Raw genomic sequence first — 121,667 nt, 5'->3', positions numbered from 1 at the left:
ATAATTTGTATAAAGACTAACAATTGTATAATAGTCCAATTTTGTGAATAAATGATTAAGATAACATACATCACAATGTATTTGATACATTATAACTTGTGTATTAGAGATAATGCATTTCTTTACATAAGCATATTTTTCTTATAGATACCTTTTTTTTGACAGTATAGTAATTTCCCTAAAGATAAAACAATCGGAGTATTTTTGTACATTATTAAATATCCGGATATATGTTGTTTTATTAATTATTAATTTATTAGTTACTTTTTTGAATTAATTATTTTTAAATTAAATATCTGGATATATGTTTCTATTTTATTTATTATTATATATTATATATATATATATATATTAGGGATGGCGTGGCGCAGTGGAAGAGTGGCCGTGCGCAACCCGAGGGTCCTTGGTTTAATCCTCATCTAGTACCAACTTCGTCATGTCTGTTGTGTCCTGAGCAAGACACTTCACCCTTGCTCCTGATGGGTGCTGGTAAGCACCTTGCATGGCAGCTCCCTCCATCAGTGTGTGAACGTGTGTGTGAATGCTGAATGTGGAAGTAGTGTCAAAGCACTTTGAGTACCTTGAAGGTAGAAAATCGCTATACAAGTACAACCCATTTAGCATTTATATATAAGAGCAGCACAGTTAGTGGGTTTGCCTCACAATACGCAGTAGTAGTAGTACTCCTGGGTTCAATCCCGGGCTCGGGGAGTTTGCATGTCCTCCCCGTGACTGCGTGGGTTCCTTCCGGGTACTCTGGTTTCCTGCCACCTCAAAGAAATGCACCTGGGGATAGGTTGTTTGGCAACATTAAATGCTTCCTAGTGTGTGAATGTGTTGGCCCTGCGATGAGGTGTACTCGCCTTCCGCCCGATTGCAGCTGAGATAGGCGGTAGACAATTGATGGATGGATATATATATATATATATATATATATATATATATATATATATATATATATATATATATATATATTATATTTTCATTAATGTATATATATTTTTTATATTATTATTTTTTTTAAATTGATTTATTATTAGTTATTTATTTTATTTTATTTATCCGGATAAGCGGAAGAAGGTGGATGGATGGATAATTTTTTATTATGTTATGAATGGTTTGTATGAAAAAATTCATTTTATAATGTATTTTCTCATTATTTTGTTAGTATAATAGGGCAGGGCGTTTCATACGATGGCCAATGAGGTGTCAAAAAGATATGCACATTTGTGTTATAATGATGTAAAATTGTATTTTTCACAAAAAGAAAATGATAGAACAATTAAGAGTGTATGTATTCCTTTTAGTACAAAGCATGAATCAAATTAAATCAAAGTTTGATTTTAGAAATATAAATTATTTACACGTAAATAAAGTGTAAACAAAAATTTGCTTCGGGACCTGAGCTAGACGGGGCGGCAGAGTCATGCACAGAGAGAGTGTGGACCATAGACATCTTAGAAGTAGACGCAGCATGGAGCGCTACTGCCTACTGGCGCAGACGAGACGCGAGGCCGCCATCTTGGAGTGGTGATCCGCTCCACTCAGTGCGATTCATTTGGCAGGAGCAATGAACTGTCCGCGTATTTAATCCATTTTACCTCACTGAATACCACTGATTTTCACGCGTTTTTTTTTGTCAAGCGTGTAGCTATGATAAAGGACACATGTTTTGGTGTGTTTTATTATTCATAGTTTGGTTAACAGTAATAGAATATTCTTATATGCTGTAAGTGATCAGACGTCCGAAATCAAAACTGTGAATATAATCCCAGAGAAGGGGGAAAATAACGGTCAGCTATTTTTAAGATCAAGAAACAATATGATTAGGTTATATATATATATATATATATATATATATATATATATATATATATATATATATATATATATATATCCTACGTAAACAATGTATGAATACATTGGATATGTATATATCTTAGGGACCTATAGACTGTATCTCTGTTGCTGCAGCAGGGAGTTTTTTTTGTCTTGACACTTTGTATGGATATTTTGTATTACATTCTTCCCTTAAATGATAATGTTTACAGTGATTGTTTTATATGTATTTTTTTTTATGCATGTCGCTTTGGATAAAAGCGTAAACATAAACATATATAAACACCTGAAAGTCTTTATATCAGCTAAACCCACCAATCTGTTTGACTGGATTCAAAATAAAACCAAATTGTGTTTTACCCAGCCTCTCTCAGGGGGTGTTTGGGCACATCCAACCGGTAGGAGGCCACACGGAAGACCTACGACACGTTGGGAAGACTATGTCTCCTGGCTGGCCTGGGAACGCCTCGGGATCCCTTGGGAAGAGCTAGGCGAAGTGGCTGGGGAAAGGAAAGTCTGGTCCTCCCTGCCTAGGCTGCTGCCCCCGCGACCCGACCTCTTATAAAAGGAAAAAGATGGATGAATGTTAGTATTTAAATATTGTTACTTAAAGATCGACTAAATACTTGTTTAATACTGTATAGCCACTGTCCATCTGATTGTCTAGATAGCTAACATATACCCCCACCCCCCTCACACACACACACACACACACACACACACACACCCACACACACACACACACACACACACACACACACACACACACACACACACAATCTGGACTGTGGTCCTAACTTTTACCCCGGTTGCCTTTTACGATCTTTGTCTTCATTTCTTTTAATTATGGTCATAATCTTGTTTGCTAGCAGCTACGATTTCAGTACTGTTGAAGATCTTTGCTCCTTCTAAACTCTATGGTAATATTCTTTTCACAAAATACTATATGTTAATATGTTAAATCTTACTTGTGAAAAGTCATTCCCTGATTCAAATTTTCAACCGTCCGCTCATTTGAGCAGGAAAATGCTTTGTTGTCTTCTTTGTTTTCTCCCTCTCAACTGTTAATTTAGGCCAGGGGTGTCCAAACGTTTTCCACTTAGGGCCGCAGACTCAAAAATCAAAGCAAGTGGGAGCCATTTTGACATTTTTTTTTATTTTAAAAAACAATTCAGTATATGTATAACCAATATACATTTAGGCCTCCACTCAAGCTTGATCCCGGTGACCCCAAAGGGTTTTGGTCAAAAAAATATTAAAATGTGTCATTATTCAGTATTATTTTGTTTTATTATTATTCAAGTTTTAAATCTCCAGATCAACATTAGGTCTATCTGTCAATATAATGATTTTAAAGATTTAAGTTGTATGCTCTTTTTGTCAAAGAAATCCCTGTTTTTTGATGGGAAAAAAAGCAATATTATCACCCAATATTTTTTTAAGTGGAATATTTGAGATTATATAATAATTGGAGCATTAAAAAGGTCAATAACTCATAACACCATTGATTTAAATTCATTATAATTTTTTGAGCAATGACACTTAAAAACAAATCACACTAAAGTGTTAGAAGATAAATTATAAATTTTTTTACTCTTTACTTTTAACACAATAATCTCAAGATCAACTTCAGATATATCCATCAATTATAAGTTTTATGGTTGTTTATGTTTTTTGTTTGTTCATTTTAGGCCCTTCTTTAAAAACACAGCTCAGTTTTTTATATGGCAAACATAAAATATGCAACATTTTCCCCCAAAAATATCTCAAAGTGGAAAATTTAACGTGACGTAATTGGAGCCTTGAATTGGTCAATAAATCGTAATGACATTGATTTTGATTCATCATCCATCCATCTTCTTCCGCTTATCCGAGGTCGTGTCGCGGGGGCAACAGCCTAAGCAGGGAAACCCAGACTTCCCTTTCCCCAGCCACTTCGTCTAGGTCTTCCCGGGGGATCCCGAGGCGTTCCCAGGCCAGCCGGGAGACATAGTCTTCCCAACGTGTCCTGGGTCTTCCCCGTGGCCTCCTACCGATTGGACGTGCCCTAAACACCTCCCAAGGGAGGTGTTCGGGTGTCATCCTGACCATATGCACGAACCACCTCATCTGGCTCCTCTCCATGTGGAGGAGCAGCGGCTTTACTTTGAGTTCCTCCCGGATGGCAGAGCTTCTCACCCTATCTCTAAGGGAGAGCCCCGCCACCCGGCGGGGGAAACTCATTTCGGTCGCTTGTACCCGTGATCTTATCCTTTCGGTCATGACCCAAAGCTCAGGACCATAGGTGAGGGTGGAAACGTAGATCGACCGGTAAATTGAGAGCTTTGCCTTCCGGCTCAGCTCCTTCTTCACCACAACAGATCGGTACAACGTCCGCATTACTGAAGACGCCGCACCGATCCGCCTGTCGATCTCACGATCCACTCTTCCCTCACTCGTGAACAAGACTCCTAGGTACTTGAACTCCTCCACTTGGGGCCGGGTCTCCTCCCCAACCCGGAGATGGCACTCCACCCTTTTCCGGGCGAGAACCATGGACTCGGACTTGGAGGTGCTGATTCTCATTCTGGTCGCTTCACACTCGGCTGCAAACCGATCCAGTGAGAGCTGAAGATCCCGGTCAGATGAAGCCATCAGGACCACATCATCTGCAAAATGCAGAGACCTAATCCTGCGGTCACCAAACCGGAACCCCTCAACGCCTTGACTGCGCCTCATCATTATTTTTTTTTTAAAGAAACAGCCTGCATGGCAGCTTTGTGATATTACAGTAAACATTGCAACATTTTCTTGTTACATTTCACCCGTTTGCTCATTATTTTGACGTTTTAAAAATTTTTCAATCGTATTTTTATAATGTGCCGTGGGGCCGTTAAAAAATTACATGCGGGCCGCACTTGGGACACCCCTGGTTTAGGCTGCTCGCCGGCTCCTCATCACCACTTCAAGATGGCGGCCCAATTTCTCGCGTCACAGCATCCAATTCTGCGTCTACTTCTAAGATGTCTACGGTGTGGACAACTCTGTTTTGGAGACGGTCCCAAACATGGCGCTTGGAGTCACGTGAATAGTTTTGACCAATCAGAGAGAGTATGGCTAGATAATTACTTTAATAACCAGTCAAAAGCTCATCACGTGACTGAAGAACGCCATGTTTGGAACCACCCTCGAAACTGGGTTTTCCACATTAGGGTGGCCCCGTCTGATATATACTGTGAGCAATATTAATGCCTGCAATTTATTGTGTAACCACTAGATGGCGGTATTACCAACTCACCAACGCAATGTTCGGCTGAATGAAAATAGGCGGTGATTGACAGGGCGTTACTTGGCAACCTAGCAACGGAGGCGTAAAGTAACACAGCGCTGAGATGACACAGCGAAATGTCGACCTTACTTAATGACCTTTAAATAAGTTTGCTAAATCAAGACTTTGTTTATTGAAGTTGGTAAATAGATTTTTAAATATGTACGGACGGGCTCCAAGAGCCACCTTCCTGACAAATAGTGGGACCCCGGACACAGTTGGCCCTGGGTCTTACAACGTCAACACAGCAAGACTTTCTACAACGTCTGGTAGGATTGTTTAAAAATGATAAATATACTTTTAATGCAGGGGTCACCAACGCGGTGCCCGCGAGCACCAGGTAGCCCGTAAGGACCAGATGAGAAGCCCTCTGGCCTGTTCTAAAAAATAGCTCAAATAGCAGCACTTACCAGTGAGCTGCCTCTCTTTTAAAAATTGTGTCTATAGACTAGCAAGCTGGTCTCACTTTGCTCGACATTTTTAATTCTAAGAGAGAAAAAACTCAAATAGAATTTGAAAATACAAGAAAATATATTAAAGACTAGGTCTTTACTTGTTTAAATAAATTCATTTATTTTTTTACTTTGCTTGTTATAACTTTCAGAAAGACAATTTTAGAGAAAAAATACAACCTAAAAATGATTTTAGGATTTTTAAACACATATACCTTTTTACCTTTTAAATTCCTACCTATTCTTTCCTGACAATTTAAATCAATGTTCAAATATTATTTTTTTTATTGTAAAGAGTAATACATAGATATTAATTTAATTCTTCATTTTAGCTTCTGTTTTTTTGACAAAGAATATTTGTGAAATATTTCTTTAAACTTATTATGATTAAATTCCCAAAAATATTCTGGCAAATCTAGAAAATCTGTAGAATCAAATTACAATCTTATTTCAAAGCCTTTTGAATTTCATTTACAATTTTTGCTCTGGAAAATCTAGAAGAAATAATGATTTGTCTTTGTTAGAAATATAGCTTGGTTCAATTTGTTATATATTCTAACAAAGTGCAGATTGGATTTTAACCTATTTAAAACATGTCATCAAAATTCTAAAATTGATCTTAATCAGGAAAAACCACTAATGATGTTGCATAAATTATTTTTTAATTTTTTTTCAAAAAGATTCGAATTAGCTAATTTTTCTCATTTTTTTTTCGATTGAATTTTAAAGAGTCGAAATTGAAGATAAACTATGTTTCAAAATTGAATTTTCATATTTTTCCTGTTTTCTCCTCTTTTAAACCGTTCAATTAAGTGTTTTTTTCATCATTTATTCTCTACACAAAACCTTCCATAAAAGGAAAAAAATAGAAATAGCCATTTTTTCAATATATGTATATATCTATCTATATATATATATATGTATATATATATATATATATATATATATATATATATATATATATATATATATATTAGGGGTGTGGGAAAAAATCGATTCGAATACGAATCGAATCGTTTATGTTGTGCGATTCAGAATCGATTCTCATTTTTAAAAAATCAATTTTTTTTTTTTTTTATCAATCCAACAAACCACTACACAGCAATACCATAACAATGTAATCCAATTCCAAAACCAAACCTGACCCAACAACACTCAGAACTGCAATAAACAGAGCAATTGAGAGGAGGCAAACACGACACAGAACAAACCTAAAGTAATGAAACAAAAATGAATATTATCAACAACAGTATCAATATTAATTATTATTTCAGCATAGCAGTGATTAAAAATCCCTCACTGACATTATCATTAGACATTTATACAAATGAAAAAAAAGAACAATAGTGTCACAGTGGCTTACACTTGCATCACATATCATAAGCTTGACAACACACTGTGTCCAATATTTTCACAAAGATAAAATAAGTCTTATTTTTGGTTCGTTTAATAGTTAAAACAAATTTACAATATGGCAATAAGTTGATAAAATATTGTCCTTTACAATTATAAAAGCTTCTTTTTTAAAAATCTACTACTCTGCTAGCATGTCAGCAGACTGGGGTAGATCCTGCTGAAATCCTATGTATTGAATGAATACAGAATCGTTTTGAATCGGAAAAATATTGTTTTTGAATCAAGAATCGAATCGAAATGAAAAAAATCGATATATTATCGATTTGTGACCCCAAGAATCGATATTGAATCGAAACGTGGGACACCCAAAGATTCATAGCCCTAAAATATATATATATATTTATTTATTAAAGGCAAATGGAGCAAATTGGCTATTTTTGGCAATTTATTTAAGTGTGTGTCAAACTGGTAGCCCTTCGCATTAATCAGTACCCAAGAAGTAGCTCTTGGTTTCAAAAAGGTTGGTGACCTGTTTTAATGAGTACGTTTTTGACCCTTCCATAGCCGGCTATGCTCCTTTCCTGTCCCTGGCTAGCAGACTACCAGTGCTCAGTGAGTCCAGTGGGACAGAACCAGGACCTGGATGCTATGACTCCTCACCTGTGCAGGTAACATGTTTCATTCTACACCAAACCGCTGGCAACATGAACACGAGGGAACATTTGTCTTAAGATGAACGTCCATGGAGGCTGCAGTCTTCAGAACCGCGCCAAGCGTTTTGAGGATCCGGTGTGTGAGGGTCCGGGGCCAGGGGCTTACGATGTGAACGTTGCCAGGATGACTGATGATGGACCATCGGAGAAGCTTGGCAGGAGAATGGTAGGCAGTTAATGGGTTGGTGGAGACAGAAATGATTAGGGATTTTAGATTTACAAGGTAAAATAGGACACACTAAACATTTAATTTATATTGCATTTCATGTTCTGCAAACATAGTTATCTTGTGGTAAAAAAATTAATTTACAATCATATTTGTATGGGAACGCCTCGGGATTCCCCAGGAAGAGCTGGACAAAGGGGCTGGGGTTAGGGGTGGAGATATATACTGTGTGTGTGTATATGTATGTATACATGTGTGTGTGTATATATATATATATATATATATATATATATATATATATATATATATATGTGTGTGTGTGTGTATATGTATGTATACATGTGTGTGTGTATATACATGTGTGTGTATATATGTATGTATGAGTGTATATATGTATGTATACATATATATATGTGTGTGTGTATATGTATTTATATGTGTGTGGATATATGTATGTATACATGTATATATGTGTATATAAGTTTGTATACATGTTTATATATGTGTGTATATGTATACATGTTTATGTGTGTATATATGCATGTATACATGTATATGTATGCACAGTGGGGCAAAAAAGTATTTAGTCAGCCACCAATTGTGCAAGTTCTCCCACTTAAAATGATGACAGAGGTCTGTAATTTTCATCATATGTACACTTCAACTGTGACAGACAGAATGTGGAAAAAAAAAAGTCCAGGAATTCACAATGTAGGAATTTTGAATAATTTATTTGTAAATTATGGTGGAAAATAAGTACTTGGTCAATAACAAAAAATCAACTCAATACTTTGTAATATAACCTTTGTTGGCAATAACAGAGGTCAAACGATTACTTTAGGTCTTTACCAGGTTTGCACACACAGTAGCTGGTAGTTTGGCCCATTCCTCTATGCAAATCTTCTCGAGAGTGTTGATGTTTAGGGGCTATCGCCGAGCAACACAGACTTTCAACTCCCTCCACAGAATTTCTATGGGGTTTGTCTGGAGACTGGCTAGGCCACTCCAGGACTTTCAAATGCTTCTTACGGAGCCACTCCTTCGTTGCCCGGGCGGTGTGTTTGGGATCATTGTCATGCTGGAAGACCCAGCCACGTTTCATCTTAAAGGCTCACACTGATGGAAGGAAGTTTTGGCTCAAAATCCTCACGATACACGGCCCCACTCATTCTTTCCTTAACACGGATCAATCGTCCTGTCCCCTTATCAGGAAAACAGCCCCAAAGCAGGATGTTTCCACCCCCATGCTTCACAGTAGGTATGGTGTTCTTGGGATGCAACTCAGTATTCTTCTTCCTCCAAACACGACAAGTTGAGTTTATACCAAAAATTCTGGTTTCATCTGACCACATGACATTCTACCAATCCTCTGCTGTATCATCCATGTGCTCTCTGGCAAACTTCAGATGGGCCTGGACATGCACTGGCTTAAGCAGGGGGACACGTCTGGCAGTGCAGGATTTGATTCCCTGTCGGCGTAGGGTGTTACTGCTGGTAACCTTTTTTACTTTGGTCCCAGCTCTCTGCAGGTCATTCACCAGGTCCCCCCGTGTGGTTCTGGGATTTTTGCTCACCGTTCTCATGATCATTTTGACTCCATGGGATGAGATCTTGTGTGGAACCCCAGATCGAGGGAGATCATCAGTGGTCTTGTATGTCTTCCATTTTCTGATAATTGCTCCCAAAGTTGATTTTTTCACACCAAGCTGCTTGCCTATTGTAGATTCACTCTTCCCAGTCTGGTGCAGGTCTACAATTCTTTTCCTGGTGTCCTTCGACAGTTCTTTGGTCTCGGCCATATTAGAGTTTGGAGTCTGACTGTTTTAGGCTGTGGACAGGTGTCTTTTATACAGATATTGAGTTCAAACAAGTGCCATTAATACAGGTAACGAGTGGAGGACAGAAGAGCTTCTTAAAGAAGAATTTACAGGTCTGTGAGAGCCAGAGATCTTCCTTGTTTGTAGTGACCAAATATTTATTTTCCACCATAATTTACAAACAAATTATTTAAAATTCCTACAATGTGATTTCCTGGATTTTTCTTTTCACATTCTGTCTCTCACAGTTGAAGTGTACCTATGATGAAAATTACAGACCTCTGTCATCATTTTAAGTGGGAGAACTTGCACAATCTGTGGCTGACTAAATACTTTTTTGCCCCAATGTATACTTGTGTATACATATATGTGTGTGTATATATGTATACATGTGTATATATAATGTATATATGTGTATACATGTGTATATGTGTGTATACACATGTATATATGTATGTATACATATGTATACATGTGTACAGTATATATATATATATATATATGAATGTATACATGTATATATATGTGTATATATATATATGTATATATTTTGTTATATATGTAATTATTTTTGTATATATGTATGTATGTGTATATATATATGTATGTATGTATGTATGTATTTATCTTCGCCAATTTTTTTTTACTTTTAATACTTTTTTTGCAATCTTTAACTACCCTTAAAATTGTGATACAATATAAATATAACATATATTTTATTATTTTAAATACATGTACGAAACGTTTTTTAACTAACTCTAAAAAGTCCCGAAAAATAAAAATATTGTAGCAATAAGAACATGTAATGAAGTGGTCAAGCTTATTTTTAACAGCCCCATTTCAAAATACCAAGAAAAATAGAAAATACTCAATAAATAAAATATAGTTGTGGGGAGGGGCGTAGTCCACGTGTTCCCTGCGGGCGGGGTGTGTGCAGGGGCTGATCATGAAGCAGCTGACAGGTGAGTGGATAATCTCAGCTGGAACGAGTTATCTAATCACCTGTTCCTTCATAAGCAGCGTGGAAGACCTTAAAAGGGGAAGGTGGAAGCGACACGGCGGAGGGAGAGCGGCTGGAAAACCGAATAGACTGGTGAACAAAAAAACTCTAATGATTGCAAATGCTGGGCTGAAAAGCCACAAGAGACTGATTGATTGTGTGAAGAAATTAAAGATTGTCCACGCTGCCTTGAGTGTGGTGCCAATTCCTGTGATCCTAGAAGAACCCAAGTATGAGCATCGATACAGTGGCGCCCAAAAACAAACGGATCACGCAAAGATGTTGGTACCAACCCCGCAGGAGGTGCTGGGCCAAGTCCTGGCTGAAGGGTCTGCGGCGAGCCGGCAGTAGACCCAAGTGCTGCAAGCACTGATGAACCGAGCAGAGGCAGCGCGTGGGTCGTCCTCCATGAAGCGTATGGTGGAGGGGGAGGACCCACAAACATTCTTGGACGTCTTCGAGGCCACTGCAACGTCGTGCAAGTGGCCGGAGGAAGAATGCGACGCGCGGCTGCTGCAGCTCTTGGTGGGGGAGGCGCAGCGGGCGGCGTTTAGTCTCCCGGCGTTGGCCCGCTCACACTACGCCAACCAACGGCACGCCATCCTGGACCGGGTCGGCAGCAGCCCTGAAGATCACTGCCGACAGTTCCGGGCCATGAAGCTGGCCCCAGAGGGCCGGCCCTTCATATTTTTAAATCGGCTGATGGATGCAGCAACCCGGTGGCTCCAACCCAACGGGCAGGACCCAAAGATCCATCCATCCATCCATTTTCTACCGCTTATTCCCTTTCGGGGTCGCGGGGGGCGCTGGCGCCTATCTCAGCTACAATCGGGCGGAAGGCAGGGTACACTCTGGACAAGTCGCCACCTCATCGCAGGGCCAACACAGATAGACAGACAACATTCACACTCACATTCACACACTAGGGCCAATTTAGTGTTGCCAATCAACCTATCCCCAGGTGCATGTCTTTGGAACCAAAGATGCTGGAAGCAATTGTGTTGGAGCAGTTCCTTGATGGCATCCTGGCGAGGACATTCGCATGGGTGCGGTGCCACAGTCCACTGGATGTGAAGGCAGCGGTGAAACTGGCGGAAGAGCACCTGGCGGTGCTCCGGGAGGCAGCCACAGCAACAGCCGAGAAAATCACCCCGGCACTGACTCGCCCCGCTATGGGGTGCGGGGAACAAGACCGCGATCTGGGAGAGACGTACTGCGTCCCGGTAAGGGTCCTTGGGGGTACATACCAGGCGATGGTGGATTTGGGCTGCAGGCAGTCCATGATCCACCAGAACCTGGTTCGTCCCGGGGTGTCGAGGCATGCAACACGGATAAAAATTAGGTGTGTCCATGTGGATGTATACAAATATGCTACTGTGCCAGTGGAAATTCTATATGAAACCCAAAAGCATAAAGTCAAGTCAAGGTTGCCGTAAGCGCACAACTTACGCATCCTATAATTTTGAAGATGAATTGGCCGGGATTCAATCATTTGGTGACACAATGTGTGGGGGTGCGTTCACGGACAGTAGGCGAGGGGATTATCCGCGCCGTTTTCAGCGTCGACGCGGTTTTATCCGGGAGTGCCGAGCGGGAATGGGTGGGGGCTTCGTGGGAGGCCCCCCCGGCCCCCGGTGGCAACCTACGGAAGATTTTACCCTCGAGCAGGCCCGTGATGAAACCTTGCGCGAGGCCTGGGATCAGGTGGATAATATTGACGGTCAGCTGGTGTGCCCGGGGAAAGCGCGGGTATTCCCACATTTTTCCATTATTTGGGATAGATTATACCTAGTGGGCCGTGACACGCAAACTGGGGAGGAATACACCCAGTTGTTGGTGCCAAAATGCAGCCGGGAAATGGTTTTCCAGGCGGAACATCTTAATCCCATGTCTGGCCATTTAGGATATGATAAGACACTTAATCGGGTCATGGTCCGATTCTATTGGCCAGGCCTCCGGGCAGACGTACGCCGATGGTGTGCTGCCTGCCCGGACTGCCAGCTGGTGAACCCAGCGGCCACCCCAAAGGCGCCCTTGCGCCCATTACCACTCATGGAGGTCCCATTCGAAAGAATTAGGATGGACCTCATCAGACCATTTCACCCGAGCACACGGGGATATTGCTTCTTGTTAGTCCTGGGGGATTACGCAACGCGTTATCCCGAAGCAGTGCCCTTGCGCTCCATCTCTGCCAAGAGCGTGGCGCAAGCACTGTTTCAGGTCATCTCCTGAATTGGAATCCCGAAAGAGATTCTGACTGACCAGTGTACTTTCTTTATGTCACGCACAATAAAGGAACTTTACGGGTTATTGGAAATTAAGGCCATCCGCACCAGCGTATATCATCCGCAAATAGATGGGCTGGTGGAGAGATTTAATAAAACGCTGAAAACCATGATCCGTGAATTCATGCACAAGGACAAACAAAATTGGGATAAACGGTTGGACCCCCTATTGTTTGCGATGCGGGAGGTACCTCAGGCCTCCCTTGGTTTTGCACCATTCGAGCTATTGTACGGCCGAAGGCCTCGTGGAGTGTTGGACGTCATTAAAGAAAGCTGAGAGGAAGGTCCGAGCTCCAGCAAAAATGAAATTTAATACGTCTTGGACATGCGGGCAAAACTCCACAAGGTGGGGCACTTGTCACGTGAGAATTTGCGCCGAGCCCGAGAGCGTCAACAGCGCACGTATAATAGGGGGGTCCCAACTACGTAAATTTGCAACTTCCAACCTCAAGCTCCAAATTACTTGCAAAGTGGCAGGGACGGCAAGTGGGGGATGTCGATTATGAGGTCCGGAGTTCGGACCGACGCGGAGACACCCAGATATATCATTTGAACCTGCTTAAGGCATGGAGAGAGGCGGAGCCAGTTGCCATGGTGACAGTAGTGGGGGAGGAGGAGGAGTTGGGGCCGGAGATCCCGCGCTCTGGCCCGACCCCTCAGTTTCCCTGTGACGACCAGCTCACATTGGCACAGAGAGCGGTGGTGGCTGAGTTACAGCGGCGCTACTCTGATGTGTTCTCCTCTTGGCCCGGGTGCACGGATATCATCCGACATCACATCGAGTCCAGCCCAGGGTTACGGTGCAGTCTAGGCCATATCGGCTTCCCGAACACAAGCGCAAAGTGGTTCGAGAGGAATTAAAAACCATGCTTAAGTTGGGGGTAATAGAAGAATCCCACAACGTGTGGTGCAGTCCCATTGTTTTGGTGGGGAAGAAGGATGGAATTGTGCGGTTCTGTGTGGATTACCACAGGGTGAATGAAATTTCACGTTTTGACGCGTACCCAATGCCTCGGGTCGACGAGCTCCTAGATTGGCTGGGCACTGCTCGTTTTTTTTACGACACTGGATTTGACCAAGGGCTACTGGCAGATTCTCTTGTCACCAGAGTCCCAAGAAAAACGGCCTTTTTCACTCCAGAAGATTTGTACCAATTCGTGACACTTCCGTCTGGATTGTTCGGTGCGCCTGCCACGTTCCAGCGTCTCATGGACTGAGTGCTGCGAGCTCACGCGGCATACGCGGCTGGCTACCTGAATGATATCATCATCATCCAGAGTAGCAGCTGGGGACAGCACATGCGGCGGGTGGGGGCGGTCCTAAAGTCTCTGAGGCGGGCGGGGCTCTCCGCCAACCCGGAGAAGTGCGCCGTTGGCCGGAGGGAGGTACAGTACCAGGGGTACCACTTGGGGGGGGAGGGACAGGTGCAGCCCCAATTGGACAAAACGGCGGCCATTGAGGCCTGTCCACCTCCCAAGACAAAAAAAGAGGTGAGGCAGTTTTTGGGAATGGCGGGCTATTACCGCCTGTTCATTCCCCGGTTCGCGGACTGGACCAGCCCACTGACTGACCTCACCCAAAAGGGTGCTCCAGAACTGGTCCAGTCGACGGAGCAGTGCCAGCGGGCATTTGAAAAGGTAAAAACAGCACTCTTTGAGGAGCCGGTACTGCACATGCCGAACTTTAACATCCCTTTCTGTCTGCAGGCGGACGCGTCGGGCCAGGGACTGGGGGCGGTGCTGTCCCAGCTGGTGGGGGGCATCGACCGCCTCATACTTTACATCAGCCGGAAACTCTCGGACCGGGAGGCAAGGTACACCACGGTGGAGAGGGAGTGCCTTGCCATCCGGTGGGTGGTCGGGCCCTCCGCTACTACCTGCTGGAGCGCGCCTTCAGTCTCTGCTTGGACCACAAACCGCTCCAGTGGCTCCACTGCATGAAGGACGCCAATGCGCAGATCACCCAGTGGTACCTTGCATTACAACCCTACAACTTCCAGGTGGTCCGCAGGCCGGGTGCGCAGATGGCCGTGGCCGACTTCCTCTCTCGCCCAGCGGTGGGGGGAGGAGTGAGCGCGGCCAGACGGGTGTCCAGCCTGAGTCTGGTGGTGGAGGCATGTGGGGAGGGGCGTGGTCCACGCGTTCCCTGCGGGCGCGGTGTGTGCAGGGGCCGGCCATGAAGCAGCTGAGAGGTGAGTGGATAATCTCAGCTGGAACGTGTTATCTAATCACCTGTTCCTTTATTAGCAGCGTGGGAGAACTTGACAGGGGAAGGCGGAAGCGACACGGCGGAGGGAGAGCGGCTGGAAAGCTGAATAGACTGGTGAACAAAAAGACTCTAATAATTGCAAATGCTGGGCTGAAAAGCCACGAGAGACTGATTGATTGTGTGAAGAAATTAAAGATTGTAAAAGCTGCCTTGAGTGTGGTTCCAATTCCTGTGATCCTAGAAGAACCCAAGTACGAGCATCGCTACAATAGTATATATTATATTATTTGGGTAATTCGCCTCTTGTATCTGTCCTGTTTTTTGTTTTTGGAAAGTATCAGTGTTCCTCAGCATGCATGACAATCACTTTTTGAAAAATAATAAAATGTATTAATAAATAAATGTGCGATTATATTTGTTAAAAAAAATGTTTTCATTTAAAAAATTAAATATTAAAAGTAAACAAATGTGCTAATTATCCATCCATCCATTGTCTACCGCTTATTCCCTTTGGGTTTGCGGGGGGCACTGGAGCCTATCTCAGCTACAATCGGGCGGACGGCGGGGTACACGCTGGACAAGTCGCTACCTCATCGCATGGCCAACACAGATAGCCGGACAACATTCACACTCACATTAACACACTAGGGCCAATTTAGTGTTGCCAATTAACCTATCCCCAGATGAATGTCTTTGGAAGTGGGAGGAAGCCAGACTAACCGCAGGGAACCCACGCAGTCACGGGGAGGACATGCAAACTCAGAACCTTCGTATTGTGAGGCAATACTTTGTTAATGCCCCTTCGGCAGCAATCACAGCTCCAAGGCTGTAATATTGAAAAAGACCCGAGGCTGCATTTGCTGCCAAAGGTGCATCAACAAAGCATTGAGAAAATGTGTTGAATACTTATGTACTTTTTTTTTTTAATACAATTGCAAACATTTTGAAAGAAAAAAATTATAATAATTTCACATTGTCATCATGGGTATTGTGTGTAGAATTTTGAGGACAAAAAGGAATGTATTCAATTTTGGAATAAAGCTGCAAAATGACAAAAGGTGGGAAAAGTGAATACTCTGAATACTTCCCGGATGCACTGTGTATGTACATTGGCTGATGTGGAAAATTAGATATTTTAAATGAAATGTTTTCATTTAAATAGTGCATTAATGTAGTGTCCAAAGAACAATCCACACTCTAATGAGGGTTAATGATTTGCTTAACTTGTTGCAAGTGACATTAACCATGGAGAAGAATTGTCGACTTTATTATTATTATTCTTAATCGTTTTAATCCTAAATCATTCATCTTCCCCTCTCTGTACCTTGCTGGGTTTATTTTATGTGGCGAGTGCACTGCAGGAGATGTTAGGTCTGAGTTAACATGAAAAACTCTCAGCTTTTAGCTCATCAGGGATGAAACACGAGATGATTTGAGTAAAAAAATAAATAATTGGAGCTTTGACTAAAAGCCTTCATGTGAGCTGCAAGCAATCCTTGTGGAGATGTGCTGCTAATAGGAACACACATACACACGCACACACACAAGTGTACACACACGTGTTGTCCTGAAGAGTCGTGGAATAGTCGCTGTAGTGCTCAACAATATATTCCATTATTGGAGTTCATAAATAACTTATTGTGTTGTTTTCTTCCAACGTGAAGGCGCATCAAGCTAAAAGTCTCCAGAGGCTCGTTGGCCAGTCAGACGTTCCTTCCATTCCATCGCCGGGTCAATCCTGCGGCTATGAGGAGGACGCCCAGGGTCAGTTACGCAAGCAGGGGCCTCCAATTAGGGACAGCAGCCTGGGCCCGGCCTACTACGACCCCCTGACTGTACGTATACTACTACACTACACTACACTACACTACACTACTACTGTACAGTACAACTATAATAGTGGCTCACTCCTAGCCTGGTAGCAGCCATTGTGTCTTAGCCAAGATGTAACCAGTGGGTCTATAACTTCGTTGGGTAACGCTACCCCCCTTCTTGGTATTTGTTCTGTTGTGTTTATGTTGTGTTACGGTGCGGATGTTCTCCCGAAATGTGTTTGTCATTCTTGTTTGGTGTGGGTTCACAGTGTGGCGCATAATTGTACAGTGTTAAAGTTGTTTACACGGCCACCCTCAGTGTGACCTGTATGGCTGTTGACCAAGTATGCCTTGCATTCACTCGCGTGTGTTTGCAGAAGCCTCATACAACATGTGGCTGGGCTGGCACGCTGTTTGTATGACAAAAAGGCGGACGCGATGACATGTTGTAGCGCAGTGGTTCTCAAATGGGGGTATGTGTACCCCTGAGGGTACTTGAAGGTATGCCAAGGGGTACTTGAGATTTTTCAAAAATATTCTAAAAATAGCAACAATTCTAAAATCCTTTATAAATATATTTATTGAATAATACTTCAACAAAATATGAATGTAAGTTCATAAACTGTGAAAAGAAATGCAACAATGCAATATTCAGTGTTGACAACTAGATTTTTAGTGGACATGTTCCATAAATATTGATGTTAATGATTTCTTTTTTTGTGAAGAAATGTTTAGAATTAAGTTCATGAATCCAGATAGATCTCTATTACAATCCTCAAAGAGGGAACTTTAAGTTGACGATTACTTCTATGTGTAGAAATCTTTATTTATAATTGAATCACTAGTTATTTTTATATCTTTTTTTTCCAAATAGTTCAAGAAAGACCACTTCAAATTAGCAATATTTTGCACTGTTATACAATTTAATAAATCAGAAACTGATGACATAGTGCTGTATTTTACTTCTTTATCTCTTTTTTTCAACCAAAAATGCTTTGCTCTGATTAGGGGGTACTTGAATTAAAAAAATGTTCACGGGAATACATCACTAATAAAAGGTTGAGAACCACTGTTGTAGCGGATGTCAAAGGCAGTGCTATCACGGCACGCCTTCAATATCGTTGGCCGGGTGAAAATCGGGACCAATTTGGGAGAATGGCTGCCCCGGGAGATTGTTGGGAGGTGCACTGAAATTCGGGAGTCTCCCGGAAAAATCTGAAGGGTTGGCAAGTATGTTGCTGGGGCGGGAAAGCCATTCAAAGAAGGTGAATTCATTAAAAAGTGCATGTTAGATTTTTAAGAAATCTTCTTTTGCGGCCCAGCCTCACCCAGTTTCTGCATCCAGTGGCCCCCAGGTAAATTGAGTTTGAGACCCCTGACTTAAAAGAATTTATAGAATTAATAATGAAATCCAAATTCAAATTCATAGCCGCAGTTTGAGAATCCCTGCATTATATTCAAGTTTTTATGCAATTAATAACAAACAGGGAGGAAAAAACATAAAAAATAAAAACAAGTTATACAAAAGACGTTTACCGTATTTTTCGGACTATAAGTCGCAGTTTTTTTCATAGTTTGGCCGGGGGTGCGACTTATACTCAAGAGCGACTCATGTGTGAAATTATTAACACATTACCGTAAAATATCAAATAATATTATTTAGCTCATTCACGTAAGAGACTAGACTTATAAGATTTCATCGGATTTAGCGATTAGGAGTGACAGACTGTTTGGTAAACGTATAGCATGTTCTATATGTTATAGTTATTTGAATGACTCTTACCATAATATGTTACGTTAACATACCAGGCACCTTCTCCGTTGGTTATTTATGTGTCATATAACGTACACTTATTCAGCCTGTTGTTCACTATTCTTTATTTGTTTTAAATTGCCTTTCAAATGTCTATTCTTGATGTTGGATTTTATCAAATAAATTTCCCCCCAAAATGCGACTTATACTCCAGTGCGACATATATATGTTTTTTGCCTTCTTTATTCTGCATTTTCGGCGGGTGTGGCTTATACTCCGGAGCGACTTATACTCCGAAAAATACGGTACTGTGAGGTCGGCCCTCACCATGAATTGATTAACGTGGACCCCGATTTAAACAAGTTGAAAACTTATTTGGGTGTTACCATTTAGTGGTCAATTGCACGGAATATGTACTGTAATAAAAGTCTCAATCAAACAAAAAAAAAAACAAGCTCCAAGTTGTTCCCAGTTTCCTCAATTGCCGCACAAAACACCTCCTTCAACGCCAAAATGTAAGCATAAGTGGAAAAAAATATACTTTTTGGCAGTGTTTGCTCGCAGGAATGCACATTTTGATGCATGTGTAATTGATTTACACACCCTCAAGTGATCTGCAGCCAACTTTGATTTGCTTTCTGCCCGGTCCCTGTGCCAGTGCGCCACTTTTTGTCATACAATAGAAAAGACTCAGTCGTTATTTGTGCCGCCATGAGGACATTTTGGAACCACGTTACATCACTTCCTGCTAGAAAGCATGACTATTACCTTCCCGCGAAGGCCGTTGTTCACTTTTTGGGACAGTTTTACGCGGCTTACTTTTCAAACATAAGTGCCCTTTGACCTGGTACACACTCCAACATCTTGTAGAATGTTCTGCCATATTAGCGGCGTCTGTACAAAGGGAGGGAACAACTCCGTCTTTCATCGTGCCCCCTGCCCCCGTATTTATGTGAACTCTCCAAGTAGCCCTAATTTGTGTGTGTGTGTGTCCATTAGCGTTGGACACATCTAATGCACCAGTGAAGCAGCACTCCACCATATTGAGTTATCCTCAAATCCATTTCCATGGCTAATGAGCACAGCTCCACTTTAGCAGAAGTCACAATGCGCCGACACTCATCCATTTTACATGCAGGCAACAAGGGGAGCCATTAGTACTTGTTATTCCTTCTTGTACGATGGACGAGTTCTAGTAAGAACAAACAAAATACACACACACACACACACACACACACACACACACACACACACACACACACACACACACACACACACACACACACACACACACACACACACACACACACACACACACACACACACACACACACACACACACACACACACACACACACACACACACACACAATATTGTATGCTGCTGGCTCTCAGTGATGTCATGTCTGTTGGGAGTCAACCGCCTGAGTGTCAGTGGTCAGGTTGTATCAACATAGGACTGAAAAACTATTTACGATCAGGTAGGGGAGGGCGTGGCGCTGTTGGGAGATTGGCCGTGCCAGCAACCTGAGGGTTCCTGCTTCGATCCCCACCTTCTACCAACTTTGTTGTGTCCTTGAGCAATCACTGGGGGACCCCGGGAGGGGTCCCCCAACACCTTTACATAAATGGGGGAGGGGGAGAATCAGAGCTGATAAATGACTGTCTGTCTTTCACCAGTTTCCCAAGGTGGCAGCCTGTGCAGAACATATGAGCTGAATCAAAATGTAATATATGTAATATTTGTAGAAGGATGTAGAAGTTATCAGGACCCTACAACAATGGGCTTCCAACATCCCCACCAGACACATAGGAAAAGGAAAAGAACAGAACCACATAAAAAAAACACTCAAAATCTGTGGTAGTCCCACCAGTCATTTACAGAATTGCTCATCAAGTTGATATCTGTTCAAGATAATGATTTATTTTATGTAACATTTTTTTCAAACTGAGATACATCAGAAATGTATTTGATTTGTTTTATTTTAGAATTTGTATATTGTTTTTGCCTGTTTTGCTCTTTCCCTCTATTTTCTCTTTCCCTGTCTCTCCCGGTCTCAACTCATAGATAACCAGACTGACTGTCGCTGTTTGCCCATACTGTAATGTGATGTTATGTCAAAGATATGATATTATATATCTGATTTTAAAATACCAGTTATGGATGTAAATATTCCACATATTTGCTTCAGCTTATAAACAATACAATTGTGGTTACATAAAAACATAGGACACATTGTGATCCATTTTGTAAATGGAAAATATATTAGTGTAAACAATATAATAGTGTGTTTTTATATATATATATATATATATATATATATATATATATATATATGTGTGTGTGTGTGTAATAAAAGAAAGGTGCATTCAGATGTTTTTTTTAAATTGGATATTCTGTCAAGTAATACAATTTTTCAATATTAAAAATTTATAATATATATATATATATGTATATATATATATATATATATATGTGTGTGTGTGTGTGTGCGCGTGTGTGTGTCAAGAAATAATTAATAATGTTTTATGTTAAATAATTGTCATATTTTTAAATATATATAATAATAAACGATAATTGGGTTGTATTTGTATAGCGCTTTTCTACCTTCAAGGTACTCAAAGCGCTTTGACACTACTTCCACATTTACCCATTCACACACACATTCACACACCGATGGAGGGAGCTGCCATGCAAGGCGCTGACCACCACCCATCAGGAGCAAGGGTGAAGTGTCTTGCTCAGGACACAACGGACGTGACGAGGTTGGTACTAGGTGGGGATTGAACCAGGGATCCTCGGGTTGTACACGGCCACTCTCTCACTGCGCCACGCCGTCCCATGTATATATATATATACTATATGGTAATATTCGATTCTCAGATGTGCTCAGAGAACGCACCCAAGGGGCACTGCTATGCTAATGACCAATGTGGCCATAATGGCTATGTGACTGCACCCGTTTACATAAGAAAAGGAGGGCCTTCCAGCCGTTCGGCTGACTTGTGGATTTTATAGGTGAAACATCCGCACCGTAACACAACAAACAACAAAATAAATAGCCAGAATAGCCATTGCAGCACTAACTCTTTTGGGACGCTACAATATACACCTCCCGCCCTGCCCACCTCAACCTCCTCATGCTCCCTCAGGAAAGTTTAGATCCATGAAGGAAATAAGAAAGTGAATGAATGTTAATAACTGAATACTTTTACATGTGCATAAACATTTTTTGTCTTTTTTATTATTTTTTTGAATTAACATTTTTTGACAACCTTTTTCCAAAATACAATATAGAATGTGAGATATAACAGGATAATGCATACATTTATCATTTGTTTTCAAAACGCTTACAAACAAGTGGGACCCCAAAAATGTACTGTGGGACCCCATTTTTGATGGGGTCCCTGGCAAAATTCCTAGCGTCAACACTGATGGGAGTATTGGTGCGTGCAAAACAGCAGCAGGCGGCTGTGGCCTGCGGGCCGGTTCTAAAACTAATCGCATATCATCCTGGGGGCCATAGATCATTAAATGGTGGGCTGGATCTTGTCCGCGGGCCTTGACTTTGACACACAGGGTGTAGAGGAAACCCTGCAGTACATCCCGCCCTATTACGGCTTCTCGTACACAATGACGTAATTCGGTACGTACGTGACACATGCACGCGCGTTACCTTTGTATGTTGTTGGCTGATAATAGCAATTTGTATTTAATAGCAATTTGTATTCCATCATAACAACAACATGACTGCAAATTTTTGTTGCTTCTCTTGAAATGCTTTTGTACGTGTGCACGCGCTCCGTCCGCGTACATGTTAATGAGACCGAGTCAGTGACTGCCGTAAACACCAACCCTTTTATTCGGGCCGGTAAAACATTTTCATAACATAAACTTTGTAATTGTGAAAAAATATAGTAACATAAGCGGTTCTTGTTATTTTTTTTTGCTTAGAAAAATGTTGCTGTGAGGAAGTTGCACACAGCACCTTTAAGGTTTGAATAATAAATAAGCCATGTTGTCTAGTATAATATACACATAACCACGAGCTATGTTGTGTTTTGGCTTTTTAAAAGCCCTTTGTAGACATAAAAATGCAATTTGTGTCTTCGGACCGCACGGCAGCTGTGACCGCATCTTCATGCTGGTTTTGTCTCCGTGCCGTATTAAATAAGCTGCTTCTCTTTTTTTTATCTATAACTATCTCAACATCTTTGTTTCCCCCTTCCCCTTCGTTGGATCACAGGGGATTGAACCCGCGATCTCTCCCAGGACTTGCGGTTGAAACACGGAGATAGGTACCCTGTGGAGTTTGTGCTTTGAGTCAGACTTGCTTCTTCTTCCTATCAGGATGTGTCAGAGGGAACGAGGCCGGACAGCTGGGTCAAGGAAGAACTTCTCATAGAAGTTTAGACGCTTTGATTTCAAAGTTTACGTCTTTTTTTTATTTTTATAAACGCACCGCTGGAGCTCTCACGTTAAGGTCAGGAACATGAACATTATTAGGCAGCACAGACCCCACGGAGTGAATTTGAGTGTTAATGTTGTTTGTCTATCTGTGTTGGCTGTGCAATGAGGTAGTGACTTGTCCAGGGTGTACACCGCCTTCTGCCCGAATGCAGCTGAGAAAGGCTTCCGTGACCCCATAAGGGACAAGCGGTAGAAAATGGATGGATGGAGACCCCACGGACCAGTCTTAATACTTACACGCATGGACCGTTTCACTGAGGTCAAAGGTCACAACGAGGGATGTGCGATATCAAACTGCCGATATTATCGAACGATAATTGCTTTAAAATGTAATATCGGAAAGTATCGGGATCGATTTAAAAAAATATCGGTATCGGCTTCAAAAAGTAAAATTTATGACTTTTTAAAACGCTGCTGTGTACATGACAAATAAATGACACGATTAGATAAAGAAATAATACAATAATAAATAAACATATTCTTATTTACTAGTTTTACTAGCCTTGACCTATAATGAATGACCTATTCAATTAAAAAAACAAAAACATTTTAATCATTATTATTAAACAATTTAAATTACATGTTTATATTTTGTGAATTTAATACCTTTTAAAAATGTTAAAATATGCAGTATGATTAAAAAATTAAAATAAATTTTTAGAGGTGTCCGATAATATCAGGCTGCCGATATTATCGGTCGATAAATGCTTTAAATTGTAATTTCAGAAATGATCAGTTTCTGCTTCAAAAAGTAAAATTAATGACTTTTCCAAACGCTGCTGTGTACACAGATGTAGGGAGAAGTACAGAGCGCCAATGAACCTTAAAGTTACGGCCCAGTCGCAAAATATCTACGGCTTTTCACACACACACAAGTGTATGCCATGCATACTTGGTCAACAGCCATACAGGTCACACTGAGGGTGGCCGTATAAACAACGTTAACACTGTTACGAATATGCGCCAAACTGTGAACCCACACCAAACAAGAATGACAAACACATTTCGGGAGAACATCCGCACCGTAATACAACATAAACACAACAGAGCAAATACCCAGAACCCCTTGCAGCACTAACTCTTCCAGGACGCTACAATATTCACCCCCTCGCTAGCCCCCCATCTCCAACCCCGCCCACCTCAACCTCCTCATGCTCTCTCAGAAAGAGCATGTCCCAAATTCCAGCATGCTGTTTTGAGGCATATTAAAAAAAAATAATGCACTTTGTGACTTTAATAATAAATATGGCAGTTCCATGTTGGGATTTTTTCCATAACTTGAGTTGATTTGTTTTGGAAAACCTTGTTACATTGTTTAATGCATCCAGCGGGGCATCACAAAAAATTAGGCATAATAATATATCGGTTGATATCCATATCGGTTGATATCAAAATCGGTAATTAAGAGTTGGACAATATCGGAATATCGGATATCGGCAAAAAAGCCATTATCGGACATCTCTAGTCACAATATGCTGCCACTTTGTTTTTACTTTTGTCAAACGTATCAACCTTTCTTCCTGCTTTCCAAGTAATGACTATGTACAGGGTCTCCCACAGATTGGCAATTTATATGTAACAATGACACCGTCGTAACATTTGCATATTGACTATGATACATGTATTTTTTTTTACAAAGACTAAAATGTTATTAGTGTCAACATATCTTTTTATTGTTAGATTATATTGTTTTGCTGTATTTTAAATTTTTGCTGCTTATTTTATTACTACTGTATAACACAGGTAATACTTTATACACTACTAGTTTATTGACATATTATTCTGCGGTCTCTGAATGTTGGAGTTTAGTTTGGCAACTACGTAAACAGTCTTTTATATTACTGATGAAACTTTGTGTAACTTGATTATTGATAGTCTCCACAATGAATTTAATACAAAACTATGCACACAAAGGAAAGCCTTAATTGATCAACAACACCCAGAAACGCTGCCGGCTTCGCTGGGCCCGAGCTCCCATTTCAGACTGTTTTGGAAACTGTGGATGTCGTGTTCTCTGGAACAAAGAGGAAAAGAACCATCCGGACTGTTACAGGAGAAAAGATCAAAAGCCAGCATCTGTGATGGTAGGGGGGTGTATTAGTACCCAAGGCATGGGTAACTTACACATCTGCGATGCTGAAAGGTACATACATGTTTTGGAGCATCATATGTTGCCATCCAAGCAACGTTATCATGGACGTGTTACAACAGCGTGGCTTCATAGTGAAAGAGTGTGGGTACTAGACTGGGCTGCCCGTAGTCCAGATCTGTCTCACATGGAAAATGTGTGGCGCATTATGAAGCCTAAAATATCACAACAGAGACCCTGGACTCCTGAACAACTTGTACATCAAGCAAGAATGGGAAAGAATTCCACCCGAAAAGCTTCAAAAATGTGTCTCCTCAGTTCCCCACTAAGGTAGTGTCCTGGAGGAGTTAGTGCTACAAGGGGTTCTGTGTATTTGTTCTCTTGTGTTTATGTTGTGTTACGGTAGGGATGTTCTCCCGAAATGTGTTTGTCATTCTTGTTTGGTGTGGGTTCACAGTGTGGCGCATATTTGTAACAGTGTTAAAGTTGTTTATACGGCCACCCTCATTGTGACCTGTATGGCTGTTGACCAAGTATGCTTGGCATTAAATTGTGTGCGTGAAAAGCCGTATATATTATGTGACTGGGCCAGCACGCAAAGGCAGTGACTTTAAGGTTTATTGGCGCTCTGTACTTCTCCCTATGTCCGTGTACACAGCAGCATCTTAAAAAGTTATACATTTTACTTTTTGAAACCGATAATTTCCGATATTACATTTTAAAGCATTTATCGGCAGTCCCTGATATTATCAGACATCCCTAAGTAAAAGGCTGTGAACTAGAGCAGAAGGACAGGAAGAAGGTGACATAATGTTGCATGTGGCTCAACTTCACTTCTCATTCACCTTCCACTTCACCTCACCACAAATAGATAAGACCGAACGAAGCAATGGAACTTTTTCGCCATCCATTTGTCTTCTCCTTATCGCTTCCCCCTGTCATTCACGCCCCCTCGACAATCTTCTTCCTTTTTTTTTGTGTGTGTCTGCCTGCTCCCTTCTCACCGACCTCAACCTCTTCATCGTCTCGTTTCCAGGCAGAGAAGAGTTTTGCCCAAAAGTACAAAGGCATCCACTTTGGCAACATGACGGCGAAGAGAGGCGAGGTGATGAAGGATGAAGGCCCGGGGCCAGGCTACTATTACCCTGAGATGTGAGTACCACTCCCTGTTAAATCATTTAGAGAGGACGCACGCACACACACCATATATAACCACTGCATTAACGTGGAAGTAAAAGAGTTAATAGGAAGACGGTCCATCTATTTATTAAGCCACTGATGATGAACATTGCCTTCTGGTGATGAAGATGGAGATAGTGAGCAAACCTTATGTAGCTGACTCACCGGCTGCAACATTAGGTACACTTGCACAAATCCCATCTCCCCCTCTCTCCTGGCAGCGTCCCACAAACGCACTACGAGAACATAAACCTGCGGAAAGAGCAAAGGAGCACGAGGGCTCAGCTCGTCATTCCTCGTTACCACGAACTGGTGTCCAAACAGGAGGAAAAGAAGGCAAGTGTTTGGCGGTTGTGTGTAAAAAGTTAAGTTAAAGGCCTACTGAAATGAGATTTTCTTATTTAAATGAGGATAGCAGGTCCATTCTATGTGTCATCGACGATAAAGTTCACAACTTTTGGTCGCTAATAATAAAGCATTGCCTTTACCGGAAGTAGCAGACGATGTGCGCGTGACGTAACCGGTGTGAGGGCTCCTCACATCCTCACATTGTTTATAATGTGAGCCGCCAGCAGCAAGAGCTATTCGGACCGAGAAAGCAACAATTTCCCCATTAATTTGAGCGGGAATGAAAGATATGTGGATAAGGAAAGTTAGAGTGAAGCACTAAAAAAGAAAGAGAAAAAAGAAAATGTGACGGCTCCAGGCGGCCGCAGTGGGACCGTTTCAGATGTAATTAGACACATTTACTAGGATAATTCTGGAAGATCCCTTATCTGCTTATTGTTTTAATAGTGTTTTAGTGAGATTGTAAAGTCATACCTGAAAGTCGGAGGGTTGCGGTGAACGCCAGTGTCTCTCAGAGAAGCCGAGGAGCCAAGATCACAGCTTCCTTTTTGAGCTGCAGGAGGAAGTCCCATAATCCACTGAAGAGCCGACTTAATATCACAATTTTCCCATCCAAAAACTTGCTGGTTGACGTAGAGAAACATATTCGCTTGACCGCTCTGTTTTAAAGCTTCACAACAAACAAAGAAACAATGGCTGTGTTTCGGTTGCTAAAGGCAGCTGCAATCCACCGTTTCCACCAACAGCATTATTCTTTATAGTCTCCATTATTAATTGAACAAATTGCAAAAGATTCAGCAACACAGATCTCCAAATTACTGTTTAATTATGCGATGAAAAGAGACTACTTTTAGCCGTGTGTGGTGCTGGGCTAAAATGTCCCATCCAACCCGAGACGTCACGCGCACGCGTCATCATACGCGTCTGTGAACGGCTTCTTGCCGCCATCGTGTGGGTTGCACGGACCATTGATGGAGGACATCGCTTCGCACAGGTTTGCCTCTTTATTATTTCAATAAAGTCGCTCGCCGTGTTGGTCAGTCACTCTTTCAGCTCCACCTCCGCTGCTCGTGGCGGTCTCCTTTTCAGTCGTCCGCATCTTTCCTGTGCTGGTCTCTGTCGCTCTGTGGCTCTCCGTGGTTCTCGCTCGTCTGGTTGTTCGTCTCTCTCCTTCTACTTCTCCCCCGATTGCTTCTTCTTCTCCCCTTTTAAACAGCAGGTGGAGATGCACAGATTGAGAGCAAGTGTGTGAATTACGCGCCTGGTTCTGATCGCTGCAGTGGCACTCCAGGCGCGCCCCGCCTCTCCGCTCCGCTGCATACTCCGCCTCCTGGCCGCCATCTTGGGTAGGACCACGATTTGTCCTATCCCGCTGTCGGCCCGTCGGCTCCGCCTCTCCACAGCGTCATCATTCCGCGATGTTTTCAACAAGAAACTCCGCGGGATATTTCAAATTGTAATTTAGTAAACTAAACCGGGCGTATTGGCATGTGTTGCAATGTTAAGATTTCATCATTGATGTATAAACTATCAGACTGCGTGGTCGGTAGTAGTGGGTTTCAGTAGGCCTTTAAAGTACCAATGATTGTCACACACACTAGGTGTGGTGAAATTATTCTCTGCTTTCGACCCATCACCCTCGATCACCCCCTGGGAGGTGAGGGGAGCAGTGAGCAGCAGCGGTGGCCGCACCCGGAAATCATTTTTGGTGATATAACCCCCAATTCCGATCTTTGATGCTGAGTGCCAAGCAGGGAGGTAATGGGTCCCATTCTTATAGTCTTTGGTATGACTCGGCCGGGGTTTGAACTCACAACCTACCGATCTCAGGGCGGACAAAAGTGGAGATACAGGAAATTAAGTGTACTTCTCCATGGCGGTGTCCATCCACCATCCCGGAATTATTATGTCCTCCATAAGCCAAGAAGTATAGTCTTTTTATCAAACAAACAAAATATATTTTAATTTTATTTAATAATAATGCAACGTTTAACATTTTAAAAGGTATTAAATTCACAAAATATAAACATGTAATTCAAATTATTTAATAATAATGATTAACATTTTTTTGTTTTTTTTCAATTAAAGAAAGCATTCATTATAGGTTAAGGCTAGTCAAACTAGTAAATAAACATATGTGAATATTGTATTATTTTTTCATTTAATCATGTCATTTATTTAACATAAATTTAGTAATGGGAATAATAATAATAATAATTGCTATTTATTTTTTTAATTTATGTATGTATTTATTTGTCAGGGAGAGTACAATTAAACATTGCCACACATAGGTAACCGATGTCAAAGTACATAAGTAGAGATGTCCGATAATGGCTTTTTTGCTGATATCTGATATTGTCCAACTCTAAATTACCGATACCGATATCAACTGATATCGGAATGTGTTAATTCCTCTCATGGAATTAACACATTATTATGCCTAATTTTGTTGTTATGCCCCGCTGGATGCATTAAACAATGTAACAAGGTTTTCCAAAATAAATCAACTTAAGGTATGGAAAAAATGGCAACATGGCACTGCCATATTTATTATTGAAGTCACAAAGTGCATTATTTTTGAGGAGGTTGAGGTGGGCGGGGGTTGAGTTGTGTGTGTTGTGGGGTGTGGGGGTGTACATTGTAGCGTCCTGGAAGAGTTAGTGCTGCAAGGGGTTCTGGGTATTTGTTCTGTTGTGTTTATGTTGTGTTATGGTGCAGATGTTCTCCTGAAATGTTTTTGTCATTGTTGTTTGGTGTGGGTTCACAGTGTGGCGCAACATAAAGTTGTTTATACGGCCACCCTCAGTGTGACCTGTATGGCTGTTGACCAAGTATGCCTTGCATTTACTGGTGTGTGTGAAAAGCCGTAGATATTATGTGATTGGGCAGGCACGCAAAGGCAGTGCCTTTAACGTTTATTGGCGCTCTGTACTTCTCTCTCACTACGTACAGCGGCATTTTAAAAAGTCATAAATTTTACTTTTTGAAACTGATACCGATAATTTCCGATATTACATATTAAAGCATTTATCGGCAGCCCGATATTATCGGACATCTCTAAAAACACATTTTACTTTTATTTAATAATACTGCAACTTTTAACATTTTTAAAAAAGGTATCAAATTCACAAAATATAAACATGTACCGTATTTCCTTGAATTGCCGCCGGGCATATAGTATGCGCCTGCCTTGAATTACTGCTGGGTCAAACTCGTTTCGCAAAATAATTAGTGCATGCTTAGTATTACTGCCTGGTCAAACTTGTGACGTCACGAGTGACACTTCCCCTGTCATAATTTTCAAAATGGAGGAGGCTGATTTCAATACCGGTAATTTAAAATCGAATAAAGGGAAGAAGATTAAGAGCTATTCAGTAGGATTTAAGGTCCAAGCTATTGAATACCGGTATGTTAAAAAGAACAGTAAGCAGTTATGTTTTATTAATATACCTGTACCTGTGGAGAAGTGCAGCCGACGGTCCGACAGACAGGCAGGGCATGCTGGAATCCGGCCCAAGATGGCGGCGAGCGAGTGGAAGAGCAACCTGGACTGAGGTTTTATTGAAAAACAAACAAAGTCAAACTGCTCGAGCCATCTCCTTCCTTGGTGGTCCTGGGAACCCGCAAGATGACGGCTTGAGACCGTCACAATACCGTAGCTGCGTCTGTCAAATATGAGTCATTAAATGACTCCCTCCTCCTGGTGGTAGAGGGCGCTACTGATCCTTCTTGCGACTACTCTGCAGCAAAAGAAGTGACAATGAGTGACGTGAATTGTGCTGGGACGGATATGACGCGGCGGGTGCACGACAGACCTTTTAGGATGTAACACCTATGCTGGCGATGTAAACAACCGGGCTGAAATAAAGCATGTTCCAGTCCTAAATACCCAGTGTATTATTTATACAATAACACTTCATGTTGGCAGCGGTGGGATAAAGAGGTCACCCACGGAGCAGAACGGGAGGGGGAGTTGTCCGTACTCGAGGAGCCGAGCTAACTGATAGCAGCGGTCTGATAGCAGTTTTCTAAACTGGACTTTCAATCGAAGCAGGAGGTAATAAAGGAAGATCTCCATCGAGACAGATACTTTTAAAACTGAAGAAAGATAAGGAAGACTTCTATAAACAAGTTATCGATGCTTTTTATCAGAAGGAGCTGGCATGGATTTCATTTATAAATAAAGGTAAGACCATAATAAAGTTTTATTTTATTAAATGTGCTTTTCATGATGGTATCCTTACATCACACTAACATTTTTACTGCATGCCTTTGGTAATTGCCGGAGTGAGAAAAGGTTTCAAAATAAATAGCGCATGCTTACTTTTATCGCATGCCTTTGGTAAGCACAGGAGTGAGAAGAGGTTTTAAATTAATTAGCGCCTTGGCGGCAATTAAAGGAAATACGGTAATTTTAATCATTTAATATAATTTTTTCTATTAAATAAAGCATTTGTTATAGGCTAAGGCTAGTAAAACTAGTAAATAAAAATATGTATGTTTATTATTGTATTATTTCTTTATTTAATCAAGTCATTTATTTGACATAATGATGATAATAGGAATAATAATAATAATTGCTATTTAATTATTTATGTATTTACAGGTACAATACAATTAAACCTTGCTACCCATAGGTAACCGAGGTCAAAGTACACAAGACTTCTAGCCACAGGCTAATTTGCAAACCTTGTCCCTGGTTAGGCTTTTTTTTTTTTTTTAAGTTGAGAAAAGTGTAAAAAACCCATACAAAAGGATTAAGACAAGTACAAAAATAAAAACACATTGCAAATAATTGGAGCCATTTGTGCATACTAGACCAAGTTCTAGTGCTCACACTTCTGATTTTCCTTAAGCCACTTTTTCAGTTTTGTGGAGAAAGGTTTAATGTCCGAATTGATAGATTTTATATAACACTTTTCAAGACACCCAAACATTCGACACTTATGTCCTTATAATAAATACACCTAATGAAATAATACAAATATGTACACTGCCACAGTATGAGGCACACATGCACATTCTTAATGAGCTTCAATAAAATATTTGTATTATTATTAGTTTTCTCTCCTTTTAATTTGTAGCCCATGCGTTCCTCCATACTCCCTTTAGGGGTCAGTAGAGTATCAGTGTTGAGCACAAAGTGCATGCATTCATGAAGTAAAGCTACACACTTTGTTATATTAGTGTTACTGGCCTGTGTGTGTGTGTGTGTGTGTGTGTGTGTGTGTGTGTGTGTGAGTGAGATACTCTTCTCCATCCTCCCTTTAGGGTGGGGGAGAGAGGGTGAGGCACGTGTACACACAGGGAAGTGAAACATCTTTCTACTGTCAAATATTCTACCCCAAACCTCACTCCCGCTTTCCTAAAGCCATCTCAAGTCCACATTTCGGAATGTTTGAAAGTGTTACAGCAATTTATGACCGAGCTAAACTACTGGCCTTCACCATCTGCTCATAACATAATGATGAACTGGTGGGAGCATCATCATCATCACTGGTTGATGCTCAATGCTTGTGTAACAGAAAAAATAATCTATTGTTCAAATAGTAATAACGATTCAAAATTGGTGTTGAAAAGCAAAACAATAAGCAATCAATTTATTAATTTTATAATTTTTTGGGATCCATCCATTCATCCATTTTCTACCGCTTATTCCCTTTGGGGTCGCGGCGGGTGCTGGTTACTATCTCAGCTACAATCGGACGGAAGGCGGGGTACACCCTGGACAAGTCGCCAACTCATCGCAGGGCCTGGGATATTTTTTTAAAATCAGATCTTGATTAATCGTGATTAATTACTGTAAATTACTCGCATGTATAATTAACTTTAAAAAAAACCCTGTACTTTGACACATGTGCGATTTAATTGTCAGAATATCATATAAGAACATTTATTTATCCGTTCAAAACTACTTAAGTTTTATCGAAAGGAGCATGATCTTATTTTTGAAGTAAAATTTACCAGCGGGCACACAGGTCGGTGTTTCTTCTATTTTTCAAATCGTAATAAAGATGCAAAAAAAATTTCTGGATAATTATTTAAAGTCAGATCAATCACACTTTTGCATCTTGATTAATCACAATTAATCACAGTAAATTACACTTATGCATAATTTAAATTGACTTAAAAATAGACCACTATATTTTGACACAGGTGCAATTATATTGTCAGAATGTCATATAGGAACATTTAATGTATCTTCTCAAAACTTCTTAACAGTAAAGTAGCATGGTCGCATTTAGAAAAAAAAAAATATTTTCTTTGTTTTCTTCTATTTTTCAAACAGTAATAAATGTGCAACATTTGTGTTTAAAAGCAGAAAAATAAGCAATTGATTTATTTTACAACATGTATGGAAATTAAAAATGGTGGCCAACCTGTGTACAGTGGCCACCTGTCAACAGCGGTCACTTTCTTTGTTCCCTTAAAGGCCTACTGAAATGAGATTTTCTTATTTAAACGGGGATAGCAGGTCTATTTTATGTGTCATACTTGATCATTTTCCGATATTGCCATATTTTTGCTAAAAGGATTTGGTAGAGAACATCGACGATAAAGTTTGCAACTTTTGGTCGCTAATAAAAAAGCCTTGCCTTTACCGGAAGTAGCAGACGATGTGCACGTGACGTCACTGGTTGTAGAGCTCCTCACATCCTCACATTGTTTATAATCATAGCCACCAGCAGCTAGAGCGATTCGGACCGCTTTGAGAGAGGATGAAAGATTTGTGGATGAGTGAAGAACGAGAAAAGAAAAGAAAAAAAAGGCGAGGGCAGTGAGAGCGATTCAGATGTTATTAGACACATTTACTAGGATAATTCTGGAAAATCCCTTATCTGCCTATTGTGTTAGGTTTTAGTGAGATTATATGTTACCTGAAAGTTGGAGGGGTGTGGCCACGGGTGCGGTGACCGCCAGTGTATCCGGTGGGAGGAGGTAATAGTCTGCAGCTGCAGGAGGATGCAAGCTCCGCTCATAACTACGGTAATAGCCGACTTATTACCACAATTTTCTCACCGAAACCTGCCGGTTGACATGTGGTCGGGATCCATGTTCCCTTGACCGCTCTGATCCATAGTAAAGCTTCACCTTCGGGAATTTTAAACAAGGAAACACCGGCTGTGTTTGTGTTGCTAAAGGCTAAAAGCTTCCCACCTCCATCTTTCTACTTTGACTTCTCCATTATTAATTGAACAAATTGCTAAAGATTCAGCAACACAGATGTCCAGAATACTGTGTAATTATGCGATTAAAGCAGACTACTTATAGCTTGGATCGGGCTGGAAAAAAATGTCCACTACAACCGGTGACGTCAAACGCACGCGTCATCATACGTGTCATCATACCGCGGCGTTTTCGACAGGACACTTCGCGGGAAATTTAAAATTGCAATTTAGTAAACTAAAAAGACCGTATTGGTATGTGTTGCAATGTTAATATTTCATCATTGATATATAAACTATCAGAATGCGTGGTCGGTAGTAGTGGGTTTCAGTAGGCCTTTAAGCGGTCCCTATAGACAGGGTTGACAGTAATTGGATGAACTGTTTGGCACTCAGCATCGAGGGTTGGAATTGTGGGTTGAATCACCAAAAATGACTCTCGGGCGTGGCTACGGCTGCTGCCCACTGCTCTCTTCACCTACCAGGGGGTGATCAAGGGTGATGGGTCAAATGCAAAGAATAATTTTGCCACATCTAGTGTGGTTTTGACAATTATTGGTACTTTGACTAATAGTGAAAATCCTGCGTCAAACTATGCTTTGTTAACAAAATCTGTCCATGAATTGGCAAAAGCAGAGGAGCAGAGACCACGAGTAGGGTCCTTGACTATCCAAAAAACAAAAGCTTCCAAGTTACTCTGGTTTGGATACACAATCTAGAAAAGCATTTTCTAGCTGCCATTTTTACGAAAAAGCCACTAACTGTACTGAGCGGTGGTCACCAATGACTGCTAGACAACCTGGCAAGTTTCCATACATGGACTTCCAAAGTCTTGCTGTCAGTAAGATTTTAAAGATATCGTAGTAATGTCCGATTTTGGAGTGGCATGGAAATGAAATCAGGGATAAGCTGAAAACTTACCAACCTCAATGATTGGACCCTTCCATATCGTGGAGAAGAGTACAACAAGGATACAAGTTTTTCCACAGAAGATACAATATCAATATTAGAGACAGATACTTGGCCAATACAATCAATCAATAAATCAAGTGAAACCTATTTATTATACTTAACTATATATTATTAACCATCTTAAGTGGATTTATGCTGTCTTTAAGTGGAAGTGATGTGATAATTGTTTTAGTGACAACCCATGTACACAATAATTCATTAAATGAACCTTATGATACGGACATGTTTGTTACTGGATACTTTCTACTACTTTTCTGCCTGGGAGACTAATATGTATGTGTGTGTGTGAATATATATATATATATATATGTAGGTGTGGGAAAAATCACAAGACTACTTCATTTCTACAAAACTGTTCCATGAGGGGTTCCCTCATGAAAATTACATATTGCGCTCTACCACGGTATCGAACACTATTCTCTGGATAATCCAATCAAGATATATATATATATATATATATATATATATATATATATATATATATGTGTGTGTGTGCGTATATGTATGTATATATATATATACATATATATATACATATATATATATATATATATATATATATACATATATATATATATATATATGTATGTATATATATATATATGTATGTAATTTATGGATGTCGAGCGGGTCTAACATAATACTGTGACAGTTCAATCCATAGTGGATCCAACACAACCGTGAGAGTCCAGTCCAAAGTGGATCCAACACAGCAGAGAGAGTCCCGTCCACAGTGGAGCCAGCAGGAAATATTATATATACATATATATATATATATGTATATATATATTTTGTGGATTCCAGCAGGAAATATTATATATACATATATATATACATATGTATATATATATTTTGTGGATTCCTGCTGGCTCCACTGTGGACGGGACTCTCTCTGCTGTGTTGGATCCACTTTGGACTGGACTCTCACGGTTGTGTTGGATCCACTATGGATTGAACTTTCACAGTATCATGTTAGACCCGCTCGACATCCATAGCTTTCGGTTCCCCTATAGGATGGGGGGTTGGCCACATTTTTTGCGGGAATTCTCTGCCCTGTACTGATAACTAGGTCAACGCAAAGACAAAAACCACGAGTACCTAACCCCATCCCCCCCCCACCCCCCCTAGAATTTTCTCCCCATATTTAAACGATTCACAGAAATGACCCTGGCGGTAGGGGTGTAACGGTACAAACATTTCGGTTCGGTACATACCTCGGTTTAGAGGTCACGGTTCGGTTCATTTTCGGTACAGTAAGAAAACACCAAAATATACATTTTTTGGTTATTTATTTACAAAATTTGTAAACAATGGCTTGATCCTTTTAACATTGGGAACACTATAATAATTCTGCCCACGTTAAACCACGTTAAACTCCCTCAGGTTGTTGCTTGGATGAAATAAAATGACACAACTTTTCTTCTACATATAAAAAGTGCAACATTAAACAGTTTCAAGTCAACTCATCATGCTTAATTTATTACAGCATTTGGGAAGCCTGTAGTTGATTTTTATTATGTAAATGTTATATTTTTATCAACATGTGATAGCAGGGACCCTGCCATTCAAAACCAGGCTGAAAGATTACTAATGATTAATGTAACTATAGCTGAAAAAAATAGTACAGCAGCATTAGGAGAGACTATTCATACCTAAACACCATGGAGTTCATGTAGGCTTAATGATACACTTACATTATTATATACACTATCAGAGACATAAACTCTTCATTTAATATAATGTCCTTTTTTGCTGCTTCAACACACCTCAATCAACACACACACACACACACACAAACACACACACACACACACACACACACACACACACACACACACACACACACACACACACACACACACACACACACACACACACACACACACACACAGCAAAATTAGCTAACGTTAGGCTAAAAGCTAACTAGCCTTCACCTCAAACAGGACTGCGAGTGAGCTGAGCAGTTTGTTTCTAGAAGGTCAACGGGCTCATAGTGATGTTTAGAAAGTAGTTGACTTGGAAGTGTTTAGTGTAATTTGGAGGGTCCGCTGCTCACCTGTTAAACGCCTATCTGCTCGACGCTGAAGCGCTGACTAGATGCGCTCTGAATACGCACTGCTGATTGGCTTGTTATCGCTACTGTTGTAACCAATCAGATAGTTGTGTGGGAGGGACAATGCAGGGTGCTGTGCAGGAGACAGAGGCAGAAGGAAGCGGAGCAGCTTGTTAAGACTTTAGCATAGGTGGCTACTTCATATGTTCGTGCGGAACTCGTTCGGTACTCCTCCGCACCGAACCGGAACTCCTGTACCGAAACGGTTCAAAACAAATACACGTAACATTACACCCCTACCTGGCGGCGCCAAAATCGGTGGAATTCCGCCGATTATATACATACAGGGATTCCCATCCCTGTATATATATATATATATATATATATATATATATATAATATTCATTTAGAATTATTTGATACTTGTTTGTATTGACACATCTCTTGTTTTAGACTTTAATATTGCCCAATTAATTATTCTGTATATCTATAGCTTGTGTGATATTCTGTGCTTAGCTGTTGTGTAGCTGCCAGCCCCTAGTAGCTAATAGCCTTCCATGGTTACCTTTTGTAAATGACGTCACGAAAATATACGAAAAGACCAACCGTGTGCTTTTTGGAGGACAATTAGCTGATTTAATCTGATTTTGTACTTTTTTTTGCTGATATCCAGTATCAGCTCGGTACAACACAAATTTTTAACGTACGTATGAAAAATTGCAGTTGTAGGTCAGGGCCTTGTTCACTTAATTGTAAAATGACATCTTATTAAATATTTTATTACTCATGGTAACCCAAATAGTTGTAAAGTATTTAATCTATTATTAAGTTGGACTTTGTTTTTTTATTATTATTAATCCAGTATGTTTTCAACAGCGGGGTGTACATCCCAAAATACAACTCCATGCCTGCTGTCAGTAGACCTTCGGCTCTTTATATTCGCCCTCGTCTTCCTCACTTCACACTGTCAGTCTCAGAGACAGCAGTCCTGTTAAAAATAGTGCAGTGTGCCTCCAAATTGAAAGCTCTTGTTGTTTTCTTCTTCTCAAAAAAACAACAACATTCTAGCAGGAATCTTTTTTTTTTTTTTACAATAACTGTTGCAGAGTACCACTTCCCTAAATAATCTCCATACCTTGCCAAGAACCATACAACAGAAGGTGTCTTGTGAACAGACAGATTCATGCATCACTGTCTTCTTGTCTTCGGAGGACATCAAGTTGGTGGTCACAAATGAAAACGGCACTCATCATAGAGCGATACAATAGTGTACCACTCCAGTTAGTATACTCCCTCCTTAAAATGTCATACCAATAAGACTTCATTATATTTTGCTCATCGTTATTCTTGATGAGCATGTCACTTGCAATTATACCCAGTTATCATCTAAATGCCCTCCAATTAGCACACAGTGTCGGTCTTTTCTTGTATTTTTGTGAAGGCATTTACAAAAGGTAGACATCTTGGGCTGTAGGCTACTAGAGCAAGCAGCTACACAACAGCTAAGCACACAAGGTGTCCTTAATTGAACAATATCTAAATCAGCACATTTGTCTATATAAACAAGTATCAGATAATTACTTATTACAGAGTCTCCAAGGCAGAAGCATACAAGAAAGTACCAAGTAATAAACATGTCCGCATTATTCAACTTAATGCATCAGGAGATTAACTTCAAAAATGATCTTGGTCACTAAGGGCCTGATTTACTAAGATATAAATACATCACGCTTTTTATGAAATAGCGTTTACTAGTAAATGGGTTATATTTGAGCGCTTTGACACAATTTCCACATTCACCCATTCACACACACATTCACACACTAATGGTGGGAGCTGCCATGCAAAAAGCTAACCAGGACCCATCAGGAGCAAGGGTGAAGTGTCTTGCTCAAGGACACAACGGACGTGACTAGGATGGTAGAAGGTGGGGATTGAACCAGGAACCCTCAGATTGCTGGCACGGTCACTCTCCGAACTTCGCCACGCCATCCCTACTATTGTTGTCCCTATACCAATATTTTGGTACCGGTACCAAAATTAATTTGATACTTTTCGGTACATTTCTAAATAAAGAAAACCACAAAAAATTGCATTATTGGGTTTATTTAAACATAAAATCTTACAGTACCGTATTTCCCACAGTATAAGGCGCACCTAAAAACCTCAAATTTTCTGAAAAGCTGACAGTGCGCCTTACAATCCGGTGCGCCTTATATATGGACAAATATCGAGCCACAACAGGTCCTGCAACCACGGTAAGCAGCCGCTGACTTCATTCTCCCCCGTAGAAGAAGAATCTACGATAAGCAGCCGCCGACTTCATTTTCCCCCGTAGAAGTGCATTTATTCTACGGTAAGCAGCCGCCGACATCATTTTCCCACGTAGAAGAAGTGCACTTCTTCTTCAACGATAAGCAGCTGCCGACTTCATTTTCCCCTGTAGAAGAAGTGCGGTTCTTCTTCTACTATAAGCAGCCGCCGACTTCATTTTCCCCAGTAGAAGAAGCGCACTTCTTCTTTTACAATAAGCAGCCATCGACTTAATTTCCCCCCGTAGAAGAAGAAGCGCGCGGTGCATGCAGGGATATATAACTGTTGGAGGCGTGCCGTTTCTGTGTGTTTATGTAAAGACCCCAAAATGGCTCCTATTAAGAGACACGCTTACGACGCAGAGTTTATACTCAAGGTGATCAGTCACACAGTAGAACACGGGAATTGAGCAGCAGCGAGAGAATTTAACATTAACAGCAGCGACACTGACTCCTTTAATGACGACTTCGAGGAGACGGAGCCGGGCATGTTGGATGCGCTATTCGCCCAACTGTTTGATTCGAACACTGAAGAAGAAGAATTTGAGGGATTCGTGGATGAAGAAAAACTTAATAAAGTTAGCTTTACATGTTTATTTTGTGTGTTGTGTGACAATATTGTTTCAGCAACGTTGAGTTTTTGATATATTATTGCTTTGCACTATTTCGAGTGTTACTATATTGTGATTGCACTAACGTTTGATTTACCGTAACAGTATCAGAGTGTTTTTTACGTGTTTATTGAATCGGGGGAAATAATAAAACAGCTGTTTATTCATTTTGGGAGTGAACGGAGTTGTCAGAATGCTGGTTTGTAATTTATTAATAAAGTTTGACTGACCTATCTGACTGTTTTGTTGATATTCCCTTTAGTGCAGCTCCATATAAAGGATGCATAACATAACCCCAGCCTCTACTGTAACATCTATTCTGTGCGCCTTATAATGCGGTGGGTGCGCCTTATACATGAACAAAGTTTTAAAATAGGCCATTCATTGAAGGTGCACTTTATAATTCAGTGCACCTTATAGTGTGGAAAATACAGGACATTAAACATATGTTTCTTATAGAAAGTTTGTCCTTAAATAAAATAGTGAACATACAAGACAACTTGTCTTTTAGTAGTAAGTAAGCAAACAAAGGCTCCTAATTTAGTCTGCTGACATATGCAGTATCATTTTCCATTCTAGTATTTTGCCAAAATTATTTAGGACAAGTGGTAGAAAAACAATTATTAATGTATTTGTTCATTTACTGTTAATATATGCTTACTTTCTCTTTTAACATGTTCTATCTACACTTCTCTTAAAAATATTAGAGAAGGTTGTCTACAGTCAGTTGTTGCCCTTCTTAGAGGATAATGGTATCACTGAGCTGTTCCAGTCCGGTTTTAAAGCCCTCCACAGCACAGAGTCAGCGCTTCTAAAAGTTTTTAACGATATATCCTCCTGTCAACTGATTCTGGTAAATATGTCATCCTGGTGCTTTTAGATCTGTCTGCTGCATTTGAAACCGTCGACCACGCCACCTTAATCACTCGTCTTGAGAACTGTGTGGGTATTAAGGGCGCCGCCCTCAACTGATTCTGGTTGTACCTAACCGACAGGAGTTTTTGTGTAAAAATAGACAGTTTTATGTTTTCCACAGCTCCTCTACCACACGGGGTCCCCCTGGGCTCAATCTTTGCCCCAATCCTATTTGCGCTTTACCTTCTCCCCCTTGGTTCTATTTTTAGAAAATATGGTATTGCATTTCATTTTTATGCCGATGATTGCCAAATCTATTTTCCCATGGCACAAAACAACACAGTTTGTCTCATTGACTGCCTGCACGACATCTAAAGCCTGGCTTTCAGCTAACTTCCTGAGCCTAAATGAAGACAAAACAGAAGTTATGTTGTTCGGTCCAAGTCGCTCTCCCTCCCCCAACGTTGACCTCGGCACTCTGACCCCGTATCTCAGCGACTGTGTCACAAACCTGGGAGTAAAGTGTGACTCAGATTTTAAATTTGAAAAACAAATCAGCAGCTTTGTTCAAAAAAGCTTTTATCAATTACGCCAAATATCGAAAGTGAAACCGCTTCTGTCAGAACATGATATCGAGAAATTAATTCACGCCTTTATCTCGAATCGTTTAGACTACTGCAATGCCCTGTATGTAGGCATTAGCCAGGCGTCCCTCGCCCGCCTGCAGCTCGTGCAGAACTCTGCTGCTCGTCTGCTAACACAGACCCGCAGATGTGAGCACATCCCCCCTATATTAGCAACCCTTCACTGGCTCCCTGTGCGTTATCGAATCAATTTTAAACTTCTTCTATTTGTTTTTAAAAGTCTAAAAAACCTCGCGCCAACATATCTCTCCGACCTCCTTCAGCCTTACTGCCCCACCCGATCCCTAAGATCAGCCGATCAGCTGCTACTAACGGTCCCTGACACAAGGCTGAAGCTTAGAGGTGACAGAGCTTTCGCTGCTGCTCCTCCCAAGCTCTGGAACGACCTGCCTCTGAGTGTTAGACAAGCCTCCTCTCTTCCTGTTTTTAAATCTCTCTTAAAAACATACTTTATTCCTTGGCTTTTAAAACTGAGTGATTTCCATCCTGCAATGGCGCCCCATTATACACCTGCTATGAACCTGTTTTTATGTTTTTCTGTTTCATTTATTTATTTTCTATCATGTTCTGTTTGTGTTGTGTTGTTTGCTTGGTTCTCGTATTATCTTTTAACCTGCCCATTGTATAGCACTCTGGCTACCCCTGTGGTAAATTTTAAATGTGCTTTATAAATAAAGTTGATTTGATTTGATTTGATTAATAATCACTTATTCTTCTGTTGTTTGATACTATACATTAGTTTTGGATGATACCACAAATGTGGGTATCAATCCGATACCAAGTCGTTACAGGATCATACATTGGTCATATTCTAAGTCCTCATGTGTCCAGGGACATATTTCCTGAGTTTATAAACATAAAATCCATCCATTTTCTACCGCTTATTCCCTTTGGGGTTGCGGGGGGCGCTGGTGCCTATCTCAGCTACAATCAGGCGGAAGGTGCGGTACACCCTGGACAAGTCGCCACCTCATCGTAGGGCATATAAACATAATATACATTTAAAAAAAATAAAAAATGTTGTGATGCCAAAAAATTTCGACGTAATCATAGTAGTAATCGACTACATACGCTCCTGTACTTGGTATCATTACAATGGATGTCAAGTTTAGGGGGTGGGGGACCAGTACTTTTCAGAGGCTGTATAGTACTGAATATGATTGATAAGTATCACGGTACTAACACCGGTATACAGTACAACCCTAGTGTGTACTATTAGTGGGCATGTTGTAAGTCCAACTGAAAATTAGTATTTTTGCCTTTACTAAACGGGCTATTGCCACAGAGACACTCATTTACTGCACATTAATTTGATCATACTCTTACTTGTGACGTTTTGCTATTTTTTCAAACATGCAGGAGACACGCACCACTTTTTATGGGCATTTTACATGCAGCACTACACCGCTTTTTTTCTTCTTTTTCTCTTACTGCTGAAGGTGCGCTTATGTAATTGAGGCTGCACTACTGTGCTCCAGACACAAAACAATGCATACTTTAGGAAGTTTTTATCATGTAAGATATATGTCAGTAACATATATTCTATGTGGGAAAAAAACAAAGGTTATTGAATAACACCAAAATGCATCAAGTGATTTTGTTTTGATCAGCTCCTAATGTCAACCAGCAGCTACGGCATTATAAAAGGATGTTACTGAATAGATGATGTGTCTAATATTTTTTTATTTCTGACCGTCCAAATATGTTCTGTCCTACGTGTGCGTTTGCAGCGAGAGCACTCCTCTCTCACAGCCGTGTCAGTTTGCGTGTCCTTTCCAAACAAAATGCAAAATAGTGCTCCCAAAACGGTGACGAGTGTTGATAAATCACATTGCGTGTGCTGTTTGACATATTAGCATTTTCTCCTCCTGGTATTGCGGGCGTTTTAATGATCAGCATATATTTAGCATATTAAGACATGAGTCGCAAAATGGATTTCACGCTTTATTCTGCTCACTTAACAGACGCAATCCACTTTGCACACGTTTAGCGGATTAGGTTTGCGTGTGCTATCAGGTTTAGTACATGCAAACTTTTAGTAAATAAGGCCAGAGGTGTCGCCAAACAATTACAACTGCACTTCAACTTAAATACAGCATGAGTCCATTTCAGAAGGTTAATTATACTTAAATTAGTGTTTTTCAGACCCACCATTTTTCTCCATTTGAGTAATTTGATCAAACCTTTTCCAACGTTCCATACTACAAAATAATACAACTAATTAAAATTTGTATTGTATCTGCCAATACTCAAAGCCGCAATTTCCGTATCACTTAGGACGTGAAAATGTAGTATCAAGATACCCCTAAAGCAGTGGTTCTCAACCTTTTTTCAGTGATGTACCCCCTGTGAACATGTTTTTAATTCGAGTACCCCCTAATCAGAGCAAAGCATTTTTGGTTGAAAAAAAGAGATAAAGAAGTAAAATACAGCACTATGTCATCAGTTTCTGATTTATCAAATTGTATAACAGTGCAAAATATTGCTCATTTGTAGTAGTGTTTCTTGAACTATTTGGAAAAAAAGATATAAAAATAACTAAAAACTTGCTGAAAAATCAACAAGTGATTCAATTATAAATTATAAATAAAGATTTCTACACATAGAATTAATCATCAACTTAAAGTGCCCTCTTTGGGGATTGTAATAGAGAACCATCTGGATTCATGAACTTAATTCTAAACATTTCTTCACAAAAAAACAAATATTTTACATCTATATTTATGGAAAATGTCCACAAATCATCTAGCTGTCAACACTGAATATTGCATTGTTGTATTTCTTTTCACAGTTTATGAACTTACATTCATATTGTGTTGACGTATTATTCAATAAATATATTTCTAAAGGATTTTTGAATTGTTGCTATTCTTAGAATATTTAAAAAAAATCTCACATACCCGTTGGCATACCTTCAAGTACCCCCAGGTGTACGCGTACCCCCTTTTGATAACCAATGCCCTAAAGGAATCGGAATTGTAGCAAGCATTCTGATATCTTAAACACAAGTTTGGAGACATGTGAATGTGTCTCCAAACATTTGAAAGGTATTTTATAAGATAAATGACTAATAACTGCAACTTTGTGTCTTTCTACTCAAAAAGGGAGTTCCTGGTCCAGGCCACTATGACATCAGGGGTCAGTTCGAGAGGCCCAGTGACAAGAAGCAGCAGATCACGTCCACATTCCTCTCTCAGACCGAGGTACAAACACAATACACCTCCCACTCATAATTTACCACCAATGCTGAAGTTTTATTTTTATTACCGTATTTTCCGGATTTTGAGGCGCACTAAAAATCTCGTTACCCCGTCACTCAATCTCGTTACCCTGCATAATGACAATAAAGCGGATTCTGATTCTGAAAAATCTGTTTTTTCCCCTTCAAAACTCGACAGTGCACCTTGTAAGCCGGTGCACCTAATGTACGGAATAATTCTGGTTTTGCTTACCGACCTCAGAGCTATTTTATTTGGTACTTTGTGAAATGATGTGTGACCAGTAGATGGCAGTCCCACATAAGAGATACGTGTAGACTGCAATATGACTCAAGGAAACAACACCATTTTATGTGTTCCATTCAAAATATAGCCCATTACACACAGCGCTCAATAATCTATCAAAATGTTTTAGTACGACTTTGGTAAGCTATGAAGCCGCACCGCTTGATGTGCTTCAACATAGGAGTATTATTATGGTGTGTGTATAAGGTAAGACATACTGTATCTGCCGACGCCGTAGTCTATAAGATTATTTTTCTTTATCTTCTTGTTATGGGACATTCATCCTCATCTGTTGCCATTTTTAATATAAATTAGTGTAACGTTCTTACTGATATCTGCCATGAAAGCCCTAAAACATACCGTTGTAGTGAGTTTACATTATTCACCCAGGGACTTTTAATTAGAAAATTACGGTCGAACGTTTTTTCACAGGATCCTGTGTTGGCCCTGTGATGAGGTGGCGACTTGTCCAGAGTATACCCCGCCTTCTGCCCGATTGTAGCTGAGATAGGCGCCAGCGCCACCCGCTACCCCAAAAGGGAATAAGCGGTGGGAAATGGATGGATGGAAATTACGGTCGAACGTTTTTTCACAGGATCTATTTCCGGCGTTGTTGTTGTTGCACTAGTGAGCCACGGATGAGGAGCTGTTGCTACGTTATTGATTGAAGTAAAGTCTGAATGTCATTAAAACAGTTAGCTCCATCTTTTGACACTTCTTCCACTCCCGTCCTTGCACGCTACACCGCTACAACAAAGATGACGGGGAGAAGCAGCTGGCGAAGGTGAGCCACGTAAATAAGACCGCCCACAAAACGGCGCATCTTAAACCGACTGTCAGAAAGCGACTTGAAGATGATCTGTAAAACATCATCTATGCAACATTTTGACCAAAGAAATAAATGATAAATGGGTTGTACTTGTATAGCGCTTTTCTACCTTCAAGGTACTCAAAGCGCTTTGACACTACTTCCACATTTACCCATTCACACACACATTCACACACTGATGGAGGGAGCTGCCATGCAAGGCGCCAACCAGCACCCATCAGGAGCAAGGGTGAAGTGTCTTGCTCAGGACACAACGGACGTGACGAGGTTGGTTCTAGGTGGGATTTGAACCAGTGACCCTCGGGTTGCGCACGGCCACTATCCCACTGCGCCACGCCGTCCCACCATTACATGTTATGTAGACCACAAGGAAGTGTTTTACTTTTAGAAAAAAATTATAACATGACTCCTTTAATGCGCCCTATAATCCAATGCGCCTTTTATATGAAAAAAGTTTGAAAATAGACTATTCATCGGCTGTGCCACTTGTAATCCGGTGCGCCCTATGGTCCGGAAAATACGTTCCGTTTCATGTTTGCCACTTGTTGCTAGGCAGACTTCATAATCCTCAATGCCCGATAGACAGGAAGTCTGTCCAAAAACAGCTTTATCCCAGCAGGCAAAAAACATTGATACAACGTTGATTACACATATATGTCCTTTAACAACATTGCAAAATAGTTGGATTTGTAAAACTAGACCATGGTGCCTAACTTTTGATCCACACTGTTGGTTAGGAAATGACCAAATTTCAATGGTTAAATCAACGTCACAACCTGACATTAAATAAACGTTATCAAAAAGCAATTTTTTACAGCGTATTTGTGTTATAAAATATTGGTTGGAAAATGACCAAATTTCTATGGTCAAATTAGCGTCAGAACCCAACATGGAGTAAAAGTCCTCAAAAAGCATGTTGTTCCAAAGTTGCTCAACGTCAGGACCTAATTCAGCAAGTTCTCAACGTTGTTTTAATGTCTTGAGACGGCTGGGATGTGCAAATTCAAAGACAACTTTGTTTAGACTAGGGATGTACGGTATGAGTTGGGAAATTGTGTTAGATGTAAATATAAACGGAACACAATGATTTGAAAATCATTTTCAACCCATATTCAGTTGAATATGCTACAAAGACAACATATTTAATGTTCAAACTGATAAATATACATTTTTTTTGCAAATAATCATTAACTTTAGAATTTGATGCCAGCAACACATGACAAAGAAGTTGGAAAAGGTGGCAATAAATACTGATAAATTTGAGAAATGCTCATCAAACACTTATTTGGAACATCCACAGGTGTGCAGGCTAATTGGGAACAGGTGGGTGCTATGATTGGGTATAAAAGCAGCTTCCATGAAATGATAAGTAATTCACAAACAAGGATGGGGGGAGGGTCACCACTTTGTAAGCAAATTGTCGAACAGTTTTAGAACAACATTTCTCAACAAGCTATTGCAAGGAATTTGGGGATTTTACCATCTACGGTCAGTAAAATCATCAAAAGGTTCAGAGAATCTGGATAAATCACTGCACGTAAGCGATGATATTACGGACCTCTGATCCCTCAGGCGGTACTGCATCCAAACCCGATATCAGTGTGTAAAGGATATCACCACATGGGCTCAGGAACACTTCATAAAATCACTGTCAGTAACTACAGTTGGTTGCTACATCTGTAAGTGCAAGTTAAAACTCTGCTATGCAAAGCAAAACGCACTTATCAACAACACCAAAGAACGCCACTGGCTTCGCTGGGCCCAAGCTCATCTAAGATGGACTGATGTGAAGTGGAAAGGTGTTCTGTGGTCTAACGAGTCGACATTTCAAATTATAGTTGGAAACTGTGGACGTAGTGTCCTCCGGAACAAAGAGGAAAATAACCATCCGGATTGTTATAGGCTCAAAGTTCAAAAGCCAGCATCTGTGATGGTATGGGGGTGCATTAGTGCCCAAGGCATGGGTAATTTACACATCTGTGAAGGCACCATTAATGCTGAATGGTCCATACAGGTTTTGGAGCAACATAGGTTGTCATCCAAGCAACGTTATCATGGACGCCCCTGCTTATTTCAGCAAGACAATGCCAAGATACGTGTTACAACAGCGTGGTTTCATAGTAAAAGAGTGCGGGTACTTTCCTGGCCTGCCTGCTTTCCAGACCTGTCTCCCATCGAAAAGGTGTGGCGCATTATGAAGCGTAAAATACGACAGCAGAGACCCCGGACTGTTGAACGACTAAAGCTCTGCATAAAACAAGAATGGGAAAGAATTCCACTTTCAAAGCTTCAACAATTAGTTTCCTCAGTTCCCAAACGTTTATTGAGTGTTGTTAAAAGAAAAGGTGATGGAACACAGTGGTGAACATGCCCTTTCCTAACTACTTTAGCACATGTTGCAGCCATGAAATTCTAAGTTAATTATTATTTGCAAAAAAAATAAAGTTTATGAGTTTGAACATCAAATATCTTGTCTTTGTAGTGCATTCAATTGAATATGGGTTGAAAAGGATTTGCAAATCATTGTATTCCGTTTATATATACATCCAACCCAATTTCCCAACTTACATAGAAACAGGGTTTGTATAATACCGCGATACAAATGAATCATTTTGGTACTATACCCTTTCTAAAAAGTACCGGTCTCCCACTCCCCGCCCCTGTTGTCGTCATGTCGTGTCATTGTTGTTTTACGAGCAGAGGAGCATGTTCGGCAGCGCACAATCACAGTGTACTTACAAGCAGACACTGTGTGTAGACAGAAAAGGGAGAATGGACTTAAAAACCAAAGATAAAGGTTAAGTTATAACACTGAAACGCCCTCAGGAAGGCTTGCTAGCTAGCGACTAACAGCCAGCCGCAGCCTGCAGTGTTTTATGTACTTCTGAATCACTAATCCTCATTTCCATGGCGACAAATAAAGTAAGTTTCTTACAAGTATCATCCCTGCAGGACATTCCTTGTCCTGCAGGGATGCTTCACTACATCAAAACACCAGCATCAAATGTAAGCAAACACCATTGGCTGATCTACACCTGACATCCACTGTACTGATACCAAGTACAGGAGCGTATCTAGTCGATACTACTATGATTACATTGATAATTTTTAGCATCATAAAATCTTCTTTTGTTTTTTTAAAATGTATATTATGTTCATAAACTCAGGAAATATGTCCCTGGACACGTGAGGACTTTGAATATGACCAATGTATGATCCTGTAATGACTTGGTATCGGATTAATACCCAAATTTGTGGTATCAACCAAAACTAATGTAAAGTATCCAAACAACAGAAAAATAAGTGATTATTTCATTTTAACAGAAGTGTAGATAGAACATGTTAAAATATGAACTAAGCAGATATTAACAGTAAATGAAAAAGTAGATTAATAATTCATTTTCTACCACTTTCTACCAAATTTTTACAAAATAATAGAATGATAAATGACACAATATGTTACTGCATATGTCAGCAGGCTAAATTAGGAGCCTTTGTTTGCTTACTTACTACAAAAAGACAAGTTGTCTTGTATGTTCACTATTTTATTTAAGGACAAACTTGCAATAAGAAACGTATGTTTAATGTACCGTAATGTTTTTTTGTTAAGATAAAGCCAATAGTAAATTTTTTTTTGTCTCCTGTATTTATAAAAGTACAGAAAAGTACCAAAATATATTTTGGCACCGGTACCAAAATATTGGTATCGGAACAACGCTAATTCAGACACTTTTGAAAAATGTATTAAAAAAATTATTTTGAAGTGAATTATACTTAGATAGCGGTTTTCTCTAGTGACTCAAAGCGCTTTACATAGTGAACCCCAAAATCTAAGTTACATTTAAACCAGTGTGGGTGGCACTAAGAACAGGTGGGTAAAGTGTCTTGCCCAAGGACACAACGGCAGTGACTAGGATGGCGGAAGCAGGAATCGAACCTGAAACCCTTAAGTTGCTGGCACGGCCACTCTACCAACCGAGCTATTTTGTTCTTAACTGTTCCTGCTCCATTTAGACCTGTTCATATACACTTAGGGGTTTTCAAACTTAAAGTACCACCTCAGAAAATACTTAGCTCTTCAAGTACCAGCATAATGACCAACATTAAAATACAGTAGCGTGGTAGTAGGCCTAAGTATTTATTAAAAACGAGGCAGAGGTTTTATTTGACAAGTATATTCAATATTATTTTGGCACTCTAACACATACTTGCCAACCTTGAGACCTCCGATTTCGGGAGGTGGGGGGTGGGGGGGTGTTTGGGGGTTGGGGCGGGGTGTTGTTAGGGGCGTGGTTAAGAAGGGAGGAGTATATTCACAGCTATCCATCCATCCATTTCTACCGCTTATTCCCTTTGCGGTTGCGGGGGGCGCTGGTGCCTATCTCAGCTACAAACGGGCGGAAGGCGGGGTTCAACCTGGACAAGTCGCCACCTCAACGAAGTATGTGTAGAAATATTTATTTATAATTGAATCACTTGTTTATTTTTCAACAAGTTTTTTATGTTATTTTTATATCTTTTTTTCTAAATATTTCAAGAAAGACCACTACAAATGAGCAATATTTTGCACTGTTATACAATTTAATAAATCAGAAACCGGTGACATAGTGCTGTATTTTACTTCTTTATCTTTTATTTTTCAACCAAAAATGCTTTGCTCTAATTAGGGGGTACTTGAATTAAAAAAATGTTCACAGAGGGTACATCACTGAAAAAAGATTGAGAACGACTGCTCTAAAAGCCGTAGATGTTATTGTCACATATGCATGCACAGTAGATGGCAGTATTGTCCTGTTTAAGAGTGTCACAACATTGATGTTTACGGCAGACAAACTGCTTTACAGTAGACGAAAACGTGACTGCTGTTGTTGTGTGTTGTTGCCGCGCTGGGAGGACGTTAATGAGACTGCCTAACAATAAACCCACATAAGAAACCAAGAACTAGCTCTCGATCATTCTACAGTTATAACATCATTGGGCAGGCACTCTGTTTATATTGTTCGAAAGCCGACGTGAAAATAGGCTGTCAACACGTCACTCGGGTCCGCATGAATTTCGGGAGGTTTTCGGGAGAAGTATTGTCCCGGGAGATTTTTGTCAGAGGCGCTGAATTTCGTGAGTCTCCCGAAAATCCGGGAGGGTTGGCAAGTATGCTCTAACATTACACACAATTTGAACAGTAACACTGTGTTTGAATATTGGAAAATAAAACACTAATCACTTGATTAAGTGATTCTCCGGCGTGCCACTAGATGGAGCTTGCATACTACCCCAGTTTGGAGAATCACTGCACTAATGCACTCGTGGCATTCCATAGGTTTCGATATCTCGTTTCCAAATAAAGATGGCGAGTGATTGGCCCTCTCTCGTCATGTGGCGCGAGCATCTGGCTGGAATGTGACGGAAAGGCGCTAGTGCGCGGTGTGAGTTTGAGAAGCAGCAGGATGCAGCGCCGCGAGGAGCTGGTTGCCTTGGCGAGGCCTTAAAAAGGTGCAGCTTGTCGCCTGCAGCTCTTTCTCAAACTGAAATCAAGGTGGCGTCTGTTGCTGCTGTTTCTTCTTAGGTTGACCTCCAAATAGAACTGCTATCACAACAACATTAGTGTTGTCGTCTACTTCCTCAATCAGGGACCTCATACTCATTAGAGTATCAATTATTTGTGTGTCATCGCAATTTGAAACAAACCTCAAATAAACGCCTCCTTTACTAAAAAAAAAAAATAGTAATGTCAATAATACTACTAATAACGAGTACTGTCAGACGATAATAAAAAAAACAAAACAGGTCAATAACTTTGAATTGTGATTAATCGCAATTAATGAGTAAAAAATACATACATACCTATTCGTAGTGCACTCATTGCACAGCATGTATTTTATCCATCCATCCATTTCCTACCGCTTGTCCCTTTTGAGGTCGCAGGGGGGGGTCGCAGGAGCCTATCTCAGCTGCATTTGGGCGTAAGGCGGGGTACAGTCTGGACAAGTCGCCACCTCATCGCAGGGCACAGCATGTATGATTTGTTAATATTTTTTTTATTACATTACCTACTCAGTGGCCTAGTGGTTAGAGTGTCCGCCCTGAGATTGGTAGGTTGTGAGTTCAAACCCTGGCCGAGTCATACCAAAGACTATAAAAGTGGGACCCATTACCTCCTCGCTTGGCACTCAGGGGTTGGAATTGGGGGTTAAATCACCAAAAATGATTTCCGGGCGCGTTACCGCTGCTGCCCACTGCTCCCCTCACCTCCCAGGGGGTGAACAAGCGGATGGGTCGAATGCAGAAAACAAGTGTGTGTGTGACAATCATTGGTACTTTATCTTTAACTTAACTTACATTTTAATGTTGTTGCTGCATGTAGGAAATCTGCACTGCAACCTCATCATTTCAACATTGTGGGATAAATAAAAGTCTATCCTATCTTAAAGTACTTGCTTACCCAAATTAATTTAACTTAAGTAAAATACCCTAATATTTTGACACAAATGCAGTCATAAAAGTAAAAAAAAGTTTGACTAAATTTATTGTAACATTCGCACATAGCGGCTCTTGATGTGATCCCAGGATGCAGAGAGGGTGTGTAAACTGCAAGCAGGAAATCTCTTTATTAGGTTACCGGGCACAGGGTAGGGTACCCCCTGCACAGCCACTTGTTCCGGTCTACTGCTAAGACTTCTGATGCATGTCGTTACTGTATAAGTACCAACAAAAAGGGTCCGATTTACTAACGGTGTGCATGTATTAAAATGTGGAAACTTGGTAGCGCACGCAAAGCTGACACAATAAACTTGTGCGCAGAAGATCGCGTCTCTTAAGAAAACAAAATAAAAAGTGCAATTAATGTACGGGGTTTGCCTTCATGTATAAGCAGAATAATGTTTATGCTGATTGTCAGAACAGCCACAATAACGGGTAAAGAAAATTCAAACAAACTGTTAGCACACGCAATGTGATTTTTCAAGACTAAAATCACCTGTCTATTGTGGCCACTTTTGCGGTTTCCCCAGAGTGATCACTATCGATATGTTTGGCCATTGTTCATTTCTTTAAAAAAATTAAAATGAATAAAATATGAATGTACAGTAGACAAAATACAAAACATAACAAAGATGCAGTGTAATACAATATATGTGTTACTATCACAGGTATCGTAAATATGCCTCTTAGAGTACATATAAAAGTAGGGCTGTCAAAGTTAAAGTGATAATAACGCGTTACTATACATTTCAATAACGGCGCTCATTTTTTTTATCGGCCGATTAACGTGAACACTTCCTTTTTGACACTCGGGGAACTTGGCTGCAGTTCACTTGCTACTGATGAGCCACAAGCGAGCGTAAATGGACACATGAAAGTCAACCTTATGGAAATATCAGGTTCAAAGCCATGGCAAGTTGTTCTCCCGACAAAGGAGGACTATTTTTCGCCGTGAAAAGAGGTGACATCCCTGCAGCAAACGCCTGCTGCGCACATTGTTGTAGAGTTGGGTGGTGCTTCACTTCCGTGTTCATATTACGGTTAAGGTGCAGTGATAACATAACATTTACATTGTTACTGTGACTGATTTAGTAAAAATTAAAAGACTTAACATTTAATGTACAACTACATAGCACACTATTAGGTATCCTAAAACAGGGGTTCTTAACCTTTTTGACCTCAGGACACCAACTTTTCCACTACAAAAGGGACCGGGGACACTGAATTTACTCTTTATTACTACAATGAGCTAATGCAACACAATTTCTGTCATATCTGTACTGTAAAGTTCAAATTTGAATGACAATAAAAGAAAGTCTAAGTCATTATTTTCAATAAATATGTATAACCTACTTACGGTTTACAACCTTGTCAAATGATATGAAACTATGTTTAATCACAAAGATGAACACTTATTTAACACATAAAACTTGGACTTAAGTCAGGCTGATTAAAAAAATAAGTATGAAGCCAATATACAGTACTGCATAAGGGAGTCATTAATAACTGACAAAATTATCTTGTGCGAAACTGAATAAACTAAATAAATAATTCATACGTTTAACTAAATTCTCAATAAAAAATCAAGTACAGTACTGTGGAGGTTGCCCTCTAGTGGGTTCTTTGGACCACCCTGCCAGCAGAGCCCAGAATTCAGGGTATACTGTGCATTTTTCATTCTACTGCAAAGATGGTACGCTGCGTCATTCTGCTGTCGGACAAGAAAAATCTCACATGGCCTCCATAACAAAATTAGGATCCATTTAGGGATGTCGCACAACAAAAGGACCAGGCAAAAAATATTCTTCAGATATAATCTACCAGATAAATGTATTCAATTACAAATCCTGTTTGCATATGAGTTGGGAAATTGTGTTGGATGTAAATATAAACAGAATACAATGATTTGCAAATCCATTTCAACCCATATTCAGTTGAATGCACTACAAAGACAAGATATTTGATGTTCAAACTCTTAAACTTTTTTTTTTTTTTTGCAAATAATAATTAATTAACTTAGAATTTCATGGCTGCAACACGTGCCAAAGTAGTTGGGAAAGGGCATGTTCACCACTGTGTTACATCACCTTTTCTTTTAACAACACTCAATAAACGTTTGGAAACTGAGGAAATTAATTCTTGAAGCTTTGAAAGTAGAATTCTTTCCCATTCTTGTTTTATGTAGCGCTTCAGTCATTCAACAGTCCGGGGTCTCCGCTGTCGTATTTTACGCTTCATAATGCGCCACACATTTTCCATGGGAGACATGTCAGGACTGCCGGGGGGCCAGGAAAGTACCCGCACTCTTTTTTTACGAATCCACGCTGTTGTAACACGTGCTGAATGTGGCTTGGCATTGTCTTGCTGAAATAAGCAGAGGCGTCCATGAAAAAGACGGCGCTTAGATGGCAGCATATGTTGTTCCAAAACCTGTATGTACCTTTCAGCATTAATGGTGCCTTCACAGATGTGTAAGTTACCCATGCCTTGGGCACTAATGCACCCCCATACCATCACATGTGCTGGCTTTTGAACTTTGCGTCGATAACGGTCTGGATGGTTTGCTTCCCCTTTGGTCCGGATGACACAATGTCGAATATTTCCAAAAACAATTTGAAATGTGGACTCGTCAGACCACAGAACACTTTTCCACTTTGCATCAGTCCATCTTAGATTATCTCGGACCCAGAGAAGCTGGCGGCCTTTCTGGATGTTGTTGATAAATGGCTTTCGCTTTGCATAGTAGAGCTTTAACTTGGACTTACAGATGTAGCGACAAACTGTATTTAGTGACAGTGGTTTTCTGAGGTGTTCCTGAGCCCATGTGGTAATATCCTTTAGAGATTGATGTCGGTTTTTGATACAGTGCTGTCTGAGGGATCGAAGGTCACGGTCATTCAATGTTGGTTTCCGGCCATGCCGCTTACGTGTAGTGATTTCTCCAGATTCTCGGAACCTTTTGATGATATTATGGACCGTAGATGTTGAAATCTGTAAATTTCTTGCAATTGCACTTTTAGAAACGTTGTTCTTAAACTGTTTGACTATATGCTCACGCAGTTGTGGACGAAGGGGTGTACATCGCCCCATCCTTTCTTGTGAAAGACTGAGCATTTTTTGGGATGCTGTTTTTATACCCAATCATGGCACCCACCCGTTCCCAATTAGTCTGCAAACCTGTGGGATGTTCCATATAAGTGTTTGATGAGCATTCCTCAACTTTATCAGCATTTATTGCCACCTTTCCCAACTTCTTTATCACGTGTTGCTGGCATCGAATTCTAAAGTTAATGATTTGCAAAAAAAAAAACGTTTATTAGTTAGAACAGTGGTTCTCAACCTTTTTTCAGTGATGTACCCCTTGTGAAAATGTTTTTACTTCAAGTACCCCCTAATCAGAACAAAGCATTTTTGGTTGAAAAAAAAAGAAATAAAGAAGAAAATTACAGCGCTATGTCATCAGTTTCCGATTTATTAAATTGTATAACAGTGCAAAATATTGCTCAATGGTAGTGGTCTTTCTTGACCTTTTTGAGAAAAAATATATAAAAATAACTAAAAACTTGTTGAAAAATAAACAAGTGATTCAATTATAAATAGAGTTCTACACATAGAAGTAATCATCAACTTAAAGTACCCTCTTAGGGGATTGTAATAGAGATCCATCTGGATTTAATAAACTTCATTCTAAAAATGTCTTCACAAAAAAGAAATCTTTAACATCAATATTTATGGAACATGTTCACAAAAAATCTAGCTGTCAACACTGAATATTGCATTGTTGCATTTCTTTTCACAGTTTATGAACTTACATTCATATTTTGTTAAAGTATTGTTCGACAAATATATTTATAAAGGATTTTTGAATTGTATTTTTAGAATAAAAAAAAAAAAATCTCACGTACCCCTTGGCATACCTTCAAGTACCCCCAGCGGTACGTGTACCCCCAGCGGTACGTGTACCCCCATTTGAGAACCACTGAGTTAGAACATCAAATATGTTGTGTTTGTAGCATATTCAACTGAATATGGGTTGAAAATGATTTGCAAATCATTGTATTCCGTTTATATGTACATCTAACACAATTTCCCAACTCATATGGAAACGGGGTTTGTACTTCTCTTGTTGCCTTATTTGTATTTGACTTTATTAAGTGTTTGGCTAGAATTTTATTAAACAAAACTAGTTTTCCTTTAAGTTATACAGAACATTTTCACAGATGTTTATCTCTTTAATGGAGGAATGTAGTTAGTCATAGTAATGGCACCCAATGTTATTATTTAATTATTTTAAACTAGAGATGTCCGATAATGGTTTATGTGGTAGCGTAGGCATATATTGTAGCATCCTGGAAGAATTTGCGCTGCAAGGGATTCTGGGTATTTGTACTGTTGTGTTTATGTTGTGTTACGGTGCGGATGTTCTCCAGAAATGTGTTTGTCATTCTTGTTTGGTGTGGGTTCACAGTGTGGCGCATATTTGTAACAGTGTTAAAGTTGTTTATACGGCCACCCTCAGTGTGACCTGTATGGCTGTTGACCAAGTATGCTTGCATTCACTTGTGTGTGTGAAAAGCCGGAGATATTGTGATTGGGCCGGCACGCAAAGGCAGTGCCTTTAAGGTTTATTGGCGCTCTGTACTTCTTGAAACCAATAACAACAAATTTGAAACCGGTACCGATAATTTCCGATATTGTACTTCAAAGCATTTATCGGACATCTCTATTTTAAACATTTATTTCCCCAGCAACGGGTAAATAAAGAGTATCCATTTTGAAAGGAGAATCGCTTTGAATCCAGAATCAACTCTGAATCGAATCATGTGGTGCCCAGAAGATTCACAGCCTTTCACGATATTGATCCCCCTGATCACAAAAATCGTACAAAACATTTATAGCGTTTTATTTCTACTTTAAAACCTGTAACATTTATAGCGTTTTATTTCTACTTTAAAACCTGTAACCTCATTAGTTTTTGCTCCATTTATTTTGTCACTGTGACAGGTTTCTGAAAAAAAAAAAAAAAAAAAGAACCCTGTTATGCAAAACTCAGATGTCCACCGCAAAACATATTGGTTCTCAGGACGGTACACATTTTTTTGTTTTTCCCTAAAGCAGGGGTAGGAAACCTGTGGGTCTTTTGATGACTGCATCTGGCTGTCAGATAAATCTTAGCTGACATTGCTTAACACTGTAAGTAATGAATAATTCCGCTGGCAATCACAGTGTCAAAAATAATTTTTAAAATATAAAACCTTCTCATGCATTTTAATCCATCCATTCGGTTTCTACCGCACCTGTTCAAGAAGTCGCATTAATGGTAAGAAGTATTTTATTTATTGTTGGTTCGCTTCAGAATAACACTGTTATTAAAAAGAATAAGAGACTTATTATACTCTAAAAATGTTGGTCTTACTTAAAAATGCACACATTTTGTTGTATTCAGTGTTAAAAAAAAATTACATGGCTCTCACGGAAATATTTTTTTAAATATTTGGCATGTATGGCTCTCTCAGACAAAACGGTTCCCGACCCCTGCCCTAAAGTGTCGCTCAGAATGTCCCAGTTGGCGACCCGCAGAGTTCCACCGCACTGCTACACACACGTCTGTCTCACACACACTATTTCGTATTTCAACGACCAATGTAAGGTCGTGGGGCTTATTTCAAACGTGTGCGTGTGTGTGTGTGTGTGTGTGTGACAGGGGCTTTTCGACCTAATTTCTGTGGCCACATGCTGTGTTGGTGCTCTAGTGTGTGATGTTGTCATTGACTCAAACAAGCACAGTCTGTGTGTGTGTGTATTCTTGTATTTCTACCCTTCTTGAGACATCAACAAGGAAAAGTACCTTCCATGTGAGGACATGAATCATGGTCCCAATACGGAAAAGCGTTGGATCTAATAGAGAATGTCTCATTTGGTGAAATCTATCAAAATGAGGGTGGTCCCAAAAAAGAAGGATTTTTTCAAATTGACCGTGTGTCAGTTTTAAAAGGGCTCCACCTCTGGTCAACATATGAAATAACAAGTGTGTGTAAGAAATTGAAATGCGCCCCGTTTGGCCAAAATTAATAAAAGAAAAAAAAAGAAGAATGAATATGTATATAGAGACAAACTGTAATAACGAAGTAAAAATAAAAAAACAAAAATATATTTTTTTTTTTACTAAAAGCAGTCTCTTTTTCAATGTGTGGACTTTTTTCTTAGAAAACTGGGAACAATTTCTCATAGTCTTTCTGTTGCTGTAATATTACAATATTGTCTCGAAAAAATTTTTTTTTATGTAAAAGTATTACTTTTTATTGCAAAATGGCAACATTTGTCATATAAAATTCTGACTTATCACAATATTGCCAATTTTTTTGTTGTTCTTGTAAAATAGTGAAATTTTTTGAGTAAAACTATAAGTTGTCATAATTTTGCAGAGTAAAATTCTGATTAATTATTAGAATATTTCCCAAACTTTAATTTTATTTTTTATAAAACTGTGACTTTTGTCGAGTAAAATTAGGACTGTTTTCATGAAATTGCCAAAATGTTAAGCTTTTCTTGTAGAATTGCGACTGTTAGAGTAAAATTTCAACTTTTATCGTAATGTTGCACTTTTTTTTTTCTTGTAACATTTTGACTTGTGTTGAGTAAAATGACAACTTTTATTATAATACTGCCAAAATTCCAAATTTTCTTGTAAAATTGTTAACTTTTTTTTGTGAAATTCCAACTAATTTTTCGCAACAACCTTTTTTATATTTGCAGAGTATGTATGTATTATTAATGTTGTAAATACAAATCTTTATATATCTAGAAATGGTGGTCCTAAAGAGGTAAGCCTTATTCGGAGGTCTCAAGAAGGTAACAAATACGAGTGTGTGTGTGTGTGTGTGCGTGTGTGTGTGTGTGTGTGTGTGTGTGTGTGTGTGTGTGTGTGTGTGTGAGGCGGTAGAACCCCGGGCGACAGTTTTCTTAGATCTTCATCAGGGTGTGACTGTGGCTGCATGTGACAGTGTTCTCCTGCAGAGGGATTGAGAGGAAAGGAGATAAGGAGGCACTGAGGGAGCGGGAGGATAGAAGAGGAACACTGGGAGTCTTCCACTTCTTGCTTCACCTCTTCCCAATTTCCCTCCAATATCATTTGCACATTTCTCCCTTCTTTTTTTTCTCCCCGTCATCTTTCATCTTCCTGGACAATAAGTCCTCCAAACTATGTTTTATGTTCATGCACTTTTATGTGTGTGTGTGTGTGTGTGTGTGGTTGGAAGAGATACAAAGCGTGACAACATAACACGCATTCAAATTAGATACAACGCTAACAAAGCTCTGTTTGGAAAGCGCAAGTTGAGAAAGCGCTTGGTGTGTGTTTGTGTGTGTGTGTGTGTGTGTGTGTAGTGACAGACAGACAGATGGCCTCCTCATATGTACAAACCCCGTTTCCATATGAGTTAGGAAATTGTGTTAGATGTAAATATAAACGGAATACAATGATTTGCAAATCATTTTCAACCCATATTCAGTTGAATATGCTACAAAGACAACATATTTGATGTTCAAACTGATAAACTTTTTTTTTTTTCAAATAATCAATCAATCAATCAATGTTTATTTATATAGCCCCAAATCACAAATGTCTCAAAGGACTGCACAAATCATTACGACTACAACATCCTCGGAAGAACCCACAAAAGGGCAAGGAAAACTCACACCCAGTGGGCAGGGAGAATTCACATTCAGTGGGACGCCAGCGACAATGCTGACTATGAGAACCCTTGGAGAGGACCTCAGATGTGGGCAACCCCCCCCCTCTAGGGGACCGAAAGCAATGGATGTCGAGCGGGTCTAACATGATACTGTGAAAGTTCAATCCATAGTGGCTCCAAGACAGCAGTGAGAGTCCCGTCCACAGGAAACCATCTCAAGCGGATCAGCAGCGTAGAGATGTCCCCAACCGATACAGGCGAGCGGTCCATCCTGGGTCCCGACGAGCGGTCCATCCTGGGTCTCGACTCTGGACAGCCAGTACTTCATCCATGGTCATCGGACCGGACCCCCTCCACAAGGGAGGGGGGGACATAGGAGAAAGAAAAGAAGCGGCAGATCAACTGGTCTAAAAAGGAGGTCTATTTAAAGGCTAGAGTATACAGATGAGTTTTAAGATGAGACTTAAATGCTTCTACTGAGGTAGCATCTCGAACTGTTACCGGGAGGGCATTCCAGAGTACTGGAGCCCGAACGGAAAACGCTCTATAGCCCGCAGACTTTTTTTGAGCTCTAGGAATCACTAATAAGCCGGAGTCTTTTGAACGCAGATTTCTTGCCGGGACATACGGTACAATACAATCGGCAAGATAGGCTGGAGCTAGACCGTGTAGTATTTTATACGTAAGTAGTAAAACCTTAAAGTCACATCTTAAGTGCACAGGAAGCCAGTGCAGGTGAGCCAGTACAGGCGTAATATGATCAAACTTTCTTGTTCTTGTCAAAAGTCTAGCAGCCGCATTTTGTACCAACTGTAATCTTTTAATGCTAGACATTGGGAGACCCGAAAATAATACGTTACAGTAATCGAGACGAGACGTAACAAACGCATGGATAATGATCTCGGCGTCTTTAGTGGACAAAATGGAGCGAATTTTAGCGATATTACGGAGATGAAAGAAGGCCGTTTTAGTAACGCTTTTAATGTGTGACTCAAAGGAGAGAGTTGGGTCGAAGATAATACCCAGATTTTTTACAGAGTCACCTTGTTTTATTATTTGGTTGTCAAATGTTAAAGTTGTATTATTAAATAGAGGTCGGTGTCTAGCAGGACCGATAATCAGCATTTCCGTTTTTTTGGCATTAAGTTGCAAAAAGTTAGCGGACATCCATTGTTTAATTTCATTAAGACACGCTTCCAACTGACTACAGTCCGGCGTGTTGGTCAGCTTTAGGGGCATGTAAAGTTGGGTGTCATCAGCATAACAGTGAAAGCTAATACCGTATTTGCGTATGACGTCACCTAGCGGCAGCATGTAGATGCTGAAGAGTACAGGGCCAAGGACCGAACCCTGGGGAACTCCACACGTTACCTTAACGTAGTCCGAGGTCACACTGTTATAGGAGACGCACTGCATCCTATCAGTAAGATAAGAGTTAAACCATGACAGGGCTGAGTCTGAAATACCAATTCGTATTTTGATACGACATAGATGACGCATCAGAGTCCATCGTTAGCAATAGATCATTAGTCAGTTTTGCGAGGGCTGTCTCAGTCGAGTGATTTGCCCTGAAACCGGATTGAAAGGTTTCACATAGATTGTTAAACGCTAAGTGCTCATTTAGCTGCTCTGCAACAATTTTTTCGAGGATTTTCGAAATAAAGGGAAGGTGAGACACCGGTCGGTAGTTTACCATGAGGTCTGGATCGAGGTTAGGTCTTTTAAGGAGAGGATGAATAACCGCTTTTTTGAATGCAACGGGAACAGTGCCCGAGGAAAGTGATACGTTTATAATATTTAGCACTGATGGACCTAATAATACAAAAAGCTCCTTGATAAGTTTCCCAGGAAGTGGGTCAAGTAAACATGTTGTTTGTTTTATTCCATTTACACGTTGTAACAATCCTTCTAATGTTATTTCATCAAAACGAGAGAAACTATTTTGGATATTTGCAGTATCCGCCGTATATACAATCGTATCTGTGTTACTATAACCCCGTTGTAGCTGGGACGCATTGTCTGTAATCTCCTTTCTAATAAGTTCAATTTTCTTATTAAAGAACTTCATAAAGTCATCTGCCGAATGGGTGGAGCTACTGGAAGGAGTCCCTTGTTGGGTTAGCGATGCTACTGTACTAAACAAAAATTTTGGATCGTTTTTATTAATGCGGATGAGATTTGAGTAATAATTAGTTTTAGCTAAGGTAAGCATGCGTTTATAAGTTATTAAACTATCACTCCATGCTTGATGGTGCACCTCAAGTTTAGTCGTGCACCATTTGCGTTCCAGCTTTCTACATAATAATTTCTGAGCTCTAGTTTCTTCAGTAAACCATGGCGTACGCCTTTTTGGAGCCTTTTTTAACTTCAGCGGTGCTATACTATCAATGGTTTCGCTCAGGGCGTTGTTAAAGTTGTTAGTGAGGTTATCAATAGACCCCACATACTTTGGGAACGGTGCCATTACCGAGGGCAGTAGGTCCGCAAGAGTCGTCGTTGTGGCAGCATTAAGGTTGCGGCTGCTATAGCAGTTATTATTATTATTAGCTTGCCGAACATGAGTCTGAACTTCGAATTTTATAAGGTAATGATCGGACATTACTTTAGTATACGGGAGTATCATAACTTTGGAGACGGTGATACCTCTGACAAGCACTAGGTCTATCGTATTACCGCTGCGATGCGTCGGTTCATTTATTATTTGGGTAAGACCACAGCTATCAATTATAGTCTGGAGCGCCACGCACGGTGGGTCCAATGGGGTATTCATATGGATATTAAAGTCCCCCATTATAATTATATTATCGGCGTGCGTCACTAGATCAGCAACAAACTCTGAGAATTCACTAATAAAGTCCGAATAGGGCCCTGGGGGGCGGTAGATAACGGCCAGGCACAGAGGCAGAGGTGTGGCAGACTTCATAGAAAGCACCTCAAACGATTTATATTTATTATTTAAGTTAGGACTAAAGTTAAAGTTTTCGTTGTATATTAGTGCGACACCCCCTCCCCTTTTGAGGTGACGGGCAATATGCGCATTCGTATAGTTAGGAGGGGATGCCTCATTTATCGCAAAAAAGTCGTCTGGTTTAAGCCAGGTTTCGCTAAGACCGATGACGTTAAGGTTGTTGTCTCTAATGACCTCATTGACTAATAACGTTTTGGGAGACAAAGATCTGATGTTTAGAAAGCCCATATTATAGGTAGTGGGCTGTTTTAAGGAGTTGTTGATAAAATTATCCGTAGTAGCAATATTAATAATGTTGCGTTTATTATGCGCAGTGTACTTAAAATAATTACGACCATATCTAGGAATTGATATGACGGGAATTTTCAGATTGTCTACTTGGCGCTGCGATAAACTGAACGCATCATAATTTGCCACCTCAGTAGAACGCATGTCTAACTCTGACGAAGTCATAGACACAGTAGAAAAAACATTTTGTGAGTTGTGTATTATTCTACGAAAATTGCTATGTGTACAGGGATCATCCAGCCTGGCGCTGGCTAGTTCTAACTTAACTGACTCCATACCCAGGCTAGCAGGCTCTGTAATTGCCTGTGACCGGGCTTGCTCTAGTGCAGTTAGTCAAATGTGGCTCAATGCGAAGTCTATGTTCCGAGACAAGAGGATAGCGCCTTCCTGGTTAGGGTGAAGGCCGTCTCTCCTCAGCAAGCCAGGTTTGCCCCAGAAAGAGGGCCAATTATCAATAAACGTAAATCCCTGTTGTCTGCAGAAGCTATCCAGCCACCTGTTAAGAGAGACTAATCTGCTATATCTCTCATCATTGCCTCTCCCAGGCAGGGGGCCAGAGACAATTACTCGATGCCTGGACATCTTTCTGGCGAGATTACAAGCCCTGGCTATGTTTCTCTTTGTAATCTCTGATTGTCTCATCCTAACGTCATTGGAGCCAACGTGTATTACTATATTCGCATAACTAGTGGTGCGGTTAGCCTGCCGTACGTGCTTACTAGACCTGTTGCGAGTTAGCTCCCTAAGATTAGCTTCAATGTCAGGTGCTCTGCCCCCGGGAATACACTTAATTGTGGCTGGTTTGCTAAGCTTTATGTTTCGGGTGATGGAGTCCCCTATAACTAAAGTGTGGTGCCCGGTAGACTGGGGTGTAGGACTAGCTAAAGGGCTAAATCTATTATGCGTCTCAACCGGTACACCGTAGCTTGTAGGCCGGTTAGGGCTGCTACAAGCTGGGCTAGTTAGCTCGCTACAGCTAACGCTAGCAGATGTGTCCGCAACATCTAAAGTTACGAAATTACACTGCTCTAACTGGCGGACACGGCTCTCTAGCAAAGCCAACCTATCCATGAGTAAAGTGCATGAAGCGCAGGAAGCCATACTCACAGAAACTTTCCGTCGCCGAGTGGAGTGCCAGCTGTCTTCGGGAAGTGGTGGTCACGGTGGCGGGGGAGTAGCTTCCTTCAGACCGGCGCTGCCTTTCTCCGCTAGCCTCGTTAGCTTAGCAGCTAGCTAGCTGAGGGCGAAGTGGTGAGACAGAGATCGGGTGATTTGCAAGTTAAATTGAACTATTAAATATGTTCGATAAGTTGTAAATAAAGCTGCAAAACAGTTAAAATCACACAGATTTTAATAATAATAATCATTCACTTTAGAATTTGATGCCAGCAACACGTGACAAAGAAGTTGGGAAAGGTGGCAATAAATACTGATAAAGTTGAGAAATTCTCATCAAACACTTATTTGGAACATCCAACTGGTGTGCAGGCTAATTGGGAACAGGTGGGTGCCATGATTGGGTATAAAAGCAGCTTCCATGAAATGCTAAGTAATTCACAATTAAGAATGGGGAGAGGGTCACCTATTTGTAAACAAATTGTCGAACAGTTTTAGAACAACATTTTGCAACGAGCTATTGCAAGGAATTTAGGGATTTTACCATCTACGGTCTGAAAAATTCATCAAAAGGTTCAGAAAATCTGGAGAAATTACTGCACGTAAGCGATGATATTACGGACCGTTGATCCCTCAGGTGGTACTGCATCAAAAACCGACATCAGGGTGTAAAGGATATCACCACATGGGCTCAGGAACACTTCATAAAACCACTGTCAGTAACTACAGTTGGTTGCTACATCTGTAAGTAAGTGCAAGTTAAAACTCTACTATGCAAAGCGAAACCGATTCATTAACAATACCAAGGAACGCCGCTGGCTTCGCTGGGCCCAAGCTCATCTAAGATTGACTGATGCAAAGTGGAAAGGTGTTCTGTGGTCTGACGAGTACACATTTCCAATTATATTTGGAAACTGTGGACGTGGTGTCTTCCGGAACAAAGAGGAAAATAACCATCCGGATTGTTATAGGCGCAAAGTTCAAAAGCCAGCATCTGTGATGGTATGGAGGTGTATTATTGCCCTAGGCATGGGTAACTTACACATCTGTGAAGGCACCATTAATGCTGAATGGTCCATACAGGTTTTGGAGCAACATATGTTGTCATCCAAGCAACGTTATCATGGACGCCCCTGCTTATTTCTGCAAGACAATGCCAAGGCCACGTGTTCCAACAGTGTGGTTTCGTAGTAAAAGAGTGCGGGTACTTTCCTGGCCCGCCTGCAGTCCAGACCTGTCTCTCATCGAAAACGTGCGCCGCATTATGAAGTGTAGAATACAACAGCGGAGACCCCGGACTGTTGAACGAATAAAGCTCTACATAAAACAAAAATGGGAAAGAATTCCACTTTCAAAGCTTCAACAATTAGTTTTTTCAGTTTCCAAATGTTTATTAAGTGTTGTTAAAAGAAAAGGTGATGTAACACAGTGGTGAACATGGCCTTTCCCAACTACTTTGGCACGTGTTGCAGCCATGAAATTCTAAGTTAATTATTATTTGCAAAAAAAAAATTAAGTTTATGAGTTTAAACATCAAATATCTTGTCTTTGTAGTGCATTCAATTGAATATGGGTTGAAAAGGATTTGCAAATCATTGTATTCTGTTTATACTTACATCTAACACAATTTCCCAATTCATATGGAAACATGGTTTGTACAACAGGCTCTGTTTTGCTTGAAAAAGCAGGTCTTGTGACAATTACCCCTCTCTTAATGCATGCTTTATCAGTAAAAGCCATAATGGAGGACGGTACAGTTACTGTTCCCGGAAGACATTCGGCCGTGTCTGATGGCTTCCACACAAAACTGGTCATAATAGGGCTGGGCGATATATCGATATACACGATATATCGCGGGTTTGTCTCTGTGCGATATAGAAAATGACTATATTGTGATATTCGAGTATACGTTCTCACGCAGTTGCTTTTAGCTGAGGGCATTACACTACAGGCTCTCCTCGCTTTTTCCCGTCTTTCCTTCTCACAGACAAGCAAACTTTCTTCCACACGTCACATACTGTCACGTCGTAAGTCACATACATATACGCCCTTGCGGAGTAGAGAAGTAGCAGCATGGAGGACGTTAGCTGTGATGCTAGCAGAGCCGTGCGAGTGGTAATACGAGAGAGAGAAGGTGCGAATGAAGGAAGAATTAATTTCCAAGAAAAACAGCAGGGGGTCCATCGTCTGGCGGTGGTTTGGCTTTAAGTGGGAATATGTCGAACAGACAACCGTAATTTGTAAAGTGCGGGCCAAAAGCGTTATTATAAAAAGTAGCATTACTGCTAATATGTAGCATCATTTGAAAAGTCACCCGCTAAAAAAGGAAGAGTGTTTGAAACTCCACATGTCAACATCTCCGTTCGGTGCCACATGCTCACACTATCAAAATGCCGAGGCAAACATTTCCAGATCAACAACGTATGAAAAAAATACTCAACAACAGAATTGAATAACGTCCGTAGTAACCTACCACATAGCGAAGGACAAACACTATTTGATTTCCTATTATGCAGCTAATTTTTATTTGACACTTAAAATGTCTCTGACCATCTTGCACTTTCTGTTTTGAAATGACATGAATGTTTGTGCCACTGCTTAATAACTGTTTAATAAATACAGTTTTGGTCAATTGACTTAGTTGTGATTTCCTTCTCTGCATGAAAGTTTAAAATGAACATATATTAAAGGCCTACTGAAATGAGATTTTCTTATTTAAACGGGGATAGCAGGTCCATTCTATGTGTCATACTTGATCATATCGCGATATTTCCATATTTTTGCTGAAAGGATTTAGTAGAGAACATCGACGATAAAGTTCGCAACTTTTGGTTGCTAATAAAAAAGCCTTGCCTGTACCGGGAGTAGCAGACGATGTGCACGTGACGTCACAGGTTGTGGAGAGCCCCACATCTTCAGATTGTCTACAATCATGGCCACCAGCAGCGAGAGGGATTCGGACCAAGAAAGCGACGATTTCCCCATTAATTTGAGCGAGGACGAAAGATTTGTGGATAAGGAAAGTTAGAGTGAAAGACTAAAAAAAAAAAAAAGGACCAGGGCAGTGGGAGCGATTCAGATGTTATTAGACACATTTACTAGGATAATTCTGGAAAATCCCTTACCTGCTTATTGTGTTACTAGTGTTTTAGTGAGATTATATGGTACCTGAAAGTCGGAGGGGTGTGGCCACAGGTGTGTGGACCGCCAGTGTCTCTGAGGGAAGCCACGTTTCTCGAAAAGGCGAAGCGAAGGCAGCCATTGGGGCCAGGCTGAGCTTTTTTCTCCCCTCCTCCGCGGTCAAAGCATCCCACGTTCGGGGGAGGCTGGTCGGAGGAGGCAAGAGAGTCCACAGCTGCTTCTTTGACAGGTGCACGAGGAACGACGCGAGCTATCCGCTCATGTCTACGGTAAGAGCCAGCTTATTACCACAATTTTCTCACCGAAACCTGCCGGTTGACATGTGGTCTGGAACCATGTTTGCTTGACCGCTCTGTTCCATAGTAAAGCTTCACCGTCATCTTTAGGGAATGTAAACAAAGAAACACCGGCTGTGTTTGTGTTGCTACACCCGGCCGCAATACACCGCTTTCCACCAACAGCTTTCTTTTTTGTAGTCTCCATTATTAATTGAAAAAATTGCAAAAGATTCAGCAACACAGATGTCCAGAATACTGTGTAATTATGCGATTAAAGCAGACGACTTTTAGCTGTGATCGGTGCTGGTGAAAATGTCCGCTACGATCCGTGATGTCACGCGCACGCGTCATCATTTGCGTCATCATTCTGCGACGTTTTCAACAGGATACTTTGTGGGAAATTTAAAATTGCAATTTAGTAAACTAAAAAGGGCGTATTGGCATGTGTTGCAATATTAATATTTCATCATTGATATATAAACTATCGGATTGCGTGGTCGGTAGTAGTGGGTTTCAGTAGGCCTTTAATGCAGTATGAAGAAGAATGTTTTAATGTAGACACATATAATCATCATACTGCTGTGATTATATGCATCAAGTGTTCATTCAAGGCTAAAGCAAAATATCGAGATATTTATTGTGTATCGCATTATGGCCAAGAAATATCGAGATTTTTAAAAAAAGGCCATATCGCCCAGCCCTAGGTCCTAGCAGTTTTTTTTTATTTTTTTAATCTAGTTTTGTGAATTATGGATCAGAAAAAGGTCTTTTGAAAGCAGAGTGCCTTCAAAGATGATCGCTCTTTCTCTTTTTCCGTGTCTTCAATCTCTGAAGGCACTCAATCTCGCTTTCATTCATTCTATTACTTTACGGCCTTGTCAACTGTGCGCTGGGTTGCCATTGAACTTGCTTTTAGGATGTGATTTGTTGGAAATGCGGGACTCAAAAGCACCGTAGGACCTTTTAGGTCCAACGCAAAATCGATTTAGCCATACAACATATCATGGCAAGAGAATGACTCTGTTACAGGGTCAAACTGTTGCTGTCATAAAACCTCTGTTAGCTATAATGGCAATGTTTCAAGTTGAAGTACCACTGGTTGTCACACACACACCAGGTGTGGCAAAATTATTCTCTGCATTTGACTCATCACTCGTAATCACCCCCTGGGAGGTGAGGGGAGCAGTGGGGAGCAACGGTGGCCACGCCCAGGAATACTTGTTGGTGATTTAACACCCAATTCCAACCCTTGAAGCTGAGTGCCAAGCAGTAATGGGTCCCACTTTTATTATAATCTTTGGTATGACTTGGCTGGGGTTTGAACTCACAACTAGAGATGTGCGATAATGGCTTTTTTTGCCGATATCCGCTTTTCCGATATTGTCCAACTCTTAATTACCGATTCCAATATCAATCGATATCGATATATACAGTCGTAGAATTAACACATTATTATGCCTAATTTTGTTGTGATGCCCCGCTGGATGCATTAATCAATGTAACAAGGTTTTCCAAAATAAATCAACTCAAGTTGCGGAAAAAAATGCCAACATGTCATTGCCATATTTATTGTTGAAGTCACAAAGTGCATTATTTTTTTTAACATGCCTCAAAATAGCAGCTTGGAATTTGGGAACTGCTCTCCCTGAGAGAGAATGAGGAGGTTGAGGTGGGGGGGTAGGTAGGTGGGGTTTATATTGTAGTGTCCTGGAAGAGTTAGTGCTGCAAGGGGTTCTAGGTATTTCTTCTGTTGTGTTTATGTTGTGTTACAGTGCGGATATTCTCCCGAAATGTGTTTGGGTTCACAGTGTGGCGCATATTTATAACAGTCTTAAAGTTGTTTATACGGCCACCCTCAGTGTAACCTTTATGGCTGTTGACCAAGTAATGCTTGCATTCACTTGTGTGAAAAGGCGTAGGCATTATGTGATTGGACCGGCACGCAAAGGCTATGCCTTTAAGGTTTATTGGGGCTTTGTACTTCTCCCTACGCCCGTGTACCGTCATACATTTTACTATTTGAAACAGATACCGATAATTTACGATATTACATTTTAAAGCATTTATCGGCCGATAATATGGGACATCTCTAGACATAAGTAAAGGAAATTAAATTTTGAATTACATTACCAATGAAAACAGAGGAACTACTGTTTGTGGTTTTTGTTGCACTGAAGCATATATTTGCAAAACTCTGTACAAATGATCTGTACTGCCACAGTTGACGATGTGGAATAACTCTCTTATACTGAACTCTTCACTCAGCACTTTTAGCGTTTGTGTGTGTGTGTGTGTGTGTGTGTGTGTGTGTGTGTGTGTGCTGTAACTACTTCCGAGGCTGACATAGGAAATGTTTGATGAAAGGTCTGTCAGGTTGAGCTTGACAAGCAGAACCTGAGCACTGCTAAAATAGCTTTAAAAACACTTATGGTGCTTTTTTTCTCCTTTTTTCTGGTGCCCATTTTGGCGTGAGGGTCGTGTGCGATATTAGAAGTGCAGTAGTTGTGTACATAACCATATGGGTTGTGTGTTATTGTTACTAAGCATCTGACAGCCACTATGTTACTGTGGATGAAGCACCGGTCTTGTTGGAAGTACTTGAAAGCAATACTTGAGTAAAGTACAAGTATCCAAGCAGAAAATGACTATGGTAGAAGTTGATGTCACCTTTTTGAAAATTACTTAAAAGGGACCTATTGTCAAGGCTGCCTTAATGCATGGGCTGACCTGAGCTTTAGCCCAGGGGCCCCACCCAATCAGGGCCCCCCAATTTTGACGGCGGAATGCAATGATGGGTGTTCATAGCTGTGAAACATATTATATATAAACATATTTACACACTCAAATAAAAGTAATATGGTCTCCTCTCTGGATAATATGGTCTCTGGGATGGTCTCCTGCTGGCCCCAGTATGGACTGGACTCTTACTATTATGTTAGATCAGGCCTGGGTAACTATTTTGACTTGGGGGCCACATTTAAAGAAAAAAATGTGATCTCTTTTTAGGGACACTAATACAAAACTTCACAACGATGTCTGATTGAATGCTAAAAACGTTATGACAGACAGCCTTAAAAAACTTAATGGAATTTTACATTTTTCTTAGAAGGATAAAACACTGAATATTGACAAAATATGAATGTCACACCCCCTATCGATTGACATATTTTACAATCAAGTGAAACACAAAAAAAATGCAACAAACCGTGAAATATGAACGCGAAGGGTACAAAATAAACCCACCTACAATGTGAAATATTGCTAAGCTTTAGAACTTTGTTGTAAAAAGCTCCTTCCGCGTCTGTGGAAACGCTTCCCACCCACACTGCTAGGTGCCTGGTCTGAGCTGCTGTGACGTAGATGACCATAATAACTAATTAGATGACCATAGTAACTGGTATATCATCCATAAGCGCAGATTCCAACAATTGAAATACCTTGTATAGTTCAAGACTTACGGTCTTTAGAAAACAACTAATGGCAGTTACACTTTCCATCTTAAAGATCTAAAAAAATATTTGGGAATGTCCAGCGGGCCAGATTGAAAAGCTTAACGGGCCCCATGTGTTAAAGTTAAAGTTAAAGTACCAATGATTGTCACACACACATTAGGTGTGGTGAAATTTGTCCACTGCATTTGACCCATCCCCTTGACTACCCCCGGAAGTGAGGGGAGCAGTGGGCAGCAGCGGTCCCGCGCCCGGGAATCATTTATGGCGATTTAATCCACAATTCCAACCCTTGATGCCGAGTGTCAAGCAGGGAGGCAATGGGTCCCATTTTTATAGTCTTTGGTATGACTCGGCCTACCGATCTCAGGGCAGACACTCTAACCACTAGGCCACTGAGTAGGTCTATGTGGCCCTCGGGCCTTAATTTGCCCAGGTCTGTGTTAGATCTACTATGGAGTGGACTCTCACTATAATGTTAAGAGCCACTATGGACCCGATTTTCACAATATTATGTCAGACCCACTTGACGTCCATTGCATCCGGTCTACCCTGGGGGGGTTACCCACATTTGCGGTCCTCTCCAAGGTTTCTCATAGTCATTCTCATCGACGTCCCACTGGGTTGTGAGTTTTTCCTTGACCTTATGTGGGTGCTGAACCGCGGATGTCGTTGTGGCTTGTGCAGCCCTTTGAGACACTTGTGATTTATGGCTATATAAATAAACATTGATTGATTGAGTGATTGAATATGGCTCTCAAGTAGCCAGAACAATATTATTAAATAAAATATTTATTCTGCCACGAAAATATTTTGTGTGGCTATTTATCATATTTCATTTGATAAATAAAGCTTGTTTACAAGTGTGTATGAGAACTTTTTGAGCACATTCAACAATACTGTGATAATACTAACTGTGATAATTTTGCTGACAATAACCCATCCATCCATCCATCATCTACCGCTTTTCCCATAACCGTGACATGAAATGTCCATATCAGTACATCCTTAGTACTTCACAACACTGCAAAAAAACTAGAATTGGCGTGTCTCAGCTGTAGGCACTCAGTAAAGAAAACTAGACTTTATTTGTCATTTCAAAGCTAAACAGAAAGAGCTTTTAAATGGCATGATGACAAACGTCCACTAAAGTGGACCTAAAAGGACATGACTGAAGACACTCTCCCCCACAACTCTTTCCTGCCCCCACGCTAACATGTGTCTGTCTCATCCTCTGCCTTGTCCATCCATTAGAGGTTCAAGCCTGCCAAAGAAGCGTCGCCTCCTGTTGGCACATATAACGACCCGTGGTGTGCCCTGCAGACACTACACGGCACAACGGGACCGGGCAAAAGCCCTTTTGGCGTCACAGCAGCGCGCTTTCCTTCCAACCGCAACAAAGGCTTCACACCAGGTCGGTTTGTGTTTGATTTACTTGTTTCTATCAGGTCGAGGGGCCCCAATTAAAAGCTAAATTAAAAATGGTGAGCATTTCCCATATGTTTTTACTGTCAAATCAAGTAAAATGCATAATAAAATTAGATAAAAATGTATACAATTTGCCAGGTTCAAACAATGAGGACATTTATTGAACAGACAAGAAGCAAGGAATCATGCAGAGACATAGTTCAATTTAGCTCATGAGGAGACACGTGTTTTGGGCCGTATTCTAGTTACTGATCCAAACTACGTTCTAAAAGTCCAGCCTGCGTGCTTCCTCTATTTATTTTGAAGGTCCCTGTTACATCACTGAAGCTGTCGCTAAGGGAAGGGGGTAATCTCGACAACTCCATCCATCCGTTTCTACCGCTTATTCCCTTTTGGGGTTGCGTGGGGCGCTGGCGCCTATCCCAGCTCCAGTTAGACACGATATATGATTATAGAATAAATGAAAATGAGTTGACGCTGGTGATATCGCCTTGTCTCTGCTATGTCTGCGTCACGGCGGTGTTCGGCCTTGGCAATCAGCAGGCCGAGTCTGGACACAACACTGATAGAGAAGGCTGTCAATCTTTTCTACTATAAAGTAGTGTAAAGTTCCTACTTGTATCTGCCAGTATACTCGCCATGAAAGCGCTAAAATATACCGGTGTAATGACATTACTCTATTCACCGAAGGAACTTGAGCTTTTAGAGAGTTCTAGTCGGATGGTTTCTAACGGGGCACGTTTGCGGTGTTGTCGTTTCCGGATGAGGAGATGCAATCTTTTGGATTGCCAGGTTTGCACAGATACAAAAATCTAACTTGAGCACAATAGCTAATAACTATAGCAACGGACTTTAAGCATACTAAAGTTGTGTGATAACTATACACATAATTATTCTAAAAAAATTCCAACAATTTATTTTACACTGATTCTTAAGATTCCCTTATTTTGAATAAAGTTTCAAAATAAAGTGCTTTTGAACATAAAGTGAAGATAAAATGAAGAACTGTGCATAAACTATTTATTAAAAGTGTGTGTCTGTCAGTCAAATGCCCTTTTCTTAGGTCAGGGGCCCTTAAAGAGTTAAAAGAGTCAAGGTCATTACATTACTAGCATTATAATTCTCTCGCATTTGTTTGGCAGATTAAATTAAATAAAGAATACAATCCATCTACCCATTTTCTACCACTTGTCCTTTTTGGGATTGCAGGGGGTGCTGGAGCCTATCTCAGCTGCATTCGGGTGGAAGGCGGTGTACAATAAATAATAAAATAAGTTAAACAACATTGATAAATGTACATTTATTTTCCACTCAATTTGAAGGAACCCTACCCCCACAAAAACCTTCCAGGCCAGTAGTTCTCAAACGTTTTTCACCAAGTACCACCTCAGAAAACATTTGACTCTACGAGCACCACCATAATGACTAACATTAAAATGCAGTAGCGTAGTAGGCCTAAGTATTCATTAAAGGGGAACATTATCACCAGACCTATGTAAGTGTCAATATATACCTTGATGTTGCAGAAAAAAAACATATATTTTTTTAATCGATTTCCGAACTCTAAATGGGTGAATTTTGGCGAATTAAACGCCTTTTTATTTATCGCTGTCGGAGCGATGACGTCAGAACGTGACGTCATCTAGGGTAATAATACCGCCATTTTCGCAAACATATTACAAACACTGCGTCTCAGCTCTGTTATTTTCATTTTTTTTTACTATTTTCTGGAACCTTGGAGACATCATGTCTCGTCGGTGTGTTGTCGGGTGTAACAACACTAACAGGGAGGGATTCAAGTTGGACCACAGGCCAAAGATGCGAAAGTGGCAAGAAATTGGACGAAATTTGTTCAAAATACGAGGGTGTGGGGAAAGCCGACGAAATGGTCAATCGTTTGTTCCGCACACTTTACCGACGAAAGCTATGCTACTACAGAGATGGCAAGATTGTGTGGATATCCTGCGACACTCAAAGCAGAAGCATTTCCAACGATAAAGTCAAAGAAATCTGCCGCCAGACCCACATTGAATGTACCGGAGTGGCTGCACATTTTACCGGCGATGCTAAGGCAGACATGACACAGAGATGTATGGATAACCTGCAGATGCATTTCCAACGATAAAGTCAACGAAATCAAAAAGGTGAGTTTTGTTGATGTTATTGACTTATGTGCTAATCAGACATATTTGGTCACGGCATGACTGCCAGCTATTCGAGGCTAACATGTTATTTAGGCTAGCAGTATGTACATTTGAAACAATATTTGCGTCCAGCGTTTCCCTCCACCCACATTTAATGCCAAACAAACACTTACCAATCGACAGATTTAAGTTGATCCAGTGTCACAAGATGCAAAACTTCTGATCGTTTGGTCTGCACATTTTACCGGCGATGCTAAGGCAGACATGGCCGAATAGCGTCAATAGCTATTCGCTCAATAGCTTCAGTTTCTTTTTCAATTTCCTTTTCGCTATCTGCCTCCATACTCCAACCATCCGTTTCAATACATGCGTAATCTGTTGAATCGCTTAAGCCGCTGAAATCAGAGTCTGAATCCGAGCTAAAATCGCTATATCTTGCTGTGCTATCCGCCATTTTTGTTTGTATTGGCATCACTGGATGACGTCACAAGAAAATAGACGGTGGCTTCACACTTTAAAGCTTTTTTTAGGGATATTTCGGGATGAGTAAAATTTTGAAAAAAATTTTGAAAAATAAAATAAGCCACTGGGAACTGATTTTTATTTTTATTTTAACCCTTCTGAAATTGTGATAATGTTCCCCTTTAAAAACAAAGCAGGGTTTTTTTTTAATTTTTTTTTTACAAGTATATTTATTATTTTAGGCCACTGTAACATTACACACCATTTGAACAGTAACACTGTGTTTGAATATAAGAAGATAAAGCACTAGTCACTTGATAAATTAAGTGATAAATCACTTAATTACAGAATTTTCCGGACCAAAGGGCGCACCGGGTTATAAGGCACTGCCGTTGAATGGTCTATTTATGATATTTTTTCATATATAAGACGCATTAAAGGAGTCATATTATTATTATATATTTTTTTTCAAAATGTAAAACACTTCCGTGTGGTCTACATAACAGGTAATGGTGGTTCTATGGTTAAAATGTTGCATTGATTATGTTTTACAGATCATCTTCAAGCCGCTTTCTGACAGGCTCTTCCGGATACGCAGTTTTGTGGGCGGACTTATTTACGTGGCACATCTTCGTCAGCGTCTTCTCCCCGTCATCTTTGTTGTAACGGTGTAGCGTGCAAGGACGGTAGTGGAAGAAGTGTCAAAAGATGGAGCTAACCGTTTTAATGACATTCAGACTTTACTTCAATCAATAAGGGAGCAGCATCTCCTCATCCGGAAACCACAACACCGCAAATGTGTCCCATGAGAAACCATCCGACTGGAACTCTCTAGTAGTTCACTACACTGGTATGTTTTAGCTCTTTCATGGCAAGTACACTGACAAATATAAGTAAGAACTTTACACTACTTTATATTAGAAATGGCAACAGTGGAGGATGAATGTCCCATAACAAGAAGATAGACAAAAAGAAGAAGCTTATCGACTACGGCCTCGGTATGGACTACAAAGGCGGAGGCGTGCACATTTTCAGGACATACACAGATCCCAAATACAGATCAGCAGGTACCAGAAATTAAAAAAAGTTGATTTTGCATAACGGCAGATAATATGTCTTACATTATACACACACCATAATAATACTCCTATGTTTAATCCATCAAGCGGTGCGGCTTCACAGCTTACTAAAGTCATACTTAAACATTTTGATAGATTTTTTTTTAGCGCCATGTGTAATGTTTTCTATTTTTCAATGGAACATATAAAATGTTGGTGTTTTTTAATTGAGTCATATTGCCATCATAGTGCAGTCCACACGTATCTCTTATGTTTGACTGCCATCTACTGGTCACAACTATCATTACACCATGTACCATGGTAAGGGGTTATACTTGTATAGCGCTTTTCTGCCTTTTTTTTAAGGAACTCAAAGCGCTTTGACACTATTTCCACATTCACCCATTCACACACACACACACACACTGATGGCGGGAGCTGCCATGCAAGGCGCTGACCAGGACCCATCAGGAGCAAGGGTGAAGTGTCTTGCTCAAGTACACAAAGGACGTGACTATGATGGTAGAAAGTGGGGATTGAAACAGTAACCCACAGATTGCTGGCACGGCCACTCTCCCAACTTCGCCACGCCGTCCCCACCAAATTAAATTGCTTCAAGGTCGGTAAGCGAAACTAGAATTATTCCTGATATTATGCGCAATGTCGAGTTTTGAGAAAAAAAAAGATTTTAAGTGTGCCTCAAAGTCTGGAAAACACGGTAATTTAATAATGACTTTTTGAAAAAAATATTGGCATTAAATAAAAATATATGTTCTGTTAAGGGCCCACTGAAACCCACTACTACCGACCACGCTGTCTGATAGTTTATATATATCAATGATGAAATATTAACATTGCAACACATGCCAATACGGCCGCGTTAGTTGACTAAATTGCAATTTTAAATTTTGCGCCAAAGTATCCTGCTGAAACGTCGCGGTATGATGACGCGTGCGCGTGACGTCACGCATTGTAGAGGACATTTTGTTCCAGCACTGATCCCAGCTATAAGTTGTCTGTTTTCATCGCGTAATTCCACAGTATTCTGGACTTCTGTGTTGCTGAATCTTTTGCAATTTGTTCAATGAATAATGGAGACGTCAAAGAAGAAAGCTGTAGGTGGGAAGCGGTGTATTGCTGCCGCATTTAGCAACAAACATAACCGGTGTTTCATTGTTTACATTCCCGAAAGATGACGGTGAAGCTTTACTATGAAACAGAGCGGTCAAGCGAACACGGTTGGATTGGAACACACACACAAAGTACAGTGTATCATGCAGCGATCATTTCGAAAGATCGTGTTTCAAAGAGGGTCCCTTGCGAAGGGCAGAGATGGGCATCGCCACCACCCGTCGACTGGTGCTGAAGAAAGGTGCGGGGCCGACCTTCAGGTTGTACAGGTACGACCATATAATCTCACTAAAACACTAGTAACACAATAAGCAGATAAGGGATTTTCCAGAATTATCCTAGTAAATTTGTCTAATAACATCTGAATCGCTCCCACTGTATAGTCTTTTTTTTTGTAGTCCTTCACTCTCACTTTCCTCATCCACAAATCTTTCATCCTCGCTCAAATTAATGGGGATATCGTCGCGTTTTCGGTCCGAATCGCTCTCCTTGCTGGTGGCCATGACTATAAATAATGGTCAGATGTGAGAAGCTCCACAATCCATGACATCACGCACATATTGTCTGCTACTTCCGGTAAAGGCAAGGCTTTTTTATCAGCACCAAAATTTGCGAACTTTATCGTCGATGTTCTCTGCTAAATCCTTTCAGCAAAAATATGGCAATATCGCGAAATGATCAAGTATGACATATAGAATGGAACTGCTATCCCCGTTTGAATAAGAAAATCTCATTTCAGTAGGCCTTTAAACGGTAACACTGTAAGCTGTTTGTTATATGTTTTGGTTTGATAAATGAGCAACAGCCCATTTAAATAGCATTCAGTACTTTGGGGAAGATGTCCATCAGCATGGCACATTTTCACTTGCTTCATTACAAAAGTGCTCCAAATGTGTCAAATTGCATCTCTTTTGCACAGCCTCAGGTCACCTCAAACATTTTTTTTGAATCTGGTGCATCAAAAAAAAAAAAAAGAAGCTCATCATCTCTTTCTGCTGTAACTCCCTGCATATTTCCTTCCATCTGCGTCCAGGTCCCGGGTCGTACGACGTCTTTGCCTACGGTTTGGCCCAGGAGAGTTTTAAAAGGGCCTTTTTAGATCGAGCCAAGAAGGGAGGCTTTGGCTCCACCGCTAAACGCTGCAGCATCTGCTTCAATAAGGAATCGATACAAGGACCGAGTCCAGCAGAGTACGAGGTACTGAGGGATGATCAGTGGCTGGTTTGATCCCTTCATCTTTTTCTGTCCTCACCCGGTCCCGAAAGAAAACAACCTGCCGTCTGTATTTTCTACTCAATGTTCTCTCAGGCAGAAAAGCGTCCAGAGGAGCAGTACAAAAAGCAGTGCACGGCCGCATTCCGATCAGCCACACAGCGCCTCACGTCCTCACTTTTGCCAAAAGTAAGTTTCTTCTTGTTTTTCTCTTCTTTTTTTTGGTTTGGACTTCCAAAGTTAAAGCTACTGAAATCCTACTTAACAAAAAACGTCTTAAGAAGAAAGAAGCGCCGCATTGCATGCCAAATTTTGTAGGACTTTAATAAGAAGTGGGACATCACAGCAGTTGCATCTGACCTACTATCACACCAAGAATCCGGTTTCTCTCTTTTCTTTGACTGCTTCCTGACTTCTACGCCACTTACTTTTTAGTTCATTAGACTTTTTTTGCTACTTTTTCTTTCATCGCCCTTATTGCTTTTACTTCCAAGAACAGTCCTGCCTGTGTTCTCCTCCTCAAACTGAATGGGCTGGTCTTAAGTTGACTCTTTGATCAGCCATTTGTTTCCTTTTTTTTTTTGTAATGACTAGAGATGCCAAATGCCTTTCTAATTAGCATCGGGTCAAACAACATTGGCCGTAGAAAACTCCAGTTAAAGTTAAAGGCCTACTGAAACCCACTACTACCCACCACGCAGTCTGATAGTTTATACATCAATGATGAAATATTAACATTGCAACACATGCCAATACGGCCTTTTTAGTTTACTAAATTACAATTTTAAATTTCCCTGGAGTTTCGTCTTTGAAATGTTGTGTAATGATGACGTGTACGCAAGACGTCACGGGTTTTTAGGAAGTATGAGCGCTGCGCACACACACAGCTAAATGTTGTCTGCTTTAACGTCATAATTATACAGTTTTTTGGACATCTGTGTTGCTGAATCTTTTGCAATGTGTTCAATTAATATTGGAGAAGTCACAGTAGAAAGATGGAGTTGGGAAGCCTTAGCCTTTAGCCACATAAACACACGGTGATTCCTTGTTTAAAATTCCTGGAGGTGAAACTTTCCTATGGATCAGAGTGCGGTCAAGAGAACATGGATCCCGACCACATGTCAACCAACATGTTCCGGTGAGAAAATTGTGGTTAAAAAGTCAGTTCTTACCGGAGAAAAGCTGAGCTTGTGCCGTCCATAGCTGCCGTCGACTTCCTTGAGACACTGCGCGTCAAGACACCCGTGGAGACACCCTTCCGACTATCAGGTAATATTAAACTCACTAAAACACTAGCAACACAATAGAAAGATAAGGGATATCCCAGAAATAACCTAGTAAATGTGTCTAAAAAGATTGGAATCCGTCCCAATGCAATCGTGTTTTTTTTTTTTAACTTTATTTATTTATTTATTTATTTTTTTCTAGTCCGTCGCTATCAATATCCTCAAACACGAATCTTTCATCCTCGCTCAAAATAATGGGGAAATTGTCGTTTTCTCGGTCCGAATAGCACTTTTTGTTGGAGGCTCCCATTAAAAACAATGTGAATATGTGAGGAGCCATCAAACATGTGACGTCATCGTCTGCGACTTCCGGTAGAGGCAGGGCATTTCTCTTAGCACCGAAAGTTGCGAACTTTATCGTGGATGTTCTCTACTAAATCCTTTCAGCAAAAATATGGCAATATCGCGAAATGATCAAGTATGACACATAGAATGGACCTGCTATCCCCGTTTAAATAAGAAAATCTCATTTCAGTAGGCCTTTAAAGTAGCAATGATAATCTCACACACACACACCAGGTGTGGTGAAATTTGTCCTCTGCATTCGACCCATCCCCTTGATCACCCCCTGGGAGGTGAGGGGAGCAGTGGGCAGCAGCAGTGCCACGCGGGAATAATTTTTGGTGATTTAACCCCCAATTCCAACCCTTGATGCTGATTGCCAAGCAGGGAGGTGATGTGTCCCATTTTTATAGTCTTTGGTATGACTCGGCCGGGGTTTGAACCCACAACCTACCGATCTCAGGGCGGACACTCTAACCACTAGGCCACTGAGTAGGTCGACCTACTTGACGATTAATAACTCCACAAGATGGCAGTAGCTGCTTTTTAAGCACCATAAATGGTCAGAACCACCTCTACATCATACTTGCCAACCCTCTCAAATTTTCCGGGAGACTCCCGAATTTAGGTGCCTCTACCGAAAATCTTCCGGGACAACCATTCTCCCGATTTCCAGCCAGACCTGAGTGAGGACAGCCTGTCGTCACGTCCACTTTTCCTCCATCTAAACAGCGTGCCGGCCCAGTCACATTATAACATCTACGGCTTTTGGAGAGTGCACAACTGCACACACAACAATAAGGACACTATTACGTATGTCTCCGTTATTCATAGGTTTATCTATAACCAATAAAGTAGGCAGGCACGGAGCAATTTCCCAGCTTGTGTTTATTCCAGTCGGCTCGTTAATACACTGACACAAAACATCCGGAATCCCATCATGCATTGCTTCAATACTACGGCAAGTAGTAATGTCCAAAAAAAGATAGTGACAGAGAATAGAACGAGGATGGACAATTCAAGCGTAAACTTTCTCCTTTCCAGCAAATTAAATGTCACAGATCCTGCACATACCTATGCTCCTTCAAAGGCTGTGCTCCTGGCTGCAAAGCATTGCAATTTCAAATACAACAATAAGTAAAGAGGAGTGTTATGTGTGTGTATATGTGGAAATACACTGAAATTCAAGTATTTCTTTATATATATATATATATGTATATATATATATATATATATATATATATATATATATATATATATATATAAATATATACAGTGGGGAAAAAAAGTATTTAGTCAGCCACCGACTGTGCAAGTCCTCCCACTTAAAATGACCACAGAGGTCTGTAATTTGCATCATAGGCACACTTTAACTGTGAGAGACAGAATGTGAAAAAAAAATCCAGGAATTCACATTGTACGAATTTTAAATAATTTATTTGTAAATTATGGTGGAAAATAAGTATTTGGTCACTTCAAACAAGGAAGATCTCTGGCTCTCACAGACCTGTAACTTCTTCTTTAAGAAGCTCTTCTGTCTCTACTCGTTACCTGTATTAATGGAACCTGTTTGAACTCGTTATCCATATAAAAAACACCTGTCCACAGCCTCAAACAGTCAGACTCCAAACTCCACTATGGCTGAGACCAAAGAGCTGTCGAAGGACACCAGGAAAATAATTGTAGACCTGCACTAGACTGGGAAGAGTGAATCTACAATAGGCAAGCAGCTTGGTGTGAAAACATCTACTGTGGGAGCAATTATCAGAAAATGGAAGACATACAAGACCACTGATAATCTCCCTCGATCTGGGGCTCCACGCAAGATCTCATCCCGTGGGGTCAAAATGATAATGAGAACGGTGAGCTAAAATCCCAGAACCACACGGGGGGACCTGGTGAAAGACCTGCAGAGAGCTGGGACCAAAGTAACAAAGGTTAGCATCAGTAACACACAACGCCGACAGGGAATCAAATCCTGCGGTACCAGACGTGTCCCCCTGCTGAAGCCAGTGCATGTCCAGGCCCGTCTGAAGTTTGCCAGAGAGCACATGGATGATACAGCAGAGGATTGGGAGAATGTCATGTGGTCAGATGAAACCAAAATAGTACTTTTTGGTATAAACTCAACTCGTCGTGTTTGGAGGAAGAATAATACCTACTGTGAAGCATGGGGGTAGAAACATCATGCTTTGGGGCTGTTTTTCTGCTAAGGGGACAGGGCGACTGATCCGTGTTAAGGAAAGAATGAATGGGGCCATGTATTGTGAGATTTTGAGCCAAAACTTCCTTCCATTAGTGAGAGCTCTGAAGATGAAACGTGGCTGGGTCTTCCAGCATGACAATGATCCCAAACACACCACCCGGGCAACGAAGTAGTGGCTCCGTAAGAAGCATTTGAAAGTCCTGGAGTGGCCTAGCCAGTCTCCAGACCTCAACCCCATAGAAAATATGTGGAGGGAGTAGAAAGTATGTGTTGCTCGGCGCTAGCCCCAAAACATCACTGCTCTCGAGAAGATCTGCATAGAGGAATGGGCCAAAATACCAGCTACTGTGTGTGCAAACCTGGTAAAGACCTATAGTAATCGTTTGACCTCTGTTATTGCCAACAAAAGTTGAATTTTTGTTATTGATCAAATATTTCTTTTCCACCATAATTTACAAATAAATTCTTAAAAATTCCTACAATGTGAATTCCTGGATTTTTTTTCACATTCTGTCTCTCACAGTTGAAGTGTACCGATGATGAAAATTACACACCTCTGTCATCATTTTAAGTGGGAGAACTTGCACATCGGTGGCTGACTAAATACTTTTTTGCCACACTGTATATGTATATGTATATATATATATATATATATATATATATATATATATATATATATAAATAAATTAAATAAGTACTTGAATTTCAGTGAATTCTAACTATAAATATACTCCTCCCCCCTAAAACCCGCCCCTGCCCCCCCACAATTTCCCGAATTCGGAGGTCTCAAGGTTGGCAAGTATGCTCTACGTGTGCTTTAAAAATGCTTTTGGTGTGAAACTCTGTCACACTTGCTAGACTGTTCTTTACAATCAACTTATCAGCACTATTAATGCTGACTGAGCGTTTCACTATTCATTTTGAATTCAACAAACCAAATACACTCTCCATCGACACCAGGGGTGCACATTCCGTCGATCGTGAGCAACCGGTCGATGGCGTAGGGTGTGTCAGTTGATCCTCAGCCTGGCATTAAAAAAATAGACCTATCAATCTTCACCAAGACGTCACTTTCGTCACTTGATTGACACGGACGGCACCAGAGGGTCTTGTGAGATGACGCTGGCTGCTGTGAGCTCATTTTTAAGAAAAAATGACCGACAGGAAGGCAAGAAACACTTTTTATTTCGACACTCTCGCGCCGTACCTGCTGTCAAAACTCTAAAGACAGACTGCACAGTTCCTATTTTCACAATGAAAGTGCTGCTTCATCCTGCCTGCGCTAACAAAATAAGAGTCTCAGAAAGCTGGAGTGCACAAGCTGGCAAGCTACGGAAATACAATGTATTTCTTGTAAATACAATGTATTTCTTGTAAATACAATGTATTTCTTGTAATGTGTATGAAAACGAGTATGGAAGCTGTTGCAAAAAAATGGCAAAAAACATCCAATTTCATGTGGTATTGGACAGAAAGGAGGACTTTTTTTCTCCTCCACTTAAAATTGTGGACGTTCTCATCCCTACTGTCTGATTCCAATCAATGCAAGTCTTCGGAATCAGGTGATACATCAACTTAGACTCTTGTCTTCATGAAAGAAAGGACTCTATATGTGTTAAACATACCTGAAGTATCATTAAACACCTTTAACTTGTTAACAAAAACATATCTTTCATAAATAAATAAACATAAATTACATATACAGTATGAATGAGGTAGATCCGCTCGACTTGGTCAATAGAAAAGTAGCTCGCCTGCAGAAAAAGTTTGGGCACCCTTTATCTACACAATTGAAACATCCAGTACAATATCTGCATCTACAAAAAAACAATAAAATATTCAAAGAAAATGAAAAATAAACAAAGAAAGATTGTCTATCCGAAATGGAGCAGAAAAAGCAAAAGCTTCTATTGTCTTGCCCCATTGGTAATAGGCTACGGTCACACTGAGAGTTCGAATAGCCGGTTCTGATTTTTTTTAGCGGCTGATCACGTACAAAAAAAAAGAAGCGATTTCTAATGTGAATGCAATCTGACCCGCATGCGAACATGGCGTCATGACGTGTACACTGGAAATTAACCAACCTTACCAAATTGTTTTTTTCCCCCCTGAGACGATTAATTCTGTCGCACGTTTGCGACATGTTTTGAACTTGAAAGAACACGATTTTCGGACAGTCTTGCCTTTAGCCATGAACACTAAATAAGCTATTCAGAGGCCAGCAAGAACCACAATGAATTGCGTTTTCGCTTCACACTTTTGAGTCTTATAAGATAGATAGATATATAGATAGTACTTTATTCATTCCTTCAGGAGAGTTTTCTCAGGAAAATTAAAATTCCAGCAGCAGTGTACAGAGTTGAGATTGAATTTAAAAAGTAAAAAGTAAATATTGGGGGTATAACTGGAAACAAAATAGGAAAATATTACAATAAGAATACAAATAAGAAGCAACAATGAGAATAAAAACATAACAGTAAAATAAGAATATGACAATAGAAACTATTTTTGAGTGTATTAGTCCTGCACTTGGGATGAAGCAGTCTAGCACTGAACAGGCTCCTCTGGCTACTGATAACACTATGCAGAGGATGACTGGCAGCATCAAAGATGCTCACTAGTTTTTCCACAGTCCTCTTTTCTGCCACCATCACCAGTGAGTCACAAGAGAGGTACAGTACCTTTTCCTCCCCATGAAGTAAGTCTGCTCTGGCATTGTTTCTCAGGAAAGGTTGTTCTCTTTACAATTAAAACTTTCTCTAGTGCGGAGTCTGCTTGTCAATCCCGCCTCTTTTATGTACGGTACATACTCCTCGCCAAATAGTCTTTTTTTTTAATCCACCCCTCCTTTTTTGCAAAGCTGGTCTGTTGGCTTTTGGGGACTCATATTACATTAGCAAAATGAACCAAACTTGTCAAAAGCGGAAAGAAAATCCCACAAAAGGCACACATACTGACTAAAGCGTGAGTGGAGGGCCCCACCGCCGCTACAACAATGAGCCCTGTGTTTTGTCTGGCAGGCATGACTGAATAAAGCGTTTGCACACAGAGATATGGTTCGCACATGGAGGCTTACTTGACTCGATCTAAAAGTTTGTAAATCGAAAAGTCCACAAATAGCAGGGTTTGAACTCGAGGTTCCACTGTAAAGCCTTGCTGGCAGTAGTTAGCCACATGCCACTCTGCAGCCTAAGGGCTAGAACAAAGCGTGTCATCTGGCCATTAGACAGGAATAAGACGAGAGAGATGGAAGGATTAAGGTGCAACGCCTGTTATTTCATCTCTTTCATGTGCTGAAAGGCTTCACGTGGAGCACATTTTAGTTTGTTGGGAAGTGATGGCAATCAGAAATCTGAGAGCAGCACTGTGTTACTTTGACTCTCAGAAGCTGTCTACTGGCGACCCTTGAAGGCACCATGCACACCTGTTATCGGTCTTACTTTGATACCTTTCTCCCTTAAACATCCTTTTTTTTGCTATGTTCAAGCAAATCCATGTTGACTGAAGTGTTTTTCATTTGCATAATTAAAACTTTTGCCGTAAATGTCAAACGTTTTCATCATCCACGTCCGCTCTTTAGTGACTTTATGATTCTTTTATAGCATGCCGCATAATAAGGACCTCCTAGCGAGATACTCTGCAACCATGAAGCGATAACGTGATATTAAATTGGCAGAAAAAAAGGAAAATGTCACAGAAGAAGAAGCTGCAATGAATACGGTAAAATAGAAAAAAAAATCCTCATATTTGAGTTGCATGGGATGCCTTTTACAAGCATTGCATCTACTCACTTACCCCCTCTGGTGGCCGAAGACTCCATCATAACATGACAGCTACGATTGTGCCTAATTTAATAGAGAAAATTAACCAGTGGTGGGCCGTGTGTTTCCTACCTAGCAGGGTTTCCCACACATTCATTTATTTGTGGCGGCCCGCCACGAAAGAAATACGGCCGCCACAAATAGATTTCTCGGCTTTTGACTCGCTCGAGGGCTCATAAAAGCAATGGGACGCTCAGTGATTGGAGCTTGTAGTTACAACTCCGGTGCAGTAGGTGGGGGTAGCCTACTATGCATTGTAACTCCGCCAATTGCACTTAACTCACCTGGTGGGTCAGAAGAAGAAGAAGAAGATGACGACGACGAAGTAAAGAAATAACGGACTGACCGGATCAAAATACGAGGGTAAGACGTCTTGGCAGACAAGTTCAAAAGTGGTCTGAACCTGTGCAGTGTGCAGCACCGACTCAGATTTTCTTAATTTTTATTTTCGGGACCGGGGCAGACGCACGCAGTAACAGTCACCTGTTACCATACCGACGAGCTAACGTGTCCAGGTTATAACCCTGTTGTCAATAAACACACGTGGAGACGGTGCTTCAGATACTGCATTAATACTGAAAGCTAAATTGTGCAGTGTCCACTGCAGCATGTGAATGTAATGAACAGAATAACATCTGAGCCAACCAGCTGTTAAAATGTTGTCCAGGTTAATGTTTTAGCCATTAAAAGCCCTTTAAACAGGCATGTGATTTTTCCGTCTAAAGTCGGAATTCCGTCTTTTTTAATCTCGGGGGGGGGGGGGGGGGAAAAAAGTAAAATGTAAACGATGTCGGTTCTCGAGAGAAAGGACGCTTTCACTCAAATAAAAACAATTTTTATTTGAGTGTTTGTATATGCAAATATTTCATTTTTTTTGTTAAAGTTTTTGTTCTTATTTTTTACAATGAAAGACACGAGTGCTGGGAGCGTCCTGTCCGGTTTTGGTGACGTCATGTTAATCAACTTCCGGTTGTCGTTGCTACAGTATCGATCGATCGATCACTCTGTGTTGAGACTATGAAAATATTTTCTTCAAAGGGTGCTGTCTTTGGTAATTTTAGCATGTTAAATTGGTGAAAAACCAGGAGCTTCCCCCAGACCCCCGGAAATGTTTTCAGTTTTTTTCATTGAGGTCAAATCACATGTCTGTTTCAAGATTTCAACAGGTGGCTGACCTGTTCAAATGGGTGTAACTGCTACTGGTCACATAATGTGAAATAGCATTTAATTTTACATGTATGCAATGCCATTTAAATGTAATTATAGATAATAATGATAAAAAATAATGTGTAGTGTTGTAAATAGTCAACGGGAAGGATTTTAGTAAGATATAAGCCATGAGCACTACACAGCCAGAAAATAACCTAGGTAGGACAAGTAAAACTACGTAGCGTAGCTGCCAAATAACTAGCAAAACTTGGAATCGGACATGGATCGAGCAACATGAACTGTGGTATCGCATGAAAACAAGCAATGACGCCAGGCCGACTGACTGGCAAAGACAGGCTTAAATAAGGGTTTCTTGATTAGAGCAAGTGAGTGTCCCAAACACCAGAGGCAGGTGAAACTAATAAGTCGGCATGGTAACCAAAACAAACAAGGGTGCAAAAAACAGGAACTAATTGAGTCTTAAAACGAACAGAAAATACCAAATACATAATCCAGACCACAGATCATGGCATTGGAATGACAAGTGAGTATCCAATCTCAGTCTCGATAACATCAGGCTACTTAGATAGGCTACTGTCAACAACTTGTGATCTGATTGGCTATTGCGAGTGTCCATCAACTCTTATGTGTTCTCAAATTCATCCGCTAACGGTCCTGATGAGTATCCAATCACAGGATGCGTAAATGTCACGTTCAACGTGAGGCCAGCTAGAAGGCCTTACTTACAACAACTCGTGATTTGATTGGCTATCGCAAACTGTCTATTAACTGTATGTCCCTGTTCACTTACACACTGCAAAAACTGAAATCTAAGTAAGATGAAATATCTCAAATAAGGGTGATATTTGCTTATTTTCTGTCTGATAAGATAATTATTCTCACGAAGCAGATATTATGTTAGTGTTTTACTTGTTCGAAGTGTTTTGGTCCTAAATGGTCTCAGTAAGATATTACAGCTTGTAGCTGAGGCTTTATGACCTATATTGAGTAAAACATGCTTGAAACTAGAATATCAACTGATGCAAAGCTGTGTCATTAACAATCACAAGTATAAAACTATTTTTTTAAAGGAATCATTTCTTACTTCAGGCATGAAAAAAAAATCATGATGCCAAGCGCATATCATTATGTCAAAAAAAATGGCACTAGGACAAGCGGTAGAACATGGATGGATGGATGGATACTTATTTTAAGGTATTTTGGTGTTCATTGAGGTTAGCTAAATTTACTTGTTTTGGAAAGTCTTGACCAGCCAAAATTTCTTGTTCTATTGGAAGAATAATTTTGCAATTTTTGTATTTTTTTCCTTGCTTTTCAATGGTGACTTTTTACAGTGCAGTGCACAGACGCTCGCATTGTTTATTCTAAAGGCCTCGAGCAGAGTTGGTACAGCATAGCAACATAAGCTAGCTAAATTCTGATTGGATACAAACTAAAACTAAAACCAACAGCACTGGTACGAGAATAATGTGACATGAAGAGAATATGAATACTTTTAGATATTTAGGGAAAGGACAGCACGGTGGGCCAGGGGTTAGTGCATGTGTCTCACAATACGAAGGTCCTGAGTAGTCCTGAGTTTAATGCCGCGCTCGGGATCTTTCTGTGTGGAGTTTGCATGTTCTCTCCGTGACTGCTTGGGTTCTACTCCGGCTTCCTCCCACCTCCAAAAAACATGCACCTGGGGATAGGTTGATTGGCAACACTAAATGGTCCCTAGTGTGTGAATGTGAGTGTAATGTTGTCTTTCAATCTGTGTTGGCCCCGCGATGAGATGGCAACTTGTCCAGGGTGTACCCCGCCTTCCACTCGAATGCAGCTGAGATAGGCGCCAGCACCCTCTGCGACCCCAAAGGGACAAGCGGTAGAAAATGGATGGATGGAGGGAAAGTAAAATAATAAAAATAATTGTATCTTTAATTATGATCATGACTTCTGGCTATGTTAGACCAGCAAAGAAGACCTTGCTGGCCCTGATGACACAAAATTAAATGTGTTCATTTATTGAACACATTTAATGTTTCTACATTTTAGAATGTTTGCACAGTTAAATGTTTTATGATGCCTACAGTTTGACCCTAGAACAGATTACATCACTTCACATATGTAATGGAGGAAAAGGCGTTCCTATATTTGATCTTCTTTACAGTTTCTGTCTCCGCTATAGACAACAATTTCCTCCTCTTTACCTGTCACCTTCACTCTCTCCTCGTAATGGCCTCCCCCCACCTCCGCCGAGGTCGTGGGACACCCCGAGGCAGTGCCCGCAGACACAGAGTGAAGAATTTAATTTGGACCGATGTTCTCCCCCAAGGTGGTGGCATCGCTTCTCCCTTCTATAGATTAGTGACACATTGCACTGTCCCTCCAAGCGACAGGGCAGAGTTTTGACTCTCACCTCCTTTTTGGGACTTTTTAGCCACTTTTTCTTCATTTCTGTCTGTGTGATTTTCTTACGATGAGATGAATAAAGGGCCACATGGATTCCAACTGTAACTACATGAGAAAACTGAAGGCTTCTGAGTGGCAAAGACAAATGTTGGAGACTAAAACATCTCATTTGATCCCTAAGAAAATTCAACAGTATTTTTCAAGCTACTATTAAATGGCTTTTATATGTTCCAGGGTTAAACTGTCACCATCACATAACCTTTCAGTACTTGGAAATGTACAGGAAATAATGGTATTAACCGATAGATATATCTAAGAATAAAAAACCCCGTTTCCATATGAGTTGGGAAATTGTGTTAGATGTAAATATAAACGGAATACAATGATTTGCAAATCATTTTCAACCCATATTTAGCTGAATGAATACGCTACAAAGACAAAGTACTTGATGTTCAGACTGATAAACATTTTTTTTTTTTAGAATTTTAGAATTTGATGCCAGCAGCACGTGACAAAGAAGTTGGGAAAGGTGGCAATAAATACTGATTAAGTTGAGGAATGCTCGTCAAACACTTATTTGGAACATCCCACAGGTGTGCAGGCTAATTGGGAACAGGTGGGGTGCCATAATTGGGGATAAAAACATTTTCCCAAAAAATGCTCAGTCTTTCACAAGAAAAGATGGGGCGAGGTACACCCCTTAGTCCACAACTGCGTGAGCAAATTGTAAAACAGTTTAAGAACATCCATCCATCCATCCATTTCCTACCGCTTATTCCCTTTGGCGTTGCGGGGTGCGCTGGTGCCCATCTCAGCAACAATCGGGCGGAAGGCGGCGTACACCCTGGACAAGTCGCTGCCTCATCGCAGGGCCAACACAGATAGACGGACAACATTCACACTCACATTCACATACTAGGGGCCCTTTAGTGTCGCCAATCAACCTATCCCCAGGTGCATGTCTTTGGAAGTGGGAGGAAGCCGGAGTACCCGGAAGGAACCCACGCATTCACGGGGAGGACATGCAAACTCGACACAGAGAGATCCCGAGCCCGGGATTGAACCCCAGACTACACAGGACCTTCATATTGTGAGGCAGACGCACTAACCCCTCTTCCACCGTGAAGCCCAGTTTAAGAACAATTTTTCTCGAAGTGCAATTGCAAGAAATTTGGGGATTTCAACATCTACGGTCCATAATATCACCAAAAGGTTCATAGAATCTGGAGAAATCACTCCACGTAGGCGGCATGGCCGGAAACCAACATTGAATGACCGTGACCTTTGATCCCTCAGACGGCAAAGTATCAAAAACCGACATTGTCAAGTCAAAAAGAAAAAACACCACTGATTTGCAGAGCACACTCCAGGCCTGAAGGGGCAACAGTGAGAGCTGAGGGCTGAACATCTCCACCTGCTTCCACCAGATCGGCTTGATTCAGTTCATCTGTTCACCTGCTCAGAGCACATGCTCAAAATTTTGGAGCTTCATTCAGTCAACCCTTTTGACATGCTGCTAAGTGTGGACTCAGAAGACGCAACTAGTGAGAAAACCAAAGGAAAGAAGTGCTTGTTTGGACTGAGGGGAATGTTTAAAGAAAATAATTTCACAGGGGAAAATGTTTGAAGGAAATACTTTCACTGATGTTGACAAAAATTGTTTAGGTTGACTGAAAGTAAATTAAAAAAATTATCATTGATGTTTAAGTTTATTATTGGATTGTTTAAATTTAATTTCATTCTTATTATTGGAAATGTTTAAGTTTATTCTTAAACTTAGTCCCTATCAGTGGAAATTACTTTTGGTTGGATTGATTTAAAAGTAAAGCAAATAATGTATTTTGATGTATGTTTAAGAAACACTAATGTGTTTTTTTTCTGTTTGATTAAGGTTATCAACCTAATCGGCTATTTTAATCGGCTAATCAACTATCCACTAATCAACTATTCTGCTATTAAACTACAGACATTCGACTATTCATTCATTTCATCCATTCATTTACGCCGATAACCCAGTTTATTTGATTGCTTCAAATCAAACATCAATAACTCACAAGGAAAGAGAATTGAGTTGTCCCTTTGTGTCCTTCTTGAGTCCCACTGGACCTTTCAAGTTTGGGCACAGTTGCGAAAAAACCTGAAGAACTTGATGGTTGATAACCAGCAGCGTGGCAGTGAAGACGAGGATTAAGGGCCTGAAGTCAAAGAAGCTGCTGTCGCAAAGGGAGGTTTAACTTAAAACTGCACCATGGCAAGTGAAGCTCTTGGAAAAAAAGTCAAGCAACTGAAGCAAGAGAGGACCGTAGCCAAAAGTGTCTTCACCAAGCAAGCCAATTACCTCAGCAGGGCTGCAGGTACTATGATAAGGAAGGAACTACAAGAAGAGTTCTGCAAACTTTCCAATCTGGCGAGGGATGTCGGTGAAGCAAACGATAACTATAACACCGGCCTACTGGTGGACATCGAGGCGAAGTCTGATGAAGTTGAAGAAATTAAACTGAATATGCAGCAGCAAAAAGACATACAAAAAAACACAGAAGAGTGTGAAGCAAGACTGGATGAAGTCCAGAAAAAAGTTCAGCACGACCTTTGGTCCAGATATGGTCAGGACGAAATCAACTCTGCAATAATGAGGCAGGGTGCGCCAGAGAAGATCTCCGGGGAATGCCTGTGACTGCAATCAACAGAGACGGCTATGAGCTGCAGTGGATTGTAGTAAAATCATTGATCAAAGATGCAATCACAAGAATGACTGAGTGGGAAAGGTGGATCCCAGATGACCAGAGGACCAGAGGCCAAGGCTGGAAGGCAGAGTTAAGGACCTGAGGGCGCTCAGCAATGTCCTCGAGGCCAGGAGGGTCGAATTCCTAACGGCACAAAGAAGTGCAGAGGAAGGAAGAAAAGGAAGAGAACCGCAGCTCCAACCAACTCCACAGCCGGTGCTGAGAATCAAACCCACCAGTCTACCCAAGTTCTATGGATTCAAAAGGAACTTCCATCAATGGCGTAGCGACTGGGAGAAACTGCAAAGATAGGGAGAGCCGACCGGCTCCATTGAAGTGAAGAAGTTTCAGCTCCTGGACAGTGTTGAAGAGCGGATAAGCAGAGAACTACGCCTGTCAACATACAATGATGCGGAAGACATGTTCAGAGTGCTTGAAAACAGGTATGGCAACAAAACCACAATTGCCTTAGAAATAGTTGAAGAACTGGAGAAGATTCCTGCTTCAAAGTCAAACCAGCCAAGGAAAGTGATTGACTTAATCCAAAAGGTGGAAAAGGCACTGGATGACCTGACAGTGCTGGGAAACATCAGAGCCATCAACAACCCTCTTGTGATCAAGTCAATAGAGAGTAAGTTGCCGGACAACATAAAGAGGGACTGGCTCACTTTAATGGTCAACCCAAGAAGCAAAGTGACGGCAGACAATCACTTCGACAGCCTCTTAACATTCCTGAAGACCCAAGAAATCCTGGAGAAGTTAGAACAGCTCGGTGTAAGTGAAAGGTCTGAGAAGAAACCTACTTACATGGAAAAGAAGTTTGCCTCTACCAGATTCACAGGGAAAGCCGGATGCGTTGTCTGTGGGGATGAAAGGTACCAGGAGAAGCTCTTCTTTTGCAAGCGGTTCAAAGAACTGAAGCCTGGCGACAAAGTGAAAGCTGTGGAAAAGCTAGGAGCATACAAAAGGTGCCCAAATTGTCATGAAGAGGAGTGTACAGATACTTACCTGTGCAGGAACAGGGACTGCAGCAATTATTCAAGCCATCTATTCTTTCTTTGGGAGACCCCAAAAGAAGAGAACCTGGGAAAAGAGGAAGACCCAACGTCAAAAGACAAGTGCTCACAGAGGATCAAGAAGAGCTGATTTCTGAGCTCACCCCAGAGATGGCTGAAAAGTTCAGGAAGGCATTCATCAATGTGGCTGTAAAGACCTACTGTGCTGGAAAGATCCAACCTGGAGTGATGGAGAAGACCTACTGTGCTGGAAAGATCCAATCTGGAGTGATGGATGCAAATACAAGTGAGTTTCCATTAATTCTGATGCTGTTGGAAGTAACTAGCAATGCAGGACAGAAAATTGGAACTCTCATTGACCTGGCATCGGACAACAACTACATCACTCACAGAGCTGCCAGAAGATTCGACCTGCGAAATAAAAAGGTTGCCCTTGTTGTCCAAGGAGTAGGAGGAGTGACCATGACTGTAAAGACCAAAAGATATTTACTCAAGGTGAGAGTGAAGACACCCACAGGCGCAGAGAGAGCTCACGAGCTTGTATGTTATGGCTTGGATGAAATTGCCAAAGTGCACAGTGAAATCAAACCTCACCAAATCAGGAAGTTCTTCCCAGACATCAACCTAGAGGATCTGAAGAGACCAACGCATATTGAGCTTCTCATCAGCCACCGTGAAGGAAGACTTGCTCCACAAAGAGTAAAGGTAATTGAGGACCTGGTCCTTTGGAAAAGTCCATTAGGAATGACTGTTGGAGGAGCACATCCAAACCTCTTTGAAGAAGTGGATGTGGCTATGCATAGATACAAAACACACGGTCAATGAAAACTACAGCAGTAAAATATCAGGAAATTGCTGAAACCAAGATGACAACATCTTGCAGAGAGTTCTTAGACTGGTGGAAATGGAAAAGCCTGCGAACCCAAGTGTGGGGGATGCCGGTGCGGCAACTGTCAACCAGGAGGAAAAAAAATGACTCTAAAAGAGGAAAAAGAGCTGGAAATCATAAGGAAAGGCCTCACCTATGTCAAAGCAGATGCACATAGTGACAAACCCCACTGGGACACGAAATTTCCCTGGATTGAAGATCCAACCTCGCTGCCCAACAACAGGAGTGCAGTTCTGGCCACTTTCCTGCGAACAGAGAAGCAGGTCAAGAAAGAACCAGAGTGGCGAGTGGCATACACAGCTCAAGTCCATGAGATAGTGGCAAGGAAAGCGGCAAAGAAACTCACCAAGGAGACCATTGCTGGCTGGCAAGGACCAGTGTGGTATGTCAGCCACTTGGTGGCGCCAAACCTGCATTCAGTTACAATACCTGTGCGATTGGTATGGAACAGCAGCCAGAGGTTCCAAGGACACAGCATGAATGATCTCCTGCGTAAAGGGCCTGATGTCCTCAATCCCATCCGAGCAGTTCTACTCAGGTTCAGAAGAGGAGTCCATGCTGCTCTTGGTGACATTAATAAAATGTATAATTCGGTGTGGCTAGAAGACCTGGAGATGCACCTCCACAGATTCTTTTGGAGAGACACAGAGGATGGAGAAATTGAGAAATATGCCATCACCAGAGTCAACATCGGTGATCGACCAGCAGGGTGCATCGCACAATTCGCTATGAGAGAGACAGCCAAGCTGCCCAAGTTTGCTCACCTGAAAGAGGAACGTAGGATCGTGGAAGAGGACACATATGTTGATGATCTGTTGACATCCCATAATGACCTGGAACACCTGAAGGAAAACACAAGAAGAGTGGAGGAAATCTTAAGTCAGGCGGGTTCTTTCTCAAGCCTTGGGTCCGATCAGGCCAAAGTGGGAGACGGGAGTCTGTACCAAGAGAGCCAAAATCCTCATCAGACAGGATCCTCATTCTCCCAAATCAGATGAGTGGAGATGAAAACAAAGCCCTTGGTGTTGGATACCTCCTTGGAAAAGACAGATTCTACCTCATGACCTCCATCAATTTCTCAAGAAGAAAGAAGAAGATGAGAATGGGCCAAAATCTCCTGGTGGAAGAGGCGAGAGGAAAAACTCCAGATCCACTGACAAGAAGACAACTGCTTAGCCAGGTAGCTAGCCTGTATGACCCAATAGGTCTTGTCACACCTGCTAAGCAGAAAGGTGCCATTCTTGTCAGGAAAGCTTTTCAAGAAGCAGCTGGGAGTAAAGCTCTGACCAAAGACACCTAGGACAAACCTTTGTCTGGAAAGTTGAGAGAAGAAGCCATCTCACTGTTTGAGGAATACACGCACCTCAGCCAAATCACCTTCCACAGAAACTTCACACCAGCCAATCGGATTGGAAAACCCTGGGGAATAACCTTCTCTGATGGAAGTGACAGAAGCTATGGAGCTGTTTTGAACCTCAGATGGGAGAATGAATAAGGCATCCAAGTCAGACTGACAGAGTCCAAAGCCAAGCTCACACCCATCAACCAGAAAGGAGAGGCAGTGAAAGCTGAAATCTGTGGTGTTGTCTTTGCTACACGGCTCAGAAGGTATATTGAAAAAAACAGTTGGATGGAAATTGAATGTTGGCTCCATCTGCTGGACAGTCAAACTGTTCTGGGAGCAATCCAAAGAGAGAGCTATGGATATCAGACATTTTTCGCAAACAGAATTGGAGAGATCCAGAAGTCCACGTCTATGGAAGATTGGAGATGGATTCCAGGAGACCTGAATATCGCTGATCTCATAACAAGAAGAGCATCACATGAGGACCTTAAAAAGATTCTGTGTGGCAGGAGGGACCAGAGTTTCTAAAACACCCTGTGGATGAGTGGCCGATAAAGTCAGCCAAAGAGGTTGCTGCGAATGCCAAAGCGAGCATTGACAAGCTTCAAAGGAAGTCTTTCACAGCAGTGGTAACCAGAGCACAGGCAAAAAGAAACCCCAGTGATGCCTCATCTATTGCAACAAAAACTCCAAAACCTACTCATGTCAGAAATTACCACAGTTCTTGTGAACAAGAGTCCAAGATCCAAGTCCAAAGACCACCTGCCCGTTCTGCTGTACAGAGAATCCTGGACATAAAGAAATTCAGCAGCCTTACCTAGCTGATCCGAGACATTGCCTGGGTATGGAGAGCAGGCAGGAATTGGCAAGCTCTAATCAAATGCTCAGCTTCAAGTAAGCTAAAATGTCAGGAAACATCACCACAAATGTGCAAGCAAGCAGTACTATCTGCCATCGTGTGAAGATGTGCTCAGGGATATTTTTCTTGCAGCCCAAGAAGGCATAACCTTTCAGGACACCACACTGAATAGACTTGCTCTGTTCAGAGAGGAACAGACTGGACTTTTGTTCTGTGGAGGAAGTTGTCAGGTTTTTAATTTAAAAAATTTAGCAGTGCCAATGATACGTGGGTATCCACTCTCCTTGCCCAAGAAGCACACAATGCCAACTATGAATAGATTGCAGGAACACTCCTTTGGATGAGGAAGATAGCATGGGTGGTAAAAGGTCATAAAGTGGCTCATAAGATTGTGGACAATTGTGTTGCATGCAGAAAAGCCAGAGCTAAAAGATGCCAGCAAATCATTAGTGACCTTCCACCTGAGAGTATAACACCAGCTAATCCCTTTGAGTACACAACAGTGGACCTCTTTGGACCTTATGAAGTGAAGGATGAGGTGAGAAACTCAAAGTCTGGGGAATAGTCTTCTGCTGCATGGCTTCCAGAGCCATACACACTGATGTTGTCAGTGACCAGTCAGCTGAAGGCTTCCTGCTGGCCTACCATCGATTCACATAACTGAGAGGGCACCCAAAAAAGCTGTGGTCAGATCCTGGGAAAAACCTGCCCTTAAAGAGCTCTAGTTGTTCCTAGACCGGCTGGAAAAGTCAAACATTGAGAGTGAAGCCTCCAGGAATGGCACAGAATAGAACTGGAAAATCCACCCTGCAGACTCACCTCACAGGAAGGGAGCTGCAGAGGCGGCGGTGCGCACTGTGAAGCGGGCTCTGCACAATCTGGGAGGTGAAGGTGTCTTTACATGGAGTGAGTTCCAAACTTTTTTGTATTAAGCCTCCAACCTCGTAAATGAGAGACCCATTGACGCCAGGGGCCAGTGGCGGGAGGACTGTGTGGAATACATCAGTCCAAATTCACTTCTGCTTGGATGGGCTGGACGCAAAGGAGATCCAGCTAGCTTTGAGTTTGAAGGCTACCCTTACAAGAGACTGAAGGCCATACAAACAGAAGTTGACTGATTCTGGAAGAAGTGGAGTCAGCTTGCTGGACCGAACCTCTTCGTGAGATCCAAGTGGCACACTGCCCACAGAAATGTGGCTATTGGAGATGTTGTCAGGATGGCTGACCAGAACGCCCTAAGGGGACAATACCGGCTCGCCAGAGTGACCAAAGTAAACGCTGACAGCAAGGGCATCGTGAGAGATTTGCACATATTATGAAGCGTAAAATACGACAGAGGAGACCCCAGACTGTTGAACGACTGAAGCTCTACATAAAACAAGAATGGGAAAGAATTCCACTTTCAAAGCTTCAACTATTAGTTTCCTCAGTTCCCAAACTTTTATTGAGTGTTGTTAATAGAAAAGGTGATGTAACACAGTGGTGAATATGCCCTTTCCTAACTACTTTGGCACATGTTCGCGCATGAAATTCTAAGTTAATTATTATTTGCAAAAAAAAAAATTAAGTTTATGAGTTTGAACATCAAATATCGTCTTTGTAGTGCATTCAATTGAATATGGGTTGAAAAGGATTTGCAAATCACTGTATTCCGTTTATATTTACATCTAACACAATTTCCTAACTCATATGGAAACAGGGTTCGTATATATATTTGCAAAAAATCATACTGAAGAAAACGCATTTTGCAAACATATTTTTAAAATAATCACTCGCATTTTATACAATATGGTAAAGTTTGTAAAAACAAGCATGTTTTTAGTTAGCTCCCATTATATTAGGGTGCACAACATCCGATTTGATATTTCTCAAACTCCCTTCAGCTGTTTGCAACCTTCATGCAAGTGTAAAAAGAAGTGAGCCTTTGTAAAAAAAAAATAAAAAGTAAATAAGTCAGTACGCCGACAGCAAGTTTGTGTTCTAAAGTCATTTTCTGTTGTTTGATATACTGTATTTCCATATGTTACCATCCAAGCAATGTTATCATGGACGCCCCTGCTTATTTCAGCAAAACAATGCCAAGCGACGTGTTACAACAGCGTGGCTTTGTAGTAAAATAATGTGGGTACTAGACTGGCCGGCCTGTAGTCCAGACCTGTCTCCCATTGAAAATGTGTGGCCCAATTTGAAGCGTAAAATACCACAATGGAGACCCATGGCTGTTGAACAACTTAAGCTGTACATCAAGCAAGAATGAGAAATAATTCCACCTGAAAAACTTAAATTGGTCTCCTCAGTTCCCAAACGTTTAGAGAGTGTTGTTAAAAGGAAAGGCCATGTAACACAGTGGTAAAAAGGCCCCTGTGCCAACTTTTTTGTAATGTGTTGCTGCCATTAAATTCTAAGTAAATGATAATTTGCGGGGAAAAAAATGTAGTTTCTCAGTTCGAACATTAAATATCTTGTATTTGCAGTCTATTCAACTGAATATAAGTTGAAAAGGATTTGCAAATCATTGTATTTTGTTTTTATTTACGAACTACACAACGTGCCAACTGGTTTTGGGTGTTATAAATTACTTAAAAAGCGCCTGTATTCATCAACTATCTGTTACGTCCATACACATGGTACTTTGGGATATGACTTTAATTGGTTCTGTGACGCAGCTTGTATTTTGTAAACTTTGGTTCAAAATGAACTGAAATCAACATAGTTGGTGCTTATACAACAACTATTATTATGTATTAATGAAGTAATGTTATAGATGCGATGAGGTGGCGACTTGTCCAGGGTGTACCCCGCCTTCCGCCCGAATGCAGGTGTGATAGGCTACAGCGACCCCTTACGGGACAAGCGGTAGAAAATGAATGGATGGATGGATGTTATAATAAAGTTGTATCTCCTTTGAGCTACTTCTCCATCAAACACACCCTCAGCAGCTTCTTCATATTTTCATACTTGCCAACCCTCCTGGATTTTCCGGGAGACTCCCGAAATTCAGCGCCTCCCCCGAAAACCTCCCGGGACAAATTTTCTCCCGAAAATCTCCTGAAATTCAGGCGGAGCTGGAGGCCACGCCACCTCCAGCTTCATGCGGACCTCAGTGAGGACAGCCTGTTTTCACGCACGCTTTCCAACAATATAAACAGCGTGTCTGCCCAATGATGTTATAACTGTAGAATGATCGAGGGAGAGTTGTTGGTTTTGGGTTTATTGTTTAGGAAGTTTCATTAATGTCCGCCCAGCGCGCTAACAACACACAACAACAGCAGTCGCGTTTTCATCTACCGTAAAGCAGTTTGTCTGTCGTAAACAGCAATGTTGTGACACCCTTAAACAGGACAATACTGCCATCTATTGTACATGCACCACAACACCTCCAGGCAACTTCAACCCTTTACTATTACCCTCCTCCATTCACATTCCATCTCCCCGGAATGTAAATAACCTAATGTAAATAATCGAATGTATTTCTGATGTATATACTTGTTCTTATGCTATCTGAACTCACTATGTTCTCTGCTCGCTGTACATATCCTACTAAGTAAGACCTACACTGTTTCAATGTCCATTTCTCTGTTAATGCAATTGTTGATGACTGAAGTACTGATATCAACCAAAGCTCCTCATCCCACCCCCCAGATTGTAAATAATGTAAATAATTAAATGTATATACTATATATGATTAACTTGTGTGATGCCTGTATTATGCTGATAGTATATAGTTGTACCATGAATTGATTAACGTGGACCCCGACAAACAAGTTGAAAAACCTATTCGGGTGTTACCATTTAGTGGTCAATTATACGGAATATGTACTGTACTGTGCAATCTACTAATATAAGTTTCAATCAATCAATCAATCAATCAATCATGCATATGTGACAATAACATCTACGGCTTTCAGAGTGCAGTGCACAACCGTGCACACAACAGCTGTAAATATACTCCTCCCCTCTTAACCACGCCCCTAACCACCCTCCGCCCCCAACCACGCCGCCACCCCACCCCCCACCACCCGAAATCGGAAGTCTCTAGGTTGCCAAGTATGTATATTTTCATGGATAAATGTTCGCTGTTTAGATATGAATTATTTTCCTTGGCTGGTGTTATCGACTCATTTTACTTCAGTGTGGTGCAGACTAGCAGTGCTACATTTCCTTAAGAAAACATTTTTTTCTTTAAACACTGTCCTTCACACAAAAAAGGATCTCAAGCTAGAAGCTAATGCTAGCGAGTAAGATCGGGTGTTATAGTCTGACTCTACAAGTTTCACTGTGGCATTCCCTACACTAACTAGCGGTGGCGAGGCTCGTAACAAGAGATGTCTGATAATGTCTTTTTGCCGATGTCCGATATTGTCCAAGTTTTAATTACCGATTCCGATATCAACCGATACCGATATATACAGTCGTGGACTGAACACATTATTATGCCAAATGTAACAAGGTTTTCCAAAATGAATCAACTCAAATTATGGGAAAAGAAATGCCAACATGACACTGCCATATTTATTATTGAAGTCACAAAGTGCATGATTTTTTTTAACATGCCTCAAAACAGCAGCTTTGAATTTGGAACATACTCTCCCTGAGATAATCCTGATACCCACTACAACTATGGAAAAGTGCTTCTTTTTTTTTTCAAACATGCCCCAAAACAGCAGCTACAAAAACAATGAAGGCACACAGCTTCAGTCCAGAGTATACTAGAGTAATAAATTAAACAATAACATAGTCCTCATTTAGTGCAAGACTGTGTGGTACTACATTTTTTCGGTGTTTGGTTTTCATCCATCTTCCGCTTGTATTCATCGTGTATCTCCTTATGATTGTAGAAGAGGTGGGAGATGAAATTGCTCGTATTAAAGGAAGTCGTCTTGGTTCCTCCTCACATAACCAAATTTTTGTAGTCATTGCAAATTGCCAGTTTTTTATCCATCAAAGACACTTTAAAATAATCCCAAAACATAGACATGGCATCGTTAGTCAGTCACCGAGCGAGCTCGCTTGTTAGCCACGGCTACAGCACCGGCAACAACACACTCTTGTTGTTGTTATGCTACGCTCGCGGCGGTTTGATGAGGTCATCAAACGTCGCCAGTAAACCTCTCATGCTGCAGTCATGCGGGATCCGCTGACTGGGAGACGCAGCTGCTCTATACTTCTCCCTACTTCCATGTACAGCGGCGTCTTAAAAAGTCATTTATTTTACTTTTTCCAAAACCGATATCGATAATTTCCGCTCTTACATTTTAAAGCATTGATCGGCCGATAATATCAGCAGGCTGATATTATTGGACAGCTCTACTTGTAACCCAAACTTTAGCTCGCAACCTAAATTAAAATAAAATAATAAAGGAAAAAAATTAAACAATTACCCAAGAGACTGCTCTTATCCTGAGAAACCTGTAAGCTGGGGCATGCGTATCCCGAGGTTCTGCTGTACTGCAGTTTGATTATTTGAGTTTCACCCAATAATTTTTTCTTAAAAAAACAGGAAACATTTTGAAGAAGTATCGCTATTGCCCCCAATTGGTAAACAACACAAACCAGCAAATCCCATCAACAGAAATGAACATACATGCACGTTTTGTCCGTTGTTGGCTGCATGCAAATCTTTTACAAGCCGCAAAAGCCACAATGACAATAATAATACGGCGCACTAAAGCACATTTCATTTTATCTGCTTTAATATCAACATCATGCCGACAACAAACAACCCTCCATAACTCCGCTTCCTCGCTGTAACTGACGGGATGCAATCACATGGCCGATATTAAAACATGGATTTTATTATTGGACGTGCCACTGACACAGCAGCTTTCATAACACAGCAGTGTGGTGGCAGAGCAATAATGAAAACAAGGAGACACATTTCCATCTCATGTCGAAGAAACACTGACAGACATTCTTCCATAAATGTAACACTTTGTCCTCCTATTTGTGGGCGACAAAGTACTAATACCATAAATCAGTCAGGCATCTTGAACGTTAACATGGAAATACACACCATTGTCGAGTGCACTTTTGAGAGTGTACTGGAATGTGAATTGTTGTTAAAGACTGTTGTAAGATTTAATACAGCACAGGGGAACGTCTTTATATTCCTCACTTTTCAATATCAATTTACATTTGGTAGATGCTAGGGAAAGTGCTCCCCCGGGTGATTCCCTTGTCCTACTGGGAGACTTCAACGCTCACGTTGGCAACGACAGTGAAACCTGGAGAGGCGTGATTGGGAAGAATGGCCGCCCGGATCTGAACCCGAGTGGTGTTTTGTTGTTGGACTTTTGTGCTCGTCACAGTTTGTCGATAACAAACACCATGTTCAAACATAAGGGTGTCCATATGTGCACTTGGCACCAGGACACCCTAGGCCTCAGTTCCATGATCGACTTTGTAGTTGTGTCATCGGATTTGCGGCCTCATGTTTTGGACACTCGGGTGAAGAGAGGGGCGGAGCTTTCTACCGATCACCACCTGGTGGTGAGTTGGCTGCGATGGTGGGGGAGGATGCCGGACAGACCTGGGAGGCCCAAACGCATTGTGAGGGTCTGCTGGGAACGTCTGGCAGAGTCTCCTGTCGGACAAAGTTTCAATTCCCACCTCCGGAAGAACTTTGAACATGTCACGAGGGAGGTGCTGGACATTGAGTCCGAGTGGACCATGTTCCGCACCTCTATTGTCGAGGCGGAAGATCGGAGCTGTGGCCGCAAGGTAGTTGGTGCCTGTCGGGGCGGCAATCCTAAAACCCCTTGGTGGACACCAGCGGTGAGGGATGCCGTCAAGCTGAAGAAGGAGTCCTATCGGGTCCTTTTTGGCTCATAGGACTCCGGAGGCAGTGGACAGGTACCGACAGGCCAAGCGGTGTGCAGCTTCAGCGGTCGCGGAGGCAAAAACTCGGACATGGGAAGAGTTCAGGGAAGCCATGGAAAACAACTTCCGGACGGCCTCGAAGCGATTCTGGACCACCGTCCGCCGCCTCAGGAAGGGGAAGCAGTGCACTATCAACACCGTGTATGGTGCGGATGGTGTTCTGCTGACCTCGACTGCGGATGTTGTGGATAGGTGGAAGGAATACTTCGAAGACCTCCTCAATCCCACCAACACGTCTTCCTATGAGGAAGCAGTGCCTGGGGAATGTGTGGTGGACTCTCCTATTTCTGGGGCTGAGGTCGCTGAGGTAGTTAAAAAGCTCCTCGGTGGCAAGGCCCCAGGGGTGGACGAGATCCGCCCGGAGTTCCTTAAGGCTCTGGATGCTGTGGGGCTGTCTTGGTTGACAAGACTTTGCAGCATCGCGTGGACATCGGGGGCGGTACCTCTGGATTGGCAGACCGGGGTGGTGGTTCCTCTCTTTAAGAAGGGGGGCCGGAGGGTGTGTTCCAACTATCGTGGGATCACACTCCTCAGCCTTCCCGGTAAAGTTTATTCAGGTGTACTGGAGAGGAGGTTACGTCGGATAGTCGAACCTCGGATTCAGGAGGAACAGTGTGGTTTTCGTCCTGGTCGTGGAACTGTGGACCAGCTCTATACTCTCGGCAGGGTTCTTGAGGGTGCATGGGAGTTTGCCCAACCAGTCTACATGTGCTTTGTGGACTTGGAGAAGGCATTCGACCGTGTCCCTCGGGAAGTCCTGTGGGGAGTGCTCAGAGAGTATGGGGTATCGGACTGTCTTATTGTGGCGGTCCGTTCCCTGTACGATCAGTGCCAGAGCTTGGTTCGCATTGCCGGCAGTAAGTCGAACACATTTCCAGTGAGGGTTGGACTCCGCCAAGGCTGTCCTTTGTCACCGATTCTGTTCATAACTTTTATGGACAGAATTTCTAGGCGCAGTCAAGGCGTTGAGGGGTTCCGGTTTGGTAACCGCAGGATTAGGTCTCTGCTTTTTGCAGATGATGTGGTCCTGATGGCTTCATCTGACTGGGATCTTCAGCTCTTGCTGGATCGGTTCGCAGCCGAGTGTGAAGCGACCGGAATGAGAATCAGCACCTCCAAGTCCAAGTCCATGGTTCTCGCCCGGAAAAGGGTGGAATGCCATCTCCGGGTTGGGGAGGAGACCCTGCCCCAAGTGGAGGAGTTCAAGTACCTAGGAGTCTTGTTCACGAGTGAGGGACGAGTGGATCGTGAGATCGACAGGCGGATCGGTGCGGCGTCTTCAGTAATGCGGACGTTGTACCGATCCGTTTTGGTGAAGAAGGAGCTGAGCCGGAAGGCAAAGCTCTCAATTTACCGGTCGATCTACGTTCCCATCCTCACCTATGGTCATGAGCTTTGGGTCATGACCGAAAGGACAAGATCACGGGTACAAGCGGCCGAAATGAGTTTCCTCCGCCGTGTGGCGGGGCTCTCCCTTAGAGATAGGGTGAGAAGCTCTGCCATCCGGGAGGAACTCAAAGTAAAGCCGCTGCTCCTTCACATCGAGAGGAGCCAGATGAGGTGGTTCGGGCATCTGGTCAGGATGCCACCCGAACGCCTCCCTAGGGAGGTGTTTAAGGCACGTCCAACCGGTAGGAGGCCACGGGGAAGACCCAGGACACGTTGGGAAGACTATGTCTCCCGGCTGGCCTGGGAACGCCTCGGGATCCCCCGGGAAGAGCTAGACGAAGTGGCTGGGGAGAGGGAAGTCTGGGCTTCCCTGCTTAGGCTGTTGCCCCCGCGACCCGACCTCGGATAAGCGGAAGATGATGGATGGATGGATAGATGCTAGGGATTATATCCTAAAAGCTATATTACATTTGGTATAAAAATGATTATAGAACATTTATAAACGTGTTACAAAGGCTTCTAATTTGGCGGCTGACATATCCTGTAATATATAACATCATTTCCAGTTATATTTCTTCTTAAATCTATTATCAATCTACAATTATTTTGACTCGGGGGCCACATTTAGAGAAAAAAAATGTGTCTGGGGGCCGGTATATCTATTTTTATGAAAACTAATACAAAACCTCACAATAATGTCTGATTGAATGCTAAAAATGGTTATGACAGACCGCCTTAAAATACGTAATGGAATTTTAAATGTTTCTATGAAGGATAAAACACTGAATATTAACAAAATATGAATGTCACACCCCCTTTCGATCGACACATTTTACAATCAAGTGGAACGCAACAAAAATGCAACAAACAGTGAAATATGAACGCGAAGGGTACAAAATAAACCCACCAACAATCTGATAAATCTGATATATCACTAAGCTTTAGAACTTTCTTGTGAAAATCTCCTTCCATGTCTGTTGAAACGCTCCCCACCCACACTGCTTGGTGCCTCGTCTGAGCTGCTGTGACTTACATTACCATAGTAACTAAGTAGATGACCATAGTAATTTATTAGATTACCATAGTAACAAATTAGATTACCATAGTAACTGGAATATCATCCATAAGCGCACATTCCAACTATTGAAATACTTAGTATAGTTCAAGACTTACGGTCGTTAGAAAACATCACTGCACATCATAATGGCAGCTACACTTTCCATCTTAAAGAAGAGAATATGGAGAGATTTTTGGTCTTCAACAGTGGTTCTCAAATGGGGGTACGCGTACCCCAGGGGGTACTTGAAGGTATGCCAAGGGGTACGTGAGATGTTTTTTTAAATATTCTAAAAATAGCAAAAATTCAAAAATCCTTTATAAATAAATTGATTGAATAATATTTCAACAAAATATGAATGTAAGTTCATAAACTGTGAAAAGAAATGCAACAATGCAATATTCAGTGTTGACAGCTAGATTTTTTCGTGGACATGTTCCATAAATATTGATGTTAAAGATTTCTTTTTTTGTGAAGAAATGTTTAGAATTAAGTTCATGAATCCAGATGGATCTCTATTACAATCCCCAAATAGGGCACTTTAAGTTGATGATTAGTTCTATGTGTAGAAATGTTTATTTATAATTGAATCACTTGTTTATTTTTCAGCAAGTTTTTGGTAATTTTTATCTTTTTTTTCCAAATAGTTCAAGAAAGACCACTACAAATGAGCAATATTTTGCACTGTTATACAATTTAATAAATCAGAAACTGATGAGATAGTGCTGTATTTTACTTCATCTCTTTTTTTTTTCAACCAAAAATGCTTTGCTCTGATTAGGGGGTATTTGAATAAAAAAAAGTTCACAGGGGGTACATCACTGAAAAAAGATTGAGAACCACTGGTCTAGAACATGTTTTGCTTTATTCATTATTGACATGTTTCTTGACACTTTATGTTGTATATTTTTTTATGTTTATGTTGTATATTTTTTATATGAGTCTTCAATTGTGCTTTGTTGTAAATTAGTGATGCTAGTGTGCAGGGACAAAAACCTGACCTTGTCCACTATTCTTGTATTAGTCACTTTCATAAAGGTCAGGTACATTATAAGAGCAATTTGTCAAGTGCACCTGAGGGATTCAGGGACAAGTGAAGGAAAGAAAAAATACACCATATTCAGAAATATATAATTGTGTGGAGACCGTGTGTGAGGGAGACAAAAAGACCGACAACGTAGAAGAGGAGCGAGAGGTCCATGCTGTTGACATAAACAGAGTAAGAAACGCAGAGCAACATGTCTACGGCATGACATAAATACATAAAAGTCAGCAGGAGTGGAACAAAGCAGGTGAGAGTCGCGTGGAAGCCAGAGGCAATGTACATCTGATGGAAGCGTCCAGTGTTTGTCACTTATTGACATTTTTATTTATGACATGGCAGCGCTAATGGCGTGCAGCCTCTATTTATGGGAGACAAGGGAGAGAAGGATGAGAGAAAAGGGACTAAAAAATGCAGAGAATGGACTTTATGGATTAAATATAGATTTAACTGTCTGCTGTCAAAGCAATGATGATAATGATGACACGGGCCTCACTGAGGATAGACGTGCTGTCAACATACTCGATCCACACGTGGCCTTGCATACTGGACATTTCCATAAGTATTCATCATGCATCTGCCTTCTCCCACTATGTGTTAGCTGTGACTCGCAAATAATACAACTTTGGACACTCTCGTCAATATCTTTCGAAATAAGGTGGATGACACCGGGGATTAATAATCTGTTTCAGGGTAAAGCCATCGCCATTGTGAAACATTGACTTCCTGTACAGGCATTCTTGTGTAGTAATATTTTCACCTGTCATACAAACCGTGATGGATACCGTTCACATTTGAATCGATATGGTACCAATACTTAGTATCCGGGAATCAATACGAGTACTCAACGGTAATAAGTGCCAGTACTATTGTTTATGTTGAAATGTGTTCATAAGAAGTCATTGTTTTGTTTTTTAAATCTGAATTTTCATTTTATTTTACATTTGACACTGAGTGTCAGGTTTAAACATCGATGACATCTATTAAACAAGACAAAAAGCAAGGAAATAAAGAGAGACAGAATTCAATTTGGCTCAATTGAGGAGAAACGTCTAGTGTGTACTCTTATACAGTTTCCAGCACGCTGTGGCGAAAGATTTTATGCCACATCTTTTTATTTGGACTTTCCCTGTTTACATAACAACAGCATTTTCTAAAGGAATGCGGGGTATGTAAACAGCCATTGTTTTCGGTCACATTAGCACGAAAGAAAAAGTTGCCTCGGGCTTGGGCTGGTCCTGGATTCAGCTTGGACAATCTTGGATCACAATAGATATGAGAGGGGGTGTGACGTTCATACGTTCTTAATATTCAGGGTTTTATCGTTTATATAAAAATAAAATAAATTATATTCCGTTTTTGTCATGTCTGTGTGATAATATTTAGTTTTAGTCATGTTCGGTTTTGTTTTTGGACTCTTTGTGCACTTTTGTTTCTTTTGTCACCAAAACAACCCGTTAGTTTTCACCTGTCGAGTCACGCACCTGTATTCACTGATCATGTCACTGCTATTTAAACAGTTCTGTTTCTGTTGTTCGTCCTGGTGACATTATCCTATCTATTTATCCATCCATACTACCTCTGCTACCCATAAGATTCCTGTTTATTGTAGTTCATGCTTCATGCCATGCCACAGTAAGTGTTTTTGTTTCGTGTTCATAGTTAATTGCCTTTGTGCTAGTCTTTTGTTCTCATTAGTCAAGTTTGTTCTCCGCCATTGTGCGCGCCTTTTGCTTGCTTCCTTTTTTGTAGTTTGTTAGTGTTATTAATAAATATGTACTTACATTCACGTCTTGCCCGCGCCAACTTTCCTTTTCCTTCCAGAAAAACAAACCCCAAAGTCCACTTATTGACAGTTTTTAAGGCGGTCTGTCATAACATTTTTGGTTTGAGGTATTGTATTAGTTTGCCTAAAAATAGATATACCGGCTCCCAGACACATTTTGTCTCTAAATTGGGCCTCTGAGTCAAAATAATTGCCCAGGCCTGGTCTAAGTGATATGACCAGATGGAAAGACATGCAGGTACACAACAGGACAATATTAAATGAGATAATAGTGGGCATGATCTGATATTTACACAATGCACACATCGGTTTGAGGATTCTGAAAAGCAGTATGGTCCATAGTGAAGTATTTATAAAATAATGATTTTCTTTAGCCTGAAAGCTACATTTCAGTCCACTGTTCTAACAACTGTTTTTCTTTTGAATTTGACCTTCTGTCCTGCACGAATTGATTATATGATGGGCAACGTTTTTCTGCTGAAATAAAAAGAAAAGAACGGAGTTCCGTGTTAAAAATTCAGAAAGTTAGTAGCTGCTAACAAACATAGTTTCCGACAGCTGGCGTCATGCTGCACTTACTTTGTTCAGCATCCACCTGTTGAGATGTCCCCTACGTCTTTTGTCCTTCTGTCTGGTCTGTGCCATTTAAAAAGTTCAAACCCTGACCACGTGAGGAACAAAACGGCGTCAAGCGGCTCATGTCTTTACCACAAAACGGGGAAAACATCAGCCTGAACTCCATTAAGAACAACAATTCTGAAATGTCGCGCTCACATTAGTGCTTCCTGTCAATCCAGAATATTATTCATTCCCATCCCGGTTTGTCAGCCACATTTGATCTTGCCATTCTTCAAAGGGAACTGCACTTGTCTATTTTTATAATGCATATCATTCAAAATCCTTACGCAAAACAAGAACACGTTTTTCTTTTTTAATGCATCTTAACTCTTAAATAAACGCTTGCAAAAGGCAGCTAAAAGTGAAAGTTATGGAAGTTGCTCTATCCCGCCTAAAAAGCACTTTAAAAAAACACCCCAAAATCCACATTTTGTATACACGCTGTAGGCATATATGTAATGTAGTAACTAGGGATGATGTTCCAAAACCGGTTCTCCCGAGGCTTCGATTTAGAAAAGAACCGATTCCATGGATTCAAATCCCATTTTGAGAACTGGTTCCCGTTATCGAAGCCACTGTACCGTATTTTCGCGACCATAGGGCGCACCGTATTAAAAGGCGCCGTGTTCTGTATTTAATGCATAAATAAGGCGCAGCGTATTTTTAGGCGCAGGCATAGTTAAAGGCCTACTGAAATGAGATTTTCTTGTTTAAACGGGGATAGCAGGTCCATTCTATGTGTCATACTTGATCATTTCGCGATATTGCCATATTTTTACTAATAAAAAAGCCTTGCCTGTACCGGAAGTAGCAGATGATGTGCGCGTGAAGTCACGGGTTGTAGGGCTCCTCACATCCTCACATTGTTTATAGTCATAGCCACTAGCAGCAAGAGCATTTCGGACAGAGAAAGCGACGATTTCCCCATTAATTTGAGCGAGGATGAAAGATTTGTGGATGAGGAAAGTTAGAGTGAAGCACTAAAAAAAAAAAAGAAAAGGCGACGGCTCCTGGCGGCGGCAGTGGGAACGATTCAGATGTTATTAGACACATTTACTAGGATAATTCTGGAAAATCCCTTATCTGCTTATTGTGTTAAGTGTTTTAGTGAGATTATAAAGTCATACCTGAAAGTCGGAAGGCTGCGGTGAACGCCAGTGTCTCTGAGAGAAGCCAATGGAGGAGCCAAGATCACAGCTGCCTTTTTGACAGATGCAGGAGGAGGTCGCATAATCCACTCGAGTGTCCGCTAAATATTACAATTGGTTGACATGTGGTAGAGAAACATGTTCGCTTGACCGCTCTGTGTTAAAGCTTCACAACAAACAAAGAAACACCGGCTGTGTTTCGGTTGCTAAAGGCAGCTGCAATCCACCGCTTTGCTTCACAACAAACAAAGAAACACCGGCAGTGTTTCGGTTGCTAAAGGCAGCTACAATCCACCGCTTTCCACGAACAGCATTCTTCTTTATAGTCTCCATTATTAATTGAACAAATTGCAAAATATTCAGCAACACAGATGTCCAAAATACAGTGTAATTGTGCGATGAAAAGAGATGACTTTTAGCCGTGAGTGGTGCTGGGCTGAAATGTTCGCTCCAAGTCACAAGCATGCGTAAACATAAGCATCATCATTCCGCGATGTTTTCAACAGGATACCTCGCAGAAATTTAAAATTGCAATTTAGTAAACTAAACCGGCCGTATTGGCATGTGTTGCAATGTTAATATTTCATCATTGATATATAAACTATAAGACTGCGTGGTCGGTAGTAGTGGGTTTCAGTAGGCCTTTAAATAGGCTATCTTAAAACATACGCTAGCATGCATGGACACTAGGGCTGTGAATCTTTGGGTGTCCCACAATTCGATTCAATATCGATTCTTGGGGTCACGATTTGATTCAAAATTTATTTTTTTTCAATTCAACACGATTCTCGATTCAAAAACGATTTTTTTCCCAATTCAAAAGGATTCTCTATTCATTCAATACATAGGATTTCAGCAAGATCTACCCCAGTCTGCTGACATGTAAAAAGCTTTTATAATTGTAAAGAAAAATGTTTTATCAACTGCTTACAATAATGTAAATTTGTTTTAACTATTAAAAGAACTAAAAATATGTCTTATTTTTTCTTTGTGAAAATATTGGACACAGTGTGTTGTCAAGCTTATGAGATGCAATGCAAGTGTAAGCCACTGTGACACTGTTGTTCTTTTTTTTATTTTTATAAATGTGTAATGATAATGTCAATGAGGGATTTTTAATCTCTGCTATGCTGAAATTATAACTAATATTGATACTGTTGTTGATAATATTCATTTTTGTTTCACTACTTTTGGTTTGCTCTGTTTCGTGTTTGTGTCTTCTCTCAATTGTTTATTGTACTTCTGAGTGTTGCTGTGTCAGGTTTGGTAATGGAATTGGATTGCATTGTTATGGTATTGCAGTGTATTGTTTTGTTGGATTGATAAAATTTTTTATAATAAACAAATAACATTTTTTAAAAGAAATAAGTAAATAAAAAAAATGAGAAGCGCACAACGTGAGAATTGCGATTCCCATTCAAATCGATTTTTTTCCCACAACCCTAATGGACACTGTTTTAAAAACTCAGCAGGAGCAAAGCTGACTTGGATACTACGTTATTGAAGCATTTATCAATGTACGGTACTCACATTATTTTTTTGATTAATCCTCATCCACAAATCCATCAAAGTCCTTATCTTCTGTGTCCGAAATGAACAGCTGGGCAAGTTCTCCATCAAACACGCCAGATTCCCTCTCCTCATTTTCAAAGTCAGTCTAGATGCCGTGGGGCTCCTCGGCATCCTTTTTTTTGAAAGCTTGAACACAGTGCAAGCAGACATGTTAGCGCAAGCATCCACGATCCTTTCACAAATTGTGGCGTAACTCGCAGTTTTCGTGAAGCTGTGTTCGTCTGTCATCCATTTTTTTCCACTTTGAACGTCCTGTTTACACCAATCTCCAGCGGTTGGATTTCATTTGTCATGCCTAAATAATTTCACCACACCTACTGTGTGTGTGTGTGTGTGTGTGTGTGTGTGTGTGTGTGTGTGTGTGTGTGTGTGTGTGTGACTATCAGTGGTACTTTAACTTTAAGAATCAACGTAAACGGCTATAGCCCTGCATCCATGTGACATTACTGACGCCTAGTGACCAGTCATACAGTCCTACATATCATCACAATCTGTTTATTTCTCTCTTAACAAATTTAAAATAGTTATACAAAGGCTGGGCGACATATCGATATCCTCGATGTATCGCGGGTTTGTCTCTGTGCGATATAGAAAATGACTATATCGTAATATTCCAGTATACGTTCTCACGCAGTTGCTTTTAGGTGCTGGCATTACACTACATGCTCTTCTCACTCTTTCTTGTGTCTCCTTCTCACAGACAGCAAGCGCACCTTCTTACATACGTCACATACTGTCACGTCATACGTCACATACGTATACGCCCTCGCGGAGCAGAGAGGTAGCAGAATGGGTAACGTTAGCTGTGATGCTAGCAAAGCCGTGCTAGTGGTAATACGAGAAAGAAGGTGCGAATCTGGTAACAAATGACGTAACAATTAATTCCCAAGAAAAACAGCAGAGGCTCCATCGTCTGGCGGTGGTTTGACTTCAAGTGGGAACATGACGAACAGACAACCGTAATTTGTCAAGTGTGGTGCTAAAGCGTTGCTACAAAATGTAGCATTACTGCTAATATGTGGCATCATTTGAAAAGTCACCTGCTGGAGAATATAGAGTGCTTACTCCACATGTCAACATCTCCATTTGATGTAATACGCTCACAAAATCATGCACAAAAGTGCACTTTATTTGTTTTAAACAATTGCAGTGGCGTTATGTACAAAAGGTGCACTTTGATTTAGTGTTGTTTTGATATCTCATCTTAGTGACATCATGCACAAAAGTGCACTAAGAGCTTGTTTTAAAATGTGTCTGACAATCTCGCACTTTCTGTTATGGAAATGACATGAATGTTAATAACTGTTTAATAAATACAGTTTTGGTAAATTGACTTAATTGTGACTTCCTTCTCTGCATGAAAGTTTAAAATGAGTATATATTAATGCAGTATAAAGAAAAATGTTTTAATATAGACACATCGAATCATCATACTGCTGTGATTATATGCATAAAGTGTTAATTCAAGGCTAAGGCAAAATATCAAGATATATATTGTGTATCGTGACGTGGCCTAAAAATATTGAGATATTAAAAAAAAGGCCATATCGCCCAGCCCTAGATATATTTAGATTTGACTATGTCAACTATGTGCAAAATCTAATAAATCAGATTTAACTATGAAAATCTTTACAAAAAGACAGCCTTAGTGCTTTCCATCTAATTCCTATTTTGTAGTTTATGTATCCTTTGCGCTTGTGAGCTGGAGCTCAGGGGCACACCTGTCTGGAGTTAGTGATTGTTAATCAATTGTGTTCTAAAGCACCGCGACGACACCAGGAGGCTACTGGTTTATTGTGTTCATATACGTCAGCTCGTGAATTCCCACCTGCTTCCTGAGACGACCTGGTACTAAGTTACTTCCATGTATTCCTATGTCTGTTGGGAGCTATTTCATATATTGGCGCCACACCCTCGTCCCTTTTCATTTGTAACCTGCACCATGTCCTTGCATGCTGTGGTAACACAACCCCCCAGCTTAGCTATACATGACACATTTTAGCTCAAGTTCCCCCAAAAATATACACATTAATGATTTTAAGCTTGTTTTCACACAAATTTCAGCACATTTTTGGAATGCCCCCTTTTAGCTCAGAAATGTGGCCAGGCCACACCCACAGAAGATTAGAGGCAACTTCATGTTGCTTAGTGTGTACAAAACCCAAAGCCAGCAAAGCTAGCACGTTGAGTAAATGGTAAATAAAAACAAAATACAATGATTTGCAAATCCTTTTCAACCTATATTCAATTGAATACACTGCAAAGACAAGATAGTTAACATTCGAACTGGAAAACTTTGTTATTTTTTGCAAATATTAGCTCATTTGGAATTTGATGCTTGCAACATGTTTCAAAAAAGCTGGCACAAGTGGCAAAAAAGACTGAGAAAGTTGAGGAATGCTCATCAAACACTCATTTGGAACATCCCACAGGTAAAGAGGCTGATTGGGAATGGGTGGGTGCCATCATTGGGTGTGAAAGCAGTTTCCATGCAATGCTCAGTGATTCACAAACAAGGACGGGGTGAGGGTTACCCCTTTGTCAACAAATGCATGAGCAAATTGTCCAACAGTTTAAGAAAAACATTTCTCAATGACCTATTGCAAGGAATTTAGGGATTTCACTATAATATCACCGTAATATCATCAAAAGGTTTAAAGAATATGGATAAATCACTGCACGTAAGCGATATTACAGACCTTCGTTCCCTCAGGCGGTACTGCATCAAAAAGCGACATTATTGTGTAAAGGATATCACCAAATGGGCTCAGTACCACTTCAGAAAACCACTGTCAGTAACTACAGTTAGTCGCTACATCTGTACGTGCAAGTCAGTGTTAAATTTGTTGACGAAAAATTTTCGGCATAGTTATCGTCAACGACCTTTTATTTCTGACTAAAAGGAGACGATAACTAAATAAAAAAAAGTTTACGTGGACTAAGACGATGACGAGGTGTATTGAAATATTCGTCAACGAATAAAAACGAGACGAAAATGTCTGCCAGAGACGAGATCCAATCGGAACTCATTTCGTTAGGAAGAGGCGGGAGGAGTTGGGAAGAGAACCAATCAGAGCGACGTGGTAACGAAGTTACGTAAACGTAGTTTGCGTTTGAGATTGACCCGGGAATGCGCTGCAGAAGACAACATGTCAACGCCGGGGAGGAAGAGGAGAGAGGACATATGGGGAAATTTAATATTTGACGTCAAAGATAACAAGACACAGTGTAAGAAATGCAGCACGAGGATTACGGGGAAAAACACAACAAACTTGAAGCGACATTTACAGTCGAATCACCCCGAAATCCACACACAGGTAAGCATTTTCCACGACATACAACTCACTCGACATTATCCTGTTTATTACACGTCTTACTCGTGAAATACTAAATTTGAGACATGATTTTCATCAAAATACAACTTGTATCTGTGATGTTTCCGCTGTTTTGCTTTGACTTTCAGAAATAGAAGGGAAAGTTTACATATTACCCTTTAGTCGACTAAATCTACTGTAGTTTTCGTCGACTATAATTTTATGATATTTCGTCAACTAAAACTAGACTAAAACTAAAACAATTTAAATAACTAAATTATGACTAAAACTAAATAACATTTTAGTCAAAAGACTATGACTAAAACTAAATCAAATTTTGCTGTCAAAATTAACACTGGTGCAAGTTAAAACTCTACTATGCAAAGGGAAAGCCATTTATCAACAACACACAGAAAACGCTACCGGCTTCGCTGGACTCGAGCTCATCTAAGATGGACTGATGCAAAGTGGAAAAGTCTTATGGAGTCTGACAGTCCACATTTCAAATAGTTTTTAGAAACTGTGGACGTCGTGTCCTCTGGACCAAAGAGGAAATAACCATCCAGATTGTTACAGGCGCAAAGTTTAAAAGCCAGCATCTGTGCAATGTTTGAAGAAATGCTGATAGACCATGAGGACAGAATGGTGTCTTTGGAAGAGGTGATGTATGCGCAGGGAAATCTGGATATGGGGATTATTTTATAATTCTTCTTTGCTCATAATGTTAACCATAAGAGTTTTGAATTAATCATGGATCATGGTGACAAAAGTGATCAAAATAATAGTTTTACATGCCTTTATCCACACTGTCTATGCGGCTATTGGCTGTAGTTCTGTAGATTATGTCACACCAAGAGGGGGCGTTTCGAATACAGTTAGTTATCAAACAATCAATCAATGTTTACTTATATAGCACTAAATCACAAGTGTCTCAAAGGGCTGCACAAGCCACAACGACATCCTCATCAGGTCAAGGAAAAACTCAACACAATTGGACAATGACAAAACCTTGGAGAGGACCGCAGATCTGGGGACCCCTCACGTCGAGTGGATCTAGCATAATAGTGAGAGTCCAGTCCAAAGTGGATCTAACATAACAGTGAGAGTCCAGTCCATAGTGGATCTAACATAATAGTGAGAGTCCAGTCCATAGTGGAGCTAACATAATAGTGAGAGTCCAGTCCATAGTGGATCTAACATAATAGTGAGAGTCCAGTCCATAGTGGATCTAACATAATATTGTGAGAGTCCAGTCCATAGTGGATCTAACATAATAGTGAGAGTCCAGTAAATGGTGCATCTAACATAATAGTGAGAGTCCAGTCCGTAGTGGCTCTAACATAATAGTGAGAGTCCAGTAAATGGTGCATCTAACATAATAGTGAGAGTCCAGTCCATAGTGGACAAGATGGCGGCGCCCGGAAGGGCTGCGACCTCGAGGGGCTCTTGCTAAAGATGGAACATTTGGCAGAAATACCGGACAATTCTACAAACTTTATGGCTGGCTCACATCGTGGTCACTCCGTGATCACGTACGACCGCCAGACACTTCTGGATGTGGACATATCGGGCCGTTTTGGACTGATAGATGCGTGCGTGCTAGACTTGCTAACTAGCACGGGACTACTTCGGCGGCTACATCCAGCGGCCTGTGAAGCAGGGGAGTCTAGTAGCAGCGATGGCCGTCTACGGAGCAGACGCTAGCGGTGTGATCGGAAACGCCGATGCCGAGCGGGGCTAAAAACAAAGCAGAAGGCTAATCCCCACAGGACACCACTTCCCTCCATCCTGCAGCCGGATTTAAATGGAAGATGCGAGACTACTGGTCTGGGTAAGGAGTCAGTTAAATTAGAACAAGTTAAGGAGTCAGTTAAATTAGAACAAGCTTTTTCTGCTTTGAGTGTTTCAGAGTTGGACATGTGTTTTACTGAGGTGGCTAACTATGATGCGTGCAGTTTATCAAAGCAACAAACAAACAATCGGAAAATTCCCGTTACTGAGGTGGCTAACCATGATGCGTGCAGTTTATCAAAGCAACAATCAAACAATCGGAAAATTCCCGTCGTATCAATTCCTAGATATGGTCGTAATTATACTAAATGCACTGGGCATAATAAACACAACATTATTAATATTGCTACTACGGATAATTTGAGCAAAAATTCCCTAAAACAGCCCACTACCTATAATATAGGTTTTTTAAACATAAGATCATTGTCTCCCAAAACGTTGTTAGTTAATGATATTATCAGAGACAACAATCTTAACGTCATCGGTCTCAGCGAAACCTGGCTTAAACCAAACGACTTTTTTGCGCTAAATGAGGCATGTCCTCCTAACTTTACACATGCGCATATTGCCCGTCCGCTTAAAAGGGGTGGGGGGGTCGCACTAATATACAACGCAAACTTTAACCTTAGTCCTAACATAAATAATAAATATAAATCGTTTGAGGTGCTTACTATGAGGTCTGTCACACCGCTGCCTCTACACCTGGCTGTTATCTACCGCCCCCCAGGGCCCTATTCGGACTTTATCAATGAATTCTCAGAGTTCGTTGCTGATCTAGTGACACACGCCGATAATAAAATCATAATGGGGGACTTTAATATCCATACGAATACCCCATCGGACCCACCGTGCGTAGCGCTCCAGACTATAATTGATAGCTGTGGTCTCACACAAATAATAAATGAACCCACGCATCGCAACGATAATACGATAGACCTAGTGCTTGTCAGGGGTATCACCGTTTCCAAAGTTACGATTCTCCCGTATACTAAAGTATTGTCCGATCATTACCTTATAAAATTCGAGGTTCAGACGCATGTTCGTCAAACTAATAATAATAATAACTGCTATAGCAGCCACAACATTAATACGGTCACAACGACCACTCTTGCTGACCTACTGCCCTCGGTAATGGCTCCATTCCCAAAATATGTGGGCTCTATTGATAACGTCACTAATAACTTTAACGATGCCCTGCGCGAAACCACTGATAACATAGCACCGCTAAAGTTAAAAAAGCCTCATAAAAAGCGCACCCCGTGGTTTACAGAAGAAACTAGAGCTCAGAAATTATTATGTAGAAAGCTGGAACGCAAATGGCGCACGACTAAACTTGAGGTGCACCATCAAGCATGGAGTGATAGTTTAATAACTTATAAACGCATGCTTACCTTAGCTAAAGCTAAATATTACTCAAATCTCATCCACCGTAATAAAAACGATCCTAAATTTTTGTTTAGTACGGTAGCATCGCTAACCCAACAAGGGACCCCTTCCAGTAGCTCCACCCACTCAGCTGATGACTTTATGCAATTCTTTAGTAAGAAAATTGAAGTCATTAGAAAGGAGATTAAAGACAATGCGTCCCAGCTACAACGGGGTTCTATTAACACTGATACGATGGTATATACGGCGGATACTGCCCTCCAAAATAGTTTCTCTCGTTTTGAGGAAATAACATTAGAGGAATTGTTACGTGTAAATGGAATAAAACAAACAACATGTTTACTTGACCCTCTTCCTGGGAAACTGATCAAGGAGCTCTTTGTATTATTAGGTCCATCAGTGCTAAATATTATAAACTTATCACTTTCCTCGGGCACTGTTCCCCTAGCATTCAAAAAAGCGGTTATTCATCCTCTTCTTAAAAGACCTAACATCGATCCTGACCTCATGGTAAACTACCGACCGGTGTCTCACCTTCCCTTTATTTCAAAAATCCTCGAAAAAATTGTTGCGGAGCAGTTAAATGAACACTTAGCGTCTAACAATCTATGTGAAACCTTTCAATCCGGTTTCAGGGCAAATCACTCCACGGAGACAGCCCTCGCAAAAATGACTAATGATCCATTGCTAACGATGGATTCTGATGCGTCATCTATGTTGCTGCTCCTCGATCTTAGCGCTGCTTTCGATACTGTCGATCATAATATTTTATTAGAACGTATCACGAATTGGTATGTCAGACTTAGCCCTGTCTTGGTTTAACTCTTATCTTACTGATAGGATGCAGTGTGTCTCCCATAACAATGTGACCTCGGACTACGTTAAGGTAACGTGTGGAGTTCCACAGGGTTCGGTCCTTGGCCCTACACTCTTCAGCATCTACATGCTGCCGCTAGGTGACATCATACGGAAATACGGTATTAGCTTTCACTGTTATGCTGATGACACCCAACTCTACATGCCCCTAAAGCTGACCAACACGCCGGACTGTAGTCAGCTGGAGGCGTGTCTTAATGAAATTAAACAATGGATGTCCGCTAACTTTTTGCAACTCAACGCCAAAAAAACGGAAATGCTGATTATCGGTCCTGCTAGACACCGACCTCTATTTAATAATACAACTCTAACATTTGACAACCAAACAATTAAACAAGGCGACACGGTAAGGAATCTGGGCATTATCTTCGACCCAACTCTCTCCTTTGAGGCACACATTAAAAGCGTTACTAAAACGGCCTTCTTTCATCTCGGTAATATCGCTAAAATTCGCTCCATTTTGTCCACTAAAGACGCTGAGATCATTATCCATGCGTTTGTTACGTCTCGCCTCGACTTCTGTAACGTATTATTTTCGGGTCTCCCCATGTCTAGCATTAAAAGATTACAGTTGGTACAAAATGCGGCTGCTAGACTTTTGACAAGAACAAGAAAGTTTGATCACATTACACCTGTACTGGCTCACCTGCACTGGCTTCCTGTGCACTTAAGATGTGACTTTAAGGTTTTACTACTTACGTATAAAATACTACACGGTCTAGCTCCATCCTATTTTGCCGATTGTATTGTACCATATGTCCCGGCAAGAAATCTGCGTTCAAAGGACTCCGGCTTATTAGTGATTCCCAAAGCCCAAAAAAAGTCTGCGGGCTATAGAGCTTTTTCATTTCGGGCTCCAGTACTCTGGAATGCCCTCCCGGTAACAGTTCGAGATGCCACCTCAATAGAAGCATTTAAGTCTCACCTTAAAACTCATTTGTATACTCTAGCCTTTAAATAGACTCCCTTTTTAGACCAGTTGATCTGCCGTTTTTTTTTCTTTTTCTTCTATGTCCCACTCTCCCTTGTGGAGGGGGTCCGGTCTGATCCGGTGGCCATGTACTGCTCGCCTGTATATCGGCTGGGGACATCTCTGCGCTGCTGATCCGCCTCAGCTTGGGATGGTTTCCTGATGGCTCCGCTGTGAACGGGACTCTCGCTGCTGTGTTGGATCCGCTGTGGACTGGACTCTCGCGACTGTGTTGGATCTATTATGGATTGAACTTTCACAGTATCATGTTGAACTTTCACAGTATCATGTTAGACCCGCTCGACCTCCATTACTTTCCTCCTCTCCAAGGTTCCCACAGTCATCATTGTCACCGACGTCCCACTGGGTCATTATTGTCACCGATGTCCTACTGGGTGTGAGTTTTCCTTGCCCTTATGTGGGCCTACCGAGGATGTCGTAGTGGTTTGTGCAGCCCTTTGAGACACTAGTGATTTAGGGCTATATAAGTAAACATTGATTGATGATTGATTGATCTAACATAATATAGTGTGTCCAGTCCATAGTGGATCTAACATAAAAGTGAAAGTCCAGTAAATAGTGGATCTAACATAATAGGGAGAGTCCAGTCCATAGTGCATCTAACATAATAGTGAGAGTCCAGTCCATAGTGGATCTAACATAATAGTGAGAGTCCAGTCCATAGTGGGGCCAGCAGGAGACAGGTCAGCGGCGTACAGACCTGTTATCTGCAGATCAATGAAAAACTAACTGATATTATTGGAAATGACCGCCAGATTTCTTTCCAGGAGTAACAAATACATACATAAACAAAAGTTGTTTGTCAAATTTAGGTCATCTGGATGATTCGGGTCTTTTAACTTTAATGTGGTTATAGCGTCCTAGATGCATATTAAGCATTATTAGTTGAATTGGAAAGTCTTGCTGCTTTTTTTAATTGAAGGATATGCTAAAATAAGTTCATATGCATGTTTGTTTTTTGTTTTTTTAAAACAAGTGTAGAAAAAAGTAAGTTTTGGAAAGTATGTGGGGAGCACAGATGGAGAAGTTGTCTGTGTAGCACTTTGAGGTTTTATGATGTGTGGCTACTCTCTAAGTTAATGCAGGGAGAGGAGTGGGTGAAAATCTCTTCTCTCTCTTTCTCTGTCCCTATCTCCTTTGGCTGAGGGTGGCTGCTTATTGTTTCCTCCCTGCTGGCTGCCTGTTATAAAACAAGCCAAGTGAAAAACAGCTACGGCTTCCCAAAGCGCCGCGCGGCTCAAA

General features: G+C 41.0%; 1 protein-coding gene across 1 annotated transcript; it reads left to right on the top strand.

Annotated features, from left to right (window-relative positions):
* The first annotated feature begins 5,177 nt into the window (after nucleotides 1-5,177).
* On the top strand, nucleotides 5,178-91,935 carry stpg2 (sperm-tail PG-rich repeat containing 2). Its single transcript, XM_061909103.1, has 11 exons — nucleotides 5,178-5,415; nucleotides 7,519-7,622; nucleotides 7,687-7,833; nucleotides 16,808-16,978; nucleotides 26,307-26,422; nucleotides 26,671-26,785; nucleotides 44,515-44,613; nucleotides 72,408-72,567; nucleotides 78,410-78,573; nucleotides 78,685-78,777; nucleotides 91,840-91,935. The coding sequence occupies exons 1-11, from the start codon at nucleotides 5,307-5,309 to the stop codon at nucleotides 91,933-91,935; spliced, it is 1,374 nt and encodes a 457-aa protein (XP_061765087.1). The 5' UTR covers nucleotides 5,178-5,306.
* Nucleotides 91,936-121,667: the final 29,732 nt, after the last annotated feature.

Source organism: Nerophis ophidion, linkage group LG01 (assembly GCF_033978795.1).
Source record: "Nerophis ophidion isolate RoL-2023_Sa linkage group LG01, RoL_Noph_v1.0, whole genome shotgun sequence".
NCBI classification, from domain to species: Eukaryota; Metazoa; Chordata; class Actinopteri; order Syngnathiformes; family Syngnathidae; genus Nerophis; species Nerophis ophidion.
Note: the sequence above shows the minus strand (reverse complement) of the source record. Positions and strands in the feature narration are given on the sequence as shown.

Excerpts from the sequence above, each read along its gene's own strand:
- stpg2 (XM_061909103.1), top strand. The coding sequence starts at position 5,307 with ATGTACGGACGGGCTCCAAGAGCCACCTTCCTGACAAATAGTGGGACC. Across the intron at positions 7,623-7,686 it reads ATGACTCCTCACCTGTGCAG|ATGAACGTCCATGGAGGCTG; the intron begins GTAACATGTTTC and ends ATTTGTCTTAAG. Across the intron at positions 78,574-78,684 it reads CGAGTCCAGCAGAGTACGAG|GCAGAAAAGCGTCCAGAGGA; the intron begins GTACTGAGGGAT and ends ATGTTCTCTCAG.